Source organism: Prionailurus viverrinus, chromosome B1, assembly GCF_022837055.1.
Source record: "Prionailurus viverrinus isolate Anna chromosome B1, UM_Priviv_1.0, whole genome shotgun sequence".
Lineage (NCBI taxonomy): Eukaryota > Metazoa > Chordata > Mammalia > Carnivora > Felidae > Prionailurus > Prionailurus viverrinus.
The window spans coordinates 150,347,772-150,458,069 of NC_062564.1; the positions used below are offsets into that span (position 1 = coordinate 150,347,772).

General features: G+C 35.7%; 1 protein-coding gene across 1 annotated transcript; it reads left to right on the forward strand.

The window, feature by feature from the left end:
* Positions 1-37,133: 37,133 nt before the first annotated feature.
* LOC125164473 (transmembrane protease serine 11F) lies at positions 37,134-108,892 on the forward strand. The gene is made up of 10 exons (XM_047857229.1): positions 37,134-37,170; positions 69,974-70,125; positions 77,511-77,629; positions 91,143-91,210; positions 93,014-93,177; positions 95,368-95,406; positions 100,184-100,385; positions 102,299-102,558; positions 104,729-104,871; positions 108,734-108,892. Exons 1-10 carry the CDS (start codon positions 37,160-37,162, stop codon positions 108,890-108,892), a joined length of 1,317 nt encoding a protein of 438 aa, XP_047713185.1. The 5' UTR covers positions 37,134-37,159.
* The last annotated feature ends 1,406 nt before the right edge of the window (positions 108,893-110,298 follow it).

Below are 110,298 nucleotides of genomic sequence, written 5' to 3' on the forward strand. Positions count from 1 at the left end.
CCTTTCCTTTTCTTTTCTTTCTTTCTTTTTTTTTTTTGCTTTCCTTTCCCCAACTCTCCTACATGAGTAATGAATAGTACCTATTTCATGAGGCTATATAATTTCTGTTATAAATGAGCCTGTTCAGACTGTTAGCTTCACAGTTTCCAAAAGACAGTTGATTTTCACTATGTTAACTAACTGGGGAATTTACAATTTTTTTTTTAGTGTTTATTTTTTAGACAGAGAGGGAAAGACAGAGTGCAAACGGGGAAGGAGCAGAGACAGAGGGAGACACAGAATCTAAAGCAGGCTCCAGGCTCTGAGCTGTCAGCACAGAGCCCGACCGGGGAGAGGGGGGCTCAAACTCACTAACTGTGAGATCATGACCTGAGCCGAAGTCAGCGGCTTAACTGACTGAGCCACCCACTAACTGGGGAATTTAAATAAAAGCTTAAAAGAAAAAGAGGGGCGCCTGGGTGGCTCAGTCGGTTAAACGTCCTACTTCGGCTCAGGTCATGAACTCATGGTCTGTGGGTTCGAGCCCCATGTCGGGCTCTGTGCTGACAACTCGGAGCTTGGAGCCTGCTTCAGATTCTGTGTCTCCCTCTCTCTCTGCCCTTACCCTACTCATGCTCTGTCTCTCTGTCTCTCAAAAATAAATAAACATTAAAAAAAATAATAAAAAAAGAAACTACACTGTGAAAACAACAACGACAACAACAACCCGAAGATAGTTCTTTTTACAGCACTAAGTAGCCTTTTAATATTTCTCTTCAACTAAAAACTCTATATGCTTTTCTACTCAATTGATGAAACAGGTGGAGGGGTTCTATAGTTTGTGGGGTGGGTATCAGTGTAGGAGAAGAGGGTGGCAGTGGCCTAGCCCAGGGGCTGTGGGCTTAGGGGAGTTCAGTCAGGCTGTTGTGAGGAACTCTTCTGCACCTCGGTTGGAGAATGGTGAGCATGGTGCTGCCAATTTCCCTGGAGGCAGCTTTTATTCTGAAATGAGATCGAAGGATTTATTACAAATGTGTCGTATGAGGCCTGTGAACTTGACGGTAGTCGGCACTGCTTTGAACTCTTTCCCTGCACTCACGTAGCTAGCCTACTATGATGGCTTTGCCAAATCCATAGCCTGGATCCCAGATTATAGCAGTGCTTCTCAAACTCTGAGCTCTTAGGGTCCCTTACCTTCTTCAAAATTACTGAGAACACTAAAGAGCTTCTGTTTTTAAAGGCTTTTTGTTTATATTGGGATTCTCTCTCTCTGCCCCTTTTCTCCCTCAAAATAAATAAACTTAAAAAAATAATCATACTCATTAACATCAGAACTGATCCCATCATAAAGTCATTAAGTATCAAGAGGCACATATAAATTCATCAAAATTTACTTTTCATGCTAGATCTCAAATTTTATCATTAGCAACAAATACTGTCAGTTGTATTCCTTAGCACAAATTTCCTTTATTTTCAAGATAATGTTTGCCAAATACTGATTCCAAATAACCAGAATTTGTCAGTCATTCTTTTCAAATACAATGCTGTTCCATAACAAAAGTGGTGAGTTCACCATGTGAGTCATACAATGGTTCAAGACCTTTATTTAGGACAGCCATTTTAATTCAATATGCAGCAAAAATGCTTATGTATACTTCTCATTTGGTTATTCAGAATATTACAAAGACATACTCAGCCTCAAGATTTTATAGTTTATAATTCTTACTGTTTCATCCAGGGAATTCTTTTTAAAAAAATTTTTTAATGTTTATTTATTTTTGAGAGAGAGAGACAGAGTGCGAGTGGGTGAGGGGCAGAGAGAGAGAGAGACAGAACCTGAAGCAGGCTCCAGGTTCTGAGCTGTCAGCACAGTGTCTGATGTGGGACTTGAAATCACAAACTGCCGGATCATGACCTGAGCTGAAATCAAGAATCAGACGCTCAACCGACTGAGCCACCCAGGCACCCCTCATCCAGGGAATTCTTAAATGAAATTAGATTTTTTCCCCTGTGAATGTGTGGCAATGAGGAATACAATGATACAATGACTCTTGGTAGAGTCAGATGCCACTACCTTGATTTACTAAGGTGCCAGCAGTTTTAACGACTATTGCTTTTTCACTACTGGTTGATTTCACAGACCTCTTGAAAGGGTCTCAGAGACCCTCAGGGGTATGCAAACCAAACTTGTAAAACCACTGATCTATTCTGATTTTTCTAAAGGGAAGTGCATATAACAAATAACTACAAAATAATTCTGCCAATGCATAAAATACCAAGAGTCATTCTTCCATATACATGCACAAAGGGAGCATGTTCAAGAGGTAACTAACCCAGGAGGGGGATGGGGGCAATCAAAGCTGAGATAAGCCATTAAGGGGAACAAGAGGAAATCAAGAAAGTCTTCTTGATGAAGGGGTGGACGTGCTTGGGAAGGGCATCCAAAGCAGAGAAAATACATTGTCAAACACCATGACTGAATACAGCCTCATTTATTAGGATAGGCTAGATTATCTTGTTGTAGCACATACCTAAATCTGCACAGCTTAATGCATCACAATTTATTTCTCACTCATAGACTATTGCCAGTAAGATGACTCTTCAAGGCAGCTGGATCAGCAATTTGGGTTGCTTTTATCTGTGGTTATGGAATGTGAACATGTAGCCTCCACAATCTCCATGGCAAAGAGAGAGCTGCTAATAGATCTGCTAACAGAACTGAAAATATATCCACTAATGGTCCTAGACTATTAGAACTCCTCAAAGAGCCCCTTAAAATTTAAGGGGGCTGAGAAATGTGAGAGAGCACTTGCATGTTTGGAGAGGCATGAATTTAATTGGCCAACCTTAGGTCCTTAAAACAGACCTCTGGCACTAATTTCTACTAACGCAAAGAATAGATAGTTTCTAGAGATAAACAGTAAAGTGCTCTGTTAGTCAACCAGAATGATGATGAGTAGGCAGATTCACACTGAAGTTTCAGATCAAAAAGGATTAAAAGTAGAGCTGGAGGGCTTAGATAATAGGCAAGAGATTCTTCATGGTATAATGATAAAAAGCTCAGTATTGAAGAGCTAATTTTTTTCCTTAAGTGGGTAGAAGAGGGAAAAGAAAACAGGTATATATGTATTTGTTTTCCATGGATGTGTTAATAAAATTTGTGTTAATCTAATTTTTATAAACTGAATTATACTTTAATTCCCTAAAATAGCCTTGTATTTAAATAAATATATTACTTTGAATTATTTTTTATATAGGATATCTATACATACACACATATATTTGCTTAAAGGATAATAGGCTTTTAATTTTTACCTCTGAAATCTGGGCTTATTATTTTTTGTTTGCGAACAGAAGAAAACACCTATGTTCTGTCATTTCTTCCAGCAGAGGGCACTACAACCCAAGTATCAAGTTTCACATAGTTTTCATAACTCACATAGTTACTTGACAACTCATAAATGTGCCAAGTATAGCCCCATGAGGAGGCAGGGGAAGACAAAGTAAAGACTTCCCTTCCAGACCTTTTTTCTGGTAAACAAAGAATATAAACCAAGATGATTTGCACATGTTCTTATCAATTTGTACCAAGTGTCAAATAAATGGAGACAGCTAACAGCCCAGAGGGGGCACAGTTATAAAGGTGCCATCACATCTAGGAGGGGTTAAAAATGGTTTTGGGAAGAGCATAGATGAAGTTCCATTTTAAAGGAAAGTATCAAGAACATTCTTGTAAAGGAAAATATCAAGTTTTGTGATAAATAAAGACGTACATATTGACTAATGGATTGTGCTCTAAAAACCACATGATCTAGTGGAGGGAACATATAAATACACAGCAAACTCAGATGCATGACAACAGCAATAACTGCCAGGTTTAGACCTCAAAACTGTTTCAAATTTCCAGTTGCCTCCTTGACCACACCAAACAATTCAAGTTCCCATAAACTTAACATCACCACAACATTTCATCATCTGACTCACATGTGGTCCTCTTTCTCTGTCCATTCATTATTTAATGTCATTACTGATCTTGTACATTACAGCATATTCACCAAATTTAAAGCCAAACAGTACATTGAGCATGGTGTAATTAATATACTGAATCAAATGGAACACTGGTAGTACAAGTTAGGGTATCTTTATACTTGTGTCCTTGTTAATTTGTGTTATCCATTGCTTATATTCACTTCCTTATGGGAGCTGCACCAGAAAAGTATAAATTTATATTTAAAAATTTAAAGATCTGTATAAATCTAGTGATTGTCCAGTGAAGGGCTATAGAGAGAGTAGTGGTTTTTTTTGTTTTTGTTTTTTTAATTTTTTTAATTGTTTTTATTTATTTTTGAGACAGAGAGAGAGACAGAGCATGAATGGGGGAGGGGCAGAGAGAGGAGACACAGAATCGGAAGCAGGCTCCAGGCTCTGAGCCATCAGCCCAGAGCCCAACGCGGGGCATGAACTCATGGACCATGAGATCGTGACCTGAGCCGAAGTCGGATGCCTAACCGACTGAGCCACCCAGGCACCCCGAGAGGGTAGTGTTTTTAACAGTACTTTCAATCAAGGTTTGAACAGTAACACACCTGAAGGAGTAAATTTAGTAAACTGTAGTAAAAAGCACTTTTCAAAGTTTGCATGGTTTCTTTACAGAGGTTTTCTGGATTTTTCAAAATAGGATTTTCAGATTAGCCCTTGTAAAAGAGCAAAATTAAAAGAAAAAAACAACCCTGCCTCTCCAAAAGTAGCTTTTTCTACTTGGTTCTGCTGTATTTTCTTTGACTAAATATTGGCCATGAAGTAGCATAGTGTTTCTCTGAGTCACCTTCTATGAAAAGCTGCCAAGCATTGGCAGCTTTTCACAAAGGAGCAGGTGGGGGCCAACCAAAACTTCTGGTACATCAAGAAATCCTTCTGAGAGATTACTTTAGCTGAATTTTAAAGCTAAAGCTTTTCAGGGTGTCAAAAATATTTTCTACACTAAATGGGTATAGGGCATACCAAACAAAGGGAAAAATATTCACAAAGAATCAGAAGTATACCTGAGCATACAGCCTGTTTGCAGGTCTGCAGGTAGTTAGGCCTTTAAAAAAATGCTTATTCATTTTTGAGAGAGAGAGAGAGAGAGAGTCCTTATGAGTGCATGCATGCACGAGCAGGGGAGGGGCAGAGACAGAAGAGGGATAGAGGATCCAAAGAAGAGGCCTTTGCTGATAGCAGAAAGCCCCATGCAGAGTTTGAGGTCAGGAACCATGAGATTATGACCTGAGCTAAAGTTGTGCACTTGACCAACTGAGCCACCCAGGCGCCCCTAATTAGGCCTTTCTTAAGCAGAGAACGTTGAAGAAGTTGTGGACAATGAGGCAGAAAAGTTAGATGAAGTCTTTGTCAAACTTACTGAGAAAAAAAATCTTGAGCAGAGAAAAATATAATACAATTAGATGTGTATTTAGCAGTTAATCACCAAATATTTTCGAATTTACACGTCTAGAACAGTAAACATTGTTATGGAGTCTGGTCAAGAAATACAAAATATTGTCCTTACCTACCAACTTGTGAATTATAAGCTAAAATATGTGAAATACTAGGGGATGAAGCAAGGCAGGACCAAGATGGGAAGTGTACTTATATCAAGATGCAATAGTTGTTCTGGAATGGTCCGGGAAGGCACACTAGAGTAGTGGTTTAAAGCATGGACATTGGAATCATTAGACCTGTACTGGAATTCTGTCCCTGCCGTCGTCCAGTATGAACTTAGGCAAGTGTCTTAAATCTTCCAAGCCCCCGTGTCTTTGTCTACAAAGTATAAATGATAACAGTACCAAGGCTTGTACATAATGTAAAAAACATAAAGCATTTAACACAGTGCCTAGTGCATAGTAAACCACTCTCCCCCCACAAAGAATGGTGACCTATCGTTACAGAAGCGAGGCCTTGACAGGAGGGGAGAATTTGGACAGGTACAGAGTGTGGGAAAAGGCTGGCATTTCAGGTGAGGGGGATATTGAACCTGAGCAAAGCAATGAGCATGGCACATTTGAGGATGCTAGGAAAGAAATGAACATTAAAGGGAAGAGGAATAAGTCTGGGCATATGGGATTGATATGGAGGGTGGTTCCCATATTTAGAGCCCTAAGTGAAGGAGTAAGATGTGTAGTTATCATATGGAGTCCTCAAATCTGTTGGTGCTCCAAATAGTGTTCTTAAACTAACTTTGTATTGCTTACCACTTTTAAATATGTATGGATGCTGTCGAAATTTATAAAGCACAAATTAGTTTAAAGGGGCCCCTGAATTAATAAATATTTAAAAATTTATCCAAGCATACCATTCTTCAGGTCTCAACTTAAATCTTATATCCTCAGACAAACTTTTCCTTATTCAAATACTTAAAGTAGTGCCCATGCCTTCTTTCCTTTATAGTCTTTATTCTGCTTTAATTTGCTTCATAGCACCAAAAGCTAAGCTTGGAATTATATTATGCATTTATTTGACTATAAGCTTCCATAAAGGAGCTCACTCTTTGACTGTAAGCTTCCATGGAGGCAAGAACTGTTGTATTCACTGCGATCACTCCAGCATCTAGAACAGTGTCTCTACACGGTGGGCCTTAGGTATATATTTGCTGAATAAATAAACCTACAAAGCAGTAGTTTCAAGTGCATACTACAAGGCAAATTAATTGATTATGTTATACGTAGTCAGTCATTTTCAGTGAATAATTCCAATTAAAATTGCTTCAGAAGACTCTTTGCTTCCTCTTAATAGTTATCATTGGCTCTTTGCCTGAAAGAGAATTTATTAATATAAGAGGTGACACAGAAGAATTGTCCCAATTATGAAACACATAAGAGGGAAATAAGTCTTTGTTCTACAGGGATGCAGCTTAAACATGTGAAAGAACACTGCTTCTGAGATTAGGTATATGGCATAGCCATTTATTTCAGTGCTCAAATGATAAAGACATTAATCAGAGCCTCCTATAACCCAAGACAGGTTAAACCTCTAACATGTTATTTAAAATTGGGTAATGTGTGTTGTCACTTGGATGACAAAGCATCCAGGTGATAATAAATTTTGAACTCCTGCAACCTCAGTCATCATAAGACAATGAACCTGTGTCATAAGATTGCTTAAAGTATAATAGAAACAAGATCTGTGTTTATGTATTAAGCAAGCATGTAATCAGAGGATATACTGACCATTTGATGAGAAATTTGGTATGACCCAAAGTACTTATGTCAGGAGACATCTGATATTCTAACATAAATGTTACATTATTTGATCCCTTGTCATGTTTTTTGGGTTCCCTGACCTTTATTCTGACATATACAGACACATATCATTTAGATTGCCACTAATTATAGGGCAAAAGTTAATAGCTTCACTGAAAGTATTTTATGTGTCTGAACTTCCCTCTCCTAAGAGTTTGATAGGGTTCACTTCATTTTCTTCCTATAACAGGAATGGAAATAGTGGTCGTGTGATGCTCCTTTCTTCTCTCAAGACTGGCTGTTATTCTTTAAACTGTATATTAGCAAATTTGCTCTGGATATTTGACCGTGAATGAATAGTATGTTTTAATAGAAATCACAATAGTAAGCAAACAAACAATTACATGTGCGATAACCTGTTTATCCATATACTCACCTATTGCTACATCAGAATTATTTCTGACATGTCTGTCCCTAAAAAATCCTAAACTCCACCTCTTGCAAATCAAGTAAGATATTTTCAGTGATAATGACTTGGATATTTGCATGTGTAACTCCCTTCCACCCACCATACCTGTGAGGCACAGAGTTAGAATCGGGAAATTTGTCCTGGTTCTCCTAGTGGCAACCTCCTTTACTTTTTTGGAGCCCAGTAAATATGATTCTCTTTTCTGAACAGAAAAGTTCTGAACAGAACTATAAGCAAGTCCATAAAGACTCTGTTTTTACAGTTTAAAGTTGTTGATGATCTTTTTAAATAAGATGCTTAATTTAACTCCAGGAAAAGAGGCTAATGGTAGAGGATGTTAGGATCACCATTCAGTGAGAAAAACATTATTCCAATCCCAGTTCTGTTAGTCATATTGTGGATTGAGAAATTTACTCAACCTTCCTGATCTTAGTTTGCTTTCCAGAATAATGGGAATAATAGTGTACACTTCACAGCATTGTTGGGATTAAGGAAACAAAGTACTGAAAATAGTGCAGCAACAGAAAATCAACAAATCTTGGTTAAATCAGAAAACTGCTCCAGAACTATATTTTGTCACCTCCTTTTGTCCTTAAATATTTGTTTCATATGCAAATGTGCATGCCACTATATTTTATTAGTTACATAACTCAAGTTAACTGGATCTTTGTTTTTTAAATTTTTGTTTTAATTTCAGTTAGTTAATGGACAGTATTATATTAGTTTCAGATGTATAGCATAGTGATTCAACAATTCCATACATTACCTGATGCTCATTACAAGTGTACTTCTTAATCCCCATCACTCCCAACTCCTCTCTGGTAACCATCAGTTCTGTATAATTAAGAGTTTGTTTCTTGATTTGTCTCTACCATATTTCCCCCTATCTCATTTGTTTCTTAAATTCCACATATGAGTGATATCATATGGTATTTGTCTTTTCCTGACTGACTTACTTCACTTAGTATTATATTCTCCAGCTTCATCCATGTCATTGCAAATAGCAAGACTTCATTCTTTTCTATGGCTGAATAATATTCCATTGTATATATACCACGTTTTTTTTTTAATTTAAATTTTAGTTAACATACAGTGCAATATTGGTTCCAGTAGAATTTAGTGATTCATCACCTACATACAACACCCAATGTTCATCACAATAACTGCCCTCCCTAATACCAATCACCTATCTAGCCCATTTCCCACCCACCTCCCTCCATCAGTCCTCAGTTTGTTCTCTACAGTTAAGAGTCTCTTCTGGCTTATTTCCCTCTCTCCTCTTCCTCCCTCCCTTATGTTCATATGTTTTGTTTCTTAAATTCCACATTTAAGTGAAATCATATGGTATTTTTCTCTGATTGACTTATTTTGCTTAGCATAAAACATTCTAGCTCCACCCACATTATTACAAATGGCAAGATTTCATTCTTTTTGATGACTGAGTAATATTCCATCATGTATGTACATACCACATCTTCTTTATCTGTTCATCAGTCAGTGGACATTTGGGCTTTCTCCATAGTTTGGCTATTGTTGATAATGCTGCTATATACCTTGGGGTGCATGTACCCCTTCAGATCTGTATTTTTGTATCCCTTGGGTAAATACCTAATAGTACAATTACTGGATTATAGGGTAGTTCCTGTTTTAATTTTTCAAAGAACCTCCATACTGCTTCAGAGTGGCCTCCAGAGCGGCTGCACCAGTTTGCATTCCCACCAACAGTGCAAGAGTGTTCCCCTTTCTACACATCCTCCCCAATACCTGTTGTTTCTTGTATTGTTCATTTTAGCCATTCTGACAAATGTGAGGTGGTATCTTATCATGGTTTTGATTTGTATTTCCATGTTGATGAGTGATGATGAAAATCTTTTCATGTGTCTGTTAGCCATCCAGATGTCTTCTTTGGAAGTGTCTATTATATCTTCTGCCCATTTCTTAACTGGGTTGTTTGTTTTCTGGGTGTTGAGTTTGATAAGTTCTTTATAGATTTTGGATACTAACCCTTTATCACATATTCCATTTAATACAGAAGCTTGGCTTGCAGTAGGTACAATGGATCTTCAATAAGGATCAATGGGCCATGTACATAATGTTTGCTTTGTGAGTGCCAGCAGAAGGTGGTAAGCAAGAATTAAAATAACTTTTTAAAAAATAATGTTTCATTGTGTGGGTTTTTTGACAATTGCTTCATCTGTTTTCCATTCTTATTAAAAACAACTCTTAAAAATAATTTGTTAATCAATTATCAATAAGAAAATTGTTAGATATTCAACATGAAAATTTCAACTTCTAGCAATTTCATTCTTTTATCTGCTGAATATTAGTTAGATTTAGTATAGTTTATTTAACCACTCCTATATTGATGGCCACTTTAGTTCTTTCTGGTTTCCTATAACTAAGAGAATCCTGCAAAGAACATACTTGTATTTGTTAGGTAACACAAAACTTTTATAACATGCCAGAGCAAGAGTGCATAATGGGGATTCTCTGTGCCTTTTGGTTCTGGATATGTGTTTCCTTCCCTAGACTGGGGAAGTTTTCAGCTATTATCTCTTCAAATAAATTTTCTCCTCACTTTTCTCTCTCTTCCTCTTCTGGTACTCCTATGATAGGAATGCTATTACATTTGATGGAGTCACTGAGTTTCCTAAGTCTATTTTAATTCTGAATAATTCTTTTTCTCTGTTTTGTTAAGCTTGATTAATTTCCATTGCTCTGTCTTCTAGGTCATTAATTCATTCCTCTGCTTCTTCCAGCTGGCTGTCATTCCATCAAGCATGTTTCTCATTTTGTTTATTGATCCATTTTTCTCTGCTATATTATTACTTTTCGGTGTGTTAAGGGTCTCACTCATGTCTTCTCTTTTATTAAATCTAGTGAGTATCCTTATAATCATTACTTTAAATTCTCAGTTAGGTATGTTACTTATGTATGTCTGTTTCACTTAGATTTCTCTCCATGGGCTTTTCCTGCTCTTTCATTTGGGATACATTTCTCTGGTTTCTCATTTTGTCTAAGTTTCTATACTTGTTTCTGTGTGTTAGGAAAGTCAGTTACATCTCCTGTTCTTGAGGGTAATGGTCTTATGAAGAAGCCCTATATTTCCCTGCCAGGTAGTGTCCCCTGTTCCCTAGGGCCTGGCACTTCTAGGAGAGTCTCTAATGTGTGCTGCATCTGCTCTGCTATTTTGTTCTGGCTACTTTATCCTTTAGGTCAGGTGACTGTGGAAGCTATCTTTGCCCATTGTGGGCAGAGGCTGGTCCCTGGCCTGAATGTGGTGCACTTTAACTAGGTGAGTGCTGGTGTGCTTGTGAAATGAGATCTGTCACCACTGCTGCCAGAACCAAGGCTCTGCAAAACTCCTGAGTTGAGAGACAAAGTGTGTACAGGGATTTGGGTGGGGGAGGGGGCCTGCTGTGCTGGGACTGAGGCAAGCAAGACTGGGAATGGACCTGTGAGAGTGTGAGAGCATGGGGTTTGATGAAAACAAGTTAGGTAGCAAGTGTGGGCACTGTGTTGGTTCTCCCATGTGTCCCTGTGTTTATGTTAAGGGGCAGGGGAGGGGAATGGCACCTGACAGTTCCTTTGTTCTTAGAGGGGACTCTCCATGAAAGCTGCCTCTCTGTGACACATTCTGAGATGAGCAAATAGCATCCCCCCTGTGTGTGCCAGACACTATTCATATCACTGTTTGGGGGCTAATGTCCATGGACTGTTTGCCTGCCTTTGCTCCAAGAGCAGCACAATGCTCTCCAGGATCTATCTCAGCCAAACTCACTGACCTTTAAAGGTTTAGGCTTTAAGCTCCACTTGTTGCCCGAAGTCACAAAATTCAGCCACTCTTGTTTTCCAAGCTGATTGCTATGGGGAATTATTTCTTCCATGGGCTCCCCTGCATGCTAGTCTGTCCCTTGTCCTTCTCTAAGACCTTGGCTCCCTCTCCACCATGGTGGCCTTGATCTTTTTCTCTCCCAAACAGTGTGTGCCTGTACTTCCTACCTTCATAATGTGACCTCTTCTCTACCTTTAGTTGTGGGGTTTGTGTGCCAGTCTTTAGTTGATTTCTGGAATACTTAGGATGATTTGATAGTTATCTAGTTGTGTTCATGGGATGAAGCAAGCCTAGGGTGCTCCTACTCCTCCATCATCTTCCCTCTCCTCTCCTCTTATATAGGATTTTTAAAAAAATTTTTTTTAACGTTTTTATTTATTTTTGAGACAGAGAGAGACAGAGCGTGAACGGGGGAGGGGCAGAGAGAGAGGGAGACACAGAATCGGAAACAGGCTCCAGGCTCTGAGCCATCAGCCCAGAGCCCGACGCGGGGCTCGAACTCCCGGACCGCGAGATCCGTGACCTGGCTGAAGTCGGACGCTCAACCGACTGCGCCACCCAGGCGCCCCAGGATTTTTAAATATATTTAGAAAAGGCACACTTAATATCTGTTTTAGTCAAATTATCAAGCATTTTAAAATCTGTTCTACATGTCATAGAATGTAAATTACTAAACATACACAGTAAAACATTAATCTAAGAAGAGGTAAGCAATACTAAAATAAGATTTTCAGACTTGCAGCTACAAGTTCTAGAAATCTGATACAGTTACATAATTCAATGATAAAATAGGTATTTATCTGTAGGTTTTAGCATAATGAGTTATTCAAGAATATTTATTGAGCCAACTGCTATTGAGAGTTAATTTGAAAAGATACAATTTCTATAAACCCAGCCAAATGGATGGGTAAAACCACCAAAACCTGCAAGTTAGTATAAATGCATTATTACCTCCCAATGCAAAGACCCCAGTCAAGTTTCAGTAGTTATCCCCACCACATGTGTTACAGCAAGGGACTCAGAATCACTTGTTGCATTTGGTTGTTTAGACTCCTTCAATCTGGAAGAGTACTTCAGTCTTTCTTTGACTTTGATGACATTGACATTTTTAAAAAGTATAGGACATCTATTTTGCAGGCTTTCTTCCATTGGAATTTTTGTGTTTTTTTGCAGAAACTTCATAGGAATGGTGCTGCAGTGTGCTTGTTATATCCTATCAAGTAGAACATAATTTTGATTTGCCCCATTCCTGGTCATATTAATTTTGATACTTAATTAAGCAGTTGTCTGCCAGTTTTCTCTACTGTAATATGTTTTTAATTAGGAATTTTTTAAATATTTATACATTTTTCAGAGAGCAAGAGTCAGAGCAGGAACAGGGGAGGGACAGAGAGAGAGGGAGACACAGAATCCGAAGCGGGCTGCAGGCTCTGAACTGTCAGCACAACACAGGGCTTGAACTCATGAACCAGGAGATCACGACCTGAGCCAAAGGTGGATGCTTAACTCACTGAGCCACCCAGCCACCCCTTCACTGTAGTAACTAATAAGCAATTTGTGGAAGATGTATTGACTCTATGCAAATACTTTGTTCTTCATCAGCCTTTCCCTTACTAAATTTTTTGCTAAGAGGTAATGTTCCCAATTCCATCATTCTACTTACATTCGTTGATGGACATTCCATTGTAATGAAAGACTATTTCTTTTCTCTGCTTCTTTATTCATTTAATTATTTATAAAAATATTGCTTTGTAACCTCCTATTTTATTCAGATTATAATGCTACTATTATTATTTATTTTGATACTAAAATTGTCTTGGATTTGGCCTGTATGAACCCCTTCATGCTGGCTTCCGTGCCTTTTTGGCATGTTCCTATAATTCTTTGAATACTTCCATACATTCTGGCTTTGTGTGAGTCAGCCTTGAAATCAATCATTTCTCCAAATACCTTTTTAATAAGAATGGTATTTAGAAGCCAAGACCTGACTGCTAGGTGTGATCATTACTATTGGGGTATTGCTTCTCCCAAGCCCTCTTGGTGGACAGAACTAAAGAATATATGCATATGTATATCCACATCTATATACAGTTATTGAACTATAACTATATATATGTATGTTCATATTTGCATCTATATTTCTTTATCAATGTATTGAAAACTATGGATTCATACCAATATGCCCAATGTCAAAGAAAAATCACAAGGTTCACTCAACCTTTATCCCTTTTAATATTTGTAATTTCCTTCTATTGTGAGAAGCTTGGCTCTTACTATCCTCAAAATATTTACTTATTTACTCAAGTTACCACTGAGTAATCTGACTCCTTGACAGGCTGCTGCTTCTGTCTTCTACTTCCCAATCCTGGGCCCCCACATGAACACACTCTGTGAGGTCCCACCCTGAGTTAGGCTGCTCCCACTGCCACCTCCTTTTTAAAAATTTCATTCATTCATTCATTCTTTTTTTTTTTAATTTAAACCTAAGTTAGTTAACATATGGTATAATAATTATTTCAGGAATAGAATTTAGTGACTCATCACTTACATGTAACACCCAGTGCTCGTCCCAACAAGTGTCCTCCTTAATGCCCTTTGCCCCATAAGCCCATTCCCCCACCCAACACCCCTTCAGTAACCCTCAGTTTGTTCTCTGTATTTAAGAATCTCTTATGGTTTGTCTCCCTCTCTGTTTTTATATTATTTTTGCTTCCCTTCCCTTTTGCTTATTTGTTTTCTATCTTAAATTCCACATATGAGTGAAATTATATGAGATTTTTCTTTCTCTGGCTGACTTACTTCGCTTAGCATAATACACTCTAGTTCCACCCATGTTGTTGCAAATGGCAAGATTTCATTCTTTTGATTGCTGAATAATATTACATTGTGTATATATAATATATAGATGTACCACATCTTCTTTATCCATTCATCTGTCAATGGACATTTGGGCTCTTTTCATACTTTCCCACTGCCACTTCCTTGGATGGATATGTGTCATTCCACTTAGGCTCTCTTTAAGCTGCCACATTTGAACACCTATTTCACTCACCCGTTTAATGGATTTTCAAGTGAATTATGAAAGAAGGGAGGAAACAATTAAGGAAAGAAGGAGGAATACAGGGAAGCAAGTAAGGAAGAGAGGAGCATAGGCTTAATTGATTTTTATATCAAGATCATGTTAACATTTAGAAAGACTTTAGGAAAAATTTATGCTTCCCTCAGCAGTATATGAGACCGCCTTTTTCTCCATGGCCTGTGTTAAGGTCTAGTATTACAAAATATTTAAATGCTTATTTAATGGGTGCAAATGATACATCTCTATTTAGAGTTCCTTGATTCCTACTGAGATTGCATATTTTCTCCCATGTTTATTTGATCATTTGTTTCCTTTTTTGGTATTATTTATTTGATAGGAAGTAATAGTTGCTTAGAGAAATTTTGCTGTAAAGCAAAATAGAGAAATGACAATGGCTTAACTTATCAAGGATTTTCTTTCTTTCTTAAAAATGGGTGTATTCACCTTTTGGTATACTAAAAGGAACAATCCAGTACAAAGTAGAAAAATTATTGATGCAGGAGAGAAAGGCTATCAGTTGCTAGAATGACATCTTAATAGACTAGTGGAGGTCAGCATTAGGGCCCAAAAGGAAGAGTCTCAGATAAGAACGATTGATGCATGCATCCATGGGTCAGAGAAAGAAAATGTGTGGATTCAGATGAAGGCAGGCCACTAGATGAGTGTGGGACTTGACTCCTATTTCTTCAAGAAATAAGTAATAAGACCATCAGTTGGGTGAGAATGAGGAGGAATTATTTGAAAAGAACAGAAGTTCTGAAATAATTGTCTAGGAGAGTGTAAGAATTGAATAGAGATGTATAGTAGGATTATTAAATAGCATTTGGGGGCTACTTGAGGTTAGCATCATGAATGTAAAGACAGAAGAGAGTTGAAAGTTTATTCAGGAAATTGCTTATAGAGAAGGACCATGTAATCTAAACTGGTGCCTGGGTAGCTCAGTTGGTTAAACATCTCACTCTAGATTTCTGCTCAGGTCATGACCTCATGGTTCATGAGTTTAAGCCCTGCATCAGGCTCTGCACTGGCAGTGTGGAACCTGCTTGGGATTCTCTCTCTCTCTCTCTCTCTCTCTCTCTCTCAAAGTAAATAAACAAACTTAAAAAAAAATTAAACTGCATAAGCAAAATAAATCAGATTTGATTTGGATGAAAGACCATGTAAAGGGGTTCAGTGGACTGAAGGTCTGAGTGGGGTCCAAGAATTGTTGGAGTCAGGTTACTAGAGGAAGTGAACTGGAGAGATAGGCAGTGAATGCATGACAATATCTTAATTTCTTCCTCCCCTTAAATAATTATGTATCTGAAAAATGGAGTTCTAGCTTATACATTATTTTCTTATATTTTTAAAAGTATTGCTCTTTTTTCTTCTTTTTGCATCCTGTGTTTGTAAAAGAGTAAGCTGTATTTTTATATGTTTGATTTCATTTTTTTCCTGGTTATTGATATTCTTAAATTTTATTGAAATATTTTATAGATGAGAACTTTTAAAAGCACTTTATCTTACTTTCAAGTTGTTAGGTTCTCTATTATTAAGATTTATGTTTTTAGTTCTTAGAAATTCTTGGCTATTATTTCTTATAATGTTGTCTCACTCTATAATATCCTTATGAGATCCTATGGAATATGTTTTCATCTTATTTTTACCTTTATAGGTATTTTAGGTAATCCTCTTTGCCATTTTTAAATAAGAAATTCTTGGGCTCAGCATTTTAACTACCATTGCTAAATGAACCTTATTTGTTCTAGATGTTTATCAACAGCAATACTTAGAGGTGTTCTTTATAGACTTTTAGAACATGATGCAAATATTAAATGAGACTATTTAAAAATGTTATTATAAAATGTTTTAAAAATACATAATGAATTATATGTAGCTTATTAAAAGTTACCTGGTTATAGGCTGAATATACAAATAGGCAATAGGCAGATTATATATAAAAATGTAAAACTCTGACCCATTACCTTCAGCAATCCTCCCAGAAAACCAACTCACTATCTGTGACAATCAATCCAAGAGGCTCAACAAGAAATTGGTCCCAGGTGACTAGAATTTGATTAGTAATTTAATTAATAGCTGACAACTTTCTTAATATTTTCCTCTGCTTCCAACTTAGGACCAATCACAGGAAGCTAAATATGCACCTTTATCCAATCAAGTAGGATGCCTTACTTTTATTTAACCCTTCTACAGTTTTCCTCTGCTCTGCCTATCTTTGAGTCTGCCAGACACAAATGACAATGGCTGACTCCCTTCCTACAGAAACTCTGAATAAATGCACTTTACCTGTTCTCATTTGGTTAGTCTTTGTTTATTACTGTGTGTGTGTGTGTGTGTGTGTGTGTGTGTGTGTGTGTAGAGAGAGAGAGAGAGAGAGAGAAGAGAGAGAGAGGGAATTTATAATGTATTATGTAGTGTGGTTCCAACATTAATTTCTAGCACTTTATTATTAAAGAATTGGCCATTAGGTATAGCTAGTGAAGATATCTCAAAAATTAGATATTATGGGGGCACCTGGGTGGCTCATTTGGTTAAGCATCTGACTTTCAGCTTCGGCTCAGGTCATGATCTCACAGTTTGGTGACTTTGACCACTGCATTGGTCTCTGTGCTGACAATGCAGAGCCTGCTTGGGATTCTTTCATTCTCTCCCTCTCTCTCTGCCCCTTCCCTTCTCACAGTGTCTCTGTATCTCTCAAAAGAAATTAATTAATTTAAAAAATTAAAAATAAAAAATAGATATTATGTATACTGTTTATGCACAAAGTCCTTATGCATGTGTACTTGATTAATTTGTTACTTCAATAATATTTACAACTATGTGCCAAGTACTGTTGTAAGCACTAAAGAGGCAACAATCCCTGTTTTCAATCTACTAATAAATTGATGAATTAATATATGCATATAGGTACATATATATATATACATATATATATATATGTGATATATATGTATACAGAGACAGAGATAACAAGCTATAAATGCTAAGACAAATAAGTAAGCAAAGGTTGAGGATGGAGAGTGAAGGATTCACTATTTTAGAGAACATGGTCAGAGAACTACCTTTGATGAGGTGACATTTGAGCAGAGATGTGAAAGAAATAAAGGATCAAGACTTGTAAGTATCTCTAGGAAGAGTTTCAAAGGAGAGAGAGAACATAAATTACAAACCCGGGGGGCGCCTGGGTGGCTCAGTGGTTAAGCGGTCGACTTCCGCTCAGGTCATGATCTCACCGGTTGGGAGTTCGAGCCCCGCATCGGGCTCTGTGCTGACAGCTCAGAGCCTGGAGCCTGCTTCGGATTCTGTGTCTCTCTCTCTGTGCCTCCCCTGCTCATGCTCTCTCTCTCTCTCTCTCTCTCTCTCAATAATAAAGAAATGCTAAAAAAAAAATAAAAAAAAATAAAAAAAAGAAATTACAAACCCGGAGGACAACATGGCTGGAACTGAGTGAAAATGAAGTTAGAAAAAACAGAGAATTAGTAGGGCAAGATTATATATGGCTTTGTATGCTAAGATAAAACAGTAGTATTCTAACTGTGCTGAAAAGCCATTTGAGCAATATAATCTAATATTTCAATGAGATCACTCTAATTGTTGTATACAGGATAGATTAGATGGAGCCAATTATGGAAGCAGTGATGCCAGTTAGGAGGTCACCAGTATTTCAGATGACTGATGATGAAGTTATTGATTAGGGTGGTATTGGTGAAGATGGTGACAAGCAGTCAGATCTGAATATATAGTTTGAAGGTTGAAACTCTAGGATTTTCTAATGGATTGGATGTGGAGAGAAGTCTAGGATCATTTCAAGGTTTTGTCACAACCAACTGGGTGAGTAATGGTGCAATTTACTAAGATTGAGATTGAGTGGGAAGAAGCAGTCAGGAGGTTTAGGGAGAACTAACTGTTAAGGTTGGGACATGTTACGTATAAGATGCCTGCATGAAATACAAGTGAGTATGTTCCGCAGAGATTTAGATATGCAAGTTTGGGGTTCAGAGAATGTATCAGAACTGGAAATATAAGTTTGGGAATCATGAACAGAGAGTATATTTGAAACAAAAAAAGACCATAATAGTCAGAGAGTAAATGTGATAGAGAAGATATTTGAAGGCTGAGCCCTGAGAACGTGCAAGATTTACAGGTTGAACAGAATGGAGGATTTTGCAAGAAGTTTCTCAGTCATTGCCCTGTAATTAGCCGTTGTTGAGAAGTCATCTAACTCTTAGCTGATTCATGTTTCAAGTATTAGATACAATCTACTACTGCCACAGCTGCACTAAGAGCATGGCGTGTGGTAGTTTGAACACATTTTCATTATTAATTAGCAATAATTTAAAGCCAAAAGGTATCTACAAATTATTTTCTTGGGTAATTGTTCAATAACCTTTCGAATTAGATGTTTCAATCAAACACTAAAAGTACTGTAATTTAATTTATGTAATAATAATGTCTGCCAAACCACTCAAATCCTTAGTGCCTAAAAGCATGCCTTATAGTAGTAGGAGCCAAATAACTATTAGTTTCATACTGTAATGTTTTGTTGGCAGATATTTAATAGTCACAAAACCATTTTATATACTAGCAAAGAACACTCTAAAAATTATTACTGTAGAGGATATTTCCTATTCATTTGCTTTGGCAGCAAAAAGGGAATATGAATAAGAAATGTATTCCTTGAAATAAAGATCCCATATCCAAGTTATTTCATCAACATTTTCACCTCTGACTTAATGTGAGGCTTAGGTCAAACTGTGTAACTCTTATATAGAGTGAGCATAATTTTTTCTTGCTACATGTTGGAAGCTATAAGTCTTGATAGGATGGTGTACTGTCCTCAGAAGTCTCTGGTACAGAGTCAGCGTTAATGATAGTGGTGATTATATAGATATGTTAGAATGATGTCTCAATTAACCAGCTGTTGTTTTTAGCATGGCCCTATGATTGGCTGAAGAAAGATGGCATGTGACTAGCTTCAAATTGGCAAGAACCCTTTTGAAATTGGGCCCATGTCTGACTCAGATTTAAAGGGTTAAGTCCTGGGAGAAGGAGGTTAACTCTGCATTGTCTTTAATATATTTCGGATGTCAGAGAAAAGATTCCAGATTGTATCCTAGGACCATTTCCAACAGCTGCCAGCCAAAGAAGTAGAAACTCTCTAATGATGAAACCAGTTCAGACTATAAACTACAAGGTATGGAAGCAATGGTTAAAAGGATTAAACACATATGTAAAAATCAATTTGCTTTCTTCCTTATGCCCTATTATAGTTTCCTATGACATGCTTTTTTTTTTAATTTACTCCTTATGCTTATATTTTAAATCTATCTTGTTCAAATTTTATTCTCTCTACTTGAACCTTGAATGATTAGGCATTTCAACTTATTGTGTAAAAATGTACTTATAGTCGTTTAAAAATATCTTGGGAGGTTTAAAATGGCATTTATTTTGTTTGAAAACTTTAATTCAGTATGTACTGAAGACTCCTGGGAATTCCTGAAACTCTCATGGACTGCTAATATCAAAATTAAAGTACTACTAGTAGTTTTGCTGTGTTGACATTTGTACTGATTGAAGCAAAAGCAATGGCGTTTAAAACTGCTGGCACCTTAGTGTGAATCAAGACAATGGCACCAAACTGCCATCATATTTTTGCTTTCAAGAATTCCAGAAAAAAGAATTCCCTTTTCACTTAAGAATGTTATTGATGAAGCAATAAAAAGTATTAATTTTATTAAATCTTGACCATTGGGTACAGAGCTTTATTAATATGCTGGGTGACAAAATGAAAACCATGCATAAACACTTCTGATGCAATACTGAAGTGCAGTTATCTTGAGGAGAGTTCTTGGAGATTTGAAAAAAACTGAAAAAGCTACTATTTAACATATTGTACCATTTTTACTTTCAAGAGCGACTGATGACAAATTAGGGTTACTTAGACTTAGTTTTTTGGCAGGTGAAATTAATAAAGTAAGCCTGCCACTTCAAAGAAAACACTAATTTGTTGTTTGTGATAAAATTCAGACTCACAAGTGTTAATTAGAATTTTAAAAAACTTGTATAATCCTCTAAATTTTACAGCTTTCCAATATACTTACTTTTTATAATGAGGTTGGCGTTATATTAAGAAATATGGCTTTTTTGATATTACATAATGAAATGTGTCAACACTTGAGAGATGTGCATGATTATGTGAATTAGGTGAATCAGAACTTTATAAATAGCAAGCTATTACAAAATCATACACATTAAGAGATCCACTCAAGTGTGACAGAGACTGATGGATTTTAACATAACAAAGTATAAAAATTTCATTGATGTGGTTTCAGATTCTACACGGCAACAACTAATCTCTAAAAAGCGACCATTTTTCAAGTTTTATCATAAAATCAGAATATCCACAATTATTCAAAAGGCTATCAAAATGTTCCTTCTTTCTAATTACATCTCTGTGTGAGATAGAATTTTCCTAAAATACTTCAATCAGAACAACACATGGCAATACAGTGAGCTTACAAGCAAATAAACATTAAAAAATTCACATTTTTTTGAAAATAGTTTTTTTAAAAATAAAAATGTCATTTAAATGGCTTATTATTTTTATTTTAAACAATGTTTCAAGTTTCTTAGTGTTAATATATAATACATTAAATATTGATAGATAGTCCATATAAGCCATAGTGCTTAAGGTCCTCAGTAATTTTTAAGGGTATGGGGTGGTCCTGAGACCAAAATGTCTGAGTACCACTGATTTAATTTTTTGCAAGGAAGAAGCCAGCCATAACAGATTTATGTAATGGTAGGGTGCTAATTCATTAGCCTTGAAGCTAGATTTTAAAAATATATAAGCCCACAAAAAATGTTATCTCTTCTTTTTTCATTCAGTGACTCAGTCCATGACATATTTAACATAGTGATTATACATATGCAGATCAGAAGCTGTGCAGATCAGAAGCTTTAACATGTATAATTCTAGTGCTCTGGGTGATATATATATATATATATATATATATATATATATGCAGATCAGAAGCTGTGCAGATCAGAAGCTTTAACATGTATAATTCTAGTGCTCTGGGTGATATATATATATATATATATATATATATATATATATATACTTTGCTTGTTTAATTAATACTTATCTCCTGGCATTTAACATAATCATTTCCACAGTCACACTGAGGATCTTTAACAAGATATATTTTTGATGATCAGAGCTTTGTGTGACCCTACTATAAATAGTCTTAGGTTTGTTATAGGTCACGTGATTAAAATCATGGAGATATAATTATTTTAGACTAGAAAAAGACATGGGATGAGGTAGTCCAAACTTTCTTTTGGCAGAAACAGAAACAGAGGCCCAGACAAGGATAAATAACATACAAGGTCAGCATGTGACTAATTCTGGAACTGGAATCTGGTTTCCCAGTTGAATATTCTTTTCACTGTACTGCTATTTATTCCCTACTTTCTGATATGTGAAATATTTGATCTTGAGTGCAAAATATTGAATTATGATGTTACTATAATTCCATAAATTGCTGATCTTTGAAACTTTCACCCACTCCTTCAGTCCACTAAAAGGGCCCAATTTTATTAAGTTAATGTTTTGAGGTATTAAATTAGAGGTGGAAAAATCCAATGATGAAAATCAAATTTGGAACTTTAGCTTAACTTTGCAGGTAGTATTATTCTAGTTGTTACCATACCTGCTTTGTAAAAAACATGTATTTTTTACTATAATTATTTGGGTAACATAACTAAACTGAAGCCTCTGAGAAACTATAGATAAAAAGCATTTGAAGAGCCACAAGCTGAAAACATTCTGAAGTTTATACCTATAGGAATATTTGAGCATTAAAATCTACTAATTTTCTGTTTTTTTTCTCTCATTTTCATTATTTTTTATTGTTTTCTGCCCATTCTCTTCTTTCTCTTCTCTACTTCTCCCCTTCCTCATCATCAAATCCAATATGAATTTTCACATTTAAAAAATATTCCATTTATTCAATAATTGGGTGTTATCAGTTTTCACATATAAAATCATCCATTGAGAGGTGCCTGGGTGACTCAGTCGGTTAAGCATCTGAATTCAGCTCAGGTCACCATCTCATGGTTTGTGAATTCAAGCTTCGCATTGGGTTCTGACAACTCAGAGCCTGGAACCTGTTTCAGATTCTATATCTCCCTTTCTCTTTGCCTCTCTCCCGCTCAGGCTGTCTCTCTCTCTCTCTCAAAAATAAATAATAAACATTAAAAAAATTTAAAAAATCATCCATTTAGCTTTTCTTTTGTAATATTTTTCTGTATATCTTTGTAGTATTTTTTTTCTCTTTAAAATGTGTATAGCTTTCTTTATGTGGGTATTGCACATTTCTTAAGGCTATTACTAGTTACATTTAATTAGTTTTGCTTTTGTGAAAAGATTTTATTATTTACAACTGGCTAATACTGATAAAATTATTGTTTGCTATATTTACTTTTCAAATCAAGTCACTTTGAAAGCTTTTATTAGATTAATTAATCCTTAACTAACTTCGATACTCTATCTAGAAAATCACATTGTATGCAAATATTAATTTACCTAGCAACCTTTTAATAGTTAAATGTCATTCTATAATTGTGGTCATATCATATTATCATGAGCATTACAGAAAACTATTAAATAGCATTTAAATCCCTCATTATAACAATGGGAAAAACTATGTTTCAGAAGAAATGATAACCTATATTTATACTAGCTAGAAAAAAGTATGCATATTAATCTGTAATCAATCCCTACAATCCCTACTGAAACAGATTTAAAATAATTTTCTCACATGGTGTAAAATAACTGAATGGTTATTTATGTAGAACTCAGAATAAATCATCCCCTTTAAAATCTTTATCTAAATATATTTCATAAATTTTAGCTGTTTAGAATACATTTTTGGAAATTTTATACTAATGATTAAATCCCTGTTTATCATAAACCAAAGAGTATATAAGGGAGAATAATTTGTAATATTTGAAATGTATCATTAAATATAAACTTCTCATCTTACTGTTAATTAGGCATCTAACCATAGTTTTCATGAAGAAATCCTGGCCAGCCAACATTGCATCATGATTGGTTTCATTAATGAATTACGGGCATATAATAACTCCTCCGGTGAGAAGTACTTGAATTATGCATAGATAATTATAGAGATACCTAAGAAATTAGTACACTCACTGGAGATGAATAAAACAGGACACATGGTATAAAGAGGGATGGAGATTAATGAACTTCAGTGTTAAGTGAATTTGGAATGGAACTAGAAACTGGCCAGAGTTCAATGAGAATAAGTATGTTTTGAGATGGGGAACAGGGTTGAGGAAGAGATTGAGAGAAGGTACTCAGGTCAGGGCCAGATTTGGAAATGGAAACTCCAAAGAACAAGGGTGTGTGTGTGAGGTGGATTTTGGGGTGACACCCACCTCTCAGCCTGGATCGATGGTGGGGCTCGAACTCACAAACCGTGAGATCATGACCTGAGCCAATGTTGGACGCTTAACTGACTAACCCACGCAGAAGCCCCAGGAATTGCACTTTAAATTGCTACCCTAAACTGTCAGAGATTTCGTTAAGGAGGTGGTAATTGGGTTGAGCTTTTACAAAGTGTCATACTTAAGTGACAGAAAATAACAGGGAGAACACTCCAATGGGAAGGAGTCTATAGTAATAGAAATTACAAAGTCAGAATGAATATTACACATTTTAAGAACGACAAAGCTTAATTAGGCTTAAAATTCATGATGCAATGTAGCATGGGAATTAAAGGTGGGATGAATTTGATTCTTGGAGGATTAGAATTTCATTGAGCATATTTTTGATGAGGTAGAAAACAAGGAAGCTATTAAAAGGTTTTTTAATAGTGTCATGATGAAAGTCATGTTTATAAACAATTAGTTTTTAATGAGCATGAAGGTGAAATAAAAGAAGAAAAGAGTAAAAGTCATAAAATTCAGCTGGAAAGCTATTATAATAGTCATGAGAAAGGAATATATGGGCCAAAGAAATAATTTGAGGGAATAATTACCAAAATCATTGGCTTGATACAGAGAATTAAAGTGAGCACTGAGTCAAAGATACATTTCAAATTTTGAGTGTAGCTGATTGAGACATTTGGTGGTGCCATTGACAATGACAGAGAAATTTGGAGGCACAAAGATTTGAGTTTGAGATAACTGACTAGACTGTAAAATTCTCTGAGAGCAGGGTGGTATCATATTTACCATTTTAGCCTTAGCAAGTTGACAGGCTCAATGCCTGGCACATAGTAGTTGCTAAAGAAAATATTTCTTAAAATATATGATTGAATATAGTTATGGTAAGACAATGAAACAAAACATCAATAGGCATCTATAGGACTACAACTTTAATGAGGGAGTAATTGGGGATACAGATTAAGGAATGGTCTGAATAGAGGAGAGTCCTATAGAGTCATGAGAATTAATTAATTCATGAAAGAAATTGTTTTGAAAAAAAAATCTAGAGGACCTGGTATAGAAACCTCCTACTTGAGGTCTTAAGGGACTTCTTTCAATTTAGAAATTATGAAGAAAAATAAATGCTTATTTAGTGCATGTGCCACTAAACAGTCTTTTCGCATGTAACCCTACTGGGGGTGTGTTGATTAGTTTGACATATTTTTTCATTCAGTCAAAGACACTGACATGTAACTAATACACAAGAATGTAAAAAATACATTAGTCTGTCTTACTCAGATCCAGTATCATTTGATGACAATGGGAATATCTCAGTCTGCTTAATTACAAATGAGAAACATGTAATGATTTTTAATTTTTTAAAATTTTATTTAAATCCAAACTAGTTAACATATAATGTAGTAATGGTTGCAGGAGTGGAATTTAGTGATTCATCACTTACATATCACACCTAGTGCTCATCCTAATGAGTGCACTCCTTAGGGCCTGTCACCTTTTTAGCCCATCCCCCCACCCAACACCCTGTCAGCTACCCTCAGTTTGTTCTCCGTATTTAAGAGTCTCTTATGGTTTGTCTCCCTCTCTGTTTTTTACTTTATCTTTGCTTCCTTTCCCCTATGTTTATCTGTTTTGTTGCTTAAATTCCCCATGTGACTGAAATCATATGGTATTTGTCTTTCTTTGACTGACATTTCACTTAGCATGGGACATTCTAGTTCCATGCACATTGTTGCAAATGGCAAGATTTCATTCTCTTTGATCTCTGAGTAACACTCCATTCTGTATATACACCACTTTTTTATCCATTCATCAGTTGATGGACGTTTGGGCTCTTTCCGTACTTTGGCTACTGTCAATAGTGCTGCTATAAACATTGGAGTACTTGTGCCCCTTTGAATCAGCATTTTTGTATTCTTTGGATAAATACCTAGTAGTGAAATTGTTGGGCTGTAGGGTAGTTCTATTTTTAATTTTCTGAGGAAACTCCATTCTGTTTTGCAGAGTGGCTGCACCAGTTTGCATTCCCGCCAGCAGTGCAAAAGGGTTCCTCTTTCTTCACATCCTTGCCAACATCTGTTGTTGCCTGAGTTGTTAATTTTAGTGATTCTGACAAGTGTGAGGTGATATCTCATTGTGGTTTTGATTCGTATTTCCCTGATGATGAGTGATGTTGAGCATTTTTTCATGTGTCTGTTAGCCATCTGGATGTCTTCTTTGGAAAAGTGTCTACTCATGTCTTTTGTCCATTTCTTCTCTGGATTATTTGTTTTTTGGGTGTTGAGTTTGGTAAGTTCTTTATAGCTTTTGGATACAAACCGTTTATCTGATATGTCATTTGTAAATATCTTCTCCCATTCTGTTGGTTGACTTTTATTTTTGCTGATTGTTTCCTTCACTGTACAGAAGTTTTTATATTGATGAGGTCTCAATAGTTCATTTTTTCTTTCGTTTTCCTCGCTGCTGGAGACATGGCCAGTAAGAAGCTGCTGCGGCTAAGGTCAAAGAGATTGTTGCCTGTTTTCTCCTCTATAATTTGATGACTTCCTGTCTTAATGCTTAGGTCTTTCATCCATTTTGAGTTTACTTTTGTGTATGATGTAAGAAAGTGGTCCAGGTTCATTTTTCTGCATGTCGCTGTCCAGTTTTCCCAACACCATTTGCTGAAGAGACTGTCTTTTCCATTGGATATTCTATCCTGCTTTGTCAAAGATTAGTTGGCCATACATTTGTAGGTCCATTTCTGGGTTCTCTATTCTGTTCTATTGATCTATGTGTCTGTTTTGGTGTCAGTACTATACTGTCTTGATTACAGCTTTGTAATACAGCTTGAAGTCTGGGATTGTGATGCCTTCAGCTTTGGTTTTTGTTTTCAACATTACTTTGGCTATTAGGGGGTCATTTCTGATTCCATACAAATTTTAGAATAGTTTGTTCTAGCTCTCTGAAGAATGCTGGTGTTATTTTGATAGGGATGGCATTGAATATGTAGATTGATTTGGGTAGTATCAACTTTTTAACAATATTTGTTCTTCCAATCCATGAACATGGAATCTTTTTCCATTTTTTTGTGTCTTCTTCAGTTTCTTAAGTTTTATATAGTTTTCAGTGTATAGATTTTTCACCTCTTTGGTTATGTTTATTCCTAGGTATTTTATGGTTTTTGGTGCAATTGTAAATGGAATCAATTCTTCGATTTCTCTTTCTGCTGCTTCATTGTTGGTATATAGAAATGCAACAGATTTTTGTACATTAATTTTATATCCTGTGACTTTGCTAAATTCATGTATCAGTTCTAGCAGTTTTCTGGTGAAGTCTTTCAGATTTCCCATGTATAGTATCATGTTGTCTGTGAAGGGTGAAAGTTTGACTTCCTCCTTGCCTATTTGGATGATTTTTATTTCTTTTTGTTGTGTTATTGCTTAGGGTAGGACTTCCAACACTACATTGAACAACAGTGGTGGGAGTGGACATCCCAGTCATGGTCCTGACCTTAGTGTTTTCCCCACTGAGGTTGATATTAGCTGTGGGTCTTTTGTATATGGCCTTTATGATATTGAGATATGTTCCTACTATTCCTACTTTCTTGATGGTTTTTATAAAAAAGGATGCTATATTTTATCAAATGCTTTTTCTGCATCTATGGAGAAGTTCATGTGGTTCTTATGCTCTTTTATTCATGTGATGTGTCACATTGATTGATTTGTGGATATTGAACCATCCCTGTGCACACCTTGCACTTCTGGTCTGACACCGTGCCATTGGGCACCTCGTCCTTGTGACTGGGCTTTTTCTCCTACTGGTTCTCCTCCCCGGCCCTGTTCTGCTTGGACACCAGCTGCGGCTCCTTCAGCTTGTGCATGATGAAGAGGTGCTTGGACAGCGACGGGTGCGATGTGTAGCCGGCACTGATAGGAGGAGTCATCTGACTTGTGCTGAGGGTGAATACTTGTTCATGGTGAATAATTCTCTTTTTTTCTACCTTGTCTCTTTCTTCTTTCTTTCTTTCTTTCTTTTCTTTCTTTCTTTTCTTTCTTTCTTTCTTTCTTTCTTTTCTTTCTTTTTCCTTCCTTCCTTCCTTCCTTCCTTCCTTCCTTCCTTCCTTTAAGACAGGCAGGGAGGGGAAGAGAGGGAGGGAGGGAGAGACAGAGATAGAGAGAGAGAGAGAGAGAGAGAATCCCAAGCAGGCTCCTCACTGGCAGTGCAGAGCCTGATGGGGGCTCAAATCCATGAACCGTGAGATCATGACCTGAGCTGAAATCAAGAACTGGAAGCTTAACTGAATGATTCACTCAGGTACCCATGAATAGATCTTTTAATGTATTGTTGGATTCAATTTGTTGGAATCTTTTTGAGAATTTTTGCATCCATGTTAAATAGGGAAATTGGTCTGTAGTTCTCCTTTATGGTGGGGTCTTTGGTTTTGGAATCAAGGTAATGCTGGCCTCATAGAGTGAGTTTGGAAGTTTTGCTTCCATTTCTATTTTTTGGAAGAGTTTCAGAAGAATAGGTGTTAATTCTTAAATGTTTGGTAGAATTCCCCTGAAAAGCCATCTGGCCCTGGACTCTTGTTTTCTGGGAGACTTTTGGTTACTGAGTCACTTTCTTTTTTGGTTATGGGTCTGTTCAAATTTACTGTTTCTTCCTGTTTCAGTTTTTGTAGTGATATGTTTCTAGGAATTTTTTCATTTCTTTCAATTGCCCAATTTGTTGGCATATAATTTCTCATAAAATTCTCTTATTATTGTTTGTATTTCTGTGGTATTGGTTGTGATCTCTCCTCTTTCATTCTTGATTTTACTTATTTGGGTCCTTTACTGTTTTGTTTTGTTTTGTTTTTTCAGTCTGGCTAAGGGTTTATCAATTTTGTTAATTCTTTCAAAGAATTCAAAGAACCAGCTCCTGGTTTCGTTGATCTGGTGTTTTGTTTTTTTGTTTTTTATTTTTTGTTTTTTTTATAGTATTGATTTCTGCTCTAATCTTTATCATTCCCTTCTGCTGGTTTTGGGCTTTATTTGCTGTTCTTTTTCCAGATCCTTTAGGTGTAAGTTTAGGTTGCATATTTGGGACCTTTCTTCCTTCTTTAGGAAGGCCTGGATTGTTATATACTTCCCTCTTATGACTGCCTTTGCTGCATCTCAGAGGTTTTGGCTACCATGTTTTCATTTTCATTGGCTTCCATGTACTTTCTAATTTCCTCTTTAATTTCTTGGTTAACCCATTCATTCTTTCGTAGGATGTTCTTTAATCTCCTAGTATTCATGGTCTTTCCAAATTTTCTTGTGATTGATCTCAAATTTCATAGCATTGTGGTCTGAAATATGCATGGTATGTTATTGATCTTTTTGTACTTGATGAGAGCTGATTTGTGACCCAGTATGTGATCTATTCTGGAGAATGGTCCACTGTATTCTGCTGCTTTAAGATGAAATATTCTGAATACATCTGTTAAGTCCATCCAGTCCAGTGTGTCATTCAAAGCGATTGTTTTCTTGCTGATTTTCTGTTTAGATGATCTGTCCATTGGTGTAAGGGGGGTGGGTATTAAAGTCCCCTGCTATTATGGTATTACTATCAATGAGTTTCTTTATGTTTGTGATTAGTTGATTTATATATTTGGGTGCTTTTGAGTTGGGGGCATAAATATTTAAGTTGTTAGCTCCTCTTGGTGGTTAGACCCCTTAATTATGATATAGTGCCCTTCTTTATCTCTTAGTACATTCTTTGTTTTAAAGTCTAGTTTGTCTGATATAAGTATGTCTACTGAGGCTTTCTTTTGACATCCATTAGTATGATAGATGGTTTTCCATCCTCTTACTTGCAATCTGCAAGTGTCTTTAGATCTAAAATGAGTCCGTTGTAGGCAGAATATATATATGGGTCTTTTTTTTTTTAAATCCATTCTGTTACCCTATGTCTTTTGATTGGAGCATTTAGTCCATTGACTTTAGAGTGGTTATTGAAAGATATGAATTTAGTATCATTGTGTTGCCTGTAGAGTTAGTTGGTGTTTCTCATGATATTCTCTGGTTCTTTCTAGTCTTTGTTTCTTTTGGTCTTTTTTGTTTTGTTTTGCTTTTTCAACATTCAAAGAGTCCCCCTTAAAATTTCAGGGCTGGTTTAGTGGTCACAATCTCCTTTAGTTTTTGTTTGTCTGGGAAACTCTATCTCTCTAATGAATTTTTGGAAGTGTATACTGAGGGATGCCTGGGTGGCTCAGTCAATTAAGCATCCAACTCTTGATTCAGCTCAGGTCATGATTTCATGGTTCATGAGACTGAACCCCAAGAAAGACTCTGTGCTGACAGTGTGGAGCTTGTTTGGGATTCTCTCTCTTCCTCTCTCTCTGCCCCTCCCTTCCTCTCTCCCTCAAAATAATTAAACTTAAAAAAAATGGCATATACTGTAAAATGTTAGATCATATTCTGAGGTCATGTTTTATCATCTGAGAATGGTATACATCAAAACAATGGCAGTGGTTAACTCTGAGTGGTATGGGGAGATAAAAGAGACTAGAAGAGTAGGTATTAATCCAAAGAAACTTTAGTAATATCTTTGATATTTAAGAGGCTGGATATATTATTTAAAAGTATTAGAAACAAGAGCATGACTTCCTCCCATGCTTCTCTGAAAGAGTTAACCTTCCCAATAGGTCAAACTTCATACTTCTTTATTATTTATACTCAACCTTTCCCATTTTTTGAGGAATGTTTATAAAACCAGGTATATTTACTCATAAAAAGTTCACCTAATCAAATACATGAAATTTCAATACATCAAAATATGATAAAAGCCAAACAACAAATACCAGTGTCACTGTTAACTGAACCCTTAGCCTAGGATGCCATCTAATGACCTGACATCCAAGGCTGAGTGAAGATGCCAATCTCAATCAAGGAATTAAACACGAGTAATGTGTTGCTTCTCTCTTAATATTCTGTAGATTTAAAAATACATGTAAAATAAGTTCTAGCACTTTCCTTCCATACCTTTTCTAATGACCTTGTGCCTCACCCACCTTATAGAGTGTGAGCCCTTCTCTTTGAAGACTAAACTATATCAGACTAGCCTATATATACTCTACATGTCAATAACTCAATAACACAATGGGTGTAACTGCTTAAAAACAACTATGAGAATGCCAGAGAAGGCAAGGAGAACTATGAGAATGCAAAAAAGAAGAAAAGAAGAAATAAACAACAACTGCCCCCTACCACTCATCTGTCTATGTAATCTTTCCAGGATAAGGAATAGAAAAAAAAAACTTGATCAGGAAGCTAAGTGTCCTGATGACAGAACTGACTTCCATCTCAGAGTTATGTGTCTGAACAATGCAGATAACATCTCTAGATCTCATTTTATATATACTTGATGGATAAATGGATAGGTAGGTAGGCAAATGATAGATGACAGATGATAGATAGATAGATAGATAGATAGATAGATAATTTCAGTGTTTGGACTAGGTCCAAGGCCCATAGATATATTTCTTTTCTTTAATGTTTTTTAATGTTGGGAAATCAGCATGGAATAAATGCAATCTCACCCGTAGCCACAAGCTATACTCCTCATAGCATTGCATGATGACATCAAACATATCATCCAGAAAGCTTTTCAACATGGTTTTGTTGTTGTTGTTGCTGTTTTGTTTTGTTTTGTTTTTCTGTTTTCATGAGTTTGGTCATTCCTTGTTCTTTGGCCATTCCAATGACCCAGTGCACTAATTATCTGATCATTTGATAACAGAGAAGCATACACACTCCCTGTTGGGACACATGGAAATCCTTCCTTGTATAGCTTTGGCATCATATTATTGGCCATTTGGCTATTTGACTTTAATGCTATACCTATGCTCAAAGAATTTTTAAAGAAAGACTCTTTTGGTGGAAAGATCTTTGGCTTTAAGAAGTTCATATTTTTTCAATTTTTCTGTTATAGACTACCCTTTCATCTAGCATTCAAACTTCTTATCAGGTTGGAGATCAAGGTCAAGTTTTTTTTTTCTTTCTGAAGACGACAGGTTTTAGTTAATCAGTAGTTACAGACTATTATCACGCCACCCCAGGAACATACATTTTTAGACTTCCTATCATGTGAAAAAGTTCATATAGATGTTATTAAGCCATTTATGTACATAGAAGACCTATTCATTTTAGAAAGCCAGAGTTAAAAGTATCATGAAAGAAGGTATGTGTGAACTATAGATATACTGAAAGTGTAACAAAAGAATTTCCAAAATTTGAGTTGAAGTTGATGAAGTGTTCTATCTCAACAGAACCTACTAATTTTTCCCCAAGAGTTAAACAGCTTGTACATAAACTATTTTCCAGTAATGTCACCCAAAGAATGAAAATAAATTACTTTTTGATTATTAGAAACAATCGCAGTGCTATTGATATTAGACAATTCCCCTTCCATATAAATACTTAAATATCTTCTATTCCCCAACATTTATCTAAGTGATTAATGGATCACAAAGCACAAAAAAGTGAACTCTATATAAAAGAACTCTATATAAAATGCAGAAATATATCTTATAATTACTTGTAAAATAATGAGTAGCAGTATTTTTAAATATAGAGACTGATAAATTATTTTAGATTTATAGATTTAGATAAATACAAATATTTAAATAAATACAGCAAGGAAATCATTTAATACTTTATATTTGAATGAAGATAGAATATTCTACAACTTTGAAGATGGTTATAATGAAGTAATTAAGCTATTTGTATTGAAATAAAATAATTTCTCTTATATGTAAAATATATATTTTGCCTACAAATAAACGTTTTCTAGGGGCGTCTGGGTAGCTTAGTCTGTTGAATGTCTGACTCTTGATTTCAGCTCAGGTCAGGATCCCAGGGTTGTGGGATCAAGTCCCAGATAGGGATCTGCACTGAGCATGGAGCCTCCATGAGATCTCTCTCTCTCTCTCTCTCTCTCTCTCGCTGTCTCTCTCTCACTCTCTCTCTGTCCCTTTCCCCAACTCATGTGCTCTATCTCTCCAAAATAGAGAAGAAAAAAACTATTGACTTGAACATTGCCTCAAAAAACTCCAAGACCTATTCTTTGAGATGAAAAAAAAAAATCTCATATATTATCCTTTGATCTCAGTTCCACGATTTAATGAACACATGGAAGTGATACATGGAAATGAGTTGATCTTAGAGTGAGTGTCTCCAATTTTTGTCACCCCAATTGTCTGGGCAAATGATATCTGTTAGTTTTTATATATATTAAAGAGAGGCCATTCAATTCGGTGTTCTTTTCCTTAGGTCAGTGATACATTCATTCTAGTCCAAAGAACTCATTGTTTCCTTTGAGGGTGGCCTCTTCCATGTTATCACCCTTTGGCAGTGCTCGTACATTAACTCCCTTACATTCTTTCTTCAGTGGTAAAATTGAATTAAAATTGTCTTAATAAGTGTAAGATAAAACTTAAGGCCACTTCTCAAACCTTAAGCTGTTAGCAAGTATGAGGCTAATTTATTTGTATGTGATAATGCTATTAAATTCATAAATTTAATTTATTACAAAATCTGCAACTACAGGGAAATGTATAAAAACCTTTTATAGGTTCTATTCTAAAAGTTCTCTTTTTTCTATTCCTTTCTTTTATTTTGGACACTGAAGAAACATGATCAGTTTGGGAGTATCTTAACTTTCCCCTTGATGTCATGATGTAATGTCATCTTATTGTTGACTTTCCCCATAGACATTTTGCAACATACACTCATTGTGTTTTGACCAATAATAAATCAATCAACAATGCAGTAATAGAAACCAGTATTGTGCCTGCACACATGTAGCAAGGTGTGCTGAGGGTGCTGAGAACCAATTAAATAAAACTCACATGTAGTAATTTCACTTCTACAGTACAAACTGTTAATGCCTGCCAATCTTCAGAATTAGCTGATAGTTATTCAGCCTTATACGGAACATTTATTTAAAAAAATGCATATGTGGGGTGCATGGATGGTTCATTCCATTAAGCATCTGACTTTGGCTCAGGTCATGATCTCATGTGAGTTCAAGCCCTGTTTTGGGCTCTCTGCTGTCAGCACAGAGCCCACTTCAGATCCTCTGTCTGTCTGTCTCTCTGTCTCTCTCTCTGCACCTCCTGAACTTACGCTGTCTCTCAAAAATAAATTTAAAAACTGCATATGCTACATTAATTAGAATCCAATACATCAATATCTTTAATTATGCATTACAATTAAAACTAATTTAATTAAAATTAAAAAAAATTGTGTAGACACAATATATATTGCTGAAAAGAGAACCATACAAACAGAAGAGTTTGGAAATAGCACTTTTGAAGTCTGTTGAAAACAATTAGCAATATAGGACTAATCTTAGAAAAAAATGAGAGTTGGAGAGAAGAGTGTACCTAATATTTTTGTGAGCTTTATTATGAACCAGGCATTACTTTAAGTCCTTTACATTTATTATTTCATTTAAACTATGTACAAGTATTATCCTCACTTCACAGAGGGAGAAACTGGGATGTAGAAAGTTTAAGACTTTTCCTAAAGTTTATACAGTTAGTTGATGACAGCAGAAGGAAATGAACCCAGCCATCTTACTTGGAAGCTTAGGGTACTGCAACCGCACCATGGCAAAGACATTACCTCAGAGAGTAAATGGAGTTATTTTACATATTCACTGAAAGTAGAAGGAGGGGGAAAAAAACGAAAACAATTAAAGAAATAGAACATTTAAAATCAGAAGATAATTTGAGAGCATGGGATAGGAAGAAAGATTCCTGACCCTGTAACAATTGAACCTCTAGTTTTGCATATATATGAATGTAAGAAATACATGCTTACCACATGACTCATTCCAGAAACCTCAAAGCGGATTCTTGTACTTACAAGGTTCTTGTGCAGAAAAATTTCCTCCATTTAAGCCAGACTTTGTGTTCTCTGTATTATCTACTAACATAAAGAACTGAGGGGCGCCTGGGTGACTCAGTCGGTTGAGCATCTGACTTCGGCTCAGGTCATGATCTCACAGTCTGTGAGTTCGAGCTCCGCATCAGGCTCTGTGCTGACAGCTCAGATCCTGGAGCCTGCTTTAGATTCTCTCTCTCTCTCTCTCTCTCTGTTCCTTGCCTGCTCATTCTCTGTCTCTCTCTGCCTCAAAAATAAATAAAAACATTAAGAAAAAAATTTTTAAAAAGAACTGAGAATATTTTAATATTATAATATTAATTTATGCAAATATATTAATTTATTAATGAGAAATATTTTAATGTAAACATTAAAACAATTTTAAAAACATATGTGTATGATGTTAATTTCAAGTTAAAACTTTTTTTAAATGTTTATTTATTCTTGAGAGAGAGAGACAGATAGAGCATAAGCAGGAGAGGGGCAGAGAGAGAAGACACAGAATCTGGAGCAGGCTCCAGGATCTGAGCTGTCAGCACAGAGCCCAAAGCGGTGCTCAAACTCATGATCCATGAGACCATAACCCAAACCAAAGTCAGACACTTAACTGACCGAGCCACTCAGATGCCCCACTAATTTCAAGTTAGCATGGTACTATAATACAGAAACAATAATGGGTCTTTATTGTATATTAAAATTAGTATAATTTTTCTAGTATTTTTTTTGGTTATAATTTTATGATTTTTTTCACTCTTGAAAAAAATCAAATCTCCAAAGAACAAAATTACTTTTTGCCAAGTTAAGTTATAATTTTCAATATAGGTAAAGTGATTCAGTAACTTTTCTAAATTATTTATTCAGAAATTTTTATTCCTTTTCAAAATTCTATTGTCACATGTCTTTTTTTTGTTGATTATTGATTACACAAACTGACAATTTGGCCAGTTTTTCCATTCATAATATGTCTTGAGAAATATATTTCATATTCATGACTATGTGGAATATTATAATAAAAATGTTGGAATTAGATTGATATTGTTTGTAGCATTTTAGATAAAGGTATTCTGTATGAACAACAAAAATGCATGTTTAATTTTTTTCCTTTAATATTTCCTGGCTCTAAGCCTTTAAAAGCAGCTCTTAAAATTGTCATATCCATTCTGAAACTTTACTGATCTTCATTAGAAGTTCATATATTGGGACCAGAATCTCTGTGAACGAATGCAATTATCTAAAGTGACAATAGGGGTGCCTGGGTGGCTCAGCTGGTTACATGTCGGACTCTTGATTTCAGTTCAGGTCATGATCTCATGGTTTGTGAGTTCAAGCCCCGCATTAGGCTCTGTGTTGATAGCGTGGAGCCGGCCTGGGATTCTCTCTCTCCCTCTCTCTCTGCCCTTCCCCTGCTTGTACTCTCTCTCTTTCAAAATAAATAAATAAAAATTAAAAAAATTAAAAAAATAAAGTGAGTATAAACACTGAGGAATTCATACCCAGTTAAGATGAACTAAGCTGTTCTTAATGATGAGAAAGAAGAAAAAAGTTTTGTTTCATTTTTTTTTTTTTAATGTTCCTCTCTTGCTTTTTGGGGGATAATTAAATTCTTTCCATAAAATATATAATCTTTAGAGCTAAAATGCACAAAAAAGTTAACACAAGTATTGCCATTTTACTTATGATCAAAATAGTTCCAATGAGTTAAGTACCATGCCTATGGTCATACTACCACGGTGGTGGAGATAATCACCCCGGCCCATAGCCCAGGTCCTCACCACAACACCATAAAGTTTCTCTTAAAGGGAAGAGACACAACAATTCTCATGAAGAAGGAAAAAGTACCATTGAGGTGCTCTAATGTTTTGTTGTTGTTTTTTAAACAAATTGGAACCACACCTCAATCCTGATCATACCTCCCCAACCGGAAAAGTATGGTCTTCTGAATCATCAGCAGTTGCACGTTGTGCCGTCCACTGCTTGGAGCTGCTCTATGCTATGAAGTATTAATAATTACTTCACTGTGTTGAACTGGCTGGCACAAAATTGATCATGTTCTTATCAGGCTACATCAGGACAGCAGATCTCAGTCAGTAAACCTGTAGGACTCGTTTCCTTTCTTGTTGCCAGTGACTCTTATTATTTTCCAGCCTCCCAGCCTTGACCTGGCTGATAGAGATCAGATGGTGACTGAATAGAAGCTGCCCCAGTCCTGGATCCATGATGTACTCGTAAGTACGCAGCTTTTCTCAGTCAGAGTTTTCAACAGGGACAGAGGTTCACAACTCTTGAGATGGGCAGGACAAACGGCTAGTGGACGGTGCTTTAAAACTAAGAGGTTTTTTTAAAAAAAATGTGTTACTATATTTTCTGTTAAAGTTTTATTTTGTTGCTATGTTTAAATATAAGATTTTTTTTAAAACAAAAGGAGCCAATATGATCCTTTCTTTCTAAATAACAGAAATAGAAATGATATGCAGTAATATATTAACTATATTATATTTAAACATTTAGAAAAACCTATGCTTCAAAAAGTAATCTATAATATAGTTTAGTTAATTTCTTTGGTATGATCAGTAGCTTGGAATAAATTTTTGTCTTATGTTGCTTTGTGAAGTATATTCTGGGAAGATTTGAAATATAAGAGGAGAGGTTATTGGAATTTCAATTTTTAATTCTAAATAATAGAAAGTATGGTAGCAGTAAGATTTATATATATATGTGTATATATGAAGGATGAAAATTAAAATTCATATATAAATAATTATTGAATTAACAAAATCTAGACTATGTGACATTTGTCATGATAAACATATATATGTATGTATGTATGTATGTATGTATGTATATATATACACATTTAGGTAATTTCAGGCTATTGTTTAACAGACTCAGATATAAATAACTAATATTTTATGTGAGTGATTTCATTCAAACACCTGCTTAGTCTAACCTTGCTTCTCAAAGAGATTCTTGACCCCTCTACAGACACCAATTTCCCACAAGGTTTGCATTGACTGATGTTTCAGACTTAATCATGATTCTTTGATAATTATAATTGTGCAGTCATTTGATTTTGTCTTCAATGAAACTTAGTACTTTAAGCCTGTAGGCTCTGGTGCTCTTAGATAATGAGTGTTCTTACCCTTCCTAAATTACTCTGAAATAAAAGCCTTAGCCTGAGGAAGACTGTCTATTTCATGCATAAAGCTTCTCCCCACAGGCCTTTTAAGGACAGCCTGATACAGCATATTATATGTACTTTTTATTAAATATGAGAGGTGTACTTCTTATTAAATATGAGAAAGTATTATTTCTAATTCACCACGATAAGGACAGAGTAAGACAAAATGTGCAGTAGGAAAAATTAGTTTTGTATTTAATAAACATTCACAAATACATGCTATGCTCACAATTTCAGTTGTAAACAATTAACAAAGAACTTGAAGTTCTCCTGTTCTCATTTTGCTCAGAATTCTGTAGTATGGCTTTTCTGTCAGCCTGGTTCCTCTCTTCCCAACTTCTGGTATCATCTCTTTTCATGCCTTTTCCCACTCTAAAAGTATCATTACAGACACGTCAAATTTATATATTGAAACCTCATCAACTCTGACCCAGAGTTTATAATTCTGAGGATTTTAAGTATTTTTTTCTAATTGGATTCTATATCAGTATTATTTTTAACATAGATATTCTTTCAAAAATGTGGGCTGTGCCACAAAAGTAAGAAGGGTAGATAGCAGGCTTATTGACTTCCTTAGTACAGATATTTTGCCTATGGGCAAAGAGTTTGTCTCAAAGAATGAATGACTTAGATGCTATAGCTTCTTCACAGCAGCTCCGTCTTTCTCACTGTGGTGTAGTGGAAAGAGCACTAGCCTGACATTTAGACGTGTCCTAGATCCAGCTTTGGACGCATTGTCTGGAAAAGTCACTTATCTCTCAAGACTTCACTCCCTTTATGTGTAAAATGTGAGGAGAGTTTACACTAACAGAAATGGGGGAGTAGTTGTCACTATTAATGGGACTAGAAATCATTTTTTGGTGAGTAAGTACAAAGCTATTTTATTTATTATTTGGCTTATTTTGATATTATTTATCTTGGGTTTTTTTCTTGGTTAAATTAAATAATTGTGAAGTAATATCTGATATTGGGGTTTTTGTTATATTTTTACCATATCATACCTAGTAAGTCTAGACATTGAATTGTGGAACTGTTGTTTTAGATACATGATTATGTGTGTGTTCCATGCTATGATGCAGAACATTTCTTACTGTGGGTCATGGCAAAAAATATTTTAAAAAACTGCATTAGCCTTAAAGTCTTTTGATTCCATGATTTCAAAAGTGTTAATAGCTAGTTAATATGCAGGACATTAACTTTCTTAAGGCACTAGAGAACCACTTAAATTATCCCAGAGTAGAGCTTTTCTTTTCACTAGTCCCTATATCTGGTGCCTCCCACAGGTGAGGCAGAGATGAGATATGGCTACCTGCAATACAGATACTTTAGTGGCAGGGTGCCACACCCTGAGGGCACAATCTGACAAGTGTGAAAAAAAAAGTATAAACAGAATGCTATAGGGATACCCACTCTACCTCATAAAGGCCTCTCTGAACATATAATGATTGAGTTTAGTCTAAAAAAAACCTTCAGAATCAGTTGGAGGAGAAGGAAGTCAGGATTCTGGACTGGTCGAACACAGCTCTTGCAAAGGTCATGAGACTTGACATACACTGGTGAATGGATGTTGGAAATTATCAGATGAAATGAGCAATTGGTCAGACGATGAAGGACATTTTGTACCAGATGAAAATCACTGAGCTGTATTATGAGAGTTGAGTAAAACTTTAGGCATAAGGAAGGAATGACAAAACTTGCTATTGAGAACCATTCAGGTAGACAGAGCAGTCTAGGGGGGCTCTACTGGTGTAGTTGCAGAACTGCACATATACACATATACACATGCACATAGACACATATATACATGTGCATGAAGGGAACGGCAGGGAGACTGCCATGTACAGGTTGTTTCTTCTGTCTAAAATGAATGTTCCTTCTCACAGTTGATGAGATTCCATATCTTCCTTGAAGATTCTAATCAAAATCGCTGTGAATTTTTTCTTACTTTACATTTTATGTGTTAATTATTCCTGAAGCACAGCCATCCTATTAAAAACTCGCATAAACATTGTATATGCTACTGTTGTCACTTCTCTGTATGGTCAAGTATTTTACAATTATGGCCCCCAGTCAAACAGACAGCTCTCTATATTCCCAGTGCCAAACACATTGCCTGGCCCATTGGAGACCCTCAACATTAGTCTGGTGACCTATGATAACGTATGCCTAAAGCCAAAGAACAGGGACTGAGACAGGAGGAACGGTTGGAGTCAATGAAAATTTCAAGGTTACTTTTCATTACATATCTATTCAAGAAGGCCTAGGAGATATTTGAGGTAGAGTAATTCAGAAGGTAAACAAAAAGCCAAACAGTGGAGAGAAGAAAACTTGTGTTGTGGTGCTGATGGGGATTTATTATAAAAGAGATGAAAGCATCACATAATGCCTACAGACTAGATTTTAAAGTTTCATTTATTCATTAATTCAACAAATGCCTATTATTCTAGCTTATAGTGTACCAGTAGCACATTATATACACACATAATATAGACACATATATACATGTACTACATATGCATTGTGAGTATATATCATGTTTGCATATATACACATATCATATGCACATAAACGTACACATAGACACATACAGGAATATAAAAACATTCTCTACTTTTCTGGTGTTTATAACCTGAGGAGACACCATATTAAACTAAACAAACAAATGGTTATGAAAGACAAATACAATAAGTATGAGCTAATTTTTTTCCAAAAGTTTTTTATACTTCACTTTATTTCTTTCAATTATTTCTGGAATCAGTGATAATGTTGGCAGTGATAACTGCTGGCTTTTTAAAAAAATAGACTTTCAGTTTATATGATAACACTCTACAGCCTACTTTTATCTGCAAATAAATGAAAGCTAAGTTTGTGAAATGCATTTGAAAATATTAAATATTTTCCTATATACTTAAAAAGCCTTGTGAAGATCTAAATAGGGCCTCTTAACATTCTTCAACAAGTGTAGAAAGACAGCATGGAAACCAGTATCTTGACCAAGAAGATAGTGCTGTGTGCAGTTGTTTGCAGTAGTCTTTAAAAAGGGTATTGTAGGTATTTACCCAAAGGATACAAAAATACAGATTTGAAAGACTATATGTACCCCAGTGACTATGAAGAGAGGCCAACTGTCCATCAACTGATGAATGGATAAAGAAAATGTGGTGTGTATGTGTGTGTGTGTGTGTGTGTGTGTGTGCGTGCGCGCGTATTGGAATATTACTCAGTCATCAAAAAGAATGAAATTTTGCCATTTACAATGATGTGGGTGGAACTAGAATGTATTATGCTAAGTGAAATGAGTCAATCAGAGAAAGACGAACACCATATGATTTAACTCAAATGTGGAATTTAAGAAACAAAACATATGAACATATGGGAATGGGGGGAAATAGAGAAGAGACGAAAACAAACCACAAGAGACTCTTAGTGATAGAGAACAAACAATGAGTTGATGGAGGGAGGAGGGTGGGGGATAGACTAGATGGGTGATGGGTACTAAGGGGGGAATTTGTTATGATGAGTACTGGGTGTTGTATGTAAGTGATGAATCACTGACTTCTATTCTTGAAATCAATATTGCACTGTATGTTAACTGAAACTTAAATTTAAAAACAGGATGAAAAGGAAAATAAATAAAATTAACAAAAGGATGGAGTTTTAAAAAAAGGATATTGTGTCTTTGGAGTACTGTGGGGTTAGATGTAGTATGGTAATGGATGGATTTTTGGGAAAAATAGCAAGATGGTTTTCATGCTATTGAATCATATATTCATTATATGGTTTCATTATTTATGAAGCATTCGAACCCTTAGCATTTCAAGAATATTCACATCAAAATCCAAGTTGAGATGTCAATTCAAAGAGATATGAGAGAAGTTTTCATTTGCTGTTTTAGACTCTGTACATTAAATTTTCTTCCAATAATGTATACAACTAAACTTTGACTTTTAACTGATTCCTTGTAGTTGCCAGTATTAAAATGTATTTGTCTTTGAATTATTTTACAAAGTTTTTAAGATTTTATAATTAATTGTTTATTACTGCTCACTATTTGAAAACAGGCTACTTTCAGGCATTCAGTAATTTATGTAATATTTTCGTTGGGTGAAAAGAGCAGCCCACAACTTTGGTATTTTATATAAAATGAAAATGAATTAATCTAAAATATAACTGTAGAACATATACAGTAGTGTGATCTTTTAGTGGGAACCATATGAAGTTGCCCTTTTATAGGTTAAAAATGACTGAGCCAGAAATTTCACATGGTTCAAACTACTCAAATCTCTTCCAAGTCTTATTTTGTTTATAAATACACACATATAAACACACATATAGAATGACTGACACAACTTTAAAATTCCATGATTTTAAAAACCTATGAAGACAACATTTGAAAAATCCTCCATACTATCTAAAAACCACAGACTTGGATACTAGAATGTAAAACAAACTTGAATACACATCCCAAAAGGTGAGATAAGGTAGAGCGAGCTGACAAAAATTAACTCCTGGAAAAAAAAAATCCAGTGCAAAACAGAGTGTAGGGTGTATCTATACACTATTGTAAGCAAACGGGGGGGGGGGGGGGAATCCAGTTATTTATTTAATCTACAAGGTGTCAACAACTCTTACATGTCCCCCTTTTACACCTGTTGACAGATTTTTGCATATGCTCTGCACTGCTTCTTTTCATAATCAACCAGATAAACCGAAATAAATAAAAGGACCTGAAATGAATGAGACATTTAGTACAACCTGGCAGTGTCAAGTCATAAGACAAGCTATATAAAGCAAGAATCTACAGCTTTATCTTGATAAAAGTTTTTAAAGATAGATTAAAAATCAGGTCAGTTATGTTACTCCCATCTTACACACTCAACTCCTGATTTTGGTCATACGTGCAGACATGAACAAGTTGTCTGTTAAAGATAGTGTTGGGCATATTAGCCCAGACACCGCCTCGAAACTACGTCAGTGTTTTCGTTTTATCTCTCCTCTCTATTATGTCAATGAAGCATTTCCTGCCCAATTATGTTCTAACTTCTCCTCCCTCTTATCATTCATCCTTCCATAATCATTTTTCTCCTTGATGGTTACTTGCCTCTGATTATACCTTTACTTTCAATCTCAAACTTCAGTTGCTTTGGTGGTACTGGCCACCATTTCTGCTACTGGCAAGAGAGAGGAAAGATCAATGTATTATTCCATTCCGTATATATCATGTCACTTTTAAGAACATATTAACTCATGGGATATTGTGATTGGGTACTTGGGTTATCATCAGATAAAATGTAACTCATGGGATATTGTGATTGGGTACTTGGGTTATCATCAGATAAAATGGTTCAGACAAGTACCATCACCTGTTCACATTTTTGATAAGGTTAACTGAAGAAATATGCCCTCTTTAGAGGAAAACATAAACTTAGAATCCTTGCTTTTCATGATTCATCTTTTTTGGAGCAACTACTTCTTGTTTAGGACCGCTCCTGTGTCCTTCACCCTTTGGTCCAACAAGAGCAGGAAAAATTTAGTCAGTATTTACTACTTCTTTAAAATTGGTAAAACCATTCATTTTCCTTTGTTGCTATTTATTTAACTGGTCAGCTGCCATCTTTCTCTTGCTGACAACAGCTTTTAAAAGAATATTAAACATTGCTTATAACAACCCTGTGGCAACAGGGAAGGATATAGCTTATTAGCTGAGAAAGACTTCGTTCACAAACTTCTGGATTTTGAATCAAATTTTTAGTAGTGCTGTGTACACCTATTTGTATTGTGTGATTTGTCCTGACTCTTTCAAGGCTCTCTATTAGTTGGAAATTTGCGTGGCTGAGGTAGAGTTGCAGTTTATTATCAAGGAACATAGCAAAGGCAACTGACTGTATTCTTACTACACAATTCTAATAAGCTAAGCTACGTATCCCTTTTATTAGTAAACTGGAATTCAGGTTCAAGGATCAACCTACATTCCCTCAGAAAAAAGTTTTTTAAGTGGATCAGGCACTCAGGGAGCACACTGCATATCTGTAAACTAATGAGGATAAAGGGTGCTACATTCATGATTGTCTTTCTGGAAATGATTTAATGCATTTTAAATAAAATGTAGTTTGATTCAAGACTGATGTATTAGTTGTTCTAGGTGCCTGAAATGGGATTTTCTGCTTCAATTATGTGTTACATATTCATTAGAGTAAATGAAATAAGCATTATTTAGAGTGGAATCTACCTACCAGAATTGCATTTTCTTTGATTCATAAATTAATGTTGTATTTATAATACTTAATTGTTTAATAGCATAGGAGAAGATATATAGAAGCTGAATTCCAAATTCTGCAATATTTATAATGAAATATGGCTATTATTATTCACATAGCTATGAAATAAGCTTTTTTTCTGACTCTAATTCCTTGTCAGAGTTTTATCTGTGGCCAGATGTAATACCATGATAAGTCAATTAAAGGACTTTCATGGAAATATAGAAGTAAATTTCTGTTGATTCATTTATAAAAATAGAAGTAGAATCTATCAGAATATGAAATTCAATAATGGAGTCCTACAAAAATGGAGTCCAAACAAAATTTAATATTTACACTGTTTAAACTTTATACATAGTTTGTAGGATCTCTCTAAAAGTTCAGAAGTTCAAATCCAATTATTTTATGTGATTCCATAGCTACATAGTGTTTCTTTAAACCACTGGGACTTAGATTATTTTACTATAGCAATTAGTTCATTATCAGTGGAGGCACCTGGGTGGCTCAGTTGGTTAGGCCTCCTCTGACTCTTGATTTCGGCTCAGATCATGATCTCATGGTTTGTGAGTTCAAGCCCTGCTTGAGATTCTCTGTCTCCCTCTCTCTCTGTCTCCCCCTCTCAAAATAAATAAATATTTTAAAAATTTATCAATGAGCCATTTAATGTATACTCAGACCTTCAAAAAATAAAAAATAGCTGTTTGAAAAAAATACAAATCTAATGAAATAGCATTTGGGTTGCATGGTATTTTAGTAAATTCATCAGTGATAAGGCAATTGAGCATTTGAGGGGAAAATTCTAAGAATGAGAAGCTCTTAAACTCTGTATCCAGTCTAGCACTCTTACCTACACATTACCTCTTTCACACATGACACCTCAGAAATGTGACAGAAAGATTCTGGGACATGTTAATTTTGTTTATTTAATATGCAGATTATATTAATTGCAAATGAGAACACTGTTGATGTCCTTTATCTAGGACATTTATATCTTAATCATACATCCTCCCACTGAACTGGATTGCAAAATACCATTGAAATACAAACCTTTATATCAATCATAAAGGAAGCTAAGCAAAGAACATTGGCTGCTTACTGAAAGTAACTGCATTTTAAAAGTACATATACATGCATATATGCATTTATTTATTTTGCCAAAAACTGCAAATCAATAGCACATTCTGTTTGGTATCTGTGAGATATATATATATATATATATATATATATATATATATATATAACATTGCAAGTCCAAATTTATTGTAACTAACAGAACTCTGTAACTATTTAGTCTTTGAATGGTAGAAACAGGGGCACCTGGGTGGCTCGGTCGGTTAAGCGTCTGACTTCGGCTCAGGTCATGATCTCACGGTCCGTGAGTTCGAGCACTGCGTCAGGCTCTGTGCTGACAGCTCAGAGCCTGGAGCCTGTTTCAGATTCTGTGTCTCCCTCTCTCTCTGCCCCTCCCCTGTTCATGCTCTGTCTCTCTCTGTCTCAAAAATAAATAAATATTAAAAAAAAATTTTTTTTGAATGGTAGACAACATACTGAAGGCTTTTTAAGATTGGCATCCAAAAATGTTTCACATCAACAAATACACAAAATATTTGTCAGGAGAGTGTATGCTTAGCAGTTTATGAAATTATTCAGTCACTATGACCATTTTAATTCTGTCCTCTAAGATATTCTCCCAAATTCAGTCACAAGTAGCAGAATGTGATTTCAATGGAAGCATATTATGCTGTGTTAAGTGAAGATGAGTAAAATTATTTTCGTTGAAACAGATGGAATTGAGTTAAAAAGAAAATTTGTTGAGAGTTCATTGGGCTATTTCGTAAAACTTAAAAAGGAATTGACACAGGAGGTATGGCTCCAGTATGGATCCAGTCAGCTGGATGTGCTATATAGAAGGGGAGGTGAGGCTGATATGCACTTTCTTATAATTTTTTTCACTTTCTTGTAATTTAGGAATTTTCTTTTCAATTTCTCGTATGTCATATTTTAAAAGAGAATTCCAGGATCATACCTGAGGAAAAAAGTAAACACCTTGCCTATTACCTGACCTGAAGTTCAAAACCTTAATGGAAAACCTTGTTGTTCTTACTATTAGATAACATGTGTTATTATTTTTCTGAAGCTTCAGGGGAGAAAATTAAAACCTCAGACCAGGGATTCTTGATTTGATTCTGGGAAGTTATTATGGTTGTTCTCAATTGTTTTGTGTCAAATATTGATTTATGTCTTCCTTGTCTTCAGGAAATACTGGCAAGTTTGTTGATTGGGTTCCTTGTGACTTATTCATATTTGAAATTTTTCAAGTCAACCAGACTTCCTAAATAATTGCCATGCAGGAGCCTTTTGGAAATATGAAAGCAGAAGACAAACCTTGATGCTTTAGGAGTTTATAATCTTAGAGAAGTAAACTTTATACACATAAGCAAAAAATAAATCAGCATGTAACTGGTGGCTGAATAGAGCAGTACACTGTAAAATATAGGTAGAAAAAAACAGAAGAATGTTAATATACTAGGATGTTTGTATTAATGATCACAGATAGTATTTCTGTAATTCGTTTACCTTTTGCCTATAAGGTATCCATGTTAATACTGGTTTTCTAACATTTTTACATGACTAAATTTTACAAATATTCAGAGTACTATGATGAGCTCTGTATATTTTTATTTTTATTCATTAATGAACTTTTTATGATAAAAATATTGTCCAGATTTGTGGAACGAATTTTGTTCACTCATACACAAAAACATCTGTGGAATTATTTTGTTTATCTTTTGCAGTGACTTTAGGCTGTTCTCTTTCACACTCACTGTGTTTCATCCACACTGGTCTTATTTTAGTATTTGAATTTGCCAAACTTCAACTCACCCACGTGCGTTGCTTCCTCTGCCTGTGCTGCTCTTCCTTCTAAGCTTCACTTAATTAGATAATGCTTCAGGTTTTAGTTTAAATGTTCTTGGGGGGATCTTCCCTGATCCCCTACACTAGATCAAATTTTTGTATTATACACATAGATGAGCACCTTGCATTTCTCTTAGCATTTTCATTATGGTAATTATATACATATTCTTATAATATTTTTTAAGTCTGCATTTCCCCCTGGGCTATAAACTCTATGAATATGTCTGCTTAACCATTCTACCCCAAACAGTAAAAATTTTCAAGAACTATTTTTTCAATGAATATATAACTATCAGAACTCCTCACCAAGGAAAATCCTGAAGACCCGATTTCAAAGAATTGCTAGAAATATTTGTAATTAGTATACCAAGGATTCGTAATTGGGTGCTTCCAAATTGCATAAAATACAGACAAAGCAGTGGGTTAAAAAGAATTTTCTTTTTAAATATTTCTGTAGGCATGTAATACGAGAGCCCGTGTCTGAACTATCCAAAATAGAGTTACAATAGAGCCTGAATCAAATCTTTAAGCTTGGGAAAAAACAAAACAAAAAACAAAAAACATCCTTTCCATATTCTTGGAAGATACTGAGGCTGAAGAATTAACATTTAAATATGTGTATTAGTTCCGATGTTTTCAATTGCAATCAATTAAAAACCCAGCCTCTGGGGATATCTGGGTGTCTCAATAGGTTAAGCATCCAACTTAGGCTCAGGTCACTGTTCGTGAGTTCAAGTCCTGCCTTGGGCTCTATGTTGACAGAGCAGAGCCTGCTTCAGATCCTCTGTTTCCTTCTCTCTCTCTGCCCCTCTCCGGCTTGTACTCTCTCTCTCTCTCTCTCAAAAAGTAAATAAACATTAATAAAATAAAATAAAATAAAATAAAATAAAATAAAATAAAATAATAAAGTAAAATAAAACAAAATAAAATAAATAAAAATCCAGCCTCAAACTGGCTTACACAATAAGAAAAATTACTTAACATAACAGGATTTCTAAAAGCAGAGCTGGTCTTAGTCCTATTTGATATAGCAGCTCAAATGTGTTAGGTAAGATCCAAATTCCTTCTGTCTCCTCTAGGCTGTTTTTAGTGACTCAGCTTTGCCCTCAGGTTGGCTTCTCTCAGGGTTGCAAGATGGCTATAGCAGTCCCATGTGTCAGATTGATACAGGATGTGCAGAGGAAAAGAAAAGAAATGATCTCTTAGTTTGACTTATTTTATTTATTTATTTTTAAAATGTTGTTAGCATTTATCTATTTTTGAGACAGAGACAGAGCACTAGTGGGGGAGGGACAGAGAGAGAGGGAGACACAGAATCCAAAGCAGGCTTCAGGCTCTGAGCTGTTAGCACAGAGCCTGACATGGGGCTCGAATTCAAAGACTGTGAGATCATGACCTGAGCCAAAGTCGGACGCCCAACTGACTGAGCCACTCAGGCACCCCTGGTTTGACTTATCTTAAAAGAAAGGAAGCCTTTGCTAGCAGTCCTCCAGCCAACTTCCCCTCCCATATACTTGGCCAGAACTGAATTGGCATGTCCACTCTTGAACAACCATTGGTCAGGGGGGTGGAACCATCTAGTTTAGCTAACACTAATCACATGGGAGTGAAATAAATGTAGGGATGTTCTTTAAGAGAACTTTTGCCCAAGGATCAATGGTAATTAGTAGTTCTTTTTATAGTTCAGTGAATTGAAGATTGAGAATTCTAAGAGGCAAAAACATGAACTAGAAAGGTTTTTCAGTGAGGATGCCCAACTTTCTACTCAAGATAACATTAAATAATCATTGGATATTACTTGTATTAGTACTCAGATTCCTTTTTTGGTGAGACATTTATCCTTTATTATGACAAATATTTGTTCAAAATTTCAAGAAGTCACCTTTCTTTACCAACATGTTAACAGAATAATACGAAGATTCTACTGTTCAGTCTGTGAACATTATGTGAATACTGTTTCTTTCCTCTTGAGAGTAATGTCAAGGGATCTTCAAGGGACACCCTTTGATACTCAAGATAATTGAAAAATAAAAATTCCTAAGTACAAAATTCCATTCTCCATTTGGGAAAGTGACAGGTTTCCTCTACTCTCTAAAATAGACATTTCAAAGTAATAAACACTGAAACGTTCTTAGGTCATAGTGTAAGATTTAAGTGAAGTGATTTTTTTTTTATGATTTCTCTCTCTCCCCTTGTTATAGTTTAGCATGTGGATGTGGAATGGCCTAAGCCTTGCTGAACCTTTCACCCAGTGATAATCTTACTAAGAAGGGGGGTCCTAGTTGAAGAGAGTCTTAACAGGAACAAACAGCAAGCAAAATATTCCAAGAATACGTGCCACAGTAACACGGACCCCACCAAGATATTTGTTACAGAAAAAAATTAACTCTTATTCTTTTCTTACATTTAAATAAATAATTTTTGTAGAAGGTTTGTCTGGTCATGAAATTCACTCATAGGAGCCCATCCAGCCTAGTAACATGTTGCCAATCCAACCTCAGGAAGTGTAACATGTAATAATCTGCACTGCCTTTCTGTTATCAACACTAGAGATTAAATATACTGCAACATTTTTTAGTTGCCATTTATCTTTCAGTATTTATAAACATGTACAAATTCTCTTTTTCTCCACCATGTTTCCTATCAGCACAACCTCTTGGAATAAGTTTCATAAATTTATTATCTATTTTCAGACATCCCAGTTTCCATTTGGCTTAATTCTAGTTTAAAAGGATGCTCACTCTTTTTAACACTTTGGGATTTGTTAAACGAGTTTTTGATAATGACACTGCTCACTCTTACTCTTTCCAGATTAGAGTTTAATATTTCTACTCTAGGATCATATGACAACTCTAGGAGCCCCTTGGTCATTTAATTTCCTTTCTTTGGGCCTGTTCTGTGTCCATTAGCATTTTCCTTCAGTGCAGTCACTGTAATTATTATACATGGTGTTACAGAAGATTGATTGGCCTTTTATATTCATGAGATTTTCCTTCCTAACTTTCCTTTACAGAAAATTTACTCTTTTAGTTTTGCAGTTCTATGAGTTTTGAGAAATGTATACAATCAAGACTATATCTATTACCTTAAAAAGTTACCTGTGCTCATTGATAGTCAATCTTCTATTCCTGCTCCAGTCTGTGATGGTCACTGGGCTGGTTTTTGTTCCTATAATTTTACCTTTTTCAAATGTCATATAAATGGAATCAAATAGTACTTAGTCTTTTGTACCCAGCTTCTTTCTTATTTGTGTGTGTGTGTGTGTGTGTGTGTGTGTGTGTGTGTGTCTATCATAAAATCATTGGGAGATTTATCTATGTTATTGCATATGTAAGTGTGTTCATTTTTATTGCTGAGAAAGAATACATTGCATGGCTATATCACGATTTCTTTATCCATTTAGTAGCTGATGGATATTTGGAATGTTTGAAGTTTTTGGTGATTTATTTTTTTTCTACTGGTTTTCTATTTTGCTCTTTGCTATTCCTTTCTTTGACTTTTTCTTGGTTTACTTTGCTCTTCTTGTTTCTAGTGTCTTAAGGTAGAGGCTAAATTATTGTCTTATTTTCTAATAAAATAACTTAAAGCTATAAAATTTTCTCTTAAGCTGTGTTAAGAGTATCCCACAAATTTTTATATGGTAGATATTTTTTCTTTCAATGCAAAGTATTTCTAATTGTGAATTCTTTTTAATCTATAAGTCATTAGAAGGTGGTTATTTAATTTCTCAATACTTGGTGGATTTTCCAGACATCTTCCTGTTATCAATTTGTAGGTTAATTCTCCTGTTAAGATTTATTTTTAATTTGTTGAGGTGTAACCAGATTGTGGTTTTTCTTTGTAAATGTTCCATATGCAGTGGAAAAGAATATATGTTGTGCTGTTGTTGGGTGGAGTGTTCTAGAAATGTCAACTAAGGCAAGATGGTTGATAATGTTCCTAAGGTATTTTCCTTCCTTACTGATTTTCAGTCTACCTATTCTATAAATAGGATATACTACTAAGGAGAATATATAATATACTACTAAGGAATGTTGATGTTTCAAACTATAAGTGTGGATTTCTCCTCTGATTTTAATAGTATCTGCTTCAGGTATTTTGAAGCTCTGTTATTAGTTGCAATGATTGTTATAGCATAGTTATGTTGGTGAAATGACCTCTTTATTATTATTCATTACCTTCTTTAGTTCTTGATAAATTCCTTAAATTTGTAGTTTAATTTTGTCAAATGTTAATAGAGTCACTACAGCTTTCTTTTGATTGGTGTTTGTATAGTAGAAAGTTTTTCTATCCTTTTACTTGTAGCTTATGGCTTTATATGTATAATAGGTTTTTTATAGACAGAATATAGTTAGGTTTTGTTTCTATAACCAATCTGATAATCTCTGCCTTTTAATTTGGGTTTTTAAAATAATTTACATTTAATGTCATTTTGATATGGTTGTATGTATGTATGCATGCATGTATGTATTTTCAAGTTTTTATTTGAATTCTAGTTAGCTAACATATGGTGTAATACAAGTTTAGAAGTAGAATTTAGTGACTCATCATCTACACACAGCATGCAATGTTCATCACAATGTATTCAAATCGAACCATTTTGCTAATTGTTCTATATTTGTTTCATCTGTGCTTTTCCCCCTTTTACTCTTTCCTGCCTTCTTTTGGATTAATCAATTATTTATTTTTTCCCACCTTATCTCTACTATTGGATTTTATTTATAACCCTTTCTTAAAAGTTTTAAGTATCTTTCTATGATTTACATCTTTAAATTATTACAACTTACTTTCAAATAATATTATACCACTTCATACAGTATAAGACGTTAATGCTGTATTCTTCCAGTTTCTTTCTCCCATCCTTTGAGCTATTCCTGGAAAACATTTTACTTTTTGTATGTTATAAATCCCATAATGTATAAAAATCCCACAATATGTGGTTACTAATTTTGCTTTATACAATTATCTTTTGAAGCAATTAAAAATAATGAAGTTGTCTTATATCTACCACTCACTACTTCTTAAACACATGGGGCATTTTCCTGATTTAGACTCATTGCACAAGATGTTGCCTCTACCTAAGGTTATCTTTCCCTGCCATGTGTATGTACCATTTTTTTTTTTACTTATTATGGTCTTGCTTCACAGTGAGAGTTTCCTTGGCTACTCTATTAAATGTTTTGCTCCTGCAACTTAGTTCACTGTTATGTTTAAACTGCTTTATTTTCCTCCTATAAGAATTAGTACCATCCAATATGCTATATATTTTTTACTCATTTTTCTGTCTGACTCTTCTAGAACATTCATTGTAAGCTTCATGAGGATAGGGTTATCTGTTTTGATGACTGACATATTGTTAGGCCTATAGCACACAGTAGGTGACTACTCAATAAAAAAGATGGTGAATGATACTAATGGAACATTATTTGCATGACTCTGTTTTTAATAATGAAATGGAGGCATATCTAAAAAGACCAAAATGACATTACTTTAGTTGTTATTACAAGTCTATGGGATAGATTTTGAAAGAATGAATTTCCAATGTTAATATTACCATGACTAACCTATTTCCATCTGTAGTTCCATCAAGTGAAACTGAAACTATTAATTTATAACAAAAATTTTACTAAAATGCTCATTGATGGAATGAATAGTTTTATTACTAATCTTTTCTACCCTTTATGTTAGATTTTAAGATATTTAAATACAAATTAATGGTGATAAAACTATGTTGGGAAATTCTCTTTGTGAAGAAAAGTCTTTTATGTGTCATGACTACCTCTCCTTGGGATTGTTCTAATACCAACTAAAGGCTGTGATGCAGATAATCCATAAGCTGCTTCTAGGTAAATTTTTAAAATTAGAATCTATCTGTCTGGGTGAATTTATAAGGGCTTTTATTTCCCTAGATGCTGATTCACTGCAGTGAATAAGAAAAAAATGGAATGTTATGTTAAATCAATATGGGACCTGATTTCTTCCCTTGAGAAATGTACACTATGTGGGTGTGTCTCTTGTTTAGCTGTGTGCATATTTGAAATATAATGAAAACAAGCTGAATACACCTTTGACACAAGCTTGTAGTTCAACTTGATAGAGGTTTCTGTTATTAAATACTAAAAGAGCAATAACAGTAATAATGATCATTTATGGGAAGATGACTGTTAAGTTAAATGTTAAGCTCATTTATTTATCAGGTGGTTAATTGATAGCTACCATGTGTCAGGAATTAAGTTAAAATATTCTACCAGAAGAGGTAGAAAATAAATAAATATATAACATAATTTGGATAGTTATAAGTACAACAAAAATAACAAAACAAAGCAGAATAAAAGGGTGGCTTGGAAAGTGATATGGGCTATTTTAAGTTAATCAGAGAAGTCCTCTCTGAAATGGTTTTTGAGTGGTCACCTGAATGAAATAAAGGCATGAGACATACAGATGTCTGGTGGAGTAATATTTTAAGCAAAAGGACTTTTCAATGCAAAGATGCAGACTTAATTTTTTTAATGACTCAGAGTAAAATATTACTCTGAATAACTGGCCAGAATAACTGGGAGATATGACAGACTGAATTATAAAATATTTGAAAATGTAATTATACACATATCATTTTCTATCCCTTTGTTCTTGATTCAGTAGACAGTAGGCATCTGGAGATGTTTAAGCAGAAGAAACACCACCAGAAAAGTACTTTATAAATATCTCTATTCACAGGGTGTTAGATAGATTATCAGGAAGAAAAAGTGAAAACAAAGAGAACAGCTTAGACTCTATTATGATTGTTCAGTAAGGACATAGGGACGCAGAACTTAACCCAAATCTTTGGATTTAATTGTTTGTGGGTTCAATTATCAAAAGTAGGTGTGTAAAATACAGAAACAATTTGAGATTTGGAATCATAGTCCTGAATTCAAATCCTAATCCCAAATTTTGCCAATTTTACTTTGCCCAAATTAATCTAAATCTTAGCTAATTCATCGTTAAATGAGGCTATTAGTAACTACATGGTAAATTGCTGGAAAATTTGAGATAAGATGTATCAACTGCCCAACACCATGACTGACAGAGAGGAGATGTCGCAAAGTAGAAAATACACAAATCTGCCTCCCTCAAGATGACATCTGGGGGATATCATCCTTTCATTGACTACTCATTATATGTCAGACACTGTGCCTCAGCATTTAATTTATATTATCTTTTAATATAGTCCATAAAATTAAAGCCATTATCCCCATTTTATCAAAAAGTTATCTGCCAGCTGGAAGTATTAGGCAATCTGTTTCATGTTCTCTTAATATAGCAGGCAGGAATGTCTCAGCTGTCATAAGAATATTCCTAAAATTTTTGGAAGGAGAATGTGTTTATTAGAGATTCAAAGTGACAGAATAATTTCAGAAATATTAAAATTGTGATAGACGTGTAAACTTCAACTGTAAAATGTGGACTTAGGCAATGAAGGTAAAGAAAGGGAAAATAGCTGTGTTCTGGAATTACAGTGCTGAGGTTTAGTTATATTATAGTATCACACCTAATATAACACAGAATTCATATAGAAACCTCCTCTACTTGTTGAGCTTTAACCTAAATGAGGCATAAAAGAAACATGGCATGGGATCAAAATGCATGATGGTCTTAGTTTTTTTTTTTGAGGTGACTTAATAGTCTCTTTGAAAAATGATTGAAGAATTATTACTCTTCATTCCTGTCCTTGGACCCCTACTAGAGCTATTTTTCTTTTTTGAGGCAAGAAAGCCTGACAAGAATACAGAAAAATATTCTACTGGAGTGAGAACCAAAATTAAATTAACATACTGTAAGGGAGGAAAGACATTGGATTCAATTATACCTGACAAAACACTGTGTTCTTTTTTAAATAAAAATTAGCAAGCTAATGGCAGTTTAATAATAGCAAGCTCATTTATAGCATTCACGGAACTTTACATATAGAATTTCATTTTATTTCCATAAAACTTATGAAGTAGATACTCTCACATCCATTTTGCTAATAAAAACAAAACAAAACAAAACAAAACAAAACCGAAGCACAAAAAAGTTAAGTATCTTCTGTAACGTCACACAGCTGATAAGCATTAATGTGGGATATAAAGCAAATAGCTGGACTCCAGAGGGTGCTTCTGAACACTATACTATATCTCAACTCAAATCACTCAAAACAAACGTTATGCCTTTTAAGTAACCATAGAGCAGACCATAATGATAGCCCATTGTTGGGGATTTCATTTCACTGTACCTTATATCCATGGCTAAACACTAGAGAGAAAGGGTCTAAGTCTATGGATATTTGTTTCACAGGTATCTTTGTGCATTCAAAACTGTATTTATTTATGTATTTATTTATTTATTTATTTATTTATTTTTGTGTGTGTAAAGTAATTCTATCTATTTATTTAGATTGTATTTTTTTAAGTATTGTGTTTTTTTATTATTTTTTGTCATCTCCTTAACATAACCACTTCCGTTATTGCTTTTAGTGTTTTTCTTTTTAATATAATTTATTGTCAAGTTGGCTAACATACAGTGTATAAAGTGTGCTCTTGGTTTTGGGGGTAGATTCCTATGGTTCATCACTTACGTACCACACCCGTTGCTCATCCCAAGAAGTTCCTTCCTCAATGCCCATCACCTATTTCCCATCTCCCCCGTGCTCCCATCAACCCTAAGTTTGTTCTCTGTATTTAAGAGTTTCTTATGGTTTGCCTCCCTCTCTCTTTGTAACTATTTTTTCCCCTTCCCTTCCCCCAATGGTCTTCTGTTAAGTTTCTCAACTTCCACATATGAGTGAAAACATATGATATCTGTCTTTCTCTGACTGATTGATTTCACTCAGCATAATACCTTCCAGTTCTATCCACGTTGCTGCAAATGGCAGGATTTCATTCTTTCTCATTGCCAAGTAGTATTCCATTGTATATATAAACCACATCTTCTTTATCCATTCATCAGTTGATGGACATTTAGGCTCTTTCCATAATTTGGCTATCGTTGAAAGCGCTGCTATAAATATTATATTATATTATTTATATTTTATATTATTTATATTAATAATAATATATATTTATTATATTATAATATATTTATATTATATTATATTAATTTATATTATAAAAATAATTTTATTTTTAAGTTTTTGAGGAACCTCCACACTGTTTTCCAGAGTGGCTGCACCAGTTTGCATTCCCACCAACAGTGCAAGAGTGTTCCCGTTTCTCCACATCCTCGCCAGCATCTGTTGTTTCCTGAGCTGTTAATTTTAGCAACTCTGACTGGTGTGAGGTGGTACCTCACTGTGGTTTTGATTTGTATTTCCCTGATGATGAGTGATGTTGAATATCTTTTCATGTGTCTGTTGGCCATCTGGATGTGGATGGAATGCAGACTTGAAACTGCATTTAAAATGAATATCGTGTCAAGTAAAAATTGCTGCGGCTGAGGTAAGAGAGAGGTTTTTTCTTGCTTTCTCCTCTAGGGTTTTGATGGTTTCCTGTCCAAAGGCAAGGGAATTAAAAGCAAAAATCAACTATTGGGACCTCATGAAGATAAAAAGATTCTGCACTGCAAAGGAAACATTTAACAAAACTAAAAGGCAACCAACAGAATGGGAAAAGATATTTGCAAATGACATATCAGACAAAGGGCTAGTATCCAAAATCTATAAATAACTCACCAAACTCCACACCAAAAAACAAATAATCCAGTGAAGAAATGGGCAGAAGACATGAATAGACACTTTCCCAAAGAAGACATCCAGATGGCCAATAGGCACATGAAAAGATGCTCAATGTCACTCCTCATCAGGGAAATACAGATCAAAATCACACTCAGATACCACCTCACACCAGTCAGAGTGGCTAAAATGAACAAATCAGGAGACTATAGATGGTGGAGAGGATGTGGAGAAATGGGAACCCTCTTGCACTGTTGGTGGGAATGCAAAGTGGTGCAGACGCTCTGGAAAACAGTGTGGAGGTTCCTCAAAAGATTAAAAATAGTTCTACCCTATGACCCAGCAATAGCACTGCTAGGAATTTACCCAAGGGATACAGGAGTGCTGATGCATAGGGGCACTTGTACCCCAATGTTTATAGCAGTGCTTTCAATGATAGCCAAATTATGGAAAGAGCCTAAATGTCCATCAACTGATGAATGGATAAAGAAATTGTGGTCTATATACACAATAGAATACTACTTGGCAATGAGAATGAAATCTGGCCTTTTGTACCAACGTGGATGGAACTGGAGAGTGTTATGCTAAGTGAAATAAGTCATACAGAGAAAGACAGATGCCATATATTTTCACTCTTATGTGGGTCCTGAGAAACTTAACAGAAGACCATGGGGGAGGGGAAGGAAAAAAAATTAGAGAGGGAGGGAGCCAAATCATAAGAGACTTAAAAACTGAGAATAAACTGAGGGTTGATGGGAGATGGGAGGGAGGGGAAAGTGGGTGACGGGCATTGAGGAGGGCACCTGTTGGGATGAGCACTGGGTGTTGTATGGAAACCAATTTGACAATAAATTGATGGGAGATGGGAGGGAGGGGAGAGTGCGTGATGGGCATTGAGGAGGGCACCTGTTGGGATGAGCACTGGGTGTTGTATGGAAACCAATTTGACAATAAATTTCATAAAAAAAAGCTTGACCCCCCCCCCCAAAAAATGAATATTGTATTTGTTTTCTGTTGCTGTTTCTCTCCATTAACATGTGTGCATCACTACGTGTGTGTTTTAGGGGAGGTTGTTAACCTCAGTTAACCCATGTTATTAAAGAGGTATTACTAATCACAGGCATTACCAGAAATGAAGGCTTTTTGGCAAGAAGTAGAGAGAATTGTTTCCAAACAGAATATCTAATGTGTATCTGTGCTTCAGGTTGAATACAAATACGTTAAGACATGTGTAAGACATAAAAAGAATTTTCCCTTGAGGCTGCTGCTGTGAGAACACCTGATTAGCAAATAAATTATGCTGCACATTGAGGAGTGTACATCATTTATCTTAAGCTGGTTTATTCACATTTCTTTAGTACCAAGGATAATCAGATATTTAAATTCTCATTCTGATGGCACCGGCTATCTGATGGATTCACTTCATCCACTTCAAATTAATTGTACAGAGTCTCTTTATAACATTTTAATGGCATTAAGAAGAAACACAGAAATATGCCCAATGAGGAAGTTATGTGAGAGTGATCAAAAAGTTTTGCATAATATTGGTCATACTCTGTTAAAGGATGTTTATATAATCATTACAAAGTAACTTCTCTTTTGTGCATAAACCCTTAGCCAACTCATTCTCATTCCCTTGTGTTACTAAGTCAAACTAACCTTATTCAACATAAACTCTTGGCTCTGTTTCTAATTTTGAAAGGCATCATTTAGTTGGTTGATTTGAAATCAAAGGCAAAGCCTTAAATTCTTAATGAAAAAAAAAAGCATACTTACAAAGTTCTCTGGGACCTGTGCTTTCATCATTTATATTCACCTAATATATAGTTCCTGTTGATATTTTTATAATTCTTTTTTTTTAATGTTTATTTATTTTTGAGAGAGAGACAGAGACAGAGTGCAGTCAAGGGAGAGACAGAGAGAAATAGAGACCCAGATTCTGAAGCAGGCTCCAGGCTCTGAGCTGTCAGCACACAGCCTGATGCGGGGCTTGAACCCATGAGCTGTGAGATCAGGACCTGAGCTGAAGTGGGCAGACGCTTAACTGACTGAGCCACTCAGGCACCCCAATATTTTCTTTAATTCTTGAAAGTTGTTTGGGAAGTGTTTTCTCAACATGTCTTTCCCAGGCAGTAAAGAGCTTTAACCCTTTGGTTTGGCCCACAGGTGGAAGAAATTGACATGCTCACCCGATTTTAATTTATGTGACACTATGGGGATAGGTTTGTTAGTCAGCAAATACCCAGTGCTTATAATGGTGCTGGACAAACAGTAGGTGCTCAATAAGAAACTGTTGAATAAATTACATGTGGCAGAAGGATTAGATCCATTTTATATGAACCTAAGGAAAGATAACTAGTGTAATAGATGTAAACTTTAGGAATGCATTCCTTTAAACCATTGTAAGGTTATTTAAAGGTAAAAGGAGCTTCCTCAAAGAATTAGGAAGGAAGGGTTTTAAGAACGGGTTGGAAAACATTATAGTGGTGACATAATAAAAGAGAGTTTAGCATTGGTGATTGAAGTGGATTAATAATGTTATATTTAACCATGAATTTTGAGAAACTATATGTGTTCTTTGGTAAAATCAAGAAAGAGGTCTTCATATCCCTACCCCCATACTTGCAGATACATTTGTATCTGCAACCAGTTTCATTGGAAGCAGTTCCCTTTATCAAGACTCTCTCTTGAGATCCCAGCTTTTCCTACCTCTTCTGAGGCCCAGGACAGAGAGGGAACAAAGGACTCACGTCTGTGTCTACCACCTGCCTGCTGATTGCTTAAAGGTCAAAGCCGGCTCCAGTTCAGGAGTTTCCAATGATGAAAAGACTTTATAGAGGTGCCCCTTGAAAAGGTTCTCCTTGGGTGTACGACAGATAAAGGCTGCGAATTGAATGTGAGGAAGGTGATTAGGGGCTGTGTGACAGATCAGGCTACAGTGGGCTCCATCTTGGGGCATCTTCAGGATTATGCTAAAGAGTTTGTACATCAGTGTGAAAGTCAGCAGTTCATTCTTGTGAATGTGTCTCAGTGAGGAGATTACATACTAGTAGAGTTCTATATATCCTCTCCGTTCCAGAACAGCTCTGTTTTAAATCAGTGTTCTAGGGGTGCCTGGGTGGCGCAGTCGGTTAAGCGTCCGACTTCAGCCAGGTCACGATCTCGCGGTCCGTGAGTTCGAGCCCCGCGTCAGGCTCTGGGCTGATGGCTCAGAGCCTGGAGCCTGTTTCCGGTTCTGTGTCTCCCTCTCTCTCTGCCCCTCCCCCGTTCATGCTCTGTCTCTCTCTGTCCCAAAAATAAATAAAAAACGTTGAAAAAAAAATCAGTGTTCTACGGTAGAGTTCCATGTAAGCATTAATTTGAGAAAAGCGTTCTCACCCCCTTGGACATGTTTCTTTTCCCTGCTTAGGGTAAATACCTTGGAATCCTCCTTAACTCTTTCTCTCACATTCTGCATCAATTCATCAACAAAGTCTGTCAGCAAGGCCTGCAAAATATATTCTGAATCCAATAATGCATTCTGATCTTCTCACTGCTCACATTCTAGTCCAAGCCACCATCGTCTCCAGCCTGAACTTCTGCAGTGGTCCCCTAATCAGTTTTCCTGCTTTTACCCTTCACGCTACCCCCTCCCTCCACCACAATGTGTTCTCTACAGAGTGATCCTTTTGAAAAGACCCTTACATTCCACCAATCAAAACTCCATAAAGCTTTCCTTTCTCACTCAGAATAACATATAGGAGTCCTTATGGTGGCTTGCTAGGTTATGATCTGCTGTGTGACTCTCTCTGACCTCGTCTTCTCTTCTGCTTGCTCACTGCACACTGGCCACATTGACCTTCTCGCTCTTCGGCCAACACACCACATCTGCCCCCACTTCAGGACACTCATACTTCTCTGTTCCCTTTGCTTGTAGTACTTTCCCCTCAGACAGCTGCACGACTCCATCCTTCACTTTGTCATGTCTGCTTGGATGTCATCTTTGCAGAGAAGTCTCCTCTGATCGCCTTAATCCCACCCACCTCCATTCATTCTCTATTCTCTTACCTGACATTTTACATTTATATATAGATTATGTGTTGTTCACTGCCTTTCTTCCTCACCAGGAGACATGAGGGAAAAGAATATACCTTCAGTCCTACTATATCCCTACTACTAAAATAGTGCCTGAAACAAGTGGACAATGAACATATGTTGACAGGATGAAGTCAAAGCATATTAATGGTATGCTTGGCAATCATAATAACCATAAGATCTTTTCCATGCAGGAATTGTGATCATTCTAATGCAAATTTTGTAGTTATCCAGAAAATAAAAGATTTTGAAGAGCCTGATATATTTTTGAGGGACACATGAAAACTATAGCTTGTTACCCATATGTGTAAGAATTAAATTAAAATACTAAATATTGTTGTTCTTGTAGCTGCTTTCACAGAGATGGAGCTGACCTTGATAATATTATAGCAAGGGAGAAGGTGGCCTTTGAGTGCTTAGAAGATGGCAATCATGATTTTGAAAATAAGCTGTAAGGGGGACAGATCTCATGTTGGATCTAAAAATCATAGGTCTAAAAGAATTTTTTTAAAAGCATTTTTGGAAAGCACATGAAATTCTTATCAGCAATATCCTAGGATGTCCTATATGCTTTTATGTTACATTGCATTATGTAAATAGGATTTAATAGGATTGACATACCTGTCTCCCTGCAATGTACAGAACTATTCCACACTACAATAAAGGAACAGGTTGCTATCCATTTTCTGCCCAGTCTGCAACTTTGCCCTTTTCCATTACTTGCCAAACCAGTCAATTTTATGACTAACTCATACTTGAAATCCCCCCAGGTTCTCATCACTTTGCTAGCTCTTTATGCTACTGTAGTCACTTATTATCATCACATTTTTAGAATATGCTTTCATGCGCCTTTTGTTTTTTTTGTTTTTTTTTTTTTAATCTAATGACAGATTTTATTTCAACAATATCAAAAATTACATTAAATATAAACAATTAGGACCAACGAAACAGTGAAAAAAAAGACCAATTAACTGAAAATTTGTTAGGTTGGATGAAAAAAAAAAAGACCCAATTCATGCGCCTTTTGAAAAAAACCAGGGGCATTTCTTGCTAGAGTCCCTTGATTTGTGTTCCTAGTCTTTAAAATTCTTATCAAGTCTGAAGCAAATTTTGCCTCATCATGAATATATCAGTGTCGTTACTACTTAGATGACTGAATTTATTTATCTATTTATTTATTTATTGTAATTTTTTTACTCAAGTATAGTTGACATGCGATGTTACAGTAATTTAAGGTGTGTAATACAGTGATTCAACTTCTCTATACATCATGCTATGCTCACCACAAGTGTAGCTACCATCTGTCACATACAGCACTATTACAACAGTATAATTGACTATATTCCCTATATTCCTTTTATTCCCATGACTTTTTCATTCCATAACTGGAAGACTGTATTTCCCACTACCCTCACCCATTTTGCCCCCACCCTTCTCCCCTGTGGTAACCATCAGCTTATTCTCTGTATTTATAGGCCTGATTCTGCTTGTAGTTTCTTTGTTTATTCATTTGTTTTATTCTTTAGATTCTACATATGAATGAAATAATATGGTATTTGTCTTCCTCAGTCTGATGTATTTCATTCAGCATAATACCCATTAGTTCCATTCATGCTGTCACAAATGGCACGACCTCATTCTTTTTAATGGCTGCATAATATTCCATTTTACACACACACACACACACACACACACACACACACACACCCCATATCTTCCTTATCTACTAATTATATATAAGAGTTTAATATCTAAGATAGATAAAGAATTTCTACAACTCAACACCACAAAACCCAAAATTTGATTAAAAAATGGGCAGAGAACCTGAATAGACATTCTTCCAAAGACATACAGATTGCCAAAGACGCATGAAAGATGCTAAACATCACTAATTATCAGGGAAATGCAAGTCAAAACTACAATGAAATATCACCTTATATCTGTTTTCTTTTGTTGATTTTATCAATTTTCATTTGAGTGATATCATTTATTGGTGAGTTTTCTTTGACTTCCAAATAAAGTCTGTAGTCATATTCGTGTTTAAAAAGGTGCTTTTATAATAATGAGAAGTTGTTCTGCTTGCAAGCAAGGAGTAAACAGGAGCAGGATGTATTTAACCCATATCACATGCTGGAGAGCTCCTTTGATCCATCAAGGTCCTGCTCAATTGTCATGTCTGAGATGTCTTTCCTGTATGCCTCTCTATCCCTTTCCCAAACACCTTCATTATTCAATCTTCCATGTTTACTTATCACTGTACTTGGTAAATCTATTATTTTTCCTATGACACTATATTCATTTTATTATTTTATATCTTTCTACTCTACCATAAGCCTCTTGGATATATGCTGTAATATATTAGGCACATAATAAGTTTCTTAAATAGAATTGAATTAAGTATAACAAAAGGACATATAGCGGTTCCACTGGCCAGATCATGAATCATGTATCTGGGTTCCAAATTCAGTAGTAGCAGAACTTTGTCTAGAGATAAACACTTGACATATTTCACATCAATAAACTAATTGTCATATTATTATGGTAATGTGATAATATAGTGTTGGGATCTTTTACCATGAACTCAATAATCGCATAGTAAGACTATAGGAGAAAAAAAAAGTATTGAAAAAACTTCTAGTCTATGTGGAGTTCAGAGAAAGTAGATAATAGCCACATTTTCAAAGCACAAACCAAGCTTTGCCTCAGCATCTACAAATAAAATACTATAGTATAAATAATACAGATATTTTAATTATATCTCTATTAGTTATTATTAAATGCCTATTATATATATATGACCTGAAAAGATTATAATTAGTAATTAGTTCAGAGAAGCTGAGAATTAGTCTATCAATGCTAACACTAATACCAACACCAATGCTAAACCAAGAAATAATTATTCAATAATAGCATAAATGTTTTCCAGTGATATAAACTTAGAAAATCAAACACACACACACACACACACACACACACGCACATACACGCACACACACGCACACACATACAACTATAATAGGAAGTCTAGAAATGGGAAAAGCAATGCCAGTATATTTCAGTAATGAAATATGGTGAATTAACTAAAATCCCAATTTTATAACTGAATTAACTAAAACAGATTAAAGTTTAAAAAGAGGCAGGGTACTGTACCAAAACACATGCTATTGAGGGTCTCAAATTAGTGGTTTAAGTCCTATCAAGCAAAATGACAGGCAGAAGATAAATCCTAAATATGAATTTAAAAATTAACCTTTTTGGGGCGCCTGGGTGGCGCAGTCGGTTAAGCGTCTGACTTCAGCCAGGTCACGATCTCGCGGTCTGTGAGTTCGAGCCCGGTGTCGGGCTCTGGGCTGATGGCTCAGAGCCTGGAGCCTGTTTCCGATTCTGTGTCTCCCTCTCTCTCTGCCCCTCGCCCGTTCATGCTCTGTCTCTCTCTGTCCCAAAAATAAATAGAAACGTTGAAAAAAAAATTAACCTTTTTGCCACCTGACTCTTTATTCCATCTAGATAATATCTAGTAGTTATGTTTGCTGAGTAAGAAAGTTTTACTCTAGCTTGGGAATGTCTATCATGTGAGTATCCTCTGTGACTGGTATAATCCCCCTGAACCATATAGGCTTACATATATTTCAATTAACTCTTTATTTTTCTTTTTATTTATTTATTTATTTATTTATTTATTTAATTTTTTTGAGATAGAGAGTGTGTGTGTGAGTGGGGGGAGGCAGAGGAAGAAAGAGAGAGAGAGAGAATGAGAGAGAGAGAGAGAGAGAGAGAGAATGAGAGAGAGAGACAGAGACAGAGACAGAGAGAGAATCTTAAGTAGGCTCCATGCCAGTGTGGAGCCTTATACGGGACCCAGTCTCATGACTGTGAGATCATGACCTGAGCCGAAATCAAGAATCAGACTAACTCTGAACCTACTGAGCCACCCAGCTGCCCCTAACTCTTTAAAAGGATACAAATGGATTAACTTTGAGAATTCTGGAATAAGAGTAATTTAGGCACTAATAGGCTATTTTCATTTTCATGACTTATTTCTAATTCATTATTCCTGAATCTGGTAAAAAATACTATAATTTTTCCATATTTCATGGATTTTGAACAGCTTTGTTCCAATGATTCTCATATTAAGATCTATAACCTAAAGATATATGGGACTGAGATCTGAAGGACTGACAGATATCTTAACCATACAATAATCTCCCCCATTGTGCCTAACATAGAAGAAAAATACACATGCTATTTAATGCACAAAGATATGCTTCTTTCTGCATACTTCTACTTACACTACACTAGTTAGAATCTGAATTATTTTGTTATAAATGCCTCCATTTTAAGAAAAGTTCTGTAAAAGAAACTGGGGAAAAGCAACTCAATTTCAATTGCTTAAATAAATTTTCTAAAAGTGCATGACTGAACTCTGGTAAGCATCATATGTCCAACAGTCAGCCATCTTTGATACAGTAATCATAGAGCTTATTACAATGAGTTTTTGAGAGAGGCAAGCTTTCTCACTTATTTATTTAGGTATGATTACAGCACTTGTCACCAAAGAACCTGCCTCTAAAAGAGGACATAACTCTGAACTTAATTGCTAATCTAAACAAATGGCATTTTGGAGGAGAGGTTATGTTTGCTCTTTTCATCAGAGCATTTGTGAGGCTGTCTGCAGAGAAAGGCATAGACTGAACTTTCTTACAGACATCTTTTTGGTCTGGGATACTGTAGTTAGTCAGCTATATCTACCTGAGTTAAATCATAAGAATGAAATAGCTAGGCGCTGGGGCAGGTGAGTTCCTGGGAACCTTTAAGAGCTATTCTCAGTTTGCTACAAATCTGTGAGTCTGGTGGAGGCGAACCTTGCTGGTTTTCAAAGCTTGATCTTTTTGTACTGTTTTCAATCCTAGCAAAGCCATAAAATGCTTCCTCATTTTACAGGTGAGAAGACTGAGCTTCAGAATTTAACTAACTTGCTATTATGAGCAAAACCAGGATTAAACCCAGTTTATCTGGGTTTATGTCCATCATAAAAAAAGTAGTTACCCCTTTGGAGCATGTACCAACATTTTCCATTTAACTTTAAAAAATTTGCTTCAGTGGAGGAATATATTTGAGTTGTATTTTCCTTCTCCACTTAGATATTTCCCAATTTTAATTTTAATTTTATTTTAACATGAAGAAAATAAAACAAGGCAAAACAAACAACCCTCCTCCTCAAAAATGAAGGGAACAAAGGCTTAATTCTCTTTGAAATAAATACAATAAAAAGGTTAAAAGGTTCCATTTAGCATCAGACTCATATTCCGATTTAAAGAAATAATTGTCATGTACAAATCAGGATAAACATATAGGAAAATACAAAGGGATTTGAAATGTCATCAAAATAAAACAATCTTTTTCAAAGTTTGAACCTGTTACGTATTTTAAAATATCTTTCTAACTTTTCATAGCCAAATTCTAGTTATTGCATACTTAAGACTTGAGTGTGTTTTGTTTTGCTTATTATGCCCAGCACAAACGTTTTACAACAGACTAGCCAACAAATTTACAATTTTTTTTGAATGCTTTGTTGGGTTTTATAACCTTATTTTCCCAATTAGGCTAAAGACCACTTCCTTTGTACGTAGCTGGTATCTGCATAATGTTTCTGCCAGCTCTACCTCAAAACATGGAAATGAGTATTTGGTAAAACTTACTTCAACTTCTGTGAGACAAAAGTCAACATCTCAGTTACATCAGACTGAGAATAACTGATGACTAGACTAAATTCGTTTTAAAATTAAATACAGCCATGATTCAAAAAATCTTCTTCACCATGATGCAATGTTATCATGGCTTAGTATATGGCTATAATTCCCACAAATTTGACAGAATTTGTTTTTGGCCATTTCTTGCATCTTGAAGGGGTCAGGTACAACAAAGCAAATTGATAAAACTTAGGAAAAAAGAAAGTGAGAAAAACCGCAGCAACCAAAATATCCACAAAATAAATAATCAAGAATTTTTAATGTCAAAGATCTTGTATATGGAAACTTCAATTATGGGTGAGGAAGAAGGTATTGCACATGGGGATATTAATCATTTTTTTTTATTCTGGGTCTGTGGTGCCAACTTTAACATTGGCTTTTATTAGAGGCATGCAAACAGGTATCAGCGACACAACTAAAATAAAATGAGTCAAAGAGAAAAGGGCATAAAATAAGGACTTTCCATTTGGCTCAGAACCAAGTGTAAGGACAGCACATTGTTCATTACTAACAACATTGATGTCTCAATTGAAATCACTGTCTCTTCCTTTAATCTTTCTCATCTTGCCAGGAGACACAATCATTTACCTAAACACTAAAACAAGGGAGCCATTAATTAATGGCTTATCCCACAGCTAAGCAATCAGCCAGCAAAAGTCAAGAATTGACTAAATCCATCTCCTCCTCTCCATGCCACTGCTCCAGCCTTGGCTCAGGTCCTCAACATCTTTCTCCGGGACCTTCAAAATAACCTTTAAACTAGTCTTTCTCTCTGCACTCTTGCTCTAATCCCCATCCTGTGATTATCTTAAATTCTCAGTCTGATTAAAACTTTTTTTGGCTCCCCATCTTCAGCAGAGTCAATTTCAAACTTTTTACTTTGGGTTACGGGACTCCTCCTGAGCTGATCAGCCCACCAGCCTTAGCATATCCTCTTTCTAGTACAGCAGTGCTGAGAAAACATGCAACGATGAACATACTTTGGAGACCATAATAAGTTCTTTGAGGACAAAAGCACGTATATATTTTCAATCCCAGTACTAATTACATCAGTACCATCACCCCCCACCCCTTGCTTATTTGAGACTTCACTTTCTGTGATTTCAGTTACCTGTGGTCAACCTAAAGCAGATAATCCTCCTTCTGACTTCTTAGAAAGTCAGTAGCCTAATGCTAGTCCCAATGCTTATGTCATTAATCTCACATCATCACAAGAAGGGTGAGCACAGTACAGTAAGATATTTTGAAAGAGAGACCACATTTGCATAACTTTTATTACAATAGCTTGTTACAATCACTCTATTTTATTATCAGAGATTGCTGTCAATCTCCTACTATGCCTTATTTATAAATTAAACTTTATCATACTTATGTATGTATAGGGAAAAACATAGGGTTTGATACTATTCACAATTCCAGTCATCCACTGGGGGTTTCAGAACATATCCCTATTCACACTCAAAATTTAATCGTGTCACCTTCTTGATAAAATCTCCTGACACAGTCCTCCAAAAAGTTAATTGTTTTCTCTTCTTGCACAAAGTTTTATTTTGGTACATTTCATGCTATATATTAATTACTTGTTTCCACATTGGTATCCTCTTTTAAAGAGTGAACGTCCTAAAGGCAAAGAGTGTATCTTAAAATCTTCATATCTCTAGGGATCTAGAACTGTTTCTGAAACATTTTTGTAATGTGGTAGGTACTATTCTAAGAACTTTCTATATCTCATTTAATGAATAAAGTTTGTAATAAATATTGTTAGATAAACTTAAAAATATAAAAACATGGGGCACCTGGGTGCCTCAGCTGGTTAAGTGTCTGACTTCAGCTCAGGTCATGATATCAGGGTCTGTGGTTTTGAGCCCCACGTCAGGCTCTGTGCTGACAGCACTCTCAAAAATAAATAAACATTAAACAATTTTAAAAATATATAAAAACTTATAAAAATATCTCACTTGCAAGATATTAAACTTTGAATGCTATTCAGGGATTTGGAAAATAAATAAATGCCAACTTTCAAGTTAGAGAAAGATAATTTCAATGGCTTAAGATATTTTGAGTGGGGGGGCGCCTGGGTGGCGCAGTCGGTTAAGCGTCCGACTTCAGCCAGGTCACGATCTCGCGGTCCGTGAGTTCGAGCCCCGCGTCGGGCTCTGTGCTGATGGCTCAGAGCCTGGAGCCTGTTTCCGATTCTGTGTCTCCCTCTCTCTCTGCCCCTCCCCCGTTCATGCTCTGTCTCTTTCTGTCCCAAAAATAAATAAACGTTGAAAAAAAAAAAAAAATTAAAAAAAAAAAAAAAAAAAAAGATATTTTGAGTGGGGAAATAGTGCATGAGTAGAGACAGGTAAAAGTCAAGTGGAAATAAACATTCTTCCTGGGAACTGGAATCTTATCAAGAAGAAGTCACAATTGGTGATTTCATTGGGAGGTGCTAATGATATTCAAAGAACCATGATCAGGTCTTTTAAAGCAGTGTTGCCACTTTTAAAACAAATCATTAAAAAGTATTCATATTATTTTTTTACTTTTAATCAAGCAGAACTGATGAGGTTATTATATAACTGTTGCTAGAAACTTTTTATTAAATTGTTGAAATGTTATTTATAAAATATCTTTTTATTAAGTGAGTCTTTGCACTTCCCCATTCAAATTTCAAATTGCCAATATGTCAGACAAAATGCAGTGAGAAAATATTCTCACTTGAATGACAACATTGGTAGAACTTTAACCAAAATTTATGCTGTGATTCGGGTGTTGGGAGAGGGTATGCAAATTAAAGCCTTGTGTTCTTTTCAAGATCCAAGTATCCTATTATTTAGCAGTATAAAGGATTTTCTTAGAGGAACATAACAAATGGACATAAAGTAGAACCATAATGACTTTTTATTTTTTTTTTAATTTTTTTTTCAACGTTTATTTATTTTATTTTTGGGACAGAGAGAGACAGAGCATGAACGGGGGAGGGGCAGAGAGAGAGGGAGACACAGAATCGGAAGCAGGCTCCAGGCTCTGAGCCATCAGTCCAGAGCCCGATGCGGGGCTCGAACTCCCGGACCGCGAGATCGTGACCTGGCTGAAGTCGGACGCTTAACCGACTGCGCCACCCAGGCGCCCCCATAATGACTTTTTAAATTGTTTCACTGTTTCTTTCTGTTTTCACAGACCAGTTGAGCTTTCAGAAGTTGATTACCCACAAGTTGAATATCAAAGAAGACAACAATTTTGGGATCCTATACGTCTAGCTCTTTTCACATTGGCAATTGTAGCAATCATAGGAATTGCAATTGGTATTGTTACTCATTTTGTTGTTGAGGGTAAGTATCCAGGTCACATTTTTATTGCCTAAGTGCTCTATGACTTAATATCTTGAAATTCTCTGTTGTATAAAAAATGCTATTTGCATGATATTAAAATTTTAATTACTAATTTCTTATTGATGTTAAGTTATTGTTTGTTCCATTATTGAGTTCAGGGTTACATATTTCCAGCCAGTGAAGCTTGCAATATACCTTATCACATGGATAGACATCTAAAAGCAATAGTTTTAAAATGAGAAAGAAGAATGAAAGCTTAATCTTTAGAATAGATACAAATCACATCATGTGCTGAGTTTAATATGTTTTTGTTTTTCAAAAACAATATATTAATGAGTTCCCCAAGCAAAGATGATAAGAGAAAAGTTACCTAAAAAAGAATCTTTAATGGGCTAAAAATCAAACATTATCTTTGAAGGAAAAAGAGATTGTTTCATGACTGGAGGAAGAAAGGAAAACTCAATTTTGCATGATGTGCAAAAATGGATAATACTAATTAAACCAGATGACAGTCAACCAATATTCATTTACCTTTACTTTGGCATGTGTATTTATAAACTCATGTGACTGAGTCACTGACTAAAATTCTCCAGAATCATATGACTCACAACAATAAAGTCACACTTGAAAGATCAGGAAGCGATGAAATATTGTCAAACATGCTAAGTTTACCTTCCCACCCACTTTATTGGGGGATTGAAAATATCCCTTTTTTGACTTTCATGAAATAAAAAGGGTAAACAAAATTGTCCTCTGTAATTATGTCTTTCTTGTTAATATATCCCCAGGTCAAAAAGGAGTAAAGTAGTTCTGTGTGTAAAATGTCCTCCATCCCCAATACTGCAGGTGTTCAAAAAAGAAAAAAAAAATGAAGGGATAATAAAAATAATGGCATGATAGTGTTTTTAAAATGTCATAGAGGTTGTGCTAGGCTGAATAATGCCTCCCTTCCCACTTTGGTTACCCATGTCTTAATATTTGGAACCTGGGATGTTATCTTATACGGCAAAAAATACTTTACAGATGTAATTAAGTTAAGGTTTCTGAGAAAGGAAAGTTATGCTGGATTTTTTAGATGGGTCCTAAATGTAACTCCAAGGTTTTTATAAAAGGGAGGCAAGCAAGTCAAAGAAGGAAGAAGGCTATGTGATGACAGAAGCAGGGGCAAAAGGAATAATGTGATATGGAACCATAAGCCAAGGAATGAGGATAGCCTCTGGAAGCTGAAAAAGGCAGCTGAAAAAGATTCTCCCCTTACAGCCTCCAGAAGGAACCAGCCCTGAAAACAGGACTTGACTGTAGTCCTATAAAACTCACTTCAGACTTTTAACCTCCAGAACAGTAAAATAATAAATTTGTGTTGTTTTAAGCCTCCGAATTTGTGGTTATTTGTGACAGCAGCGACAGGAAACTAATACAGGGGTTAATACTCAAGAATTTCAGAAATCTATTACATGGAACTTCCCTGCAGTTAATTGAAAGCTGCATCATTATAGATGGAAATTTAGTAAAACAAAAGAGAAGATAGTCTGTGACAAAGGATTAATGAATCCAAGGAATAAGATAGAGGTAATAACATATACATTTCAAAAGATAAGATGATAGACACATTTCAAAAAAGTAATACACATATTTTTATAGCATAAAGAAATAAAAATGAAATGAAATCACAGTATAGTGACCAGGATAACACCAAGAAGAAAAAGTATCTAAAAAATAATAATTTTAAAGAGTGAAAACAAATGGATCTAAAAGGCAGGAAAATAAAAATGAAATATATGAAATAATCAAAACAGAAGTAAGGATTTTAGCATACTTGATAAAATTTACATCACTAGGATTGAAGTATATTTGAGGAAGCTATTTTTATCCTAGGGATCTCAATAATTATGAATGATTAGCTTTCACTGTATTATCATTCTGATGAATTATCTACTCCCTAACATATGGGAAATTTTCAAATAAGGATTATAAAATAATTCAGTGACTTGTAGAATATGAATGGTTTGTCAGTGCCCTCCAACTAAATATCGCCAAAATTACAGTTGCATTTGAACAAGGTAGGTTTATTCTTGTAGCAGAGGAGAACATACACCATGGGGGACCATGAGGCAGTCAGAGATTGTTGGAAACGGTGTATTAAATGATTTGGGGAGGGTTCAAGGAAGTAGGATGCATCTTTCATTGGATGCTGTCAGAGAGCTGGAATAATGCTGTGATTTGGTATCTTGATAAATCTTACCTGAACGACAACAGCAATGAAGTGGGGCTAACGCTGTTAACTGTTGGAGAAAGAGCACTCATTTATAATAGCCAGAATAAGGGAATGTTCTGCCTTGTTTGATTATTTGTTTGAACAGTGTTTTTGTCTGAGCTCAGATATATCTATAGATGATCTCATTTTTGTCATCACCTATATTGTCACAGAGTGGCCTTGTCTAATGTTGATGTTCTACAAAATTGTAACAGAATACCAGGGCCCAGGCGATAGTATCAGGCCAGTTCCTAGATGTCAGGAGCCACTTTTCCTCTTTCTCAGGTTTTATATTTACAACTCCATAAATTCTTGGGTATCCCTTTAAAGGAAAATTTCTGTGTTATTAATTAAATATTAAGTGCCTAACAGAATTAATGTAGCTACCTTTTTGTTACTCATCATGATAAAAAGACTGATGAAATGTTGGATTCTTATTTTTCCTTGAGATTTCGATTTAGATCCTCCCTTTTTATTTAAATGAAGGTAAATTAAATATTTAAAAATGAAGTCATAATTGAATAGTAAATTATACATACTTTTGAGCCTTGTTGCTACTCAATATTGTTATAAGTGTCATCCACTTTGTAGTTAGCTTTAGTCTATTTATTTTCAATATTGACTAATATTCTGTTGTCTTACACATGCCATACTCATCTATTCTAATGTTCATGGACATTTGGGTAGTTCCACGTTTTAGACATTAAAGCAATACAGCTATGAACCTTCTTATGCATATGTATTGGTACACATATGAGAAGTTTATCAAGGGAACATAAACAGATGTAGAGTTGCTGCATCACTGGCATATGCTTTTTGAACTTTATGGATAAAACCAAGCTGTTTTCTATCAGTCCTGTATGGGAGCTCCCACTGCATTCCATATTTTCACCAGCATTTGCTATTGCCATACTTTATATATTTGCTAATTTGGTATAGATTGTAGTGTTATTGTAATTTAAAATTTTTTCAATTTTATACATTTATTTATTTTTGATCAAGAGAGACAGAGCACAAGTGGGGGAGGGGCAGAGAGAGAAGGAGACAGAATCCGAAGCAGGCTCCAGGCTCTGAGCTGTCAGCACAGAGCCCGACGCAGGGCTCAAATTCACAAACCAAGAGATCATGACCTGAGCCGAAGTCGGATGCTTAACTGACTGAGCCACCCAGGTGCCCCCGTAATTTTAATTTGTATCTGACTTATTACATACTATAATTTTAATTTGTATCTGCCCGATGACTGCCAATAACACCGGGCACTTATCCATGTATTAACTTATAATTTAGATTTCTCTTTTTGTAAAATGCCTGTTCAAATCTTTTTCTCATTTTTTATTGAAGTCCTTAATTGATTTGTGTAGTTCTTTCTATATTCTGGATATATATATCCATGATCTATTGAATATGTTGCAAATATCTTCAACCAATGACAAATATCAAATATCAGTGAAAAATACCAAAAATATAATGATAGCTTCATAATTGTGTGAGGATAATTTAATATTAATAAAATCATCACCACCACCATTCACATGAAATATTAACAAGAAAAATTCAAACACTGAGTTTTCAAGTTGTCTTTTTTTTAGGTACCTAGAATTATATAGTAAATTATATTTTTCAACAAATAGTTTCATTATCCAGATTAATTTTTTCAGAATTATTTAGAATTACTTATATCTTTTCTTATAGGGTAAAAACATATCTTTTATAAAGAATTCCATGAAATATTTTGAAGAATTGCCTTTAGAATTATATTTTCAAAAAATCCAGAAACTCAATTTTCTATTTTTTTGTTTGTTTGTTTTTTAGAGAGAGGGGAAAAAGAGAGACTGCTTGCATGTGCACATGCACAAGCAGGGGAGGGACAGAGAGAAAGGGAGGTTCCCCATCCAGTGAGGAGCCTGATATAGGGCTCAATCTTACAACCGTGAGATCATGACCTGAACCCAAATCAAGAGTCAGATGTTTAATCGACTGAACTACCCAGGCACTCCTCTAAAGCTATTTTTAATATTTTGACTTCTTGAAAACCTAAGTGTTCTTAGTTAAGTCTGGATTGAAACAGCATCATTTGTCTTCCCATTCTACAAGACTGGCTCCAGTTCTAGGAATGTGGGGAATATATACTCCCATGGGATTTGGAGTCAAATTAAAACCTTGGTTTTAATCTCAGGCCCATCATATACTAGCTGGGTCATTTTGGCAGGGTACTTTCCTAATTCACTAAGTTGCAGTCAATGAAAACAATATTTTTAGAAAAAGAAACATAAGTCAAAATAATAATATTAGTTCCTTCTAGATATTAGGGTTATAGATTACTTTTACTCTTTTTTATATACTTCTGTTCATTTCAGAGTTTCTAATAAAGCACTTATAGTCTGAAAATTTAAAAAATAAATTAAATTAAAAGTTAGAATGCTTAGCACAGAGTCTGATCTATTATATACTTAAGAAATATTGACTATTGAAATAATTATTTTTCCTTGACTTGTAAAAAGCTTAAGGTATTGTTCTTTTTACTCATATTACCTAAAATGGTACTTCCTCTTCAAATGCAAAAATGGTACAATACTTTGCTCAAAGACTTGACATTACAGTGGACTAAAATCTATAGGTTATTATGATATTGTGGCAAGTACCAAATAGAGCTCTTCACAGGATGGTTATAGTGGCACAATTGTGAAGTCCTTATCTAACTAAGGCTGAATATTCCAGACATTTTCCCCATTTGGAAGTAATGTCATGAGTAGAATTTATGCATGGAAATGCCTTTGGAATGGCATTTCAAGCAAAGGGTTTACAGAAGCAAAATCTTAGGGGGAAACAAATACCCAGCATGGTAAATGTAGACAAATGCAACCAGTTTGCTGTAGTTTCAACATAAATCCTAAGGGGAATGTTGCAAAGAATATGCTCAAAGGCACAGGTAGGATCTAGGTCAAGGAAAACTTTTGGAGATCATAGTAGAGTTAAGACACCTTCCCATAAGAAACGGAGAAAAGTGGAAACATTTTAATTGGGGAAGTCATCTTGTCAAATTTTCAATTTTAAGATTACTATGTGGGGAATAGATTTGAGAAAAACAGAACTTGAGGCAGGGTATTAGTATGCTATTACATTTTCTTTCTTTCTTTTTTTTTTTTTTACATTTTTATTCATTTTTTGAGAGACAGAGGGAAACAGAGCATGAGCAGGGGAGGGGCAGAGAGAGAGGGAGTCACAGAATCCAAAGCAGGCTCCAGGTTCTGAGCTGTCAGCACAGAGCCTGACATGGGGCTCAAACCCACAAACCAGGAGATCATGATCTGAACCGAAGTCAGAAGCTTAACTGACCAAGCCACCCAGGTGCCCCAGCTGTTACATTTTCTAGACAATAAATAATAAGGGAATAAACTACAGCACTAGTAGCAGTACAACATGTGAATAGAAGATAGATTTTTAAAATTTAGATAACATTGTCAGAACTTGCTGATTAATTAGAAAGAAATCAAGATTTTTAATGTCTAAGATTTCTAGTCTGGTTGTAATGATATCATTGTGATGATAGCATTTAAGATAGACAATCTAGATGGGCAACTTCTTTTTTAATAAAAAAGTCATTTTGTTTTGGATAGATACTAGCTAGGTGGTTGATGAGGACCTGAATTAAGGATGTAGCTTCTCTGGGTGGGAGAAAGGATTTGAGATATATTAATAGATTCAATACATAAAACTTAAAGATGGAAAGACTGGATGTTGGAAATGAGGATGAAGCTAAGTTTGGGGTGACTGTGGATGATGGAGCTGTTAATGAAGATAGAAAATGTAGGAGGTGGGGCAGGCTTGGGTACAGGAAGAAGTAAATGATTATTTCCATTTGGAAATATTATTTTTAAGGTGCCTATTTGATGTCCAACAAATAGTCTCCTTATTTGATAGAGAATTGAAATTCATGACAAAGATCTTGCTTGAAGATAAAAATTTAGGGGTCATCAATTGTTAAAATAATTAAACAGGGAAGTCATTGGACTAAGGTGGCTCTAATGCCTTGGTAGCCTACGTAAGGAAACCTAAACCTAAACCAGAGTCAGTGCACTCAAATCTCAGAAAATGAAACTTAAGAACAACTATCACAAACAGCTCAGTAGGCTTTCCTTTATAAGGCAACTGCTTAAGCTACAGGCAATCAAATGATTTCCTTGCTTTTCTTTTACATCCTGTCTATACAGATTTCCCTTCACTTCTGTCAGTGGAGGGATCTTAATCACTTGGTTTGATGCTGCCCAACTGGAATTGCCCTTTGCTCAAATAAACCCTTGCAAGTGTAAATGTCCCCCAGTTGATCTTTCAACATCAACAAATACTTGATGTTTGAGGCCATCACCATTAGGATCACCCAGAAGGAGTTAACTAACATTAACATAACCAGGACAAGGATAAAATGCTAAGTGGCTAAGGATAGAAGTAAAAATAAAGAGCTCTCCAAGGTAACTGAGAAGGAGTGGCCAGGTAGAAAGAAAGTTAGAAGATGTCTCCATAAAGTCTAGGATGGGGTTTCAAGGAATATGATTAAGGCGGCAAAGAAATCAAGATTAAAAAGAAGAAAGACCCCCAAAAAGGTGGCTCTTAGATATTATGACTGTTGTCCTAGACAATGGGAGTTACACTGGTGTGTCAAGGGTAGATTACAGAGAATTGAGAGTTAAATGGGCAAAAAGAAAGTGAAAACAATAAATACTAGTACCTATTAATAGCATGGAAAAAACTGATAGCCTCTTCAATGTATCTTCATAATACAGCTCAGCTAAGATATACTTATGCTACAATTCTTTGAGGAAATTGATAATTTTTATATGACTTTCAGTAGTCACTTTCAATATTTACTTTCCATGTTACATGTCCAATTGTATGAAAATTTTGATATGCATAAACACTGTAAATGAGGTATTCTGAAAGTATACTTGGAGGCCTGAATTTTCTATTTTAGATGGGTACAATGATAAAATTATGAAATATTTGAAAAATGTCCACAATAATTTTTGCACCAAGAAGAAATAAACTGCACTATGGTAAATCTATTTCCTGGGGTTGGGGGACACAAAACTGATTATATTTAAGCATGGACCTTTTATTTATTTTTACCTTTCAGATGATAAGTCATTCTATTACCTTGCCTCTTTTAAAGTAACAAATATAAAATACAAAGAAAATTATGGAATGAAAAGCTCAAGAGAGTTTATAGAAAGGAGTCATCAGATTGAGAGAATGGTAAGTTCAATAGAAATTCTAAAAGTTTATGAGTGTGTTTTCTGTTTCACTTTCAGTATGGTTTCTATAAGAACTTAGCTTCTTCCTGCCTTAACTTCTTCTTCTGTGAACTGTAGATAATATATAGATCATATGGTTGTGAGGATTAAATAACTTAATACATGTAAAATATTTAGAATAATGTTATGTACCATTAAACGTATGTAGATTACAGTAGGCCACCAATTAGCAACAACAACAAAAAAACCTGATGAGTCAAATAGATGTTCTTCCTATTTTTAACTCTTGATTTTCTTTCCTGGTTCATTTTCCATAATCTTTTTCACCATAAGAATATAGGATTGCCATTTTGCCTTATCATTTTGTTTATTTTGCTTTTAAAATTATGTAAAGCATCACATACGAGGATGTATGTTGGCAATTTTTGATACCAATCTCAAATCTAGTTCTGCCCCTCAAATATTTTGGTTTACCTTGAAAAGTTACACATTTATCAAGGCATGTCTAATTTTTAAAGTATATAAGACAAGCTAGATCTTTACCTATCCTAGTAGAAAGTCAAATAGAATAGTCTTCTATTTTTTGTCCCATGAAAAGCATGTCCACGGAGACCACAGATTTGTTTAGCAAAACCCAGTATATTAGCTTAAAGTGTACTCCTTAATGCTTAGGAGAGTTATTCTGGAACAACAGAGCAATAGCTCTGTAGAAAGGAGATTGAATTAGTATGATTATTTATGATTAGCTATAAATACTAGCTCAATTAAAAGATGACCTTAGCACTCCAACCCTTCACTCATTTTACTTTCCTTTCTCTGATTTATTAACAATGTGGGAAAGTATTTGCATTTTATTTAGTTATGTATCTGTATGTAGGTTGATTCTAACTATTGAAAACCAATGAAAGTATTTTTCATTTCCATAGTTGTTTAAATAGTGTTTGTCATTTAACAAGTGTTTATAATAATCATGTTGCAGCAATACTTATGCTATTCAAAGAAGAATGCTCCCAGAAGCAATTTTAAATACAACTCACTTATTTTTTTAAAGTTCTCCACCATTTTGCTATATCTTCAGATATGTCCAAAGTCTCAATATTTCTTTATTTCTTTCATTCTTCTCAAAACTTTGTGCTTTCTGCTTCAATTTGAACTGGTTGCTTTCTAGGTCCACTTCAGAGAGGTAACCTGGGTTAAAACAGGACTGCTCTAGCATGTGAGATCCATTGCTTCTTGAATCCCATATTTTCCTTGATATGGTGGGTTATGTCCTCAAGCACCTTCCTTAAGGAAAAAGTGCATGGGAGGTAACATTTATGAATTACTTTATGTTGGAAAAAAGTCCTATGTTCCATTCAAGCAACAATTCGAATATAAAACTTTAAATTGAAAATCACTTCTCTTCAGACCATCTGAAACCTTGCTTCATTTTTTTTTATTCTATCACATGCAGCTGATGAGAGATGGTGTTTCTTTTAAGGAAATGTCTTCTTTCTCTAGAAGATTTTGTACTCTAATTTTTGTTTTCTAAAATTTCATAATGATGTGTCTTGGTATTTGATATTTGATATTTCATTAATTTTTGTTGGGATATCATCATACTTTAAAAAGTGTGTAAAACATTTCAAAGAATATCCAAGAACCCACCACCAATTTTCAGAACTTTACCAGTACTTCTGAAACCTCTATATGTTCTTCTCTCTCTCTCTTCTTCATAGTTAAACATTTCTATTTTGAATTTGGATTTAATCATTCTGTGGTTTTATCACCTATTTATGCATACTCAAATAGCATAGTATGCAATTTTACCTCTTTTGAACTTTATGTAAATGTAATCATATTATATCCTTCTGTGATTTCATTCTTTCACTCAACATTATATTTTTGAGATTTTTCCCATTTTGATGCATGTAGCTATAGCTCATTTATTTTCACTTCAGTGTAGAATGCCCTAAAAAGAATATACTACTAATTATTAATTCATTCTGCAATTGACAACCATTTGAGCTACTTTTTAATTCTGAATAATGCAGCTAATTAACATCCTTTCAGTTTAGCGCATGTACTCCTAGTGCATGTGCAAGAGCCTCCCGTAGGTCATGAACCAAGCAGATGGTTTGCTGGGTTATAGGTTATGCTAATACTTAGCTTTAGCAGATTTTTATCAATGGTTTTCCAGGGGGTTTGTAGACATTTACACCACCACCAGCAGGGCATGAGAGTTCATCTTGCCCTTCCTACTCACCAAAATTTTCTACAAAATTGACTTTTGCCAAACTGGTATCTGTAAAAATGGTAACTCATTGTGGATTTAATTTGCATTTTCCTGATTATTAATAAGGTTCACCAGTGGTTAGCAACTGTTTGTATTTTGTCCTTTATAAATATCTACTCATGATTTTTTTCCCATTACTTTTCTTTTTTCTTTCTTTTTTCTTTAGTTAACATACAGTGTAATATGACCATGTCTTCTTGTATTTTTGGTTTTTAATTTTTTCTTAGAAACATTTTTGGGAAATGAATACTTTGTTCATTATATTATTGAAAAATTCTTTCAATTCAATCCTTTTTTCCATTTTGTGGCTTGCCTTTTCATTTTCTTTATAACATATTTTAATGAACAGTATTCTCAGTTTTAATATAGTTAAGTACATCATTCTTTTGTTATTAGTGCCCTTTGTGTTTATAAAAGAAATCCTTTCTGATACTTATGTCACTGTCAAAAAAATCCTTTTTCCTTTTTGCATTTAAGCATTCATTCTACATGGAGTTGGTATTTGCATATGTGTTTGATTTAGAGATTTAATTTCATTTCCACCACCCCCCCCCCCCCCATATGAGTAAGCAGTTCTCTTAGCACCACTGATTGAGCAGTCTTTTTTTTTGGCTGATATGCCATGCCATTTCTGCCACAAATCAAGTTTCCATATGTGAATCTGGATGTTGCTGGGCTCTCTAATCTGTTCCATTGATCAGCTTGTTTTGCAATGTGTCAGTACCACAATGTTTTAACCTCTGCGGTTTGACAGTAAGTGTTGATACTGGTTATATTAGTTTCTTAGTGTTGCTGTACCAAATTACCAAAAACTAGTGGATTAAAATAACAGAAATTTATTCTCTCACAGTTATGGAGGCTAGAAATCTGAAATCAAGGTATTAACAGGGTTGGGTTCCTTGAAATGTTCTAGGGAAGAATCTTTATTTGCCTCTTTCAGCTTCTGGTAGGTTCAGGCATTCCCTGACATAGCTACATAACTGCAATCTGTGTTTCCATCTTCATCTGACCTTTTGCTCTGTGCTTCTCCACTCCAATAAAGGCATTGGATTTATTAAATGAAAATCATTAGATTCAGGATTTTCCTGGATAAAACCACATTGGTTTTATCTTGAAATCCTTAACATAGGATCTGCAAAGATTCTACCAAATAAGATCACATTCACATGTTCCCAGACTTAGACATATCTTTTTAGGGGGCCATCATTCAACCCAGTACACCTGAATTTATCACCATCTTCTTCAGGTATGTCTTAGTTATTCTTAACCCTTTTCTTTTCATATCAAATAATACACACATATGCACACATACAAACATTTATATTGGGATTTTATTCAGATTGCTTCAAATAGATTTAGAGAAATAATTGATATCTTCATTTATTTACCCATATTTACTATATTTCAATAAAGCTTTAAAGTGTTTTTCTTAAAGGTCTTATTCATCTTTGGTTAGATTTAATAGTAAAAGCTCTTTTTTTGTCATTGCTTATATTTTGGATATTAACCCTTTATCGACTATATGATTTGCAAATATTTTCTTTCATCCCATAGGTTGCTTTTTCATTTTGTTGATTGTTTCCTTTGCCATGCAGAAGCTATTAATTTAATGTAATCCCACTTGTTTATTTTTGGCTTATTTATTTATTTATTTACCTGATTTTGGTGTCATATACAAAAAATCATTGCCAGGACCAGTGTCAAGGGCCTTTTTCTCCATGTTTTTTTTTTCTCGGAGTTTCATGGCTTCAGGTCTTAAATGTAAGACTTTAATCCATTTTGTATATGGAGTAGGATAAGGATCTAATTTCATTCTTCTGCATGTGAAAAACCAGTTTTCCTAAGACCATTTATTGAAGAGATTATACTTTCCCCATTTTGTATTCTAGGTGACCTTGCCAAGGATTAGTTGACCATATATGTATGGTTTTATTTTTGGGTAGTCTATTCTTTTCTATTAGTCTACATATTGGGTTTTGTGCCAGTATCATACTGTTTTGATTACTATAATTTTGTAATATAATTTGAATTCAAGAAGTGTGATGCCCTCAGCTTTGTTCTTATTCAAGATTGCTTTGGCTATTCAGGGTCTTTTGTGGTTCAATATGAATTTTATGATTGTTTTTCTATCTGTGGAAAATTGCCATTGTAATTTTGATAGGTATTATATTGAATCTGTAGATTGCTTTGGGTAGAATGGACATTTTAACAATACTAATTTTTCTAATCCATGAACACAAGATATCTTTCCATTTATTTGTGTCTTCTTCAATTTATTTTATCAATGTTTTATCATTTTCAGTGTACAAATCTTTCACCTCCTTGGTTAAGTTTACTAGTTTACTAGTACATATTTTATTGTTGTTGATGCTATTGAAAATTATATTATTTTCTTAATTTCTTTTTTAGATAGTTCATTATTAGTGTATAGAAATGTGACTGACTTTTGTATTTTGATTGTGTATCTTCCAACTTCAATGAATTCATTGATTAGTTCTAACAGGTTTGTGAGGTGTGTGGGGAGGAAACATGTGTAATCTTTAGGGTTTTCTACTGTAAGATCATGTCATTTGCTAAGAGAATTTTACTTCTTCAATTATGATTTGGATGCCTTTTATTTGTTTCTCTTACCTGGGATTTTTGTCTTCTTCAATAGCTGGGATTTTCAGCACTGGGTTGAACAGAAGTGGTGAGAATGGACATCCTTGTCTTGTTTCTGATTAAAGGAAAAGCTTTCAGCTTTTCACCACTGAATATGATGTTAGCCATGGGCTTGTCATATATGACCTTTACTATGTTAAGGTACATGCCTAATTTGTTAAGAGTTTTTACTCATGAAAGGATGTTGAATTTTATCAAATGCTTCTTCTGTCTCCATTAAGATGATCATATGATTTTTATTTTTCATTCTGTTAATGTGGTGTGTTACATTTATCAATGTACTTATGTTGAACCATTCTTGTATTTCAGGGATAAATCCTACTTGATCATGGTGTATGATCCTTTTATGTGTTGTTGAATTTGGTTTGCTAGCATTTTGTTTAGGGTTTTTGCATCTATGTTTCATCAGGAATATTAGCCTGTACTTTTCCTATAGTCTTCTCTGGTTCTGGTATCAGGTAATGCTGGCCTCACAGAATTAGTTTAGAAGTATTTCTTCCTGTTCAATTTTTTGGAAGAGTTTGAGGTGATTGGTATTACTTCTTTAAATGTTTGGTAGAGTTCACCAGTAAAGCAATCTAGTCCTGTACTTTTCTTTGTTGCAAGATTATTGTTTACTGATTCAGTCTCCTTTCTGTTATTGGTCTTTAAAGATTTCCTGTATCTTCATGGCTTAGTTTTGATAGGTTGCATGTTTGCAGGAATATACTTATTTCTTCCATGTTATCCAATTTTTGGCCTGTAATTGTTCATAGCAGTCTCCTACGATCCTTTTTATTTCTGTGTATAAGTTGTAATGTCTCCTCTTCCATTCTTGATTTTATTTATTTGAGTCTTCTCTCTTTTTTTTTCTTAGTTTAATTAAAGGTTTGTCAATTTTGTTTAACTTCTCCAAAAGCCAATTCTTGGTTTCATTGATCTTCTCTATTATTTTTATGGTCTCATTTCATTTATTTCTGCTCTGATCTATTTCCTTCCTTCTGCTAACTTTGGGCTTAGTCTTTATTTGTTTATTTTTTCTAGTCCCTTGAGGTATAAAGTTAGGTTTTTTATTGTAGATTCTTCTTTCTTGATGTAGGTGTTTATCACTATAAACTTCCCTCTTATAATTGCTTTTTATGTATCACTTAAGTTTTGGTATGTTGTGTATCAATATTCAATTTGTCTCAAGATTTTTTTTTTGCTTTTTAAAAATGTTTTTGCTTTTGATTTCTTCTTTGATTTATTGCTTACTCAGGAATGTGTTGTTTTACCTCCACATATTTGTGAATTTTCTTATTTTCCTATTGTTATTGATTTCTAGTTTTATACTATTGTGATCAGAAAAGATAACTGATATTTCAGTCTTCTTAAATTTATTGAAATTTGATTATAGCCTAACATACGATCTATCCTAGAGAATGTTCCATGCATACTTGAGAAAAATGTGTATTCTGCTGTTATTGTAGGGCATGTTCTGTATATGTCTTTTAGGTCATTTAATTTATTGTGTTCAACTCTACTGTTTCTGCATTGATTTTCTGACTGAATGATCTAGTCAGTGTGTCAAGTGGGTTATTGAAATTCTCTATTATTGTATTGCTGCTAATTTCTCCCTACATTTCTGTTAATATTTATTTTATATATTTAGGTGCCAATATTAGGTTCAGCAAAAAAAAAAATTAAGATAGTTATTTTCTCTAGTGTCATTCTCTGCCCCAAGGCCCATCTGAAATGCCAGAGCAAGATGTGTGGTAGGGTTTGCCACAAAACTGTTTTGTTTAGAAAACAGATTTATATTTTGACGTGGGCTCCATTGTTTTTGGCAGAGTTTAAAAAATAACAAAAATAGTAATTAAAACAAGATAATAATTGTTTTCATTCTAAGAATTGCTAGTTTAATTATGTTAAAAAGTCACTGAAGAGTGACTATTTAATTCAATGCAATGCAGCAAGGAATTACTGTGTACCTTTTCTAAGACTAGCACTCAGCTAGATATTCTAACACAGACTGATCTTCACTTTCCCCTTGAAGATGTTAGGTAATTAATCAGTGCACTCTTGGAAAGATTCCACACCTTAGGGCCAGTGCTCTGAAAACTTGGTTTTTTTTTAATTGAAAAATAAATATAAATAGAAGTTCTAATATTTTTCACATCCTCTATGAATCATTAGCTTCACTTTGAAAATCAATGCTCAGAATAATCCAAAAGATTATTACTAAATTACTTCACAGGTGATCGCACCCAGAGGTAAGAGGGTTGGGCTATTTATGTTATACCAATTAGAGCTGTCCAGGTAAGGTGGAGCATAAGCTCCCAGACATCAATAAGTGAGGTGCTCAGGCTAGACAAGGCAGGCCTCTGGAGAGGTACAGGTGTAAGCTGTTACCAATCAATATTTCTAGAAGCTGGATTATGAATACACCTTCCCAGTAAATGCAGTTTAGATAGGGAAGTATGCTACAAGTATGCTACATTTCATCTGTTACCACAATTCATCATCTGTAAGTGATTTCAGCTTCTTAAGAAACTCCTTAAGAAAGAGGAAAAAAAATATTTGCTTGTAAGTGATTATAGACATATAATTCCCATTGGCTAGGCCTCCAGATCATCTGAGACATGATCCTGACTTTGCTTCTTCTTCTTCTGTTGCTCTGTTGCTCTGTAAATTCCTATTCCCATAATAAATGGAACACTTTGGGTAGAAAGTACCAGAAACCCAATTAACAAGTCAAACAGAAGGAAGGAAGGAAGGAAGGAAGGAAGGAAGGAAGGAAGAAGGAAGGAAAGGAGGAGGAGGGAGGGAGGGAGAGAAGACTGTGGGAAAACCTAGAGATTCATTTGACTTCAGATATGGTGGGATTCAGAGGCTCAAACAATGTCTTCAAGCTATTATTATTATTCTCCATGTGGCAGACAAAATAGCTTACATTTATTCTATATTCACATGTTACCAGGTTATTAACTGAAGCAAGAAAAGAAATTTTTCTGTAATAGTCCTTGAAGGAAATTTTGAAGAATCAATATAGTTGGCTAAAGTTGGAATACCTCCTCAACCCTTCACTAATCACTGTGACCAAGAGAGTAAACCTGTGCCACCTTGTGTTAGGTGGGAGAAGGGGCAAGTTTAATTTCAACTGGATCATATGGAATGAGTTCTCTGTAGGCAAGCAGGGATCTCTTAGCAGAAAAAAAAGGGGAAGTACCAATGGGTATACAATAACTCTAATTCTAAAAATTTTTATCTCTAAACCAGATATCTCTGAACCCTAGACTTGTACGTTCAATGGTCTACTTGACATTTCCACATGGATTTCTCACAGGCATCTTGAAGTTATAACTAAATCCAGTTTTTGAAAGTTGTTGCCTTCTCACTCTCTCTTTCCTACATTTTTCCACTCAACAAATGGCATCACTGTCCATCTAGTTGCTAGAATAATATTTTTCCTTATCCTCATGTCTAATCCATTCACATTTGATGTTTCTACTTCTAATTCACTATCTCTATCCTGGACCTAGATAATCATTCATATAGCCAGCTCACCATAATCATTGCTTCCACTCAGGCTCCCTCTAATATCTGTCTACATAGCAACCTCTAATATCCGTCTACATAGCAACCAGATGTTAGGAGCACCTGGGTGGCTCAGTTGGTTAAGCGTCCAACTCTTGGTTTAGGCTCAGGTCATGATCTCATGGTTTCATGAGTTTGAGCCCCCCATCAGGCTCTGTGCTGACAGTGCGGAGCCTGCAAAGGATGTCTCCCTCTCTCTCTGCCTCTCCCCCACTCACACTGTCTCTGTCTCTCTCAAAATAAATAAAATTAAAAAACTAAAAACCCCATACAATAGGTTTTATTTTGGTTAAAATTTCATAAGTGGCTTAGAATAAGTCATTTTATGTACTTATAATAAAATCCAAGATTTTTACAAAGTCGTCTAAGGAGCTTAATGCTCTGCCTCTGACTATTCCTCCAATTTCTACACTCCTTCTTTCTCACTGTTCTCTATCATATTGACTTTTTTTTTTGAGGGGTGGAGGATGCTCTGCACATTCTATTTCTTCTACCTGGAAGATTGTCCCATGATCTTGCTCTTGCTTACTCTTTCTGATTTTTTAGATTTCACTTAAATGTCCCTCCTTGGAAAGCCCTTACATATTATAGACCCTCCAACCATAAAACTATCTTACTTAACTATATGAGTTGCCTCTTGTAATTAATTTATTTTTGCTTATTGCTGTCCCTCTATTCTATGAGTTCAGGGACCACAACTTTTTAATTACTAATTTTTAATGTTTATTTATTGTGAGAGAGAGAGAGAGTGAGCACAAGGGGGAGGTGCAGAGAGAGAGGGAGAGAAACAATCCCAAGCAGGCTCCGCCTTGTCAGCACAGAACCTGATGCGGGGCTTGAACTCATGAACTGTGAGATCATGACCTGAGCCAAAATCAAGAGTTGAACCCTAGCCAACTGAACCACCCAGGTACCTCATTTACTAATTTTTATCCAGTGTTGTCACAGTGCCCTAACATAGAAAACTCTTGATCCATTGTGTTGAATGAATAAGTAAATGAGAAAAAAAAAGGAAGGGGACAGAATATAGTGAAAAAGACATGAAGAGATGCAAAAGCCAGCATTTTTTTTTCTTCACACTGTTGTTTATGATTAACCACAGCTGGAGAATCAATCAGTTAATGAAAATGTTATTGTGTACCTATTTTGTGTAAGACTATGAAGAATGCCAAGATTTGAATAGCACAGTCTCTTGCTTATTGTAGTTTATAATATAGTTTATGTATAAAATTCTGTGCGTGTAAAAGAATACAAACTGAAAAATTAGACAAGAAGATGATTTGGTAATATGAAAGCTTCCACAGTACAGAATGTAATTGTCAAATATATATGATGTGAATGAAAGGTATTCTAGGAGTTCAGAGGAAGGAAAAATTCTTTTAAGCTAAGAGGAAGTTTTCTTGGAGAGGAAAGGGACAAAGGATTTGTTTTATTGGTGTTTTCACCCTCTGTTATTATATATTCCTTTGACAGTAGCAGAAAATCTTTAAACTTGCCTGACTTATTTTCGTGGGTGGACCTGGAAAGGGATTCCCTAGGTGGCATCCAGTAACTACTGATTTTTATGAGGACTTAATCTGAATGCAGTTCCCAGCCAGAGGGAAGGTGCAAGCTCAAGCTTGTGAAAGATAGTAACTGGATGTCCTATTAGTCAGAGTCACACGTATTGTTTCAAACACGTCATTTTGTTTTTTGATGCTGGAGTTCAAGCCAAGGACTACAAGTGGGATCTGATTTTAAGGTGAACTTTTCCCCCATTTTATCTTAACCTCTATCTTGTTTTAAATAGAATAATCTCTAAAAAACAACGACAACAGCAACTATTCTTTGATTTGGACATGAAAAGGGAAAGATACAATTTGTTTTTGTAATTTGGACTAAATGTAGTATTACTGAGTTCTCAGTAGAAAAATATAAACATAAATTAATTTTCTCTAGAATTTGCTTACAATAATGATTAGGTGTCTGAAAAAGAACCGTTTTTCAGAAGCAGAAAAAAAAAAGCAACCTCCCAAGAGATGATCTTTTATAAGGTTTAGATTCAGGACATAAAAGATGTATTTGAGGTCTTCTTTAAACGTTTCTTGCCCCAGGACCTCTCTATTTCCACCAACCTGAACATCTGTCATCAGCTATATAAATTGCTCAGAGTTGTCAGTGTTACTTAATATACTTGAGAACACCAGATCTAGGGCCAGATTCCCTGAGTTCAAATGCCAGAATCAGCATTTCCTATGCCACCTCAGACCAGTGTACTTAAGTGTCCTCATCCAGTTTTTTTTTTTTATCTTTAAAATGAGGGTGATGAGAATTTTAAAAATACTTTACTCCTAAGATGGTGTGAGGTTTAAACAAAGGAATTGGGTCAATGTATACTGTGTAGTATGGACTTTAGTACATGTAAACTATTATTTGTGGTCACATCAATCCTGTACTGTACCCATTTTTAAACAGAGGTCAACTCCTCAGGAGATGATAGGCTTGTTAACAATAACATTCTAGTTTGAACAGATTCTTAGTACTTTCTTATATCTGTTTGATATGACAGAATCCTGATCCTTTCCCCTACTGCCATTATGTGCACAGTTCAAAATTTCAGGGGACATTTATGTAAATTGTTGCAGACCTTAAAATCATATTTTTCTCCAGGTTACTTGATATAGGAAAATAAAATGAATTCAGAGAAGCTTAGTGAAATCATAAGTGACATAACTCAAAACTGATCCAAACCCTTGGAATGACAATACAAAAGGGGGGTCACCACTAGAGTCTCCTGCCTCCCACCTTGCTTTATATTCCCATAGATTTCTACTTTTTGGAAAAATTTTTAATTTTTTTTAATGTTCCTTTATTCTTGAGAGCGATAAACAGAGTTGAGTGGTGGAGGCGCAGAGAGCTAGAGACACAGACTCCAAAGCAGGCTCCAGGCTCTGAGCTGTCAGCACAGAGCCCGACATGGGGTTCCAACTCACGGGTCACAAGATCATGACCTGAGCCAAAGTCGGACATTTAACCAACTGAGCCACCAAGGTGCCTCAAAGGATTTCTACTTCTACTTTGCAATAAGATTTGCAGATAAAACAAAACAATGTGCTATTCTCTTCTTCCCTTTACCATATTGCTGATTTTTAATTCATTTATTCATTCATGGATTTTCACCATAATTCATCAAACATGCATTGAGTGTTTACTGTGGGCCAGGCAGTGTTCCAAACACTGGAAATACAAAGATGAATCAGACACACTCCCTACCATCATATAGCTCACAGTCTACAGTGAGAAAGCCACAATTGTAAACGGGTGTGATAATTGCTATAACAGCCTCATGTGCAAGTTGCTGGGGTGGCCCAAATAAAGGAGTATTGAACTTTGAGGAGGGCAAGTCAAAGATAACTTATTTGTCACTGGAGAGTCTGAATAGTATCAGAACTGTAATTAAAGGAATTGCAGAGGGAAAAAGCGCATTGTAGAAAGAGGGAAATGAAATGTGCAAAGCCATAGAGGTGTGAATCAGTCTAGTGGGATTAGGACAGAGCAAGTAACTCAGTAGATGAAAAAATAGGCTTTGAAGGTAGGGATGGCTCAAGGGCCACTGAAGGGATAAGATTGCAGAGCTCATGCTGAGGGAGACAGAGGGCTGGAAGTGGGAGGATCACATCCTCAAATTTGCACTTTGGGGATATCACTCCGGTTGGTACTATTGTGGGGGAACAACTGAGGGGAGAAAAGACAGAGTAGAACCACATAAACGTGCCAGTGAGGGGATGCTGCAGAGACCCAGGCACAAGTTTCAAAGGAGCTGATTTTAGACTACAGCCGTGGAGTTGGAGGAAAGGAGAGAGATTCAATATTGAGTAGGTAAAATCTATTGAGCATTGTTATTAGTTCAAAGGCGTCAAGGAGAGGGAGAAATCTTGTGGAGAGGGAGACAATATCCCCTCTTCCCAGTGGATGTAGTATTTGAGGGGAAAGATTTACCATGGTGGTGGGCCTTCTGTAAACTTATGTGGACCTGGAATTTCTGATTTCTGACGCTCAGTCCAGTGCTTTTTACTGTGAGGCAGTGCCTCAACAGTCTTTTGGGAATTAGGTCCCAGGAAATCAGCTCACTGAACATTCAAATCCTTCAATGGCTCAGGCTGGAGAAGCTGAGTAATAAAATGCTGATGGTATGGAGTGTGGTGAAACTTATTTCCGGACCTGGTACCAGTTGGAAGCCTGCCTGCCACGGAAAGATGACTAACAAGTGAGGGTGTCAGAGTCAAATGACACGTCCTTACTTATTATGTCAAATGCTCTAGTAATGGGATCATTATTTAAGAAAGCAAAGAGTTGAGGGGTGCCTGGGTGGTTCAGTCGGTTGGGCATCCAACTTCGGCTGAGGTCATGATCTCATGGTCCATGGGTTAGAGCCCCGCGTCGGGCCCTGTACTGTCATAACAGCTTGGAACCTAGATTCTGCTTTGGATTCTGTGTCTCCCTCTCTCTCTGCCCCTCCCCAGCTCAGGCTCGGTCTCTTTCTCTCTCTCTCAAAAAGTAAATAAACATTAAAAAAAATCTTAAGAGAAAGCAAAGAGTTGAAACAAACAATGGACTGGATGCCATATTTGGAAATACCACAAACTTAGGATGAGCTTTCTTAAAAGTGAGGATGCTTCCTTTAAAAATAGCACAGATACTTAAATTCATTTGACAATGATCAAATGAACATTATCAATAGTTTGCTATATGACGGGCAAGGTGTGAAATGTGTGAAACATTATTTCATTTAATCTTCAAAACAACTCTGAGGTAGATATTGTTGTTATCCTGTTTTACAGAAGCTGAACAAAAGTATACAGTTTTGTTAAAGTTATTCAGTTCTGCAAAAATTAGAACCTCTTTTAGTCTTACCACTGTGATAAACCAGTTCCCATCTGGGAAAAAAACAAAATTCTTATTTTTGCCTCAACTCTCTAGAAAAGACAAAGGAGTAACATTTTTCTTATGACTAATACTTCTATTGTTTAATTATTCTAATCAGATGTCTAGGATATTTCGACGTTCTTCTGGAGGAGGTCGGTTTATCAAATCTCATGTTATCAGACTGAGGTAGGTATACGTAGTTTGCAACTTCAAGCCAGTATCCTTAAGAAGTACTGGATCAACATGACTGCCCAGCTCCCTTGGGAAAATCTTTACAGGAACACAAAGATTTCATAAACCCTGAGTAGTCAGCTTATGGTGCACAGACATTTCCCAGTCATGACAGGAATATGTCTGGAGGCAATGCCAGTCATTAGACGCTGGAAGGGGAAGAATGGCACTGGTACTGGGCTAAGTAGAATTTAGATGAGCTCTTTTTGGTTATCCTCTTTGTAGGGCTATCCAATAATCAGACTATGACTCTCTCTGCAGTAAGATTTTTCTTTAAAGCCATTGCATTTTTATTATTATCTCTAATACCTTTTCATTTTTATTTTTGGATGAGAGGTAGTATGCATAAATTAAACATACATATGTTATGAGTCTCAAACAAATTATTAGAATCCATCTAATAATTAGTATATACTTTTTTATATGATGTCCAAAAGGCTTAGCATTTACTGAAATAATGTATCTTGTTTTCTTTTTTTTTTTTTTTTTAATTTTTTTTTCAACCTTTTTTATTTATTTTTGGGACAGAGAGAGACAGAGCTGAATGGGGGAGGGGCAGAGAGAGAGGGAGACACAGAATCGGAAACAGGCTCCAGGCTCTGAGCCATCAGCCCAGAGCCCGACGCGGGGCTCGAACTCACGGACTGCGAGATCGTGACCTGGCTGAAGTCGGACACTTAACCGACTGCGCCACCCAGGCGCCCCTGTATCTTGTTTTCTACCCATTTTGGTGAAAAATTTTAAAATTTTTCGGTGGCTATCAATCAATGTACAAATATAAATACATGTAATACTTAGTAGTCTGCTTCATTTCTTGACGATAAAAATACCTGTGGTTAAGAAGAACCTGCCTTTTCTTCTCCTCTCTTCCACTTTTGTTCCTTTCTTACTTTACTTTCTCTCTCCTTCCTTCCTACTTTGATTCTTTATATGTTTCAAGGTGAAATTCATTCTCAAAAGGTAACTAGAGGCTTTCTAGACCTATACATGGTATAAATGCATATCTTTGAACCTCTTATCAAAACATTTATTTTAATAAGTGCTTTCTCTAATTATCCACTTACCAAACATACGTAAACTATCAAATTCCAAAACATAAATAACTTAACACAATAAAGGTTTACTTCATTTCCATGACATAGTCCAAAGAGTCAGAAGTGGCCACAGGGGACATGGGTACTAGGAGGGACTGCAGAATGGAATTGCCCACTAGATCTTTGGTATCTGGTTGGCAAATCCAGGAAGAGTGAAAGCAGGGAGGGTGGTATGGGAAGTTTTCAGGGGCCAGGCTGAAAGTGGGATACATCATTTCTGCCCACAGAATTCACTAGAGTTACAATAAACTGCAAAGGAGGCTAGGGAATGAAATTTAGCCCTGTGGTCAGGAGGCAAAGGTAACTGGGTTTCGTGGGCACAAAGCATTGTCTCTGCCACACCGCTACTGAAAAATGGTGTTGGTTACCGTGGCTTATAATGTCTTCAAAAGCAAATTGTTTAAGTGCATATAAAGCATGATTTCATGAACATGTCTTCCTTTCACTACCGCCTGCAGACTGTGACCTAATTAAGGAGAAAGAACAATTTTTTCCAGCTCTGTATCCTACTCAGCGTTTCTGGAGATAATTTAGAAATCTGATACACACATATTTCATCCATTTTTAAAAATTTAGTGGGAATCTTAATAGGTAAAAATAGTTAATAATTAGAGAGGTGGCTTTGTGGTTATTATCTCTATTTATCTGCTTTTTTGCTCTTTAGTCCAGATGAACAAGGTATGAACATCCTTATGGTGCTTATGTTTCGATACCCATCTACTGATAGTGCTGAGCAAATCAAGAAAAAAATTGAGAGGATTTTATATCAAAGTCTGAAGACAAAACAGTTGCCTCTGACTATAAACAAATCATCATTCACACTCACATGTAAGTCCTTTTATCATCTTTGTGGTTCCTTGGCAATCCTCTTTATTTTTCATAAGAATTTAGATCAATGTCTTCTCCCATTTTAAGATTTCACCACTGATATAGCATTGTAAATCTAAAATATAAATTCACTATAAGGCAAATTTTAATTTTGGAATTTATTTTCATATTTGATTAGGTGTTTTGCTAAGGTTTCTAAAATTTTTCCCATGTATCATGTTGGATCTTTGCAAAAGCATGAGAGGGAAAGTATTTTCACCACTGTAAGGAATCTGAGCCTCAAGGAAGATATAAGACAGGGCATTAGCAAGCCTTGGGGGCCAAAATTAAAGCACAGGTGTTCTGACTCCCAGAGATCTTTACAGGTCAGTTCTGGGGATGAGCACCTATAGTATCAAGAAAACCAACATCTTTAGAAAGGTTTACCATTGTAGGAAGAACCATTGCCATGATCTATGAAGAAGTTCTCTGAATCATTTCCAACTTAAAACAATGTTTTGTTCATTTCCTCCTTTATTCCTCACAAAATAAAATCAAAAAAGTTAGTTTTCCCCCAAAAGTAGACAAAAATAAAGATGCTAAGAAATTAAAACTACCTTTAGCTAGTTGGAATCTAAACTGAGATGCATAACCATGGGGTTCCAATGATAAGTTTCATGGTCGAGTACTGTGGTTTTTAGTTCCTTACCCCCTCCCCACAAACACTAGCAGATGTCTCACATGCGGTAGGTGCTCTGGTTCTGTTCATTGTTCTGATTAAGTACACCAAAGGCAGAGATTCTTGATTTGCCCTTTGGACCAGAAAGTCTGTTCCCGTTAAAGTATCCCTGAATTTAAGAAAAAGATTATTTAAAGTTAATTTCTCTGTTTTTAGAAATCAGGAAACCCCCTTAAAATCCATTTTGAGATAGAATCCTCACACACAGTAATGACAACTTTCATCAATTAGATATAATGAAGAGTGTACTATCTACCTTAAGTGTTAATCAATTATATTCCAAAGTAAAAGATGATATTTTTCAGCATTCCATAAAGGGCAATCTCAAATTAAATTTCAATTCCTGATAATATAATTTCTCCTAATGCATGATCATATATGCTAAAATAAAATATCCATCATAAAAGACATGTCAAAGGGATTTTTTTTTACAATTAAAAATAATTTTTCCAATATTTTAAAAAATAATTTTTCAGACTTCTTGGTCATGCACACTGACTTTTTACCCTACGGGTTATTGTTTTAATATCAAATAATTATATTCTATAACCATACTCCATAACCAAAATTCTGCTACAAACATTTTCTTCTGCCACAAATATATCTCCTGTTACATAAAGAGAAGTGAAACGCCCAGGAAACCTCTAGTACAGTTTGGGGTTCATATCCCTTCTTGTGGAGAAGTCAGTGTTCCTGAGGAAATCGTTATATACCTCTCAATTTTCTCTGACAAATAAACAAAACAAAACAAACATCAAACCAAAAAAAATGCAATGAAATTGAACTTAAAAGAACGTGAAGAAAAGTTTGAAGGGAAAAAGATGTCACAGAAGGGAGGCATAAAGTGGTATGGGGAGAGTGTCCCTGGACAGGCTGTATATCAGAGCTTCTTCATGCCTCTAGTTCCTGCTGCCTGAGCAGCAACCTTCTACAATATTCACCAGGAGGAAGAATCCCCAGTGAGAGAAGACCATCAACTCGTATTGACTGAATTCCTATTGTTTATAGACCAGGGCTGGAAATGGGGCTGTGAAGAGTCTGTGATGCCCTTAGCTCCCTGGAGCTGCCCCTTTACACTGGCCACCAGGCATGTGCCTGATACGCATGGTCTGGTGCACCTAATACAGAGAGCACCAGCTGCATGGGAATCAGAGGTTGCCTCTTCCAGTTATGCTAGGGCTCTCAAAGAAGGCAATTAGGGATATTTATCCTTACCATTCTTTCCCAATGTCCTTTGCAGATTTCATAGCAAAAATCAGAAAATAACAAAAATGCTCTCTTTTCATTTCTAAGTAAAATTATACATTTTGGACCAAATCAGATCTGAGTTATGTATATATTCCTTGACTGAAAAATCTAATGCCCTCTTGAAAGATGGATAATAAGCATTTCTTCTAGTGATAATTTGAACAAAATCACATATAAACAGAACATATTCTTTGACCAACTAATTCAATTTTTGTTTATTGCAGCTATCGACAGCAAAAGGATGAGGAATCTTCTCAACAGCCGTAAGTTCCAAAACCCACCACTGTCTATTTCATAACAAAGATAATGAATCAAAGTCACAGAAAAGTTAGAAAAAGAATTCATCAAGTCTTTTTGCTCATCTTACGTTTTTGTAAACCACCTAGTGTTTTATTAATGGTTATTATTTTTTAATGCTTATTTATTTTTAAGAGAAAGACAGAGCGTGAGTGTGGGAGGGACAGAGAGAGAGAGGGAGACACAGAATCCAAAGCAGGATCTAGACACTGAACTGTCAGCACAGAGCCTGATGTGGGGCTTAAACTCATGGACTGCAAGATCATGACCTGAGCTGAAGTTGGACGTTTAACTGACTGAGCAGCCCAAGCACCCCTATTGCCGGTTATTTTTAATATTTAAAACATTTAAGTTTATAAATTTACACCAAATACAGTTAAGTTTTATGACTTGCAGAATGTAGTAAAAGAAAATTCATAGCTTCTTGATATTATGCTTTTTGTGACTATATTTCTAACATTGTATTTTGAACATTTTAAGGTGTATTTATTTATTTTGAGAGAAAGTGTGCATGCAAGCAGGGGAGGGGCGGAGAGAGAAAGAGGAAAGCCAAGTGGACTCCACGCCATCAGTGCAGAGCCCCACGTGGGCATCTAACCCACAAACTGTGAGATCAGGACCTGAGCTGAGACCTAGTTGGACACGTAACCAACTGAGCCACCCAGACGCCACCTAATATTGTATTTTCATATTCTCTTTAAATATTTCTATTTTAATATTTATTCTCTCAAATTCAAGAGAATGTTTTAAAGCGGTAACTAGTTAGGGTTTTTCCTGTTAAATTTCTGTTTTCTTTCATTTTTGTTAAAATATCTGCTGTGTACACTTTCTGCCTTCTCTCAATTTCCTTTATCTCAATTTCTTATAGGATTATTGGGTCATACACTTTCCCCTATAAATTCTATACACATTATTCCGTTTTCTTCTAGTGTTTTGTTGTAGAGGAAAAGTCTAAGGCTGCTGCATTTTTTATTTTTACATAGGTTAACTTTTTTGTTCTTGGATGAATGTAGGAAATCTTTATCCTAAATTTTTTGTCAAGAAATCTAGACAATTATATTTTGCACTGAATTTTGACTAGGACATTATGAATGTTTTCAATCTGTACACTGTTTTTTTTTTCTTATTCTGGAAAAATGTTCCATTGTACATTTTATGATTGATTTCCATTCCAATTTTTCTTTTTCTTCTCCCTCAGGAACACCAATGATTTATTTGAATTCCATTTTCTGCTCCCCATATCCGTCATTAGTTCTAGTTACAGTTCAGGTCACTTTCCTCCACATTCCGAAAGATATTATCAATTCTGTACTCCCCCAAACCACTTATCTCATTGTCTGGTGTTACTTTTCCTCTTCCATGTGGATTTCATATCTGCTATGATATGCCTGTGATATCTAGAATTTTATTTGATTACCGACAGCTCTTTTGTTATGTGTACTCTTCTCGCAGCATATTTTCCCTCTTATGTTTGGCTGCTTTTGTTACATTAAGATCATGTTTACTTGCACAACTTGGCTGGTAACAAACATGTTTCCTAAAATTTTTTGTGGAAGATAACTTTCAGAAATATGTCTGTCTTCTGAGTTTTTATATCATCTGATTTGGGGGTCCCTAACCATACTATACAGTAAGATGCAGGCTTAAGGTTGATCTTACAAGCAGAGTTTATGAAAACTACATCAGTCTCCCCCTTTGCACCACCAAATGTAGCATTCGCTGATGCCAGTGCTCTTCCTTTCACTGCTTAGATACTTTTTATGAGGCATCTCAGCCCGTTCTTGGTGCTGTAACTAAATATCATAGACTGGGTACTTAATAAACAGCAGAAGTTTGTTGCTCACAATTCTGGAGGCTAGAAGTGTGAGACCAGGGTATGAGAGTGGTCTAGTGGGGACCCTCTTCCAACTCACAGATTTAAAGAATCATCATGCCATGAGTAGAGGGGCTAGAGATCTCTCTGGAGACTTCCAAAGCACTAATCCCATTCATGAGGGCTCTGCTCTCCTGACTTAGCACCTTCCAAAGGCCCTACCTAGTAATACCATCACCTCTAAGAGTTAGGATTTTGACATAAATTTGACAGGTTCACATTCAGACCACTGCATGAGGTTAACTACATTTTCATAGAATTTCTCATCTTTCCACATCTGGATGGTGTGCCAGAAATGTGGCTTCTGCATACATACATACATAGGAAGAAAAGAGTTTATGAGTCACACAGTGGGATGGCTTAACCTATAGTATCTGCTTGGCTGGAAACAAGTGCAGTGTAGCTTAATTTCCTGGACTGGGGAATCCCCATAGCAGTAAGACAATGGCTTTGTCATCTTACCAGGATTCTCCACACCATTCTGGTTCACAAGCTAGAGCTTATATAGTCCAAGAAATTGCTCTCAAACCCCACTGGCTATTGGAGTTTCTACCAGAATTTATATATATTTTTTCTTATTTTTCCTTATGTTGTGGTGATTTTGCTCTGTTGCCTTTGAAAAAATACCAGACTCAGATTTTTCATCTGCAATATGAGGATGACACCTAGCATAGGAATTGAGAAAATTAGAGAAAATATATGTAACAGTACATAAAGGGCCTGGCTTACAACTACTACATTGTATTTATATTAGCATTACTTTCATGCATATTTTAAGAGGAATTTGGGAAAGGAAGTATCTATTAGGTACTACCAATATATTAGCCTAGAAATCCCATCTGTTTAATTTCATGGTCACCTTAAACTGGAGCTATTTAACTCAGAGGGAATTATGATGAATCTATAAACATGATTACAGGCATCTATTTTTAACCTGTTTCTGAAAAAATATTCCTTTTTGAAAAAAACCTAGTATTTTTAATAAAAATATAAATAATTGAAAAGTACATTCATTAATAGTGGTACCTGGCTGCCTCAGTTGGTAAAGCATGTGACTCTTGGAGCCATGAGTTTGTGCCCCAACTTGGGTGAAAGCTTATTAAAATTAAAAAAGAAAGACACATTAATAAAATATATCAATATGCTTTCTAGTCTTATTTAAGGTTGATTTGAACTCTAACAAATTGAGGGTTTCCTGTCAGGGAATCTGATTTAAAAATTTTTTTTTAATGTTTATTTATTTTTGAGAGAGAGAGAGAGAGAGAGAGAGAGTGAGACGGCACAAGTGAGGGAGGGGCAGAGAGAGAGGGAGACACAGAGTCAGAAGCATGCTCCAGGCTCTGAGCTATCAGCACAGAGCCCAGCATGGGGCTCAAACTCACGAACCATGAGATCATGACCTGAGCCAAAGTTGGATGCTCAACCGACTGAGCCACCTAGGCATTCCTGTATTTATTTTAAAACTAGTCTTTCAAATTTTAGAAAACCAAAAAAGGTCATTATTGTTTAAGACTGTTTAAATTCAGGACTTGCAAAGACTGTGTATAAATTCATGTCAAGGGAGAATCATGACCTGCATTTGGTACTAGGCTCTCTCTCAGGAGCAAGAACATAAGCTTTGATGTAGATCCTCCTAATTTTATGTCCAACTCGTTCACTTACCAGCTGGATGACCTCTAGCACTTTATGATCTGTTTCCAAGGCTCAGTTTCCTCATCTGAAAAGTGGCTTGCTATAAATAAATCTAAAACACTTAGCAGAGGATCTCTCTCTATATATATTTTTTTCATGGTGTAAAATCCTTTTTATTTTTTATTTTTTTAAATATATGAAATTTATTGTCAAATTGGTTTCCATACACCACCCAGTGCTCAACCCAAAAGATGCCGCCTTCAATACACATCACCCACCCTCCCCTCCCTCCCACCCCCCCTCAGCCCTCAGTTTGTCCTCAGTTTGTAAGAGTCTCTTATGCTTTGGCTCTCTCCCACTCTAACCTCTCTCTCTCTTTTTTTTTTTTTTTTTGATGCTCAATAAAATTTTTATCTACCTCTCTATCCATCCATATATGCTTAATATAGAGAGACAGAAGTTAATTCCTAGACTGGATGCCTTGACATGTTAGTAAATATTTCTTCTGAACCTCAACAGGATCAGGAAGATCCCTATAGATTAACCTCAGACACTGAGTACTGGGAAAGGGTTAAAGAACAGCAGGCACATGCACCCAATGTTTATAGCAGCGTTATTGACAATAGCCAACCAAAGTATGGAAAGAGCCCAAATGTCCATCAACTGGTGAATGGATAAAGAAGATGTAGTATATGGAATATGGAATATGGAATATTACTTGGTGATCAAAAATAATCAAATCTTGCCATTTGCAACAACGTGGATGGAACTAGAGTGTATTACGCTAAGTGAAATAAGTCAGTCAGAGAAAGACAAATCTCATGATTTCACTCATATGTGGAATTTAAGATACAAAACAGATGAACATAAGGGAAGGGAAGTAAAACTAATATAAAAACAGAGAGGGACACAAACCATAAGAGACTGTTAAATACAGAGAACGAACTGAGGGTTACTGAAGGGGTGTTGGTGGAGGGATGGGCTAAATGGGCAAAGGGCATTAAGTAGGGCACTTGTTGGGATGAGCACTGGGTGTTATATGTAAGTGATGAACCACTAAATTCTGTTTCTGAAATCATTATTATACCATATGTTAACTAACTAACTTGGATTTAAATTAAAGAAAAAAAAGAGCAGGCACAATGGACTACCAAAGCATCTGCACCCTATGCAAATCAGGATATGCTTCTTTTCTCTCCCTTTTCATGAAAACAAGCTAACATACATTTCTGTGACAGGCTGCGGAATAAGGATGACATCTTCAAACATGCCTTTACCAGCATCCTCCTCTACTGAGAGGATTGTCCAAGGGAGGGAAACAGCCATGGAAGGCGAGTGGCCATGGCAGGCCAGCCTCCAGCTCATAGGTTCTGGCCATCAGTGCGGAGCCACCCTCATCAGTAACACGTGGCTGCTCACAGCAGCTCACTGCTTCCGCAAGTAAGTTCTGGAGGCTGCTGGGAGTCTTTCCCTAGTGCAATTTCATGTAATTGCACAATGCCTTATATTGTTGTGAAGAAAAAATACAGTGTACTTTGAAGACGATATTACAATTATCTAAATAGCTTTTAAAATTTTATAAGTGCATTTTTTCTACAGAAATAGTGTAATCTTAAAAATTGTGTTTAAGACAAATCTTTGTACCTTGGTGTTCATGAAAAATTATCCCAACCTTTGTGAACCAGTGTGGATGTCCTTGACATCATGAAAATGTTCTTGACAGCATGTCAGGGGCCCCAGGCCATCTCTCTCTGACACTAACCAGCTGGATCTATCACATACCTTGGCAAGCCATTTAACTTCTGATTTTCAGTGTCCTTATCCATAAAGTATGGATTGAGCTGGGCCTTTTAAATGAGGTCTCCTTTCTGGCACATAATGCATGGAGTGATAGGGTATTCCTATAATTTATTTTTTTAATGTTCACTAATTTATTTTGAGATAAGGAGATAGAGATATCAGGTAGGAAAGGGACAGAGAGAGATAGAGAGAGAGAATCCCAAGCAGGCTCTGTGCTGGCAGCATGGAGCCCAATGTGGGGTTCGAACTCACAAACCATGGGATGATGATCTGAGCTGAAATCAAGAATCAGTCACTTAACCAACTGAGCCACTCAGGCCTCCCGGGATAGGGTATCTCTATTTGATCTACTCAATTGGTTTATGAGTTCCTTAAGGACTGAAATCACATATGTCTTCTTATCTACCAGAATTCTAGTTTTCAAAAGAAATCTTCAGCCCTAAGATTTCTGCATCAAATAAAACATTCCTTTAAAGTATAAATAAGTAAAACAGCCTTCCCCATCTCCAGCTCCCCACCATGTCCCTTTCCTCCCCCTCCCCACTCCCACACCCACCAGTCCTGCTCATCCTGAAGCAGTGCAGAGTACTTTGAAAATCACTGATCTTTCTGGTTTTTCACTAAGAAGTTTATGATTCACCAGCATTGTAATCCTGTATGAATGAGGAAATCCCCTTTATGAGTTCTCCTCTGTGTGATTTCCTTCTACATAAGTTCCCTTTACATAGAGAATTTCAAGTTTATATATACAGTATTTCTAGTCATTCCTCACAGGAATAATTAGAAAAAGAGGGAACTGGACTTTGAGGACAAATAGGGAGGTAAAGAGATAATAGGACTAGACAGAATTTCCTTGTAATACAAGCTCGTGATAGAGAAAAACTTCTGTGTGAAGGGGGAGCCTGAAAAATACTAAGAGGGACTGAGAAAGCCAGATCAAAGGGATTGGGAGGTAGGAAAGAACCTCTAACAGCCTGACATGGAGTTAAATCTGCTTAGCCCTTGAATATTGGGGTTGTGTATGGGCAGAGGGCAAAAAAACAAACCTGTATACACATGAGGGTTTGTGAAGCAGGCCAGATTATACTTTGTCCCAAAGATCATGGTAAGACCCAGAAACAAGAGCCAACAAGTGAGTCATAAAGTTAGAATGGATGCAGTATCTGATACACAGGGAAAATGCCTCCTACTATCCATATTACCCAAAACAAAATGATTTTCTACACATTTCATTGAAATTATAGAAGAAAGAGAATCTGAAGAGTTTTTAATGAACAAGGAATTAGAAGATTGACAATTAATTATAAAATACCCATTACTATTATTAATCTAAACAAAGCATGGAAATTCCAAAATATCTTCAAGAGCTTTTGCACTCGCATTTGTCTCATTAATATTTTAAACTCTCTGCCTTAAGGCCAACAACTGCAAATTCTCTCACCAGACAGATTTTTCAGGAGCATAATCCCAATAGTTGAGAGAAATACAGTCTCAATCTTTTTTAGATGACACAGGTAAGCATCACAAATCTTACCCTGTGATTTTCTTTGCAGAAATAAAGACCCAAGTCAATGGATTGCTACTTTTGGTACAACTATTACACCACCTGCAGTGCAACGAAGCCTGGGGAAAATTATCCTTCATGAAAATTACCATAGGGAAACAAATGAAAATGACATTGCCTTGGCTCAGCTTACCAACCGAGTTGAGTTTTCAAATATAGTCCAGAGAGTTTGCCTCCCAGATTCATCTATAAAGTTGCCACCTAAAACAAGTGTATTTGTCACAGGTTTTGGATCCATTGTAGATGATGGTGAGTGGTTCAACCTAATATACTTAGTACACAATTGTCTTGAGCTCTAACAAGCTGTCCTAGAGAATCTCTCTTTAGACTTTTCATAAAAATAATGATGGTTCCAATGTGTACAGCCCAGAGCAGAACAGGAATTTGTGGGTTACAAAGGAATCAAGTCCCACTCCTTGAGTTCACAATTAATTGGAGCAATGATGAAAAAGGGGTGAGGCTAACTGAGAACAGCATATCAGACTACTTTAGGTGCTACAAGAAGGGACAAAATACTGTGGGACTATAAGGGAGTAAATGATTCTGAATTGTATATTTCCCTATGTAGAAGCTCCTAGTTAGCATATATTTCAGATCACAGTCTTACTGATAACTTTTTCTTTCTCTTTTCTTTCTTTCTTTCTTTCTTTCTTTCTTTCTTTCTTTACTTCCTCATTTAATGGGGATTTATGACGACCATAAACATAAAAGTGTTTTGTGAATGTTTTGAGAATTTTCATCTTGATTATTTAATTTAACATACATTTATTTTCACCTGTCACCTCCTGGTTGGTTCAAAGACATCAGTTCTAAACTTTTATAAATTGAAGACCAGAATTTAATATTTCTAGGTACCAGTTCATTTCACTCTAAATAGAGAGATTAATTGAATATTTTAAAATGGGAAATAAGGGGTGCCTGGGTGGCTCAGTCAGCTGAGTGTCCAACCCCTGATTTTAGCTCAGGTCATGATGTCCTGGTTACTGGGTTTGAGCCCTGTGTTGAGCTCTGTGCTGACAACATGCAGCCTGCTCAGGATTCTCTCTCCCTCTCTCTTTCCCTACTCACATACTCTCTCTCTCAAAATAAACTTAAAAAAAACAGATAAAATAAAATGGGAAATAAATGTTTAAGTTTCTGTCAAAGATATCCTGAAAAAATTAAGAGACAAATGTTAATATATATTTACATTTTTTATAATGTTTATTTATTTTGAGAGAGAGAGAGACAGAGCATGAGTGGGGAAGGGGCAGAGAAAGAGGGAGACACAGAATCTGAAGCAGACTCCAGGCTCTGAGCTGTCAGCACAGAGCCCGATGCAGGGTTCGAACACATGAACTGCGAAATCATGACCTGAGCCGAAGTCGGACGCTCAACCGACTAAGCCACCCAGGCACCCCTGCTAATATTTAAATCTGGATTTTTTTTCTTGACAGAACTCTGTTATATGTGAAATTTCCCAAATGCCCCATGCATCTCTAGCATGACTTTGTGAGATGTTGTTATAAGTCTCTTTTTGTGTTCTCTTCTCTTATCACTAGTCTAAGACTATTCACCAGCAGCTTCAATCTGGAACCATATGCTATTTACCTTCTTCTAAAATCCAGTCTTACTTTGTACTGGCATCACATTTATGGCATATTGTGGGCATTGGTTATTTTTCCCATGCTTCAAGGCACCTCTAAATAATTTGCTACAGCACAGATTAGGGAACATAGCTCTGTGCAGCTCATGTACTGGTTTTTACTTGAATATCTTTCAGAAAATCAATGTACTTCCCTGAGCCTTGATTTCCTTATACATAAAAGGCTACTGGTTAGTCAAGATCAGTGTGATGAACCCTCTCCTCATGAAAAAGAAAAAAAGTGTAGACACACACACACACACACACACACACACACACACTATTACATGTAGTTGTAAGCATTTCTCCTTTTTTTTATATTTATTTATTTCTGAGACAGAGACAGAGTATGAGTGGGGGAGGGGCAGAGAGAGATGGAGGGACACAGAATCCGAAGCAGGCTCCTGGCTCTGAGCTGTCAGCACAGAGCCCGACGAGGGGCTCAAACTCACAGACCTCGAGATCATGACCTGAACTGAAGCTGGACGCTCAACCGACTGAGCCACCCAGGCGCCCCAGTTGTAAGGATTTCTAATGGCTTGAAGATTCACAGATATGATATAATATTGGGGTATGCATATGCATGGTTCCTTGAATTTAGACATTTATGATACAGAACATAAATAAGGCAATAATTAATTATAATTAATGTTAATAAAATAATCTTTTGATTTTGTGCTTTTGTTCCTAGAAATATACAACACATAGTTATTCCATGTCTTAGATACAGTTATATTCAAAGAACATATTTTTTGCTTGTGTGTGTGTGTTTGTATGTGTGTGTTTATATAATAGGACCCACGCAAAACAAACTTCGGCAAGCCAGGGTGGAAACCATAAGCACGGATGTGTGTAACAGAAAGGATGTGTATGATGGCCTGATAACTTCAGGAATGCTATGTGCTGGATTCATGGAAGGAAAAGTAGATGCGTGTAAGGTAAGTCCAAAGTCAAGTTCAAAACTTTGAAAAGAAAATTCCCATTAGCTATTTATAAATTTGGCATACATTTCCCCTAGCAGAAAAAAGTCATCTATTTCACCAAGAATTCAGCTTACTTAATAATCATAATTTTAAAAGTTCTTGTATTAAGTATTTACTGTATGTCAAGCCAAGTGCTTATTTCATTTAAAATAGTGAAATCAAAGAGGTACGATTTTTACAAATTGGGAGATTAAAGTCTATTGCTCCCTATTTTTGGTTCAAACAATTACTCTTTTGTTCTATTGTTATTTTCTTAAACAGAATTGGAAACAAAAGACAGAGAAACCTCTCCTCTGAAGATCACCTTCTTCAGCTCTGGCATCATATCTCATGTATCTTACTTTCATCTCCTGGCCTCCAAGTGTCTGTGTCCCTCCCACTATTAATGATGTTAACACCTGAAACAGGTTTCTTGTCCATCCCAAGCCTGCATTATTAACACTGGCTCATTTAAATGCTGGATCCTTAGTTCCTAGACCTCATACTCCCATTGATCTCCACTTCTGAGCCACATTTCTAGGGCCACATTTTGAGCCTTTCATCTCTAAGAACACTGATTCCCCAATCTTCCTATTTAACTTCCTGCCTGCATGTCAAGCTATTCCTGCTCCCTTGGCCATACCCTTTATATTATACCCTTGTCTACCCATCCTCACTCCCCAACTTACACAGCCTACACAAATGTACATTATGTCCCTTCTTTGTTTTATCTTTACCTTCACCTTCTATTGCCATCCAACAGACAATTTATTTAGATGGTTTATTGTCTGTCTCTCCCACTAAACTAGAATATAAACTTCAAGAAGGCACGGATTTGGGGGGGAGTCTATTTAATTCACTATTGTATTAACAACACCTAAATCAGTGTCTGGCACAGATATTTGTTGGCCAAATAAAATACCACTTTTCTTCAACTTCATAAAGACCTATAGACCATCGCTTCTCTGCTTTATCACATTCCATTAATCCTTTCTTCCATTGTCCACTTGTCCAATTTAGATTTCACTCTTAATCATTTTTTGAACACTTTTGCTAATATCCTAAGTTCTCTTGTTGATCTGTCTTTTCAGTGTTTCTGTCTGACAAAGTCCCAAAACCGGAAGAACTTTACAATCTACTCTCTCTCTCTGCCTGCACCAAGGATGTCAAATGCTCCTGGAAAAAATACAACACAACACATTGGTTCCACTTTAGGTTTCAGATAACAAAAGTGACAATCCTACTATTTTTTTTCCAAATCTACCTTTCTCTGAACTTACTCAACATTTTCCACTTTCCTTAACTTCTGGTTTTTTTCAACCTCTTTATTTTCAACTGATAATTTTGCTTCCCAGTTTTCAAAGAAAAGTAGAAATCGTAAGTGAAGAATTGCCTCATCTTCCAACACCATGAATGCAGACCTGCCTTCATCTGAACCCATAGTTAACATAGTTAACATTTGTCTTATACCTAGCTCCTTCTCTACTCATATCTCTCCAGTTAGGGGGGAAAAACCTCTAACTTTTTCTTGACTTATAATACCTCCAGCTAGCACTGCATCTTATCTCTTTACCGTGAAATATTTGGGAAAATGTCTATATCCATTGTCTCAATTTTCTCACCTCTCACTAACTCTTCAAACCATTTCAGTATGATTTCTGCCCTTTCACTTCAAAATAGCTCTTCCGGAGGTTTTCACTAACCCATCAATGCCCTTCAGTAAATGTATTTTTGTCCTATTCCTTTTTTTCCCCCTCTTATCACCATTTAATAATGCCTACCACTCCCTCTTTCTTGTCTTCCTTGGCTTATAATGATTTTCAACTTACACCTCTGTCTACTTCTTCTCTGTTTCCTTTTCAGGTTCATTCTCCTAATCTCAGCCATTAAATTTTGATCTATTCTATGTCTGCTCCTCTTTTTACTCTATACTTTCTCCCTAGAGGATCTGATTTTCCTCTTTAGCTTCAAATGCCATCCTTTGACAGATGATTCATGAATTTATACGTTTAGCCCCAACCTCCCCTTTTATCTCCAGATTTATATATTCAACTCCTACTTGACAACTCCCCTTGGATATTTCAAAGATATCTCAAATTCAGAATGTTGCACCTGATTCTGTTCTTTTTCCCTCCCCACCTGACCCTCTTCCTTTATTTTGTCTCTGTGAATGGCATCCCTTTTCACTCTGTTAAAGCAGAAAACTAGAAGACATTCTAGCTTTCTTTCCCTCCCCCATACCCAACAGATTACCTAATCCCATGGATTTTACCTCCTTTTCCCTATTTTTTCCTCACACTCCCCGATCTAAAAGAAATTCTTCATCTAGCTCATTTCCTTATATTCACACTTATGCTCCTATAGTCCATTAGTCAAATCAAAGCCAGGCTGATTTACAAGATGTTAATCTGATCTTGTAAGCCTCCTTCTTAAAACACTCCAGTGGTTTACCTTCAGTCTTAAGATAGAAAATATAACTTCTAAGCAAGACCCTCAGGGTTTCTCCAGGACTAGTTTTCTTGACCTTTACAGACTCATCACAGTCACTTGCCCCCTTGTTATCTTCTCTCCAGTACTCCTTTTTATCCACGCTGCCCCAGGCTTTTGCATATGCCAGGTTTCTTCATGTCACAGAGCATTTGCAGTACTGTTCCCTTTGCCTAGAACATGTTATATAGCCACCTCCTTTTTCATAAAGGTTAAATTCTTTAGATATCAGCTCAATTACATCTCATCAAGGAAAACTTTCCTGACCTCCCTGACCAGTCCTATTCCCCTATGTATGTTTCCATAGCATTTACCATAGTAGTCACCTTGCATTTATTTGTGGGCTTGTTTAATTTAATTTGAGAGACAGAGACAGAACATGAGTGGGGAGGGGCAGAGAGCAAGAGAGACACAGAATCTGAAGCAGGTTCCAGGCCTGAGCCTGGGACACATAGCTGGAACTTATTAAGTACTTAACAAAAGAATAAATGAATGAGGTAGAACAGGCACAGAGAGCTTATATATTTTACCCTAAGTCACATAGACAGTAATTGATAGAGCTAATCCTAAAACATAAGCGGTTCAAATACCAAGACCACACTTTTAACCTCTACATGTATATCTGTTTATGTACTTAACTGTCCTTATTCCAAAACAGATTTAGGAGTGTTTATATAAAATTCAGCAAGCAAGCATAATTATAATTAGGTGCATGAAAGCCAAGGAGACCAAGAATTAGTCTATAACATTGAGTCTAGCTAAGAATATTTGGAGATCATCAAAACTTTCCACCTATTCCCATATATACTAACTTCATATTTAATATTTTGTATATATACTTACTAACCCATGAAAAAGCGTCTAATGAAACTAGCAAGTGGGCACCTGGGTGGCTTAGTTGGTTAAGCATACAACTCTTGATTTCAGCTCAGGTCATGATCTCATGGTTCCTGAATTTGAGCCCTGCATCAGACTCCATGCTGACGGTGTGGAGCCTGCTTGGGATTGTCTGTCTCCCTCTCTCTCTGCCCCTCCCCAACTTGTGCTAGCACCCTCTCTCTTTCTCTTTCTCTCTCTCTCTCTTTCTCTCAAAATAAATAAACTTAAAAAAAAAAACTAGGACTTAAAAAAAAAACAAGGATGCTGAACCAGAAATAATGTAACCATTGCACTTTAAAGTTTAGAATAAAATTTTAACTCAATTCAGAGAAACATTATATAATCTGTCTCTAGTCTGGCTGCATGTTCTGCATGCCAATTTCCTTTTTGTCTGTGGAAGGGAGATGATTGCAGTGACCTACCTCCCGAGTAAGAGTTTATAATTCTAAATATATTTTTGTTTTTTCTCAAGGGTGATTCTGGTGGTCCTCTGGTTTATGATAATCATGACATCTGGTACTTAGTTGGTATAGTAAGTTGGGGACAATCATGTGCTCTTCCCAAGAAACCTGGGGTCTATACACGAGTGACTCAGTATCGAGGATGGATTGCCTCAAAGACTGGTATCTAGTGTGAATTGTCTATGAATTATATGCATGGCATATGAAGCTGAAATTCCTGCATATTGTATATTATTTATATTCATGCGGTTTGGATCAGTGCTTTTTCTGGATGTCAAGAAATCCTCTGACTCAGACCTATGTAATATCATGAAGTGGTCTTTGCACACAAGTGACCGAACTCTTTCTCTACCCTGTGGGAGGAAGACAGAGCAAACGGCAATAGCACCAACTCCTCACAAGGGAAACTGTGGTACTTATAATAAGAGGACTATTTATAATGGTTTCCCCCAGTGGAAGACAAGGAACATCATTTTTCACAGGATATGACGAGCTGCCAGGGCTGCCAAAAACTTACTCAGAGTATATCCTGGAGCACCTGTGACTCTTGTATCAAACAGCTGTCTTCCCTGAGAATTCAGAGCTTCAACATTCAAAGACTGATGGCTGGACGTTCACTGGCTAGAATGGAGAAGCATGGAATTACAATATAACTTGAACTCTAACCTGTGTTTCGAAATAATAATACAAATCATTATCATTAATAAGACTTGCGATTTAGAAGATGTTTGGGTGTACCTGAACTTGCTGTTAACACTTACATACACAAAGACTAGCTTCAGGATAAAAGCTGTATTGTGAAGGAGTGTTTCTGATTTATTCTTTAACAGCATCTTGCCATCCATATATCAATTGAAGTCAGGCCAGAAAGAAGAAAAAGAAGAATCTTGGGAGCACTTTTCCACGTGTACGAGGAGGATAAAAAGAACTGATGGGACATAGGCTAGTTGAGTTGCTTTCAAATGAGTAAGAGCAAGAAAAACACACCTTAGATTTTCGGTGGAATGAGCTATCCAATTATTTATTTAGAAATATGTACAGCAGCATACAGTAACTGGTGCTTTTGTAAGCATAGAATTGTAAAGTCTTCAGCTCTCTGCCAGGTCAGATATCTATCAGGTTGGGAGAATTGATTTGCATAAGCACTTCGGACAGTGCCTCACATATATTAAGCACTATGTGGATATTTCCTGTATGTGGAGGAAAGGAATGCCTCCATGAGTTTTAAGATAAATTAACTTTGTCGAATGAGTGAATGGCTTTGAGACTTAAATACAGCTCAGAGTCTAATGGTAGAGAGCACAGCCTTTGGAACCAGACTGCCCAGGCTAAACGTTGGCTTTGCCACGTATGAACTGTGTGTCCTGATGCAGGTTTCTTGACATCTCTGTGCATTAGCACTTTTATCTCTACAATTAGAATAAAAATAATACCTACCTCACATGGTTGTTATGAGGATTAAATGCATTAGTAAAAGTAAAGCACTTGGAACAGTGTCTGCACACAGTAGTCTCTCAATATGAACTAGCTACTGTCAATTATTATTAATGTGCTTTGGACTCAATAAAACAGTATA

Excerpts from the sequence above, each read along its gene's own strand:
- LOC125164473 (XM_047857229.1), top strand. Across the intron at positions 77,630-91,142 it reads GTCATCAGATTGAGAGAATG|ATGTCTAGGATATTTCGACG; the intron begins GTAAGTTCAATA and ends TATTCTAATCAG. Across the intron at positions 102,559-104,728 it reads TGGATCCATTGTAGATGATG|GACCCACGCAAAACAAACTT; the intron begins GTGAGTGGTTCA and ends TTTATATAATAG.